The sequence below is a fragment of the Schistocerca americana genome, chromosome 5 (assembly GCF_021461395.2).
Source record: "Schistocerca americana isolate TAMUIC-IGC-003095 chromosome 5, iqSchAmer2.1, whole genome shotgun sequence".
Classification (NCBI taxonomy): Eukaryota; Metazoa; Arthropoda; class Insecta; order Orthoptera; family Acrididae; genus Schistocerca; species Schistocerca americana.
The window spans coordinates 333,232,398-333,376,576 of record NC_060123.1 but is presented as its reverse complement, the minus strand read 5'-3'; the positions used below and the strand labels follow the sequence as shown (position 1 = coordinate 333,376,576).

Here is a 144,179-nt window from a genome sequence, read left to right as displayed (position 1 = left end):
AGTAATGCGCGACATTGAGTTGTTCATGCAACTAGTGAAGGAAACGGTGGTGCCAACCTCAGCGTGTGCGATAGAACTCGGAAACGTACAGAACACCTTCGAGGACTTCACGTTGCCAGTGACGAATCGGTGCAAGTAAAGGTGAGACTGTGGCTCTGTCACCAAAGTCATTGTACAGCGACGGTATCCACAAACTGGTCTTCCGCTAGGATTTGTGTGTTCGTTGCTATGTTGAGGAATAAATATGTAGACGTGAAGAATAAAGATGTAGAATGTTAGTAAAGTTTGCTTTATTTGACAAGCTGTAAGAGTTTCCACATAAAAAACTCTGAGGTATTACTTTTTAGGACGTCCTCGCAGGAGGGATTTCTTCCATGTCTTCTTTACCAACGAAACTCAAGTGAACTAGAGTTCAGTCATTTGTGTTCGGTTACGGTACTCATTTCGTATTAAATATCTGTTGTAGCTGATTTTTCGTGCACTTCTTCTCAACTCCGTGCTCTATTTAAAAAGAAATATCTCACAAACGTCTGTTACGAATAATATTCCCTAATGTTTATGTAATCTTACTCCTTTTTTGTGTTCTGTGTGCAGTGTATGCATTTGTTTCTTATCCTTGACAGATCTATCGTGATAGAGTGCAAAAGTAAATCTCAGATTCGAAAGTCGTATTTCGCTTATTTCCCATGACGTAAACTTTAGTTTGAACGCACAGCTCATAGTGGTAACAACCTTGTAGTTCCGGTAAAAAACGCATTACGTAAATAAAAGTGGTACAAATGCCTTTTCAGATATCTGAAAAGTATCTACAGCTTTTTAAATCGCGGTCACTAGACATACATCTCACAGATACGACAGATGTAGTATCGAAAGGAAAGCTGTAGTGACACTTGCGCAGGAACATATAACGACAAGTCATTAGAGCCACACATGACGCAGCTGCTAATAATAAAGTATTGTGTTTCCTCATCATCATGACTGGCAGTTTCCATCGGTTACGTAAAGTCACGCTCCCGAGTCGCATTCGATAACAACGACCTTGAATATTAGGGAACACTCAGCAGATATGTAGTCCTTCGACATACAGGAAGCAAGTCAAGTGGAGAAACTGCAAAATGTTTGATTCATAATCCGGACAAAGTCCGCACGCCTGTGCGGTAGCACTCGACTCACAGGTAGCCGCTTTGAATGTTGTTGATGGAAGAAAATTTCACTGCCAGTATTTGCTTAGAAAAAGGAGATGGAGTGATGATTAGCAGACATTGCGCCAGTGACCTGGATTAAATTCCATACCTCTCTACACTGTCTCATGGAGTAAGGTCGTGTGACACTATTGTTGGTGACCCGTCCGTTTGATAGTGACATTAAGCCCAAGGGTCTCGCAGGTGCTATTTCAGAGGAGTGAGCTGTGTCCAGGCGCAGGATTTCCCACTCTCCCTTCTTTCATCATGACACAGAACAAACATGACGGCACACTAAACACGCACATATTACAATCATCTACCCTCTCTCCACACACACACACACACACACACACACACACACACACAGAGAGAGAGAGAGAGAGAGAGAGAGAGAGAGAGGATAGCTGCCATTGTGCGCTGAGAAAGAAAAGTCAGGCGATTGAGCATACCACTCGGGCTCTCACAGCCAACAGTGCCACACCATTCCTTCTTTTAGCACTTACGCTCATTATCACCCTCGCCATGTATTAGTAATGGATCTAAGAAGTAATCTTACACCCTGCAATTGTGCCGGATACGCCGGCTTCTGTGACAGAGCGGTTCTAGGCGCTTCAATCCGAAACCGCGCTGCTGCTACGGTCGCAGATTCGAATCCTGCCTCGGGCATGGATGTGTGTGATGTCCTTAGGTTAGTTAGGTTTAAGTAGTTCTAAGTCTAAGGGACTGATGACCTCAGATGTTAAGTTCCATAGTGCCTAGAGCCATTTGAACCACTTTTTTTTGCGCCGGAAAGCATATACTATTTTGTTGTATGAAGCAACGGGTTGAACGAGTCTCTGCTTGCTCGCCGTAATAGTTCTAAGAACGGTAAGAGGACATTATTACTTCATATCGTTGTGAGCCTACAGACTGTTCGCGAAATTATGCATATTACTGAACTAAATAGACTTAATTCACACAGCGCCCGGGTTCCCGTTTTCGATTCCCGGCGGGGTCAGTGATTTTCTCTGCCTCGTGATGACTGGGCGTTGTGTGACGTCCTTAGGTTAGTTAGGTTTAAGTAGTTCTAAGTTCTAGGGGACTGATGACCATAGATGTTAAGCCCCATAGTGCTCAGAGCCATTTGAACCATTTTTTGAACTTAATTCACAACATAAATTCTTGATGTCCACGAGGTGCAAAACTGACTAGTATAGCATTAAATCACTTCTTTCTAGCACTTAACAAAGAGAAACTGCACATACAGTGGAGAGCAAGGGAATGACGCAGCAGCGTAAAACTGATTCAGAACACCCCAATGGATTATTAACACACGTGATACAGGAAGTAGCAAGGCACAGCAACATGTGCTAACTCCCTTAAGAGCTGGCCACACACACACATATATATATATATATATATATATATATATATATATATATATATATATATATACCGGGCGATCAAAAAGTTAGTATAAATTTGAAACCTGAATAAATCACGGAATAATGTAGATAGAGAGGTACAAATTGACACTCATGCTTGGAATGACATGGGGTTTTATTAGAACCAACAAAATACAAAGGTTCAAAAAATGTCCGACAGATGGCGCTTCATCTGATCAGAATAGCAATAATTAGCATAACAAAGTAAGGCAAAGCAGAGATGATGTTCTTTACAGGAAATGCTCAATATGTCCACCATCATTCCTCAACAATAGCTGTAGTCGAGGAATAATGTTGTGAACAGCACTGTAAAGCATGTCCGGAGTTATGGTGAGGCATTGGCGTCGGATGTTGTCTTTCAGCATTCCTAGAGATGTCGGTCGATCACGATAAACTTGCGACATCAGGTAACCCCAAAGCCAATAATCGCACGGAGTGAGGTCTGGGGACCTGGGAGGCCAAGCATTACGAAAGTGGCGGCTGAGCACACGATCATCACCAAACGACGCGCGCAAGAGATCTTTCACGCGTCTAGCCATACATTTTTGTTTTGTTTTGTTCTAATAAAATCCCATGTCATTCCAAGCATGTGTGTCAATTTTTACCTCTCTTATCTACATTATTCCGTGGTTTATTAAGTTTTCATATTTATACTGACTTTTTGATTACCTGGTATATATATATCTTGATTTGGAGACGGGCGTAAAATCTTTGTACAGATTTCGAAATAGGTTTCCCCGAAGCTGATCTGTTGTTCAGTTCTGAACGTATATATATATGCCCATGACGGGCTCGATTCTGTACACTAGAAAATAAAATTTTATGTTTCGAAATTGATTGTGCTCTCAGCAAAGATTACCACAAAAATTTTAAATTAACCCAGGAATGTTCAGCGTAAACACAAAGTGACACGAAAAGTAAATGCTACATCACGCAGAAGGATATGAGTGTGACAGCAGGTACCACATGTAAGTTAAGGCAAGTATGCAGAAGTACAAGCCACGAAGTGTGTAGCAGACTGGCGGCAGCACTGCCCACGGACGATGTTGCACGTCGGTGGCCCATGACGTCTCCCCGCAAATAGACAGAGACAAACGACGTCTGTCTCGCAGGAGACACGCTGCACACGATGCGCCGAAGGGCGCACATTATGGGTACGTGCATTTTTCGCTAGGGACCGGCTTATCACTTGGACTGACATAAACAGTTTATAATATTCCTCTCTCAATCTTTTTCTGCTTTTTCCTTCCACATTTTCTTATCTTCAGATTTATTTAAAGATCGTAAGGTTGGCGTCACATACAGTAAATACTATAACATCTGAAGTTGTAGATTAGTAATTAATTCGAGAAAATTCTGCTGTTTACACTATCTGATCAAAAGTATCCGGACGCCCCAGTGTAATGCGGAACTGATCACTAGATGCTACGAAAGGCGGTCACGTCAGTACAAACGAACGCGGGGAGTATTGTGCTGTCAGCAGAGAAGAAGCAACAGCACAGTGATTCAGTCAGGAGAGTTCAATGACTTCGAACGTGGACTAGTCAGCAGGTGTCACCTTAGCTTGAATCTATCAGGGACATTTCAACTCTTCTGAGCCGGCTGGAGTAGCCGAGCGGTTCCAGGCGCTTCAGTCTGAAACCGCGCGACCGCTACGGGTCGCAGGTTCGAATCCTGCCTCCGGCATGGATGTGTGTGATGTCGTTAGGTTAGTTAGGTTTAACTATGAAACGTCCCCTTTGAAAAATTGTACAAGACTGTGCTTAACCTGACACAAAATATTTTTAGCGCAACGCAATCTGACTTTCAAAAATCCCTACAAAAGAATGGCCCTGACTAACATTAACCTATACGTTTCACAAATCACTTACCTCACAAAAATCTTGCTTACTCGGACTACTGCAATATAGCGAGCACCACTACTGCCAGCTAAATAAAAGATTCAAACTACGGAAGGCACTAACTACTGATAGGGATAGTTAGCAAATGAAAGATATTAATAGAGAACAATGTATTTACCTTGATAGTCATAATATATATAGCAGTTCATGACAAATTACAAAACTTCGCCATCTCTCTCCCCACATCCACCACTGCTGGCGGCTCACCTCCAACTGCGCAACGCTACGCGCTGTTAACATCCAGCTGCCGCTGCCCAACACTACAATGGCAGACAACAATGCAAACCAGCCACAGATTGCACACAGCACAGCCAGTGATTTTCATACAGAGGTGGCGTTACCAATAAAAAAACCTAAACAGCCTACTTACATAGCCCCCATGCTCCCCACAAAAAATTTTACAAATTGTTTTGGACGGTGGCCAATAATGATTTGATAAAATTTTTCATAATTACAATAACAAAGATATCAAATGCACACACTTATTGATACAATGTTGTTCAAAAGCTAAAATTTTCTCACAGTCCATAAAGACAGTCCTGATCATTCATCACAGTAACATTGCAGTGTTTTTCTCAAAGTCTGAGCAGTAAAAGAAAATGCACACGGAAGTAGTGGATTTCCATGCAGTCTTGAAGAAGTAGTGTTGTCCTTCCAATGGAAAGACAGTGCTGACTCTCGACATGCAGACAGGTAATGGGCCACAACAGAGCAAACCCACAGCAGAGTCAGTCGAAGTTTTGGAGAGTATTGGTAGGTAGGTCATCACAGAGCAGACCCAATGTAGTCCTGGTAGAGATTACAGTATTGGTGGGCCACCAGAGGTGCAGACCCACTGCAGTCCTTGTAGAAATAATGGTATTGGTGAGTCAGCAAGGGTGTAGACCCACTGCAGTCCTTGTAGAAATAATGGTATTGGTGGATCATCAAAGATGCAGACCCACTGTAGTCCTTGTAGAGATGGCCAGCAGCCATCTGTTGTGACTGTGCAGGTGCACAATCACCATTGAAGAGTCTTGCGGATAATATAGGAAGTCCATAACCACCACTTGTGCACTCACAAAGTTTTTGGAATTGTCCTTAGAACCAGCAATGCTGTTATCCAGTCCCTTGCGGAATTATTAACACACGTGCAAACACTAACAGTCCCTACTTCTCACATATTGTCCATATACTACGACCAACAGAAATGTGTGCAGTGAAATGTAACTTACAAGTTACTTAATTTGATGAACTGGTGTCAATTACAATTTTATAACATAAGAATACAATAACAAAGGTACAAAATACATCATTAAAAACATAATAATACAGATAACATTTGTAGTACAGGCTTTACAAAGGAATCGAAATAATATACACCTCAGTGTTACAGGAATTACGACATGAGTACATACATAAAAGATCAAAATAATTTTTGAAACATCAACTTCACACATGAACATTAAAACAAAACAGAACCAATAACGTTTAAAAATATTTACAAAGTAAATGACATAGTATTAGAAAAATTCTACAACATAAATCGTATTAGCTAAAAACATAAAGACAGGAAAAACACAAATACACAAGAGTACACACACATATAGCGGAATAATACAAAAGGAAAGGACAGGGTCTGTTTTACTGCAGTATTTTGCAAACAAAACTTCCTTTACTTCTTGGAGATCTCCCTTCATTCATCATTATTCCCAAAAAGTCCTATCTATACCTGCTTTCTGTATTCTATTCATATTTCTTTCAATATAATTATTTCTCAGTGTACAATACTCATTTTGGCCCAAATCTTTTTCATATAACTTCGCAACACTTTCTTTACCTATTCTCCATAGTCAGTTTCTTATACAGTCTACCCCTCTTAAGCTAACTTAAATCTACTGAGCTCAGATGCTAAACTAAAGGACGAGGCAATGCAGCAGCACAAAATAATTAACGCAAACAGCAATGAAAAAAATGGAAATTTGCAAAGCAAGCTACAGTAAATGTAAATTACCAAGCAATTCAACATTACAACTAATATGAGGCAATGCACAGCAAACAATAAAAATAAATCTGGCTTAGCAGAGTAACACAAATTGAAATTCAGTAGCACTATGCCTGGCAACCAACAACAGAAAATGAAATAACTTATACCTAAACATGACAAAGCTCAAGCAGAAAAAATTGTACACTAAAAATGGCCAGGTCTAATACCTATGTCACATCTTAACACTAGAGCGATGCATCACGAGAACTTACACTAGCAGATAAGTTACCAAATCGTAAAGAAATTATTTATGCAATTCCTGTGAAGGGAAGTGTCTATTTAAGTGCCCTCGTTTTCTTGGAAGTAGATCATAAATTTCTTATTGACTGGATCTGTAGGCATAAAATAACTATATTAGTACATATATTAAATTTTATTTTAACCAATGCTGTAGTGCAGCTAGAAACTTGATATTAAAGAAAATGAGCAAATATGTACAAAGGACGGCATGAAACATCATTCATTAACCATATGGCATTTCATAAGGCAGTAAAAATTCTCTCAATTCTCGAGAAAAACGCTTGTCATAATCAGGTGTGCAGATGTAAGTATCTTTCCAAGCAATGAGCGTGTCGTATTTGCGGTGCTTTCTACAAAGGAATGTCGATAGCGAGGATAATGGCCTCCCTTTTTTTTTTCTTCCTGTGCTCTGAATAGGCATGTGCTAATGGCTTTTTTCAAGGCGACTGTAGCCCAGCTGGGTGCCCACGACGCATTAGGTGCAGGTGGTCACTTAACTTTCTTACCGAAATATTTACGACACAAGTTTCCGCTACAGTGACAGTCTCATATAAAAATATTTCACAGGCCAAGAATTTGGGTTACAAATCTGTAGAAACAAAATCCTATAAATATAACAGCGTCCAAAAAATTTTCGCCAGCATTGTGATACATTCACGCATATACACACATTTCATAACCCTTAAAGTACGATTCTTGGTTTCCAACAACCTTTTTCACAAACCAGAGTCCCTAACCACTACTCATTATTCCTTACCTTATTCGTCGACACTTCTTCAATATTTCATCATTACAGATATGTAGCATAATCAAATAACTCATATAGCATCAGCTTACTGATCATAAACATACCGCAACATCATAATACACATAGTCATCGTAATAATAACATCATAACCCGTCAGTCAACTCTCAAAATCGTCGTAGCTTCCTCCAATAGTGCCAAAACCTAAAAAAAATTCTCTGATAATGTCAAAAGTGTCGTCTGCCTCAAACATACTTTAAAAATCATGATCCCATACTAAATACATCATTCAAAGCTCTCATAGTATCACAATGGTTCCGAAAAAATATGAACAGTTTACAAAGTACAGACAAAATACAGTCTCATAAGTGTGAAGTTATCCAACTGTGTAATTGCGTAAACGTCTGTCACTGATATAATAAAAAAATGTTTGTTTCTCTGTTAAATAATCAGATAGCTGTGTAATTTATGTGTTAGAGAAATATGGTACCGATGTGTAAAGTTGTATAAGCAAATACCATATTAGCTAGGGCTCCTTGTGCTTGCCAAACACATGGTACACAAAGTAAGCGTGTACCCCCCTGAGGATTAATGTAATTATACCCTCAGGTGTTACAGATTACAACAATGGAATGAAATTATTACGGAAAACCTTTGTATCATTGTACTTCAAATATCTTTAAAAATAAATGTTTTAAGTATAAAATTAATCACACAAATACGTGTACTGTAGCGCTAAACTGTGCGTCTTGTTGTGAGACAATCTCTGTGGAAGTGTCGTAGTTATTGTCCTCCGAAAGCTAAGTTCTGCAGAAGTCAATGTACTTACCTCATGATAAACAAAAGTGAAATGCTTTGCGTATAGATATCTTAGTTATTACGCTTATTGCCGTGATGAGGAAAGTACTGTGCTGTCACGTATTGTTGTCCTACGGAAAAGGCTGTCTCCTTGTAGCTATAGCACAAAAGTTATTACTAAAACATGTTTTACTTTCCAGAATAATTCAGAAAAACTGTGCATATATAAAACAGAAACACCGCAAAAGCAACATTGTAAATTGTCACTCATTAGTAGCGTCGTGATAAAATCGTGTAGCTGTCACATAAACTAACCACTGTGTCATCTGGTATCTCACAGAAAGTACTTTAATTCAGAATGTATTTTCAAGTAAACCAAAATGTTGCATTAAAATCTCATTAGCAGTACTGGTAAATGTTCTAAGTATGTGAGCCTTATAGTCGTTACGTAATCGTGCAACTAACAAGCAAGAATGTACAAATACTACACTGTGTCGTCTGTTCACTATAACAATGCATTCGTAATTTCTCTTTAAAAATGTTCCCTTGGTTCTAGACTGGATATTTAACTTCAAACATTGTTGTATGTTAACAGATTCTAAGTCTGACAAAGCATACTAGCAATGTAAAGTGAAAAGTTATATGGCAAAGACAAAGTTAAAAAGCAGATTATCTTTCAATAAACGGTTTTACATGTGAAATGTGGTGTAAACCTTTACTCTTCCTAGTATGCAGAGTTTCAACTTCAACGCAATTATCATGTGGTATACGTCGGATTCTGTAAGGTCCATTGTAAACTAGAAAGAATTTGTGACTCAAGTGTTTCTTCTTATGTGACAATGAATGAGCTTTAATGAGAACTTTCTGACCAATATACAATTTCTTTGCATTTGCTTTACCGCGTAGTTATCTCCTTTTGTCTGCTGCACATTTTATATTTTTAAGAGCCAAATCAATTATATCTTTGTGTCAAAGTTTACGTGCATTCGGGAAAGGTACAAGCTCTCTGATTCTGTTCGGTGGTTCTTCATTCTTCAGTACAAGAGTAGGTGGTAAAGCTGTGGAATCATGAGGCATTTCATTCAGCACGTTTTGAAATAAGTGTAAACATCTGTCCCAATGCTGATGCTTTCTGTGACAATAAAGTCTGCAAAGCTTATTGATTTCTTTCGTAATCCGTTCGGAGGGGTTACAATGTGGTGAGTACAATGAAATAAAAACAGATTTGATTTTATGGTTGCGAGGCATGCGTGACCAAACAGCAGATCTGAATTGCGGTCCGTTATCTGAAATGACTTCACTAACGTGACCAACTTCACGTAAGAAATTTTTAACAAAGGCGTTGGATACAGACCGTCCAGTGGCTTTACGTAACGGTGTGAAAGAAACAACTTTTGAAGTAAGTTCAACAGCGACTAGAACGTACGAAAATCCATTAGATGTTCTGACAAGCGGTCCCAAGAGATCAACAGCAGCATATTCTTTTAATTTAGAAGAAATGATAGGAAACAGCGGAGCACGATGGGAGATAGTAGATGGTTTCGCCTTTTGACAAAGTTTACAAATAGACAAGACTCTTCGAATTCTCTTTTCCATATTGTTAAAATAACAAGTCGTTCGAAGAATATGATAACATTTTCGTGGGCCAAAATGTGCGTAGCTGAAATGAATGTACCAAATGAGCTTATTAACAAAATCGTCTGGAATGCAAAGTACCCATAGCTTGTCATCAACAGTGCAGCGTTTGAAGAGTATGTTGTTTCTAACCAGGTAATAATGCCGAATCTGAGTGTGTGTCTTTTCATGCCATTTACTTTTGATGTCTTTCCAAATCGGATCTTTATCTTGTTCATGAGCGATGTCCTTTAAAGATGTGGTGATGAAGTTTTCGAAGGCGACTTTCTGAATGTAAAGAATACTGAAATTTTTCTCAATGTTGCCTTCTGTGTTACTTTTCTCAAGCCCAGCCGGTGCGCGTGACAGCGCGTCCGCAACAATGTTCTCCTTGCCGGGAATGTAGACTATTGTGAAGCGGAATTCTTGCAGAAACAATGCCCAACGTTTTAACCTGTCATGATTTAATTTTGAAGACATAAGAAATTGTAATGCACGATGATCACTGTATACTTTTACGTGCTTACCAGAAAGAAAGAAACGGAATTTGTTAAATGCCCATACGATAGCTAAAGCTTCTAATTCAGTAACGGAATAATTTTTTTCAGATTTTGTTAGCACTCGGCTAGCAAAAGCAATGGTTTTCTGAACAGTAATGTCATTTTCTATGGCTTCTTGAAATAAATGGGCACCAAGACCGACTTTAGAAGAATCCGTGCTAAGGCAGAAATCTTGTGACAGATCTGGATGAGCTAATATTGGCACATGAAGTAACGCTTCTTTCAAAGAATTGAATTCCAACTGTGCTTGTTCGTCCCAGTTCCAAATAGTATTTTTTCCAGTGTGAGAACAAAGTTTTGGTGTAACAAGAATTTGCATATTCAGAAAACGACGGTAAAAATTTACGAGACCTAGAAAACTGCGGACTTGTCTTTTTGTGGATGGAACTGGAATGGCTCTGATTGCTTCTAACTTTTCAAGATCCGGCTGAATACCTTCAGAAGAAATAATATGTCCCAAAAACCTCACCTTTGACCTACCGAATTCAGACTTTTCCAAGTTAACTTAATTCCAGATTCTGCAAAAATACGTAACAAACTGTTGAGGATGCGATTATGTTGTTCCCATGAAGCTTCTGCTATTAGAATATCGTCCACATATAAGGTGATCTGACGTTTTAAGAACTCAGGTAATATGGAATTTAGCCCGCGAATGAATGCTGCCGAAGAAATGTTCAAACCAAAAGGAAGTTTCCGAAACTGATAACAAACGCCGAAACAAAGGAAAGCTGTGTATTTTCTACATTCTGGATGAAGTTCGATCTGATAAAAGCTGGATCTGAGATCAATGGAAGACAACACTTTTACACCATTCAAATTTTGAAGAAGTTCTTCCAACGTTTGCGGCCTGTCTGTTTCAGGAATAATGATGGTATTGATTTGTCTCGAATCTAAGACAAGCCTGATCGACACTTTTTTCTTCTCAACAACATGTAATGGATTGTTGTATGAGCTTACTGCAGGATCAATAATGCCCTCGTCAAGCATAGATTGTATTTCTGTTCTAACACGATCCCTATAATCTGCTGGAATTACGTATGGTCTAACACAAAATTTAGTATGCTCACGAACACGAAATTGGTATTGAAATCCCTTGATTGTTCCTGTTTTGTGAGTAAAAACTGTGGAATGTTCTTGTAAAATCTCAAAAAGGTCCTGCCTATCAGTGTCATTACAATTCTCAATTGTTTGAATTTTATTCTGAATTAACTCATTAATTTCAAATATGCCGTCGATATCATCCCTGTCAGTACTTGCAGAGTGATTGTTAGTGTCTAGTTCTGTAGAAAATTCCGAACTGTTGTCCAACAGAAGGTAAAGCCGATTAATTTCTTCATCATGGTTTGAGAGCCAATCTTCAAATTGCAAAGCTATTGACTTACCTTCCTTCTCTAAACTTATTTCAGCATCGTGAAAGTTTAAGATTGCTTTGTATTCATTCAAAAAGTCTACTCCCAATATAATTTCCGTCGACAATAATGGAACAATAAGAAAGTTCATAGAGAAGCTGTGGCTTTGACAAAAGAATTCTAAGTTGGTTTGTTGGCGTACATCTACACTTTTTCCAAAGATTGCACCTTGTAATTTAATCTTACGTAATGGAAATGTGGGACAATCGTTCAATTTGTTGCATTTGCTAAAAGCTGTTTCACTAATTGCTGAAATGGGACTGCCAGAGTCAAGTACTGCCGTAAATTTTACGTCATTTACAGTAATTTGAATCACAGGATATGCAATGTTGTTATGTTTTACGTCGTGTTCCTGGAGTAAGATGTCCCTAATGTCTTCCATTTTTACGTAATGACTAGCTACGGCAGCTGCGTCGTCAGTTTCATAAGTACGTTTTGTGGCTGCCAGCGGTGTGAGTCTTTGCCTATGGTCTCTTTATTGGCGCGCGTCGTTATTGGGAGTTGGAGACCTAACTTCTACAAATTCCCCGTGACGAGAGGGCCCTGCCCTGTTTAAATCCTGCCAGTTCTGATGCAATTCCGGTCTGTCGCTACGATCACATCGTCTGTCGTCATGTCGGTAGTTCCTGTAGTTTCTTTCTTGTCGGTTAAGTGGTGGAGAATTTCTCCTTGAATCGTAACTGCGCGCTGGACCGTTGCGTCTAAAGTTATTCTGTCTCCCTTGATAATAATTATTTTGGTTCCCAAATGGTCTGTTTCTCTGATTGTCTCTGTGATAGTCACTACCACGGAGAGGTGATCTTTCCCTGTAATTATTACTACTCTGCCAACGATTGTCATGCGGGTGGTGTCTGTTTTGGTCACGATATGTGTTGTGAGAATAGCCTTGTCGTGTCCAGATATTATTTCTTTCATCGCGGAATTGTGACAGATGTGATCTGTAATTGTTGTGCTCCTGTTTCCGCGTTCCCCGGTTGTCAGTGTCAATTTCCAGTTCTTGTAACAGTCCCTGAAAAGCCTCAATGTCTTCTTTGCAACGTCCTGCTAAAATAATATGTCGTAAATGTTCAGGTAATTTGATTAAGCAAATACGGATGAGTTCTGAGGGGCTGTATGGGTTTGTCAGGTACTGATTCTTGTGCAACATGTCTTCAAAATATTTCACAAGACTGGAAAATTCAGATTGTTCGAAATGTTTCATCATTATGATGCTATGTTTTACTCGGTCTTGTCTAGCTTGAGACCAATAAGCTGAGAGGAAGGCATGATAAAATTCTCCTTCACTGTGACAATCGTGAATGACCGATCGCATTCTTACAGCTGGTTCATTCTCCAAGTAGCCACACATAAATTCTAACCTGTGCTCCAATGACCAGTTGGGAGGAAAACAATGAGAGAATTGATGGAGCCACGCTTGTGGATGAATGTCGTTGCCAGAATTCTTAAACGTTTTGAATTTAAGTGTAGTAATGAACAGCTTATAGTCAAAATCATCGTGTCGGCGAGTAGCATATCGGTCACTGTTACGTCGTGTCGGCGGTTCCATCTCAAAATTCGATGCACCTTGCCAATTTCTTTCATAATTTCCGAAATGCCCTGTGTTATTATTTTGCGGCTTTTCCGTATTTCTAAGTCCCTCTTCCCGTGTTGGAGCGCGAGTGTCCTCTGAAATACGTAATTCTTGTCAACTGATCTTGTACTTCCCGGATTTCTCTTTTGTACTGTGTATTGATTTGATTTTGATTTTGTTTGAATTTTCTAATTTGTTCATACTCTTCTGTGTCAGTGAAGGCTACAGGTCTTGTGTCATTCAGATCATCATCTACCTTTGTAGATAAGTTAGTGACCTGATCCGAAAGTTCGGCTACTTTCTCCGATAGTGAACACATTTCCTCAGTGTGTTTTTCTGAACCAAGTTTCAGAGTGTCCATTTGTGTTGAAATCGAATCTACTGTGTCCTTCAAGTTTTCCTGAGTTTTTGCAAGTTGCGTAACCGAATCGGTAGATGCAACTGAGTCAATTTTAGCCCACAAGGTCTCATGATTTTCATGAACAATGGTTTGCAGTTCTTTTATGGCTGCTTCGTGATTCTGTAATGCATTTTCATGCCGCGAAAAAATAGGTTGAAAATGCTCACAAATTTGTGTTTTTACGTCATTACAGACTTTTTGACATTTCGATTCAATGTTATGTAACTCAGTAGTTAAATCTTCACGTGTTTGTTCAAGTGTGGTGTCTAACTTTTGAAGATTTTGTTCCACTGTGTCTAACTTTTTGAGATTTTGTTCCACTGTGTCTAACTTTTGCTGTGTTTGTCTCTGGTGTTGTTCCATTGTGTCTAACTGTTGCTGTGTTTGTCTCTGGTGTTGTTCCATTGTGTCTAACTTTTCAAGCTTTTGTCCCATTTGTTGCATTAATTGTAATAACAATGCACTGGTGTCTGAAACATGTTCCTCAGTGCTTTTCGGCAGTGAATTTGCACCGGCAACATTCACATTTCGACAAGCGGAAAATGTGTCTTGACTCATTTGAAAAAACGGTGAGGACGCAAAACCTGAATCTACAGTATTTGCAAAATTGTGTCCTGTCATTTCGGATTCCTGAGGCGAGCTGTTGCCGAGCGATCGATCGATAATGCTTCCCTGTTCACTACCTGTTTCACTGTCTATGCCATTGTTTGCAGCCCGCTCCATTTCCCTATGCACAGTTACCAAATTACTACTTTGAACGTCTGTTAATTCATTACACAGTGGTGCTGGCAAGCTACGCTCGTCGTCACTATTATTTCTCAGTTTACTTTGGAGCCTAGTGTTACGTTTTTCACACGCCATTATTGTCAGAATATTTCACACGACAACACAGAAAAACACAATTTGAAGAGCAAAAATAGGGGAACACATTAACATATCACTGAAAATAATATCTAGTTAATTTCAAGCGCAGCTGCGAAATACTTGCTGCAAATCTACATGCATGCCACAACTGCTTTACTGTACAACAATGAAAAACTACAACTACAAAGGAAATTCTCTCTATAATTACGCGCTAGCAATAAACAAAAACTACACTAATTACACAAACTACAAGAAAAAAGTCAGAAGATTCCAGTGAGGTATCCTCGTCTAAGGGTCGATATATGAAACGTCCCCTTTGAAAAATTGTACAAGACTGTGCTTAACCTGACACACAATATTTTTGGCGCAACGCAATCTGACTTTCAAAAATCCCTACAAAAGAATGGCCCTGACTAACATTAACCTATACGTTTCACAAATCACTTACCTCACAAAAATCTTGGTTACTCGAACTACTGCAATACAGCGAGCACCACTACTGCCAGCTAAATAAAAGATTCAAACTACGGAAGGCACTAACTACTGATAGGGATAGTTAGCAAATGAAAGATATTAATAGAGAACAAACAATGTATTTACCTTGATAGTCATAATATATATAGCAGTTAATGACAAATTACAAAACTCCGCCATCTCTCTCCCCACATCCACCACTGCTGGCGGCTCACCTCCAACTGCGCAACGCTACGCGCTGTTAACATCCAGCTGCCGCTGCCCAACACTACACTGGCAGACAACAATGCAAACCAGCCACAGATTGCACACAGCACAGCCAGTGATTTTCATACAGAGGTGGCGTTACCAATAAAAAAACCTAAACAGCCTACTTAGAACTAGTTCTAAGTTCTAGGGGACTGATGACCTCAGATGTTAGGTCCCATAGCGCTCAGAGCCATTTGAACCATTTTTGAACTCTTCTGAAGTTGCCCAAGTGAACCGTTAGTAACGCAACTGTGAAGTGGAAACTCGAAGCTAAACCAAGACCAGGCAGTCCTCCTGAGCTGACGGACAGGGACCGATGAGCATTACGGAAGATGGTTATGAGAAGTCGCAACAATCAGCGGAAGGAATCACTCATGTGTTCCCAGGTTCTACTAGCAGTCCAGCTACCACAGTGACTGTGCATTGGGAGTTACAAATGATGGGGTACGATGGTCGAGCAGTTCCTCATAAGCCATACATATCCGTAGTCAACTTTAAGCGACACTTGTGGTGGTGTAAAGAGCGGTGGGAGTAGATTACTAGAAACGAGTAATTTGGAGTGATGATCCACGTTGTACCCTGTGGCAATTAAATAAATGGAACGGTTTGTGTTTAATGAATGCCTGGAGAACGTTACCTGTAGCCAGTTGTAATGCCGTCAGAGAACTACAGAGAAGGTGATTTATGATATAGCGCTGTTATTCGTGGTTAAAGTATGTTTGTTCGCTTTATTAAGCTTCATCAAATGAACGCATTTTACAGCATCGCGTACTGCTATAGTAGATGATTGTATCAGTTCGATAATGCATCCTGTCATAAAGCAGCATCTGTGAGACAAACGTTTGTGTGCCCGGCCTGCCTAGAGACCCGATCTGAAACCAACGGAATAGTTATGGGATAAGTTAGAACACTGACTTTGCTCCAGACTCAACGTCCAACATCACTACGTTCTCTGGTTCTGGCGCTTGAGGAACAACAGGCTGCCATCCCTCCACAAAGATTCCCAGCACAGTTCAAGCTGTCACAAAAACGAAGGGTGGGCACACCCCTTTTTAATGTCCAATAATATGTGTCCGAGTGCTTTTGATCACGTAATGTAAACTGAACTAACGTTAAGCTCATTTGTCGTTTGAGATACAATGGTTAATGTTGCACGTTAGCACCTACTTAGAATAATTTGCTCTTAAAAAGTGTTTGAAATGAAGTGAAACCATTTTCCATTTGTCGTGTTTCGTTTCGGAAGTGACAAGCGAAGGAGACACTGGCAGCAGTGACTTCTCTGAGAAGACCTAGTGTCCTTGATGGAATAAATGTGGTAACTAAGCGATAGAACTATTCTCAGATCTAATGAAAAGATTAGTTTTACGTTTAGGAACAGTAAACATTAAAAATTACGTAAAACATTGTACAGGAGGGATTAACGGTTTTACTATATCCATTTTTTCTTCCTGCGGGTATCAAGATTCTGAATTGTGAACAGGCTGAGTGCATCATTTCCACAAAAGACTGATTACTTTTCCTCGCCGTCAGGTCTCTCATAGGTTTACAGTGTTTTCTCCCAAAAAGCGCTTGTTAACATGCAACACACAAATACATACAATAAATGGCAGAAAATGTTACAACACACAAGATTTCAAGTTTATTATGCAAGTAGGTGTCAATCTGTATTCATTGTCCCAAGATAATAGCAGAAATTTGGGTTCAGTCGTGTGGATTTACGTTATATAAGTACTGCTACGTCTCTATAAACTTATTATTTGGTACAGTTGCTTGCTTCATTCCTATACTATGAAAGTTTTTTTGCGAATACTTTATTTTCAGCTCCTCGTACAGCAAATAAAAACCGTGTACGTTAGTTTGTTTGCTTCGAGAAATCCTTTGTTAACTCGTTAACATAAAGGTAGAAAAGGTTACACATGTTTATGTTCGTGCGTTTCACTGGGTAATTTTCATTTCTTCTTAAGCAACAGATTTCTTTTGTCCGAACTTCTTAATTTCTTGCTGCCGGATTGCAGGGATCCGTCGCCAGGTCATGCTGTCTGTTCGGAGACTGTGTGGGGAAATTGTAGATTTTAGTGATACACCACTGATCGTACGGAATTCCCAGCTCAACCGGCGAACTGCGTGCGATGTGTCGTATGTCAGTTCCCTCTGAGAAACTCTAGTTGAAATTACGGTATTCGTAAAGTTTTGCCTGTCGAACATTGTAGGGAGACGACCCACGACAGACCAGGACTGAAGTAGCAAACAAGTTATGGCCTAATTGTGCGTCACGTGTCTGCGATTATCCATAACAAAAATTAAGCAAAAATAATGGTAAGGGACTTCTGCAATAAAAGATGGTGTCAATAACTGATCACGCCTAACTCTATCCCGCTCCTCCACGTTGATAAAATTCCCAAATCCAAATCTCTTCGCTCCGCAAAGCCACAGACCAATCAATCGTCCTAAATCATTTAAAAACGTCTCTCAACACAACAACTAACAGCTTTCCACTGTAATTTCACGTTTTCTTTTCCTTCGACTTTCATCAGATGCTCACTCTACCGTCACCAACCACTTCTGACTTCGTGCGTTCTGTAGTGCCTACATTATCTTCCCGACACAACAATTCCCTGAGAGTTATGGAAGCTAAGTCTCGCCAGCTAGCCTATGTGTGCGTAGCTCACTGGTAAGATTATAGACCACGATACTCTTACATCCCCTCCCTTAATTGTTTTGGAAAATGCAAAATTTGGCAAATATCAAACTACAAACCACATTCAATTTACAAACACCTCATAAAAGAACAATTCTAAACTTCTAAACACTCGCTCAGTGTACATGGTTTCAGTGATACAACATTTCAGCTCATTCACACACCAAAAATCTACAGAAATGTATAGCTTTGGCTTGAATCAAATTACGGATATCCAAGCAGATATATCATTGTAAGTATGAAAATGATTACGTACAGAAACAAAATATCAGACACTATGAAGCACAATTCTTACACAAATTGTATACATAACAAGCATATAAAAAGATGCTCTGTAAAACTAGGTAAATATGTAATAAAATTGTTAAGGATTTCGTGGCCACTTGTTGACAAATTGCCTGTTGGCTTCAGTCTCGGGTTCTTCGGCCCGCGTTCGTCGAACGACGAAGAGGGATGCAAGCGGAAGATGAAGAGATAGAGAAAGTATGTGAGAATAGTGAAAGGGTAATTTAGTACGAAAAGGGAGTGGAAATATAATAGTCATGGGGACTGCAATGCGGGGAAGGAGTAGAAGAAAGGGTTACAGGACAGTGTGGACTTGGTAGTGGAAATGAGAGACACAATTATTGAGTTCTACAATAAATTTCAGCTAGTAATAGGGAGTACTCTGTTAAAGAATCACAACAGGAAGAGGTATAGTTGGAAAAGTTCGGTAGATAAGGGAAGATTTCAGTTAGACTACGTCATGTTCAGGGAGAGATATTGGATTGTAAAGCGTACCGAGGAGCAAATATAGACTCAGATCTCAATTTAGTATTGAGGAAGCGTAGGCTGAAGATTAAGAAACTAGTTAGGAAGAATCAAAGCGCAACGAAGTGCGATACGGAATTACTACGGCACGAAGAGGGACGCTGGAAGTTCTCCAAGGCTATAGACACTGCGATAAGCAATAGCTCAGTAGCCAGTTCAGTAGAAGAGGAATTGGAATCTCTAAAAAAAGTAACCACAAAAGTTGGAAAGACCGATAAAGGTACAAAGAAGATAACTGAGAAGAAACCATTTGTAACAGATGAAATGCTTCAGTTGATCAAAATGTAAGTCACATAGAAATGAAATAAATAGGTGGTGCAGGGAAGCTGAGGCGATGTGGCTGCATGAAAAATGCGAAGAAATCGAAATGAACTGATTGTTGGAAGGACTAACTCAACATATACAAAGATAAAACAAGCTTCGGTGAAATTAGAAGCTGAGAGGTGTAAAGACTACAGTGAAGGCCTGTATGAGGGAAAAGACTTGTCTGCTGACGCAATACAAGAAGAAACAGGAGTCATATAGAAGAGATAGGGGATCTAGCATTAGAATCAGAATTTAAAAGATCTTTGCAACACTTAAGTTCAAATAAGACAGAACGGATAGGTAAGTGTTTATCAGAATTTCTAAAGTTTTTGATGTATAGAATGTATGAATCTGGAGATATATCATCTGACTTTTGGGAAAACGTCATCCACATGATTCCGAACACAGCAAGAGCTGACTAGTGCGAGAATTGTCGCACAATCAGCTTAACGACTAATGCGTCGAGGTTGCTTCGAAGTTGCTGACAAGAATAATACACAGAAGAATGGAAAAAGATATTTAGGATGTGTTAGATGACGAACAGTTTGGCTTTAGGAATAGAAGAGGCCATTCTGACGTTGCCTTTGATAATGGAGGCAAGAATAAAGAAAAATCATGACACGTTCATGGTATTCGTGGATCTGGAAAAAGCATTTGGCAATGTAAAATAGTGCAAGATGTACGAAATTCTGAGAAAAATCTGAGTAAACTTTGGGAAAGATGGGTAATATATTATGTACAAGGACCAAGAGAGAACATTAAGAGTAGAAGACGAAGAACGATGTGCTCGGATTAAAAAGGGTGTAAGACTGGTATGTAGTCTTTGGCTCCTACTGTTCAATCTATACATCGAAGAAGAAATCACGGAAATAAAAGAAAGGTTCAGGAGTGGAATTAAAATTCAAGGTGAAGGCATATCAACGATAGGATTGGCTGATCACATTTCTGACCTGACTGAAAGTGTTGAAGAATTACATGATCTGTTAATGGAATGAACAGTCTAATGAGTAGAGAATATGGACTGAGAGTAAATCGAAGAACGACGAAAGTAATGAGAAGTACCAGAGATGAGAACAGCGAGAAACTTAAGGTTAGGATTGATGGTCACAAAGTAGATGAAGTTAAGGAAGTCTACTATTTACGCAACAAAATAACCAATGCTGGACTGAGCAAGGAAGACATGAAAAGCAGACTAGCAATGGCAAAAAGGACATTCCTGGATAAGGGAAGTCTACTAGTGTCAAACATAGGCCTTAATTTGAGGAGAATGTACGTTTGGAGCACAGAATTGTACGGTAGTGAAACATGGACTTTTGGAAACCGAAACAGAGATATGGTTCTACAGAAGAATGTTGAATATTAGGTGGACTGATAAGGTAAGGAATGAAGAGGTTCTCCGGAGAATCGGAGAGGACAGGAATATATGGAAAACACTGAAAAGAAGAAGAGACAGAATGGTAGAACATCTATTAAGAAATCAGGCAATAACTTCCATGGTACTAGAAGGACCTGTAGAAAGTAAAAACTGTAGAGGGAGACAGAGATCGGAATACATCCAGCAAATAATTGAGGACGTATGTTGCAAGCGCTGCTCTGACAAGGGAACCTCCCCATCGCACCCCCCTCAGATTTAGTTATAAGTTGGCACAGTGGATAGGCCTTGATAAACTGAACACAGATCAATTGAGAAAACAGGAAGAAGTTGTGTGGAACTGTGAAAAAATAAGCAAAATATACAAACTGAGTAGTCCATGGGCCACATAAGCATCATAATGGAGAGTGTGAGCTTAGGAGCGCCGTGGTCCCGTGGTAGCGTGAGCAGCCGCAAAACGAAAAGTCCTTGGTTCAAGTCTTCCATCGACTGAAAATTTTACCTTCTTTATTTTTGTATAGTTATTATCTGTCCGTTCGTTCGTTGACATCTCTGTTCACTGTAATAAGTTTAGTGTCTGTGTTTTGCGACCGCATTGCAAAACCGTGCGATTAGTAGACGAAAGGACGTGCCTCTCCAATGGGAACAGAAAACATTTGGTCGCAAGGTCATAGGTCAACCGATTCCTCCACAGGAAAACACATCTGATATATCCTATACGACACTGGTGACGGCATGTGCGTCACATGACAGGAATATGTTGTCGACCCACCTAACTTGTACACTTGGCGAATGGGTAAAAAGATTCTTCTACGTTGCCCGATTTAGGTTTTCTTGTGGATGTGATAATCACTCCCAAAAAAGTGATGAAAACATAAGAGTTTGTCACATAAACTGAAAATAACAAATTAAACTATCCACTCGATGGAAGATTTGAACCAAGGACCTTTCCTTCCGCAGCTGCTCACGTTACCTCGGGACCACGGCACTCCTGCGCTCTCATCGTCCTTAATGTTGCCTATCTTCCTTGAACTACTCAGTTTGTATATTTTGCTTATTTTTTCACAGTTCCACAAAACTTCTTCCTGTTTTCGCAATTGATATGTGTTCAGTTTTTCAAGGCCTATTCACTGTGCCAACTTATGGTTAAATCTGAGGGGGGTGCGATGGGGAGGTTCCCTTGTGAGATGAAGAGGTTGGCACAGGAGAGCAAATCGTTACGGGCTGCATCAAACCAGTTAGAAGATTGATGACTGGCTGGTTGTTGAAGTGTTGCACGATGAAGAAATGCATCCATATCATGACACGTTAACTCAACACTAGCGGCCAGAAGACCGCATGCAGTTCTGTGAATGATTTTGCAGCAAGTGGAAGATAACGCACATTTTATAAATGACGTGATATGGACTGAACTTCGATTATAAAGGTATTTTCTACTTGCACAACAGCTATTATTGGCCTGTACACAACCCATATGTCAGCCGTGAACGTGGCCTCTGAATGGAATGAGATACTGCCAAATTCTTTGCGCTTAAAGACCTTAATTAATAACACGCTGGTGAGTATAATTAAAATTTAAAGTAACGCTTTGGCACAGACCTGTGGGCTGGAACTGTGGAAGTAGCGGTTTTGAGCCCATAGCCATAGCCGGACAAGTTGAGTGCGCCGCTCTGTAATACGCTTCTTTGCAGTATTTTGTCCGACGCATTAGGAAACGTTCCACTTGATGTTCGGCTACAACTATGGTTTCAGCATGATGGTGTACTGCCACACTTTCGAATGAATGTGCGTAACTATTTGAAGAAATTGTTTGGGTGTGGAAGTCTAGTGTTCTGGCCTCCACATTCCATGGCCCTCAATCCCCTAGTTTTTTATATGTGGGGATATTTAAAACAACAAGTTTGTAGTATTCCATCCATTGATGTAGACTCTTCAGCAATTGTGTGTGCAAGTGTGTTGCACAGGGTTCAGCAAAGTATGATTCAGCGACTGGCAAAGTGTTTTCGGATGCAAGCTAATCACTTCGAAAATCTTATCTAAAGCGAGCGGTGCTCGTACATGTAGGTACTGGATCTGTGAAGATAAGCCCCGAATGGAATTATTGTGCATAGCATAATATGAAATCTAGTATAGCCTACCTATTATGGTTTTTGTAGCGCACGGGATACAGAAAATGTTACAGTATTCAGTAATATTTTATATTGGCCTTTTTTGGTATCACGGACGAAACAAAGTCGTCGTTTATGTCTGTAAGAAGTTCATGTCGTGTCTTAATGCTTAAATAAAGGTAACAGTAACAGAAATAAACACACAGGTTTGCCGGCCGCGGTGGTCTAGCGGTTCAGGCGCTCAGTCCGGAACCGCACGACTGCTACGGTCGCAGGTTCGAATCCTGCCTCGGGCATGGATGTGGGTGATGTCCTTAGGTTAGTTAGGTTTAAGTAGTTCTAAGTTCTAGGGGACTGATGACCACAGATGTTAAGTCCCATAGTGCTCAGAGCCATTTGAACCATTTGAAACACACAGGACGTCGCATTCTGGAGGTGTAAATTTGAGTGGAAAAGGGGATTCCGTGATCTACGGGCAGCGTCTTCGATTATTTATCAAAATGTCCTCGGTCCCGGGTTGAAAACCTGCCACCGTTTAAATTTTGATCAATAATCAGCATTCGCTGCCGAAGACTTCCGACATCCGAACTCACTCTCATTCTGCCAACGGCGTTGTCAAAGATGGCGGAGGAGTGGACAGAGATTCAGGGCACTCTCTTGTCCTTGAAATGCGAAACTGTCGGTGAAGACAGAAGCATCAGCTGTGATAATGGGATGAGGATGCTGAATGCAATGGAAATTACTGCATTAAACGCACATAACATGTATCCACAGGACATGTGGCCTTTAATTGTGTGGTGGTGATCTCTCCATTGGCAAAATGTACCAGAGTAGTCCGCTCTTCGGATCTCCGCGAGGGGTCAGCCAAGGGGGAGGAGACCACGAGAAAAAGACTAAATATTTTATGAATCGCTGCATGGAATGCCAGAAGCCTGAACGTGGTAGGGGATGTAGAAAACCTGAAAAGGGAGACACAAAGGCTCAGTCTACTCGTAGATACAGTAGGTGTCAGTGAAGCGAAATGGAAAAAGAGACAAGGTTTTCTGGGCAGGTGAGTATGGAGTAATATCAACAGCAGCAGAAAATGGTATAAAGGATGTATGATTCGTTATGAATAGGAAGGTAGGGCAGACACTGTGTTAGTATGAACAGTTCAATGACAGGGTTAATCTTATCAGAATCGACAGCTAAGCAACACCGACAACGATGGTTCAAGTACACATACCGACATCGCAAGATGAAGATGAAGAGACAGAGAAAGTATAAGGGGATATTGTATTGAAATGATAATACAGTACGTAAAGAGAGATGGAAATCTAATAGTCACGGGGGGCCGGAATACAATTGTGTGGGAAGGAGTAGAAGAAACGGGTTACACGAGAGTATGGGCTTGGGACAAAGAAGGAGTGAGGAGAAAGACTAATTGAGTTTTGTAATAAATTTCAGCTAGTAATAGGGAATACTCTGTTCAACAATCACAAGAGGAGGAGGTATACTTCAAAAGGTCGGGTGATACGGGAAGATTTCAGTTGGGTTACATCATGGCCAGAAAGAGATTCCAAAATCAGATACTGGATTACAAAGCGTACGCAAAAGCAGATATAGACTCACATCACAATTTAACAGTGATAAGGAGTTGGCTGAAGCTTGCATGGGGGCTCAATTAGTTTTAATTAATGCAAATTCTTTTAGTTTTTAATTTTTTAGTAGTTGTCTGTCCGATTACGAAGTCTCGTAAACGGTTGGCCCTGACTAGTTTTAGTACGCAATCTGACTGCATAGAATAACAACAAAGAATGAAAGAAAATTTCCGTTAACACAATTAATTAATTAAGTACCCAGCAACTATAAAACGTACGAAAGCAAAGCACAAGTGTAACTGTTCTGTGTGTGGAAGTGTGATTCAACGTACACATCTGGCACGGTTCTTCTTCAATAAGACAAGAAATTTTAAATACCATTTATACTGAAGTAATTAAAAAAAAGAAAAATACTATAATTGAGTAAGGAAACCAGAATTACACTCTAATACAAGAACACAAGCCAGATGCTTTGTTGACTGAACCTGTAATGACGCATTATTTAAGACATTGGAATAATAAAAAGAAAAGGGAATTTTTTTACCTTCATATATATTGACGAAAAGCACTCTGATCATTACAATATCTCCATTCGAACAACATCTGCTGTCTAGCCCATCAAACAACTGCATAAAACATGGAACAAGCACTTCCTACTACAACGTCTCAGCACCGACTCACTACTACCACATCTCGATAAGCACTAACTACTGCCACATCTCGACAAGCACAGCCAGTGGAGGCGGCGGAATAAAACTCTTTGGCGCAATCTCTGGCGCTGTGGCTCGGTGTAGCCACCTTTCATATGCCCCTCCTCCACGGGCCAGAATTTGATGGTATTTTTGCCAGCATTGGTGGTGAAAATACCACCTAATTCGTCCACAAAAATACAGACAAAAATAAAAGATAATATTAATACGTAAATATCACATAATTAGATAAAATTTTGGCTTTGCACTGACCTTTCGATAACCTAATATATAAATTACAGTAAACAATACAAATTCTTTCATACATGTGACTTTACATAATGGTTTATACAATACACAAAAAATCAGTTTATACAAATGGTCACATAAAATGCTTTCAATGATTCAAAAAACAAGTAGTTGATAGTTCCAGCAGTAGCACCCAGCAATGGTCAACAGGTGCAAATACCAACAAGTGACATCATTTTAGTAGAAGCAGTTCCATCAGTGGCACCCAGCAATGTTGAACAGTTCCAGACACCAACAAGTGACATCATTTCAGTAGAAGCAGTTCCATTAGTGACACCCAGTAATGTTGACAGGTGCAGACAGCAACAAGTGACATCTCATCACTGGTTGAGCAGTTCCAACAGTGGCACCCAGTAATGTTGAGCAGGTGCAGACAGCAACAAGTGACATCATTTCAGTAGACGCAGTCCATCAGTGGCACCCAGCAATGTTGAGCAGGTGCAGACACCAACAAGTGACATTATTTCAATAGAAGCAGTCCATCAGTGGCACCCAGTAATGTTGACAGGTGCAGACAGCAACAAGTGACCTCCTCAGTAGTAGCAGTTGCATCAGTGGCACCCAGCAATGTTGAGCAGGTGCAGACACCAACAAGTGACATTATTTCAGTAGAAGCAGTCCATCAATGGCACCCAGTAATGTTGAACAGGTGCAGACACCAACAAGTGACATTATGTCAGTAGAAGCAGTCCCATCAGTAATGTTGAACAGGTGCAGAGACCAACAAGTGACATTTCAGTAGAAGCAGTTCCATCAGTAGCACCCAGCAATGTTGAGCATGTGCAGACAGCAACAAGTGACATCATTCAGCATAAACAGTTCCATTAGTGGCACCCAGCAATGTTGAGTAGGTGCAGACACCACAAGTGACTTCATTTCAGTAGAAGCAGTTACACCAGTGGCACCCAGCAATGTTGAGCAGGTGCAGACACCAACAAGTGACATCTTTCAGCGGAAGCAGTCCATCAGTGGCACCCAGCATTGTTGAACGGGTGCAGACACCAACAAGTGACATTATCTCAGTAGAAGCAGTCCATCAGTGGCACCCAGCAATGTTGAGCAGGTGCAGACACCAACAACTAAAATTATTTCAGTAGAAGCAGTCCATCAGTAGCACCCAGTAATGTTGAACAGATTGCAGGCAGCAACAAGTGACATCTCATCACTGGTTGAGCAGTTCCAACAGTGGCACCCAGCAATGTTGAGCAGGTGCAGACAGCAACAAGTGACATCATTTCAGTAGAAGCAGTCCATCAGTGGCACCTAGCAATGTGGAACAGGTCCAGACAGCACTCCACAATATTTACTATCACTAATCACACTGTTCATCAGAGTTTATCAGCAGAAATTAAACATGTCCTAGTGGCACCAAACATGTAGAAAAAGTGCAAGTAACAGTCCATAATATTCACTATCACTAATCACACAGTTCATCAGTAGAAATTAAACATTTCTAAGTGTCACACATCAATGTTGAACAGGTGCAGGTGTGAACAACAGTTTGAATGCACACACAATTGCTTTTACAAAATTATTATCAATGTTCTTACACTAAACATACAAATTATAATAAACACACAAATGATATCAGATAATTGTCATATTAACTATTACAAATACACAAATATCAGTAAACCTATAATATTTATGGGTGTCAGTGCAAGCCACAACAAACAAGTAAAATAATATTTAGGAGATAGGTCGGTACCAATTATCTGGGATTAGGAAGGGAAAACACACAAAACACACTCACTCATCTTTCATCCACATTAAGTGCTACTGTGTAGTTGAATAGTGTTAACTGTGTAAATGCAATTCTGTCAAAATTTGATGTTCAACTCGTGTATCAAGTAGTAGTGGCACAGTGTATAACAGTCAATAATAGTTAGTCAACGTCATAGTCATCATGTAAAGTCCAATGTTTGCCAAGCCAAATCAAAATTACGGTTGCTGAACAACTGTCAGTGTGCCAAGATATGCAAATACTTCCTCTCTCCAAAAAAAAGTATATACTGCTTATTGATTTAACAAAGTGTGTGTGTAGACAATCCTCCTTCTACTTGAGTGTTCTAGTCTGCCATCTTCATCCTCCTTGTTCCATACAAACCAACAAAAAAAATATGCTCCTCACTTACTTTACCTCTTATCCACCATAACTCCAACAATCATCAGTATCAGATAATCTCAATACTTCAATAATACCTCTTACGTCGATACATATAAAACTTATCATCAATATCATTTAACTTACCTCTTGTCCACCAAAACTTCAATAATCATCAACTTCACACAATCTCAATACCTCAATAGTACCTCTTCAGTACGTCGATACATATAAACCTTAGCACCAATATCATTTCACTTCCATAACAACTCTTTCCTCTAGTCAGTCTCCTCGAACAAGTATAGATAAAATCCTAGTGCAAACTTCAGTTCATCATCCCATACAATCTGAAGACAAATGTCCACACACAACCTCTGTGTAATCCATCTGACCCAAATCTTCTACTCATTATGAATCATAAAATACATTTTGGTTACCTTGTCCATCATTAAATAAAAGAAATGCATATATGACCTCTAACAGCCTTTAGTTTCAATAACTTTCAGTAAGTAAGTACGAGTACGGAGAGTGAATGATACTAATATTTCACAGTGTGTACACCACTTCAAAAATTATGGCAAAAAAGAAGCAAACATGTGGAGTATTTCTTGTGTCAAGTGTCACTTGCTATTTCAATTGCTCACGAAGAATGCAGTGTAATGACTGTCAATGGTCTAAACCTAGTGTTAGTATGTCATGTCGTTAGCTTCCTACCTATTAGCATAAAGTTATACAGCTTCCATAAACCTCCAGCTCATCTGACTTCTATGAAGTTTCTTGTACCAATGTCGTTCGTCGAATTATAGCAGTTCATTTTCTTATCTTAAAAATATAAGGCACTGAGCGTAAGCAAAACTTGCAATAGCTGGTAAATATACCAGTAGAGAACAGAATGTCAACAAGTGGATGCAGCACAATTACTACAATGAGGCTCTGCCAAGTAAACAATCTATAATTAATACCATAGTGTGACCTAAACTCTATGTTCATACACAGTATATCAGCATTTCTATATACCAAATTAAAGAAGAGTTATGACAACAAAACAGAAATATGTAAATATGCAATCCATACACAAACAGCAATTATATATCTTACATAATAAACAGGTCATTAGCATCATATCAGCATAAGCAAATAAATGTTCATATGTAATCTTAATAAGTAAACATGAAGGCGCAAGCAGATAACCATATCAGCACAATTAATCAGGTGACATTTATAATTTAAATAAATAAGCACAGCAGGCACATAATTAAAAATATGACATCAGTGAAAAAGCATAGCAGCCAAGCGATGCATAATATACATAAGTAACAACCCTGTTCATTAATCAATCATTGTCAAAATCAGTAAACACAAAGTATAAATCACATAATCGCGAGCAGCAAATTACGTCTAAAGTACGTACCTAAGTGGAAATACGTTACCTGAAAAATAAACTCAATTAATAGTTACCTTTTAAGTTTATTAGTTTCTTCTTGGAAATTACATTCTTCCTGAAATTTTCTCGATAGCAAGTCCTCTTAACGTCGGACACATACAGAATTTACCTGAAGTTCTTAAATATTTTACACAACCGTATCCTGAAAAATACTGAACGTTAATAACATAATTCATCAAGTCACTATAGCTTTGTACTGAATTTAATCAGAGAAATTAAACTGTGTATTTGTTTACGGCTGTCAGTGCATTCGCACTGAGCGCTCGATCAGCTGTAGGCGCGTGACGTAGGAAGTAATTGTTTGCGGTCAACGACTGCCTTGTGCGGCGTGCAGACTTGACTGTTGCTTTGAGTATGTGCCGCCGCCGGAACACGGCGCGGTATCCTTATATTCTCTACATGTTTACATGTAACTGTTAGTGTCTCAAAAGTATGTCATTCCACAAAAATTTTAACGTTCGATATGTGATTTATTCCCTTAGAGCGCCGAGAGTTAAGAGTTTCTACTTCGACAGTGTTATCATGAATAATTTTGCGAATTCTATATGGACCGTTATAAAGCAGAAAAAATTTGCGACACAAGCCTTTTCCTTTGTGAGACAAACGATGAGACTTAATTAACACCATCTGACCAACTGACAAGATTTTTAAACGACCAGGATGTTTAGCTGATTTCTCTCTTCTAACAGCCGCAGATGCAATATTTTGCAGAGCCAGGTTGACAACTTCAGAATGCCACAGTTTCCGTGAAGGCGGAAAAGGAACGATTTCAGAAATGCGATTTGTCGGTGCTTTGTTTTTTAATATCAGTGTAGGCGGTAAAGAAGTTGAGTCATTAGGAAGTTCATTCAGAATGTTTTGAAAAATATGAAGATACTGATCCCAAGTTCTGTGATTCTGATGACAATAAAGGCGACACAATTTATTGATTTCCTTCATCTATCTCTCTGAATGGTTAGATTGAGGGTGAAAAAGTGAAATGAAAATTGGTTTAATCTTACGACGCCGTAGAGTACGAAGCCAAATTTTAGAGCAAAACTGTGATCCATTATCTGATATAACCTTATCAACATGACCCACTTCTTTAAGAAAATGTTTGATGAAAGCATTAGATACTAAACGAGTTGTTGCTTTGCGTAAAGGTGTAAAACACACATATTTTGATGTCAGTTCCACTGCTACGAAAATGTATGCAAAACCATTAGTAGAACGAACCACTGGACCGAACAAATCGACTGCAGCCATGTCCTTTAATTTCGCTGGAATGATAGGAAACAACGGTGCTCTGTGAGAAATAGTTGGCGGCTTAGCCTTTTGACATAATTTGCATTTGGCAAGAACAGATCGAATACGTTTTTCCATATTACTGAAGTAACAATTTTCTCGTAATTTATGAAAGTATTTTCTGGGACCAAAGTGTGCATAACTGAAATGTGTGTACCAAATCAATTTATTAACCCACTCATCAGGAATACAAACTAACCAAACAGAGTTGTCGACCGATTTTCGTTTAAAAAGAATATCATTGCGAAGTAAATAATACTGTCTAATCGCTATGCTTTCCTCTCTCCTCCACTTCTCCTTAATGTCCTTCCAGATTGGATCCTTATTTTGCTCCTTAGCGATGCCCATGAGCGAAGACGAAATAAAATTCTCAAACGCAACACCTTGAATATACATCAAACAATAATTGTTTTCTTTGCAGTCCTCCTCAGCACTTTGTTTCAAACACACGGGTGCACATGAAAAGCATCAGCAACAATATTTGAAGAACCCTGTATGTAAACAATTCTAAAATCAAATTCCTGTAGATACAACGCCCATCGTGACAATCTTCCATGAGTTAATTTTGCTGACATAAGAAATTCCAGAGCTCGATGATCGGTGTAAACCTTAGTATGTCTGCCAAACAAAAATGTCCGAAATTTTGTGAAAGCCCAAACAACAGCCAAAGCTTCAAGTTCCGTAATAGAATAATTCTTTTCTGATTTAGAGAGAACACGACTTCAAAATGCAATAGTTTTCTGTATCACAACGCCATTTTCTTCTATCTCTTGAAATAAATGTGCATCTACGCCTTTGTATAATGAGTCCGTCGCCAAACAAAAATCTTTAGATAAATCCGGATGTGAAAGAAGTGGAGCAGCAACTAAAGCATCACGAAGTTGTTCAAATTCTGACTGAGCTTCCTCATCCCAACACCAATTAGAATTCTTTCCAGATAGTTCACATAAACGAGGTGTGGCCAAATCGTCCAATCTAACAAAGCGTCTAAGAAAATTACAGACACCAAGGAAACTACGAACATCACGTTTTGTGGTAGGAACAGCATAATTACGAATAGCGTCTAGTTTCTCTGGATCAGGAAGAATACCCTCTGTAGAAATAATATGACCAAGAAATTTCACCTGAGAACGGCCAAATTCAGATTTTTCCAAGTTCACTGTAATGCCAACTCTTGCAAAAATATGTAATAATGAATCCAAAATTTTGTTGTGCTCATTCCAAGAACGTTTAGCAATAAGAATATCGTCAACATAAGAAGTAATATTGTCACGAAGATAAACAGGTAAAATTTCATTTAAACTACGAATGAATGCTGATGAAGATACAGTAAGTCCAAATGGTAATTTCCGAAATCACTTTTAGGTAAAATAGTCATATCCGGTTATTCTTTACCGACTCTCTAGATAGATTGATAGTCGAAGAGTTGTTTTGATAGATGCAAAGAATAGTAGAAGAGTAGGCAGCAGTGCAGAAAACTAAAAGGGAAATAGCAGTACTACAGCTCAGGGCCCTATGCACGCTACGGCACGTATTCACTTAGTGTAGTGAATCCCCTGAGGACTTTAATAGCCGCACATAATTTCCAGTTTGTGACTTGGTGGCAAATTTGGCGGAAGTGCGTACATAAATTGATCTAACCATGAACATGGATGTATGTCATTCTTAGAATTGCGAAAGATCTTAAATTTCCGAACAGTCAAAAAGTGTTTATAATCAAAGTTTTCGCCTCGTGGCGACAAAGACCTACCGCGCCTGTCCCAGTCCCAATGTCGATTATTGTCAAGTTCGCGCGCCTGGCGCTCTCTTGTTGCATCCCGTAAATGAAACAAATTACTTCCTTCAAACCCCTCTGCTATTTGTGATTCTAAATTTCTTTTGCTGTCTTTTCCTACAATTTCGCCTTCAATTTGTTTGACTTGCTTTCGTAATGCCTCAAATTCCCTTTTAACGCGTTCATTAAATTTTCCCTGTTTTTCAACATGCTTATTTATGTTCTGGTACTCTTCGGTTTCTGCAAATGGTAATGAAGCTGTATCATCTGAATCTCTGTCCCCATTTGAACTAAAACTTGTCAGTTTATCTGAAATCTCCTCAACTCTTTCCGATAAATCACCTATTTGTTCTTTCTGTTTATTTACGTCTTCCGTAAGTGTCGTGACTCGGGTTTCAGTATTAACACATTTGGTAGTTAACTGTTCATACTGTTGTGTTAGGTTATTCAATCTGTCATTTGGTACGGATTCCTCGATTCTCTCAAATATTTCTTCCTTATCGTGTGCACGTTGTAAATTTAACTCTGAAAATTTTTGTACTATCACGCGATCTCTTTCTTCCTGTTCGTGAATCTAACCGTGTTTACATTGTTCCCATATCAATTTTAATTGTTTCTATCTCTGTTTTAATTGTTCCTATTTGTGAGTCTAACCGTGTTTTTAATTCAGATCCCAAATTTAATATTGCACTCATCAACTGCTCCATATCTTCTGCCGTTAACCATGTATTCTGAAAATTTTTCGATTGTGAAAAATTTTGAACTGTTTCTGGACTATTTTCCCGACTTATTAAATTGTATTCAACTTCATTATTCATCATACTGTTCTCCTGTGTTGGCGAGTTCGGCATGTCAACAATTTCGTCATTCTGACTATCCATCATTTTTGCCTTTTTCATCGATCGCATAATCATTTACAAAACATACAAAACTCGTCACTGTACGAAAATTACACACAATGACTCTTTATCTCCAACAATACCATTCACACGAAATGTTTCCCTCAAACACGATTAACGAACAATTGAAATAATTGCACTAAATTGTCAAACCCATAGACAAGACAACAAAAATTAAATTCTGCAAAAAAAAAAAAAATACCATTAGAAGAATGACAATTACCAAATGTACACATGTAATATAGACTACAATTACTAAACTACAAATTACAACAACAATACTACTGTCTACTATTTTTACAATCAGAAGAATTCCAAGGGACGATCCGAAGCAGCGGTCGCCTCGTGCATGGGGACTTAATTATAAATATGAATGCAAATTCTTTTTAATTTTTTTTAGTAGTTGTCTGTCCGATTACGAAGTCTCGTAAACGGTTGGCCCTGACTAGTTTTAGTACGCAATCTGACAGCATAGAATAACAACAAAGAATGAAAGAAAATTTCCATTAACACAATTAATTAATTAAGTACCCAGCAACTATAAAACGTACGAAACCAAAGCACAAGTGTAACTGTTCTGTGTGTGGAAGTGTGGTTTAACGTACACATCTGGCACGGTTCTTCTTCAATAAGACCAGAAATTTTAAATACCATTTATACTGAAGTAACTAAAAAATAAAAATACTATAATTGAGTGAGGAAACCAGAATTACACTCTAATACAAGAACACAAGCCGGATGCTTTGTTGACTGAACCTGTAATGACGCATTATTTAAGACATTGAAATAATAAAAAGAAAAGGGAATTTTTTTACCTTCATGTATATTGACGAAAAGCACTCTGATCATTACAATATCTCCATTCGAACAACATCTGCTGTCTAGCCCATCAAACAACTGCATAAAACATGGAACAAGCACTCCCTACTACAACATCTCAACACCGACTCACTACTACCACATCTCGATAAGCACTGACTACTGCCACATCTCGACAAGCACAGCCAGTGGAGGCGGCGGAATAAAACTCTTTGGCGCAATCTCTGGCGCTGTGGCTCAGTGTAGCCACCTTTCAAGCTTAAGAGATTAGTCAGGAAGAATCAATACGCAAGGAAGTGGGATATGGAAGTACTAAGGAACGACGAGATACGCTCGAAGTTCTCTAAGGCTATAGATACAACAAAAAGGAAAAGCACAGTAAGCAATGCAGTTGAAGAGGAATAGACATCTCTAAAAATGGGAATCACAGAAGTTGGAAAGAAAAACATAGGTGCAAAGAAGGTAATTGTGAAGAAAACATGGATAACAGAAGAAATACTTCAGTTGATTGATTAAAGAAGGAAGTACAAAATTCCAAGAATACAGAAATGCAAGTCGCTGAGGAATGAAATAAATAGAAAGTGCAGGGAAGCAAGAGGAAGTGGCTGAGTGAAAAATGTGATGAAATCGAAAAAGAAATGATTGTCATAAGGACTGACTCAGCATACAGAAAAGCAAAAACAATAAAAAATTAAAAGTAAGGGTGATGACATTAAGAGTGCGCCGGGAATTCCACTGTTAAATGAAGAGGAGAGGCGAATGGGTGGAAAGAGTACATTGAAGGCCTCTATGAGAGGGATGATATGTCTGATGTGATAGAAGAACAAACAGGAGTCGATTTAGAAGAGATAGGGGATCCAGTATTAGACTCAGACTTAAAAGAGTTTTGGAGGATTTAAGATCAAATAAGGCAGAAGGGATAGATAATACTCCGTCAGAATTTTTAAAATCTTTGAGGGAAGTGGCAGCAAAAAGATTATTCACGTTGGTGTGTAGAATGTATGAGTCAGGCGACATCTGACTTCCGGAAAAATCAAGTTACCTTCCATATGATCTCAAACGATGGTAATATGACTTACAAAATGGTGGAGCACAGAAAATCAGTCGTTCTTTCCTTTCACGTTTTATTAAAGCAAATCTGATTGACGTACTAGGACATATATTGAAACTATGAAATAGTGCATTGATAATGGCTAGGCACTAGCCAAAATCTAGATTCGCTTTAATAAAACCTGAAAGGAAAGAACGACTGATTGCTGTGCTCGAAAACTTTGAAATTTCGGAAAAATATCATCCACAGGATTCCGAAGACTGCAAGAGCTGACAATTGCGAGAATTATCGCACAATCACCTTAACAGCTCATGTATCCAATTTTCTGACAAGAATATGATACAGAATAATGGAAAAGATAGTCGAGGACATGTTAGATGACGATCAGTTTGGCTTTAGGAAAGGTAATGGAAGCGAGAATAAAGAAAAATTACGTTAGTAGGATTTGTCGACCTGGGAAAAGCTCTCGACAGTGTAAAATGGTGCAAGATGTTTGAAAACCTGAGAAAAGTAGGGCTAAGGTATAGGGACAGACGCGTAATATACAACAACCAGGAGGGGATAATAAAAATGGACGACCAAAAACGAAGTGCTCGCATTAAAAATGGTGTAAGACAGGAATGTAGTCTTTCGCCAATACGGTTCAATCTGTACATCGAAGAAGCAATGATGGAAAAAAAAGAATGGTTCAGGATGGGATTAAAATTGAAGGTGAAATGATATCAATGAAAAGATACGCTGATGACATTGCCATTCTGTGTGAAAGTGAAGAACAGTTGCAAGATCTGCTGAATGGAATGAACAGACGGCTGAGTATAAAATACGGACTGAGACTAAATTGAAGAAAGACGAAAGTAATGAGAAGTAGCAGAAACGAGAAAAGCGAAAAATTTAACATTTAGATGAAGTTAAGGATTTCTGCCCCCAAGGCAGCAAAATAAGCAATAACTGAAGGAGCAAGGAGGACATAAAAAGCAGACAACCACTGGCAAAAAGGGCATTCCTTGATCAGAAAAGTCTACTAGCATCGACCTTAATTTAAGGAAGAAATTTGTGATAATGTACATCTGGAACACAGAATTGTATGGTGGTGGGAAAACTGGAACAGGAGAGAATCGAAGCATTTGAGATGTGATGGTACAGACGAATGTTGAAAATTAGGTGAGTAGTATGTCTATGTTCGTTCTGGAACACTTTGAAGACGTATATACGCAACGAGGACGCTTACTACACCGCACCGTACCCATCTGAGTCATCGCGCTCTGGCCGTTGTCCACGGTCGGGCAGCCGTCCAGATGAGTCGGTTACGTACACTCACACACACACACACACACACACACACACACACATAATGTTTACAATTGCAGTTTGCTTTGAGATCAAGTATACTTTGTTGCCGACCGGTGTGGCCGTGCGGTTCTAGGCGCTTCAGTCAGGAATCGCGTGACCGCTACGGTCGCAGGTTCGAATCCTGCCTCAGGCATGGATGTGTGTGATGTCCCTAGGTTAGTTGGGTTTAACTAGTTCTAAGTTCTAGGGGACTGATGACCATAGATGTTAAAGTCCCATAGTGCTCAGAGCCATTTGAACCATTTTTATTACACTTTGTTTCTTTAAAGGTCTTTAAAGGACACACACACGTACACACACACACACACACACACACACACACACACACACACACATGCACATACATACACACATACATACACACACACACACACACGCACACACACAATGTTTACAATTACAGTATTCTCTATGATCAGTATACACACACATACAATGTTTACAATTACAGTTTACTCCCTGTGCGTGTACACGAGGTTAAAATTTGCATAATTTAATATGGGAATGTTGTGGACTTCCCTTTCTTACGAATTATCAGTTCAAGTATTCAAGGGGTCGATTTAGGCCGGTTGAGGTGGAAAAAAACACCTTGAGTGTGTCGTTTTTCAAGTGTGTTGTGCAAGTGTAGGTTAGTTCTATTTGTGTACCACGGAAATAGGTCGATCTGTCAACCACTAACAAAGTTCGGTTTAAGTACCACGTCCTGTGTACCACGAGTGATCAAGTCTGTCGCTATCCTTCGACTTTACCACAAGAGTGGCGGCGGCAAGGAGAACTGGCGCGAAATGTAGCAGCCGAGATTCCTCACCCCTTGCAGTAATGGGAACTAAACAAAAAAGGTAGCAGGTAAGAACTCGCCTGCGAGCTCGCAAATTTTGGAAATGGAAGGCGTACCACCAATATCTGCATCTGAGAAACTGCACTTTACGTATTCTGAAAATTTTCGTTGACCAGTTTGCAGTGTATCCTTTGTCAAAGACTGTCTTCTGTTTGATAATACTGACATAATCGCCAATTTTAAGTTTCGAAGGACGTGGATCGATCATTTTTATTTTATTATACACCTCCGCTGGCTGCATTTTAATTTTCCTGTGTTTCGTGTGATTATATTGTTTTACGAATCCTTGTACAATATTAATCAATTTGTAGGAGCCCTGAGCAGTAAATTTTCTGAACATAAGACTCTTGAGAGTTCTGCTGAAACGTTCAACTATGGAAGTTTTCATATTTGAAAAAGTGGACTAATGATTAATTCTGAGATGTTGCATTAACTTATTGAAACTAGTATTGTAGAATTATTTCCCAAGATCAGTTTGTAAGTGTACTGGAACCCGCCTGCTTTCTGTGTAAATTTTTTTAAGCGGATTTGAAACCGCAACACAGCCTTTAGTCTTCAGAGCAGCAGCCCATGCGTATTTGGAATAAACATCAACCACTGTCAATAAATATTTATATCCAGAATTCCATTTAGAATATCCAATCATGTCAATTAAGTATGCTTTATGGAAGTTGCCAAATCCTTTTGTGATAACTGCCCACCTAGGATACGTTCAATGGGCAGGACGATGAAGCCCATCAGCAATCGCAGCTTGCATCTCTCTTTAACTTGATGCTTATTGAAAACATCTGCCCAAGCCTAGTTCAACGCAGTTGGCTACTCAACAAAAGGGGACCACTGCTGTTGGTAATAACGTCCCTACTCAGGTATTAGGGGAAATGGAATTAATGATGGACGACAAAAATGAGAGAATCGCAAAGGCAATTACAATCTGTTCGGGAGGAAAACAAATAAATGTGGGAGGAAAACAAACAAATTCAGGAGAAAATAAAAACTAAATTGAACACGTTAACAGATACTGTCAATAATTTGCGATCCGAGCTTACTGAGACGTTCGATGAAAAACATGATCAGCTCAGAGATGGATGTAAAGTCAAACGGGAAGAAATCGAAACGGAAACCCAAGAATTTCGGACCCACGTTGACAAAAAAAAGCAAGCAAATAATTGAACTGGTTAGTAAAGCTCCTGAGAAAACACAGGCGCAAAATGATGAGATTATTAAAATCAATAATACAAGCAAGAAGGACAAAAATCGATGAGTATAATGGTTAATGGCGTACGGATCTAGTGCAACGAATTGAACAATGAAGTAGACAAAATCCGTAACATAACTACTGGCAGTGACGAAAAGTCAGTCGCATTTAGTAAACAGAATTTGCGTAACGAAATTAATGCTGTGAGTTCAGAACTCACAGAAGTTACGACTTAAAACCACAAATTTAATTGAAATATCTACAACTAGTGACAAAAGACTACTAGTGCTCCACAGAAATAAGGGCAAACAATACAAAAATTGTCAAGAAAAAAATTCGGAATATGAAAACAAGCTTATTTTTCGTAAGTCAAGTGAAAGTGCCATCTCCAGCATGTGGCCAGATGTGGAGAAACGCCGATTCCAAGAACTATCCCACTGAAGATGCATTAAAGTAAAATGCAAGACACGTCTAAAGAAAATAAAATACACTGCAGCAAGAAAAGACAGTTTTTGTTTATAAAACGAATATCTCTTCGCAATGTTCGCTCGAAAACTCGTTGAAACGTATCTGCGTTCACTGACAACAGAAATTCCTATCAATTTTAGAGCTTCGTAGGCACGTTGAACAGTCCGCGTTAATATACCAACAAATCTATCTTCTATGATACTGTATCTGTACATTGAGCAAATAGTATAGGCAAAAAGGAGACATTTGAAAAGGTAATTAAACTTCAAAGAGAAGAAATGAAAACTTTCGAGTTAGCAAGATTAGTATTTCTCAAAACACAAAATTTGCGTACATCGAATATGAATTAAAGTGCAACGAATTCATTTCACAGTTCAGACAAGGAGAGAATATTTGAACAATAGTGTTACAGAAAGAAGGTTATATACGTGGAAGAGACCTGGAGACACTGGAAGGTTTCAGATTGATTATATAAAGGTAAGACAGAGATTCCGGAACCAGATTTTAAATTGTAAGGCATTTCCAGGGACAGACGTGGACTCTGACCACATTTTATTGGTCATGAACTGCAGATTAAAAGCGAAGAAACCGCAAAAAGGCTGGAATTTAACGACGTAGGACCTGGATAAACTGAAAGAACAAGAGGTTGTACAAAGTTTCAGAGGGAGCATTAGGGAACGACTGACAAGAACAGGGGAAATGAATACAGTATAAGAAGAATGGGTGGCTTTTAGAGACGAAATAGTGAAGGCAACGGAGGAGCAAGTACGTAAAAAGATGAGGGCCAGTAGAAGCCCATGGCTAACACAAGAGATATTGAATTTAATCGATGAAAAGAGAAAATATAAAATTGCAATAAATGAGGCAGGAGAAAGGGAATACAAACGTCTAAATGAGATCGACAGGAAATGCAAAATGCTAAGCAGGAATGGCTAGAGGACAAATGTAACGATGTAGAGGCGTATATTACTAGTGATAAGATAGATGTTGCATAAAGGAAACTTAAAGAGGCCTTCGGAGGAATGAGAAGCACTTGTATGAATATCAAGCGCTCAGATGGAAAACCAGTCCTAAGCAAGGAAGGGAAAGCAGATAGCTGTAAGGGGTCTATAGTGAGTGTATACAACGGTGATGTACTTGAAGGCAGTATTATGGAAATGGAGAGAACGCAGATGAAGATGAAATGGGAGATATGCTACTGCATGAAGAATTTGACAGAGCACTAAAAGACCTAAGTCGAAACAAGGTCCCGGGAGTAGACAACATTGCGTTAGGACTACTGATAGCCTTGGGTGACCCAGCCATAACAAAACACTTCCATCTGGTGGGCAAGACGTATGAGACAGGCAAAATACCTTCAGACTTCAAGAAGAATATAATAATTCCAATCCCACAGAAAGCAGGTGTTGACAAGTGTGATACAAGATAGGTTAAGGAAAGATAAAACCTACGTTTATAGCATTTGTAGACTTAGAGAAAGTTTCTGACAATGTTGACTGGAATCCTCTCTTTCAAATTCTAAAGTTTGCAAGGGTAAAATACAGGGAGCAGGAGGGTATTTACAATTTGTACAGAAACCAGAAGGCGGTTATAAGAGTCGAGGGGCACAAAAGGGGAGCAGTGGTTGAGAAGGGAGCGTGACAGGGTTTTAGCCTAGCCCCGATGTTATTCAAGATGTGTAATAAGCAAACTGTAAACGGAACAAAAGAACACTTTGGAGTCGTAATTAAAGTTCAGGGAGAAGAAATAAAAACTTTGAGATTTGCCAGGGACACTGCAATTTTCGCAGAGACAGCAAAGTACTTGCAAGAGAAGTTGAATGGGACGGACAGTATCTTGAAGGGAGGATGTAGGATGAACATCAACAAAGGCAAAACGAGGATAATGGAATGTTGTCTAATTAAATCAGGTGATTCTGAGGGAATCAGATTAGGAAATGAAGCTCTTAAAGTAGCAGATGCGTTTTGCTATTTGGGAAGCAAGATAACTGATGATAGTCGAAGTAGGGAGGATAATAAAATGTAGACTGGCAATAGCAAGAAAAGCGTTTCTGAAGAAGAAAAATTTGTTAACATCGAATACAGATTTAAGTCTCATAAGTCCTTTCTGAAAGTAATAGTCTGAAGTGTAACCATGTGTGGATGTGGAACGTTTAGACAAAAAGGGAATAGATGCTTTTGAGATGTGGTGCTACAGTAGAATGCTGAAGGTTAGATGAGTAGATCACATAACTAATGATGAGGTACTGAACACAATTGGGGAGAAGAGATATTTGTTTGGTTTGATTTGTGGGGAAGAAATATTTGTTTTACAACCTGACCAAAGAAGGGTTCGGTTGGTGGGACGCATTCCAAAGCATCAAGGGATTACCAATTTAGTACTGGACAGAAGCGTGGGGAGTGAAAATCGTAGAGGGAGACCAATGGATGAATACAGTAAGCAGATTTAGAAGGATATAGGCTGCAGTACGTACTGGGAGATGAAGAAGCTTGCACAAAATAGATTACCATGGAGAGCTGCATCAAACCAGTCTTTGGGCTGAAGACCACAACAACACAACGACAGTTCCATAGAAGAACGCTATAGATTATACAGGTACATTCAATAACTAAAGAAGAGTTTTTAAATTGTATTGCTGAGAAAAGAAAATTACGACATAATTTCACTGGAAGAAGAAATCAGCTGGAAAGCTCATTCTGAGGCATCACAGAAATGTCAATTTGGTGATTATGGTAAGTTTCAGGAGTAGAAATTGAAGAGGGAAACCGAGACTTGCCTACATTAAGCATGTTCAACTGGGTGCAAACTCTGTAGTTACAGAGAAAAAGAGCTTCACACAGGATATACTAGCGTGAACACGTGCGTCTTCATTCCAAAGACCACAACAATGTACTTTCCAGTCACATTAATGTGACCTCCTATCAAAAGCCTGAATAACCACCTTTTGCAGTGCAGACCATTGCGAGAACATATACAGCAAGAGAGTGAACTAGGTATTGGAAGGTACTGACAGGGATATGGAGTAATGCCAACTCCAGTGCTGTGGTCAGCTGCGCTAGATTTCTCGGTTCAGAATCCATGACGCGAACTCCCTGATCAAGGTGGTTCCATAGATTCTAAATTGGGTTTAAAGTCTGGGAGCTTGGTGGCCATGGGAGTACGCTAAACAAATTCTGGTGCTCTTCAAACCACGCACGTACACTGCGAGCTGTGTGACACGTTGCATTGTCCTGCTCATAGATGTCATCATGCCTAGGTAAAACAAACTGCCTTTAGGAGAGGACATGGTCCACCAGGGATAGATGCGTACTTTTGTTGATCCATTACGCCTTCCAGAATGACTAGATCACCCAAGGTATGCCACAAAAACATTCCCCAGAGAATAAAGTTCCCTCCTCCAGCCTGAAAGTGTTGCTCTCAGACGTATCTCGCCATACACGCCCACGGCTATCTGTTCGAAGGAACATGATTCATCTGCAAAGGCCACATATCGCCACTCAGTTCGGAATATTAAATTGTACTTATATTTCGGAAATATAGGGGTAGTGCGCTCTCCAGACCAGATGAGAGGAAACGCAGATCACAGCAAACTGTAAGTAATTACCTACGAACCTTTTTGGAAATGCAGGGATAGTCGACTTCCAGACCATATGAGAGGAAAAGCTCTTGGTTGCCAACAAGAATTCCAGTGTAGGCTAGGAAAATATTTTGCATGGATTTGTCAGTGCTAGTGAACATAGGTTGTTCTGTTCAAACTGTTTTTTTTTTTTTTTTTTTTTTTTTTTTTTTTCCAGCATCGGGGTAAGTAAGGTAATCAAGTGCCTCACACACAGGTGCCAAGGTTGCGTGATTTCTTGTGGCTTCGTCATTTCGACTGTTCAAGCGGTGGCCGAGTAAGCAGCAGGAATGGAACCTTGGTAAGCGCATTTACAGGCCTGCAGTCGGAGTTGGCACTGCGCTCTCGGCGACGCGACGCAACGCGCATCAACAAGATAGCGCCATGACAGTTCTGCAGGCCTTGGTGGAGGGAAATTGCGACTCCATGCGCGTGGAATGTGCGCAGTGGGCTACGTAACAGCTGCAGCTCGACGTGTGTCAGCGGTAGGCACTGACAAAACAAACGGCCTTCCATCGTAAGACTACCCGAGGAATGGTTGTTTGCGTTGTCCTCATCATTTCATCATCATCATTTGGGACAGTGGCAAGAATGGACTGTGTAAAAATTGGGACTTTGTATGGGAGCTGATGGCGGCGCAGTTGAGCGCCCCACATCGTCATCATCGTAAGACTACGCCCTCTATTTTTTATAGTATTTTGGTTGAGAACATTCTGCCATGAATGACAAAAAGGATAAGACATCATATGTGTACCAACAGTGCTTCTTCGACGATCATTCAGCAAATTCTACCAAATATCAGCATCTTGGTTCATCTGGACGGTCAGCTGCTCCACAGCTGCACGTCTACTCGCCTGTACACATCTCCACAGTTGTCATTCACCTATGGCCCGTAATGCACTACAGCTGCTTCGTCGCCGGTTTTGGGTAGTGGTTTTTGCCGTGCACGGTACACTTTAACCATGGCAGCAAGCAATTCAGCCGTTTCGGTAATGCTTCCACCATTGGCCCAGAAGCCAATGATGAAATCCCTCTGGACGTCAGATAAATCACTCCGTTTCCACATTATGCCAACGACTGCACTGTTTTCCGCATTATACACCCTCCACTGCCAGTGCTCCCACCTGCCCTCTGTGAGTGGTTATTGCACGCTGACGTCGAACGTAGCCGGTGGTCACATTATTGTCACTGTATCATGTATTTTGGGCATTACCATGAATAATAGTTGTGGTGCCGTTGAAACCTTATTAGTAATTATTCTGTAAGACGTACAGAAACGTGTATGACATTTCCTAAAATTATTGCTATTGCAAAAGCATTTAAACTAGCTTTACCTGGGCACTGCTGGTACTGCTTAATCTAACATAATCTGTAATTCACAATTCGTACCTAACAACTGCCGCTAGTGAACGAAAAAAAACAAGAAAAAAAGAAAAAACGAAAAATCGGATCGCGATGTTTTCTTCGTCACACTGGGCGTTCAAGGCTATGTACGGTATCGCCCTTTTCCTTTGCTAGCCCCTTGCTTCGAATATTTTGGTGTCGTTTTCTTTTCTCACTTTTCTCCTTTTCAGTATCTCACCTTTTTGATACAGCTCTTTCACGTCTGTGTTTCTGTTTATTCGGTTTATTCCTTGCCGGCCGCTGTGGCCGAGCGGGTCTAGGCGCTCCAGTCCGGAACCGCGCTTCTGCTACGGTCGCAGGTTCGAATCCTGCCTCGAGCATGGATGTGTGTGATGTTGTTAGGTTAGTTAGCTTTAAGTAGTTCTACGTCTAGGGGACTGATGACCTCAGATGTTAAGTCTCATAGTGCTTAGAGCCATCTAAACCATTTTTGTTTATTCCTTCGTCTTCGTGTGTTCGTGGCGGCATCATTCGAAGTTTAGTTTGTCTCATCGTTATTCACATTTGCTCCATTATATCGTTCCGGACTGGATGCATTTCGACACTGGTGGATTTTGCAGCCTCATCCATTCAGATACCCCCTTGTTATCTTCCATCGATTTTCAGGGGTAAGCCCCTTCCCTCTCTAAGTGCTCTATTTTCAAATTCAAATGGCTCTGAGCACTATGGGACTTAACATCTGACGTCATCAGTCCCCTAGACTTAGAACTACTTAAACCTGAGGACATCAGACACATCCATGCCCAAGGCAGGATTCGAACCTGCGACCGTAGCATCAGCGCGATTCCGGACTGAAGTGCCTAGAACCGCTCGGGCACAACTGCCGGCGCTCTATTTTCGTTTTAATAGTTTCGGGTTGCTTCTTGTCTTTTACGTTTTCATTTATTTGCTTCGTACAAATGTTCCATCTCTTCCTTTCCGTACTTCTTCTTCAAAGCTCAGAAATTTGGTTTCAAACCACGGCCTGTATTTCTTTAATGAGAAGTATCTTCTGGCTCTCATTCTGGAGGCGTATAATTCTGCCTGAATATATCTAGATTTCCTGTATTTGTGTACAACATGTCGGATAATGTTACAATGTTTGTCTCGTCCTTCTTCAAATCTGGTGTTTCTTCTTTAATTAGAGCTTGTGATATTGCAAATACCATTTTTGAGGCGGCATCTGCTCTCTTCCTCAGGGTCATAACCGTCTTCTACATCAACATCTGCCACTACTTCGAATAATGTTGCAAGGTCGCTTAAAGGCTCAGCATTAGAAGCACTTGATAGCTTTAAAACCACATTTTCAGTACTCCTGGATCATCTTCTTTGATATCTTCTTCGTCTTTCTCTTCATTAAACGTAACATCCCCATCTGACTGCACTTTGCTACCGCCCACGACATTGTCCTCTGCCTGACCTACTGAATCGTCAATTTTTTCGTTACTATTCACAGGCTTCTTTGTTGTATCGCCTTTATAACTAACTAATTCTTGAAGTCTATCTCTCTGATCGTATATCATTTTTGTGTTATGTTTGCCGGTTTTTATAAATCTTATTGACACAATTTGCGCCTCTCTATTAGGTCCAGGGTGGAGTCAAGGTGAAACTAATCTTGTTCCCATTTCTCTATTCTCTTTGCACCAGGACGTACACATTTCCTCTTCTACTATCGGCATGTAGTATTGTCTCTCGCTCATAGTTATCTTTATACCTTGTTTTGTCCGCCAGTGGCTTTCTCTTCTGATCGCCTGGACGAAAGTCTGCTCTCATATTCTTGTTGTATGCCCTGCAATCTCGCGAATTAACCCTTGCGTAGCCACCCCTGATTTCTCGGGTTCATTATGCTTCACTTCAAGCTGGCTACTGTTTCCACACCACTTACACACTGGCCGTTTACCAACGTATTCGTGATTTCGGTAGTATGGGACTCCGTTGTTCCTATTACAAACGTGAACTTCCCGCTACGCTGGGAACTGCAAGAAACAGAGTCTCAACGGCTGCTCTGAAATGTGGCTAGAAAGACGGTTAGCTTCTGCCCATATTCCCATCCGTGAAATAAACAAAAAAATCTCACTCTTGCTGGCACTCTGCCGAAACCTTGAAATTTCATAGGGGCAGTGGTCGTATTCTCATCAGATCTTGGCTGGAGATTGAACGGCACTCAGAATCAATACCGTCATTGATGGATGGCTTGGAGCTATTCCAGAACCTGAGGGAGACGTTAGAATTTCTGTTTAGACAAACTCAGCCTCCTGCCTTCTCGGGCGACGGTCTTCCTTGTATCCTTGCTGGCCGTACACGCGTAGCTGTGTCCAGTACCCTATTAACTGCTGGCGCGAATACAGCGTAGTATTGGAAGTTTGTTTGGTGAGAGACAACCAGCAATCCTTTTCCGTTGAATAGCTCACAGGGCGCGGTGTTTGTTAACTTTCCGGAGTTAGTGGTTTCAGTAATCGATGACCACGCTTAGTTCTTTGATTTGCAGGATGCACTTTGCATCTGTGAACAATGTTTGTTCTTTCAAGTTCACTTTTCACTAGCACTTTCTGATTTTCTCTTCAATTGACCATCGACAATTTCCATTACGCGATTCTAAAGCAGGTACCAAGATCGAAATTAAACATAACGGTTCTCTATCTTGGCATTCATTGCTTTCTTGTTGGAGGTATTCTCACTTGAACGCTCATGAAGGGAAATCGATAGCATCTTTATAAGCGTGCAGTTTCATGTAATAGTTAGATACCTGCCTTTACTAAAACGTGCTATCATGTGGTGATTGACCTGTATTTTTCATGCATAACTGTCAACGTTTAAAGGTGGGCTTACCTCTGTTAAAGTCAGACTATATAATACATTATCCGTTGCGCAACTTGTTTCACTAACTTCCAAAAGAAAATTAGCGTCGTTGCCTAAGGAGTTTCACTTCGCTTTCTAGTCACGGTGGTTTTAATTTTGCGTCTCAAGGGTATACACTTCTGACGACTACAACCACTACACCTCTCACAGTATGGACAAAAACAGGAAAACATAACCAGTAAATATGGGGTGTAAAATACATACCTTAAGAGCTATGGGCCCTTGTTCGTCTTCGACAGTGTGAAACACATCTCTTCAACCGCAAACTCTTTGACTTCTTTATTGTTGGGAACGGTAATATAGACAATAACAAGAAAAAAATTGAGGGGTTGTTACGATATGAGAAGTGGCAAATTTTCCTCAATAAATAATTTTCCTGAGACCTTGTATAAAGGAGATTCTTTGTTTTCCAAAGTTTATTTTGTTCCTTATTCAAGGAATGCTGCCACAGGATGGTAGGTTCGCATCTGTTCTGTACAGAGGAAGTTGGATAATTTTTTATTTCGTCCATCTGAGTTGCACAGATATAAAACCCAGCTGTAGCGTTTATAGGTTTCGGTCTGACAAGCCCATTTTCAAACCACAGGCCTAAAATACACTACAAGCCATTAAAATTGCTACACCAAGGAGAAATGCAGATGATAAATGGGTACTCATTGGACAAATACATTATACTAGAACTGACATGTGAGTACATTTTCATTCAATTTGGGTGCATAGATCCTGAGAAATCAGTACCCAGAACAACCACCTCTGGCTCTAATAACGGCCTTGATACGCCTGGGCATTCAGTCAAACAGAGCTTGGATGGCGTGTACAGGTACAGCTGCCCATGCAGCTGCAACACGATAACACAGTTCATCAAGAGTAGTGACTGGCGTGTTGTGAAGAGCGGGTTGCTCGGCCACCATTGACCAGACGTTTCCAATTGGTGAGAGATCTGGTGAATGTGCTAGCCAGGGCAGCAGTCGAACATTTTCTGTATCCAGATAGGGCCGTACACTACCTGCAACATGCGGTCGTGCATTATCCTGCTGAAATGTATGGTTTCGCAGGGATCGAATGAAGGGTAGAGCCACGGGTCGCAACGCATCTGAAATGTAACGTCCACTGTTCAAAGTGCCGTCAGTGCGAACAAGAGGTGACCGAGACGTGTTACCAATGGCACCCCATACCATCACGCCGGGTGATACGCCAGTATGGCGATGACGAATACACGCTTCCAATGTGCGTTCACCGCGATGTCGCCAAAGACGGATGCGACCATCATGATGCTGTAAACAGAGCCCGGATTCATCCGAAAAAATGTTGTTTTGTCATTCGTGCATCCAGGTTCGTCGTTGAGTACACCATCGCAGGCGCTCCTGTCTGTGATGCAGCGTCAAGGGTAACCGCAGCCATGGTCACCGATCTGATAGTCCGTGCTGCTGCAAACGTCGTCGAACTGTTCGTGCAGATGGTTGTTGTCTTGCAAACGTCCCCATCTGTTGACTCAGGGATCGAGACGTGGCTGCACGATCCGTTACAGCCATGCGGATAAGATGCCTGTCATATCGACAGCTAGTGATACGAGGCCGTTGGGATCCAGCACGTCGTTCCGTATTACCCTCCTGAACCCACCGATTCCATATTCTGCTACAAGTCATTGGATCTCGACCAACTCGAGCAGCAATGTCACGATACGATAAACCGCAATCGCGATAGGCTACAATCCGACCTTTATCAAAGTCAAAAACATGATGGTACGCATTTCTCCTCCTTACACGAGGCATCACAACAACGTTTCACAAGGCAACGCCGGTCAACTGCTGTTTGTGTATGAGAAATCGGTTAGAAACTTTCCTCATGGCAGCACGTTGTAGGTGTCACCACCGGCGCCAACCTTGTGTGAATGCTCTGAAAAGCTCTGTCTGTGAAATTTCGCGTCTGTAGCACGTCATCTTCATGGTGTTGCAATTTTAGTGACCAGTAGTGTAACGAAGTATATATCTCAAAATAATGCATACATATCGTATGTACAGTGATAAGTCAAAACAGTATGACCACTGCCCAACGCGACTTTGGATGCCGCTTGGTGGATTTGCGGGCACGTGAGGAGATAAAACAGTATGTAAGCGGAGGAGGCACGGACGAGGAGTCACTCTAGAGAAGATATGGCTACAGAGGGGGAAATCCACTGAGATAAGCGACTTTGACAAACGGCAGATGATATATAAGCAGAGCTTGTGCACGAATATATTGGAAACGGCGAAGCTGGTGGAATGGTCCCGTGCTACTGTCGTGAACGTCTGTGGAAAGAGAAGTACATGAAACTACCACTGGGTGATAAGTGGTTGGACGCCCACGACTCTTCATAGAATGTGAGGTACGATAGATGGTGATCTGTGGCATCTCCGCCGAAAGAGCACAATGCTGGTGCACAAGTGTTTCGGACTACACCGTACATTGTACATTGTTGAACATGGAGGTCTACAGCAAGCCATTCCTACATCGTCAATTACTATTGCGAATTTATAAGAATGGAATCGTTACAAATGAATGGTAAAAATTCCAGCGGATTAATGATGTAGGTCAAACTGGAAACCAAGTTTTCAGTGAAATGAGAATTATTAAAACAGTGTAGAACATACTGCGAACCGTGGCCTCATGAACTGATATACGGTAGCTGTAGAACTACGAGTATGTAGATATAAGATTTTCAAAATGTGCGAATTCCAGAAGCATCTTCCCTATACTGAGTAAATCGAGACGTTTCCCACAATGTGACTTTCTGTACAGATGTAGCCAACACAACTTTACTCGATATCCATTAAAGAAAATGATCTATAAGATTGTCCACAAAGCTGAAACGTAGTTTCAAGAAAGTGGTTTGCCTCTCTTGCAGTGAATCATAAAGGGTAAACAATACAAAAATAGCTCCTGAAACTGCTAGTCAAACACCGACGGTAACATTGTGCTACGGTTGTTCGGCCAACTTCTGAGAATTTTATGATTCATAATGCCACCCGTTTTGTGAGTTGCAAACTCAGTTATGTCAGTCTCAAATTCGACAGTCTGCGTTAGCTCCGGCAGAGAAAGCTCTGCAAGATATGTCAACATCTGAAAGCTAAGCATGACTACTCTCCAAATAATAACTGATTTGTCACAAATATTGATGTGAGACCTTCTTCTTTAATAGTTCCTTAGACAATTTTTACAAGGACAACACTTTCTCAGCATAATCGCAGTACAGGTGCTTCTCATCATTTCTATATTTACAAAACACAGTCCTGAATATTGAATAAACACTGTCCTAATGCGGATGAGACAACAAAAGTCTGACGGCAGAGTCTGTAACTGCCTACTGCCTTATGAAGCCTAACAGAAATTTGACGGTAGCATGTACAACAGACGCAGGTATCAGACACTACAAGATAACAATGGTAGCTGCAAAGTTATTTCCGTCTGAAGCTATAGCACTAGTAAGATCTGACACCGAACAACTAGAACAGAGGAGAAATAAAAACGCATGGGAAAGTACTTGTCCAAAAATGTGGAACTGAAAAACTAGAGCGTAAACCAAGAGGAAGGTTGTACTGGAGCTGAGGACAACGTCTGAATATATATTGCTTAAAATGGCAAGAATTATAGAGTATGTAAACGGTATGGACTTCAGAATGAAATTTCACTCTGCATCTGAGTGTAGGCAGAAATAAAACTACCTAGCAGATTAAATCATGTGCCAAGAACCTGTGCTCCTTGCTTCGCCTTTGCCCTCCAAAGACAAAGGCCACAGTCCAACAAACAGTTATAGTCTTTAGTAAGGAAGGAAGGATACTGACTTGTCTAGAATAAATAGAAGAGTATGGAAGATAGCGAGTAGGACGAGAAAAAGACACACAAATTAATATGCCAGAGAAAACTACGTGAGCGGATGGAGGGTCACCACTGAGGCGGACAAGATGAGGAGAGAGGACGCTGAAGTTCTAAGAAGAACAGGACAGAAGCAGATGAGTATGTAGATGTTCTAGAAAGAGGTTAAGAAAACCCCCTCCTTGAAGGAGTCACCTGTGATCGTACAGAAGACGAAACTAAGGAGCAGTAAGTAGAAGAAAAAAGGAGAAGATGATGAAGAATAGCATCTACGTACAAAACTCGCACAAATGTTCCCAAAGCCCACTACCTGATGAAAAATGATAGCATACGAACACTGGAAATTAAAGCAGTGCACTGAAACATGAATATTCCAGGCTTGAGCCTCTCTTGAATCTTCAAGTTTAACAGAATGACAGAACAACGTTAAAGCAGCAAAACTGTAGCTCACATCATACCCCCATAGCACAAAATTCTGCATGGATAATACTTATGGAATAAACTTTCAGTAAATGCTAATGTGCTAGTTACAAGCTGAAGCTACATGTGAGTCTGCCTCATGGCCAGGAAAATTACAAACATCTGACAGTAAATAATCAAAAAATGGTAGAAGATATTACTAGTCTCATTGATGATACTCAGGAAATGTGTGTGAAACATACAAGAATATAATTTAAATATAAGTCGCACATGAGAATTCACATTATAATAATGAATATAACTCCAAAATCGTATTCGTTTCCTATACATCACCTTAATGCTGCTGTAAATGATGTAAATTTAATAAACTTATGAATGTATTTTTGCTTCTGCTCAGTAATGTTTCGGCAAAATTGTGCAATAATTTGTCCCTGCAAATTCAGTACAGAATTTCTCATAACTTCTGTTGGTGAGCAGTGCATGCCAAAACATTATATATGGTGCAGTAAAACAGCTTTACATTGCAGCTCACACTACAGTCTGTAGGACTTTAAAAAAGTGTGGTGTATAGTTACAAATAAAACATTCTTTTTAGCTTGAAGTACCTGGAATAAAAATAAAAAAGAAGAAATGAATGTTACATCAGTAGCACTTTGAAATAATCTTAAAGACTGTTTTATTTTGCTTTCATTGATAGTTTTTGCGTGCATTGAGATGCACCGGTCGTCAGCGTTGTGTTCTTTTTTCCTTCACCTTATAATTACTCTGTGAGCTTGGCTAACGCTCATAACTGAAAAGAAAATAGAAGAAGATACGCTAGTTACTTAACATAACTGTGTCTGTTGCCTGAGAACAGTACAAGCATTTTCAGCAAGTGGAACACTAATTGAAATAAAACGTTAATTATGGGAATTATGCTGCCTTTAACGCGTTAAATGAGATGCACCGAAAGTTTTATAGTTGACTCATAGGAAAGAATGACAACGCACTGAACAAGACAGCCGTAGCCTTGGTTAAAGTTTCTTTCTAAATACGTTACGAAGTCAGCCTCCCTCATATATTTCTTCGTGTCACATGTTTTTCAGTATTTGCAATCAGTATGCCAGATGTCGACTGATATTCATGGTGTAACTAGGGATTATAAATACATCTGACAGAAGCACGAAGAAAAATGTTCGTCCTTGAGAACTGAAACAAATTTACACAAATATTGTTACTGTCATCCGGTATGCTTTCTGAGGCTCTCACGTTGTTTTCTAAGACAAAACCGCTGCAAATGAAGCCAAATTTTCCGCTCCCGAACGAACGTCGCGAATGGACGCGTAAATGCTAGCCAGGGGGAACGAGGAGCGAGGCCACCGGAAAGGCTACAGCGGTTAAAAAGTGCGTCCTTGTAAAACGTGTCACGCACGTTGCAGAAATGACGTCCGTGACAGACTTAATCTACTCCTCACAATGGGGCACAGTTGACAACAAGACTCCCAATATACTCACTATGTCAGCATCGTCTTTTAAAGCAGGGAAATCCGTGAATGAAAAATAAACTTCAAGCTTTGTACATTGTTTATGGGCTCTGAATTTGGTGAATTCATCTTACCAGTGTTTGTTCTTAATGTCTTATTTAGTTGCTGCGACGAATAGTTACTTACTCTTCTTGCCTATAGGAAACTATCGACATTGGAGTATGGTGAGAAGTGTAGAGCGATTTGAACTAGATTTTCACTTGGTGTTGCGAACGACAACTCTCTTTAAATGTTGATAAATGCAATATTATGACCACAATACAGTGAAAACAAAACAATGGTATCCTACTAAGTGGTTAGTAGTTAACACCTGTAGCATGCTACACCTTACAAATATATAGGCTTACTTCTAAGAAGTGATAAATGAAATTGGAGAAAAAGTGAAATATATAGTAGGGAAAGCAATTGAAAGACAGATTTGTTCGAAGGGTTAGGGGAAGGTTCAGAGCATTCGATTTTATTGCTTTTTCACGTATTTGCAATGAACATACAAAAGAGCACACACCGTAGTTCATAACTTTAGTAAATGTAAACCATAGGTGGGTTTCACCAGATTCTCTGCTCAATTAATAGAACAAAAAGCCACCCCGCCCTACAGCGTTATTATGATTTGGGTGTACAGAGGAATGTATAGTACTAGAGACCACGAATCATAGAAGCGCTGTATTCTGTTGTTCTGATGGTACCCTTAGTTTCAAGTGCTCATCACAATGAATGTGATTACAGACATAGGAACATGTAGACATACGTACGATGGAAACCGACAACTGTAGTCCAAAGGTATGTACAGGCAGGCTTTGCAAGTCTTTAGTATAGGATACTAGTTGAGTATAACGGTCTCTGACACAGTACTTGCTGTAGGCTTGTTCATCCGAATCTACTGGCTGGAATTCTTCTCGATACGGAACCCTTCTCGGTCTGGAACTGTCCTCTGTGTGGAAACATCTTACCTGACGTTTGAGAGCTGTATATATGGCATCTAGGGGTGTTTGCCTACAGTTAGCATGTGACTGCGTCGCTTTCTGCCTCCACTTCATAATCAGTGAGAGTGAAATCAGCTGTTTCCCATTGCGGTGATCTAAGGAACCTGGAACTAACTAACTCTGGATTCCAATTATACCTTACGAGGAGATAATCATTTCCTTCTCTTCTTTTACTCACGGCTTGTTGCTACAATGATCAAATGCACATTAGGTGTAACTTACGTGTTGACTTACCAAATAATTATTGAATCAAATAACAGTCATGACAATTTTACTGCTACAAAAGTAATACAAAACAAGTCAGATCAGAGAGGTCTCAGGTACGATTTTTTTTTCTTTTGCTAAACACTTTGAGAACTTGAGTATGGCAATTAAACTGAAGTATACAAAATTTTTGATATGTTTTTCTATATTATTGTTGTTATTAACATGTTTGTTTTTTAATACAATAATTCAGTTTCATGTAATTTTTGTAATAACTATATTAAATGGAACTACTACACAAGAGGGAGAGAGAGTGATACATTTATAGTGGGTGAGTCTAACAGGGAGTGTGCGAGAGCGAGTTCATGTGAATGCAACTTTGAAACTTTGTACCATAATAAAGCATTCCTTCGATAAAATCTCTGAAAGCAGTCCAAATTATTTACAACGTACCTTAATTTCAACTGAGTTTATAAAGAATGTTTCTGTGTAATAAATTTAGTTCTGTAGTCACTAAATTGAGTATCTAAGTTCTCTTTGTTAGCCACATCATTTACCTACCACTACTGGAAACTGAAGTAAATTGGATCAATATCTGAAGTTTTCTTAAGAGCTGAGACTTGAATGATTAATGAGAATCTGAAAAAAATTGGCTGGTATCGTACATTTATGATATTTCAGATGCGACTGACATAATACTTTAGCAGGACACCGTTACCAACATACAAATTTTAAAATTGTGAAGCGCTTTAGCTCACTACTTTGGGTAAAGTAGATCATCTAAATATTTTCGTATTTAAACCACTTCACCCAGTTAAAGATGGAAAGTGAATCACTGTAAGAATATTAAAAAATGGTATATATTTAAATGAAAAATACCTTCAACATTACAATTACAATTGAAAATACAGTTAAATAACAAATAATTTTAAGAACTTAAACTGAAAACCAATAACAATCATATACGTTATTTCTCAAGTCAACATTTCTTTTTCTCAACACATAGTAATCGTACAGGAATGAATAACGTATATTTATAAAGGTTTTTCAACCGGCTTTTGACACTTCATACCGATTTTGCGTTAAAGCTTCAAGTTTGTGGAAAATTTTAACATGAAAGAGACTTTTAACTTTCACAGGCAGAAGAGACCTCATGGATGCCAAGCTTCATACCTACAGTATTACGGAGTTAGCTTCTTAATCAATTATAACAGACACTTTTTTCCTTTTATCTTATTCCAAATACCATTTCATTTGTTTGAAAGTACTCATTGACTGGATAATTTGTAAACAGAATTCCCACAGATAACAACTGTCACCACCACGATAGTCCGTTATCTCTACCCGTTGTACAGGTTGACTTTTCTAAACGAATATACTTCCAGAAATGACACATTCATCATCGTCGTCTTGAATTGTGATTTACGGCCTAACGTTCTTATTGTAGTGAAAATGTTTCTTGAGTTAAAGTTATAGATTAAACAACCCTACTGACAGACTCTGATCTCTGCCTGTCGTAAAACCAAGAACAAACATTCCGAAGGGAAAACTTATTTTTGGTCACATGGAGATGTACATACCGGGATGTATCATAAATTCATGATTTTTATTTCACACCATTCGGTTCATTATTAAAGATGTTTTCTCTTCATTCACGCAACTACCCTTATCTCAACGACTACACTTATTCCAAATACTGTCATTATTTGAAACCATAAAAATGCAAAAGTTTCCCATGGGTTTCCTGGTAATGTTATTATGTTATGTATGTCAACTATATCAACTGCACATTGTTCACATTAATGTCTGCGACATTATATCGCCTCCTCCCCAAATCTTTCACCGTTATCTTACAAATATGTGTAATATGGAAACTGTTTGAATGTCAACAGCATCAATACATACAAAATGTATCCTCAACTTGCCACCTTTTTCCTTAAAAACTGATTGCATCACTGTCTTTATCTGCCTACGTGGCATCTATATATATTGTCAGTATTGAATGAAACGAGGAAATGATACCCCTTGTCGTAATGAACTTAAGAAGCTTTTCGTAAAGTCATTTCAATGATCTTAACTCTTCTCGTTGAGTCACGCAAATAACCTTAATTGTTATCTATTTTTTCCTCTGCTGCAAGCTTTATCTATCTTCAGGACCTGATCCACTTTACTCCCGAAATTGCAAAAATGTCATGTTTGGCAGAATAACGAAAAGAAAAACTACGGTAAAAAAGTGAGTTTCACTTGCATTGCATTTACTGTATTTCTTTGATACACATCAACTGGAAAAGATTTAGCTTCGCACATGTGGCCGCTGCAACAATTTGCTTTCATTGAAATCACTAAGCTTTAAAGACACCCTTGACGATAAATTCTGATCGCTGCCATAGTTTTAATTTCTCGTGTTGCTTATGACACATATAGCAAACGTACAGGTCACAGCTTTCTAAATGTGTGTCAAGTTTTGTTTTTCTCTCTCCTGTCACCCAGACGGTAGTAATTAAGTATAATAATGCGTCTTTAATCCGCTTTACCCAATTACATGCGCTATACACAATTTTATCCTGTACCGTTACCCGACTTTGTGTCTTTTTGCTTCCGTTTGCCATCATATGTAACTTAAATGTCTTTTTGGAGATATGCTCTCGGAAATTCAGTGATGTAAAGTAATTTTACATATTTAAATGTTGTATTTGGTAAAATGTGTGTCGGTAGTGATGTCGGCCATTAGCTTTCTGGCTCTAATCAGTCAGTATAATGAATAAAGTAGGTTGTTTCTGATTGATGCAAGGTCTAAATATAGCTGGAATTTAAATCTGACAGATGTACAGTGACAGAAAGCCTTCTGCAAATCGTCATATTACAATATTCTTAAGTCATAAGTGATCTTACTTAAGTTTGCAACTGTCTATGGGCAATAGGACGATTTGTTTCGCTTACTTTTACGAAAGCATTCATGAGAGTTTTGTAATTTATATTTTTTATGGGTGTAGCCTCTCCCCGATGTTATTCAATTTGTATATTGAGGAAGCAGTAAAGGAAACAAAAGAAAAATTCGGAGTAGGTATTAAAATGCATGGAGAAGAAATAAAAATTTTAAGGTTCGCCGATGACATAGTAATTCTGTCAGAGACAGCAAAGGATTTGGAAGAGCAGTTGAACGAAATGGACAGTGTCTTGAAAGGAGGATATAAGATGAACATCAACAAAAGCAAAACGAGGATAATGGAATGTAGTCGAATTAAGTCGGGTGATGCTGAGGGGATTAGATTAGGAAATGAGACACTTAAAGTAGTAAAGGAGTTTTGCTATTTGGGGAGCAAAATAACTGATGATGGTCGAAGTAGAGAGGATATAAAATGTAGACTGGCAATGGCGAGGAAAGCGTTTCTGAAGAAGAGAAATTTGTTAACATCGAATATAGATTTAAGTGTCAGGAAGTCGTTTCTGAAAGTATTTGTATGGAGTGTAGCCATGTATGGAAGTGAAACACGGACGATAAGTAGATTAGACAAGAAGAGAATAGAAGCTTTTGAAATGCGGTGCTACAGAAGAATGCTGAAGGTCAGATGGGTAGATCACATAACTGGTGAGGAGGTACTGAACAGAATTGGAGAGAAGAAGAATTTGTGGCACGACTTGACTAGAAGAAGGGATCGCTTGGTAGGACATGTTCTGAGGCATCAAGGGGTCACAAATTTAGTATTGGAGGGCAGCGCGGAGGGTAAAAATCTTAGGGGGAGACCAAGAGATGAATACACTAAGCAGGTCAGAAGGATGTAGGCTGCAGTAGTTACTGGGAGATGAAGCAGCTTGCACGGGATACAGTAGCATGGCGACCTGCATCATACCAGTCTCAGGATGAAGACCACAACAACAACAGGGGTTTTGTTTACGAATTGCGAACGTGACTCTTACAGTAACTCTGGTATCAAAATGTAGTTTTTCCTCCTCTCAAGTCATTAAATGTCGCTTCATTACGTTTCTGGGTATTACTGTTTAAGCACACTCACAATCAAAATTCGGTAGTTTAATCTCACCAGAGCCAGTTTCGTTACATCAGTCTCGTTTAGGTAATAACTGGCGACGTGCCCATGTGGTGAAACGAATAAACAAACGAATGTGTACAACGGTTCTGTCCAGCAGGTTCGCTTCAGCGGGAAATGTCATCCTGTTACGAGTGTTGTCCGCAGTCGCTGGAACTTCAGCTAGCCGGCACTTGTCGCCGCTCGACGCGCAGCTCTATCCCGCCCTCCGGCGTTAGCAGGAGGTTGTTCGGGGCCATCCGGAGCTTGGATGGCTTCTCCCCAGCTGGCAGGAAGCTAAACTTCCACAGCAGGTGTACCATCGCCAGCTTCACTTGCACCAATCCGAAACGCATGCCTGCAATGAAATAAGCGTAGCTTCAATTCATGTAATTTGTGAATCTCAAAATTAGCTCCCCTTTTCCTCAAAGTAATGCTACACAACTGTCTCCTTCGACTAGTGGGATGCTACGACAAATGTATTTCACATTTCATTTCGTGTTCGTTTAAAAATATTTCTACTAGCAATCTAGCCAGCTGCAATCAACACCAATCATGGAGACACTAACATACGTATCTCTAAGTCAAGCGTTGTGTACAATTTCGGAACATTGATAAATCTTCAAAACAAATAAATCGGAGTCAGTTATGGTGAAAATATAATGGCGTTCATCAATTTTAACATACGATCTTCACAAATTATGCTTTTACCAGCAATTGAAGGATTGTCATATCCAGTTAATCGCCAAACCAGATTAAACAGGAAGCACGTGAATCTCTACAACACGAACCAGCACATGCCGCTCCATCGGACATAAAGAAATAGCTATACGAGTTCTAATTCGGTGCAAATCCCGAAAGAGTAAGTAAAAAAGAGGTGGTCGAATAACGAGAAAAGCTCTCCTTTCGAAATAGCGTCAGTTAATCGAAATATTTTGTGCAACTAAAATTGTCGTACTTCACAGTGTTAACGAAACTGCACTGCCCATGCAGGATAAACAAAAGTGAATTCATCAAGCCATAGTGCTATAAGAAATACAGATCATGTGTAGAGAAAAGAACCCGAAAAATTACAAGGACAAAAAAGTAATGAATCATTGTAATACTTATGAAACCTTGAGACGCCAAATATCACTGCGAGAGTGGTATCTAGAAACAACAAAAATTTTAAATAAATGGCCTTTCGTTACTGAATGTGGTGAAGATAACGACATGGACTAGGACCAATAAACGCGCGTATATGGCTACGCTCAGATAATCTTTAAAAATAACAGTGAGCTAGCAGAAGATGGATGTTTGAAATGATGCAGCAACAAACAAGATGCATAAATTATAAACGCGCAGTAACATGCAAAAAGAGAAGAACGAATAAAAAACCTGTCCACTTACACAATCTGAGAATGAAAAACATTACACAAAGGAAAGAAACACAGTATTTAGTCTGTCATCATACGGAAGAAAAGCGGAATGCGGTTTTGGGTAATGTGTTTTGGTCCATCGTAAAATCAGTCAATACATCAAATTTTTTTGACAACATGCTCGTTGTTCGTGACGGTATAAACCGAAAGGCCGTAGAATGAACGCCGAACACTAAATTATTAAAGGTATTTCAAATCCGTCTTTGCAACATAAGAACTGTAAAGCGACTACGGACCTTATGGCCATAATGTCCACTCAACTAAAACAAAATTATATCATCCAAAACTGTTTCACTGAAGAAAATCACAACATAGTTCTTAATTTCAACATAATATGGATGCGAAATTTACGTAAATAGTAATATGTGAGCCCAGGGGAAAATAGCTGAAATCGATGTATACTGAAAAGACCATTGGACTTGAAGTACCTTAACGCTTCAATAGAGTCAAAGAAGATTCAAGTTTACCGTCGTGTCCACAATGAAGTCATGAGAGATGGAACACAAGCGCCTGTTGGCGAACGATGAGGAAAAAAATGCACCGTATAATTCTCAAAGGGCCATCTCGACGTTAGATTCTATATTGAATATGAGAAAGAACTTATTCCTATTCTATAAACAGTTCTTTGTTAATAATCATGTTCATTCACGAGATCCTTAAATGATGCATATGCAGAAATATTTCTTGAAGCCTCGGAATCACGTCCGCATCGTGGCCTAGTAAACAAAATAACAAAACGTGTTCAGACCATTAGATTTCATACTTCCTAGGAGATTGAACACAATTAGTTTTAGGGTACTTCAGGGTCGTGTATTAGGGCTCAAATAGTTGTTTTTTGATACGTATGGATATGATGCCTTGAGAAAGTACTGACAACTTGAAGATGAAAGTTCGTCTTCAATGTTTAGTTGGCCCAACAGTTAAGTCAATAAATAACATCCAATATTTTTGTTTATGTGAGTGAAACTCCTGTGGCCACGCAGACGCAGGTGAAGTAAGTGGCAGACTTCGGTTCATTAACAGGAGGGGGAGAAATGCTGTCACACTACAAAGGAAACTGCTTACAAAATACTTCAGCGGGCAGTTCTAGAACATTGCTGAAGGGAAAAATATTTGCGTTTACCTATGAAACCATAATTGTACACAGACGTGCTTCTCTTCGTTTGAAGCAAATCGACGGCCATGAATGTTCTTTTTCAGGGCTCCAAAAATACGGAAATCACATGGACAGGTATCGACACTGTATGGAAGATGTGTAAAGGCTTCCTAGTGAAATGTCAGCGCTGTAATCGATTCGACCTTGGTAACATGTGGTCGGGGATTACCACTCAACAGAGTGAGGCCCTCCATCAACATCACTGGGCGTTTGGACTTCAGTTTTTGCAGTGACCACGTGAAGACGTGGATATCAAGTCCAAATGTCCAGGGATGATGACGGACGGCATCATTCTGTTGCTAGCCCACATGTTGGCAAGGTCGTTTCGACTGCGCTGCAGAAGTTTCACGGGAAAGCCCTTACATACTTGCATACAGACCCGATCCCTCTCGAAGCGATTTCTGTGGTTTTGGAGCCCCGAAGAAAGACGTTTGTGAACGGTGATTTGCTTCGGACGAAGAGCTGCACGCGTGGGCACAATCATGGTTCCGTAGTGTAACGATATATTGTTGAACGTTACTTAAATTAACTTAACTTGGCCTGTAGTTAATTTCATGGATGAAAATAGCAGTTTCCAACTTCACAAAATTTATTGACAACTGAGCTGCAGACACGTCATGTTAACAAAACACTGACTGACTTACTTCACTGATCTCTTTGACTTCCAAAACCAACTTCAAAACTGACTGACTGGCAGCATCGCTGCTTTGTTTTATATAGAATTTTAACAATAAATTACAAAATACTCCATTATTAAAATCGTACAATTTCAATGTTACAGTTAAAATTCACGAAATGTAAAGAAATTGATGTTACAGCTGAATAAGGTAAAAAATACAATATTAATAGATCTAATTTTTGTAGTATCATCACTAGTTTTAAATATGAAAATTTATCTGAACGTTAATTACAATAATGTCTCTTGTATTATTTTAGTTACATAATTAATTACAGTTTGGATTTGGTTTATAACATTCATTGGTAGTATAGAACTCGTGCTTTATCCGATTACATACGTGAAAGTTATAAATAAGGCCTCAAATTCCAAAAATCAGAAAATTGTGTGAAGTAAACAATTCGAGGGTTAATTAGAAATGTAATTACAAAGGATATTAATTACAGAGGAGGACATAAAAATGTATAACAAATGAAAATACATCGCTTGGTAATAACTTTTAAGCTATTTCTCAAGATAAAGATGTATTCTTTGTTTACTCGTTATTCAATTCTAATTGTGGTAATATAGGCGACAGCCACTTATGCCAACACATCCACGGCCTTTTTATATTTGTTACTAAATATCTGTTATTTCAGCTTCTCAACTAGGTTTTTGATTTGGAACCTGTACATAATTTTGTTAATGACAACAATCCCCTTACAATCATGACAATATACTTTTTCCAGAACCTTCTATATGCTTTCACAATGAATATCAAGTGTTAGCAAACTGGACAGAATCATATATAGAAAAACACACATACAAGGCCTTAGGACGCACTAAATTGTCCGATAATTATCCAGATGCATATAAAAAAATGGTTTCAGACATTTAATTAGAGTTTTGGGGAAGGCAGTATCGTTATAGTAGGCAACTGCAAACATTTTTCTATGATAGCATTAACCGTCTTGTCTCACAATGGGATACATATAGTAACATTTACGACGATGTTTGAAATACTAAACAGCTTATTCACATATTCCATCTGTCTCGCTTCCTTCATATCTACAACCAACAGTGAAAAAATTGCAGTATATTGATACATATTTCCACTCAGACTACGCATGTGTCTACACTGAACTGATAGCCCATTTTCAAAACTAGAGAGGAAGCAATGACGAATTCCCAAACGTTTCCGAAGCAATAAAAGAAGATTGTAAGGAACTTGACACAGAAATAAAAATCCCAAGATTGGCGGGAAGCAAGACCCACAGGCGGAATGGGAATATCCAGTGCTCATCGCCTGAAGACTATTTCAAAGCGCCAGTTTACACACTGTGCATAGACAGGTAACTTATCATAAGATTTGAAAAAGATGAAGACGTACCTTTCAAAGGTGGAATTATTCACTAACATGTAAAGAAAAAGGGGAAGAAAGAAGATTTCATGAGAGACGTAAAAAGTTTTAAGAAATTGGCAACTTGGAACTAGAAACCAGATTATAGTATGACACCTGGACAAATAAGGAGTGTATGAAAAAGAAGCTCCATGATATCCTTGCTGATACTATGTTTTATCAAGCAGTAAGGAGTTTGTATTCTACCAAACCATGCTTCCCAACATTTTGCACCGTCGAGCATTCCTTCAGCATATTGCGTAGAGTGAGAACGTGACTGAGAAGTAGTACTGGCGAGGACTGTCTGTCAAGCTTGTATCTTCTTTGGTTTCAGGAACAAAGTGTTTGATTTGTTCAGCAGGAAGAATAGGAATTTACAGTTTCCTTTTCCCAATAAATATTAGTGTCAGATCCATAAACGAACCTATACTTTACACTTTGCTTTTTGTAACATTATCAGCGTAAAATCATATGAGGTGTACATTTTTAGTTCTTTCTGCTTTTTTGTTGCAAAATATCCACTTTTTCATAAAATAGTTAAAATAATGTGTTTTTATTTCATACACAGTATGACTGCCGTGATCTAGTATTTTAGCAAATTTTCAACCTTACCCATTGATTTAAATCAATGCCAAATCAATGCCAATGTTTGCAATTCCTTTGTGTCTTAAAAATATGTTAGTTGCTTAAGTGTAGGTGGGACATCGAGGATAAATAAAAAACAGTTTCATCCATATTATCATTCAGTTTTAAAATTATTTAGTTATCAAAGTTACATAACCTGAGAATAAAATACAGAAGAATCAGATAGTTTATGACAGAAAGTACATATTTCGATTCATGAACGCCAACATATTTTCATCCGAGAGCGAGGCTCGTTAAGGAGATAAAATGTCTTTGCCCACAGAAAAAACTCGTTTTACTGCAGCACTCGAGGGTATAGGGATGTTATATTTAATAAGTAAACCTATTACTACGTACACCCCTGGAAACTCAGCATCGTTAGATGAGTCTTTTGATTTCAGGCACAGCCACAATTTGAGTAAACCCTGGGCTTTACTTTTTGCTGATGTGTTACCACGAGGCTTCTCTTTTGGTTGAATCACATACGTAAAAAAAAAAAATCTTCCTGTTCGTCTTCGTTATTGCTGCTTCAGCCACCACCACTTAAAGTATCATTGCCATTTAAACTATCGGCGGGTTCATGCCTCAAAGCCTCTTCTACGACTTTTTGCGTACGTTTTCTTACTACTTTCACTCGATTGTTGACATACATACATTTCCTGCCGTGATTTAACTTCCATAGTTAATCTGATAACAAGAAGCAGTTTGCAGTAAACAGACAAAATAAACTCCCAACATATCTCGCTCACACTCGACTGTTTACGTCAACTACACGCACCCAGCAGCAGACGTACACTCACATGGCCTGGACTTGTCAGAACACGACTTCCGCGGGCGGCGTTGCGTCATTTTTGTCTTAAAGGGCTGGAACCTAATGTACAGACTCAAAAGAAGTTAACGTAAGTTAAAGAGTCCATTATCGTTTTTTTAAAGTTAACTTAAAAGTTAACCAGGCAACCGCTCTTGTGCCCAGCTATGACTATCTGCCTTTCTGCATCGACTTCCATACTTTAAAAACACTGTGAATTGCGTGTCAGGGCTGCTTCTAATTGTACCATATTTTAAAGTTTCCGCGCGATACATCCGCGTATGAGCGCAGGAAGAATGATTGCTTAAATACCTCTGTGCGAGCTTTAATTAGTATAAGGGGCAATACACTTCCTTTACAAATCTAATAACTTCTTTTATTGTTCAGATGGTGTTACGAATTTTCTGCCACTTTTAAGGTCATTAGCAACTAAGTTTAGTCTGTTTGATTGATAGTGGAAACAAGCAGCTGAATGATACTTCCTTTAAACCAGGGTTCCCCAAAATGTGTTCCCCGTATCACTGGTGTTCCACGGGATCGTTTTCGACATGTTGACGATGTTAATTACTACTTAACAAATCTATTATGATTTCTGTGCTATTATTTATGATTTCAAATTGAAGTAATCACTGAATAAAACAAGTTCTTATTATTGAAAACGTTATTAACGTTGAAAATGAACAATGTGTCCCACCAAATTCTTCTATCACAGGAAAAGTGTGGGAACTCCTGCTTTAATCCTAGCCTGTACTTAGATTTCATGGTCTGACATTGTCACGCAGCCATCAGAGCCGAAGCTAATCAAGTTATTCATGTCAACGCCCAAATTTTTAACAATTTTTAAAATATACGAAGAAATTGCCTCAGTATACAGCGTAGTCAGCTCTGCAAACCCTAAAGATTCTTCTTTATCTGTAAAGTTTAATTACTCGTCTACACACCGTACTGCCATGCACAGTTGATCTTTCCTACTAATGTCAGCCGTTTCATCATCCATAATGAAAACGATGGTGATCTCCTTACATCATCAACAATCTCGTGTTGTAAGATAGAACCACATATATTTATTAAATTCTTTTGATGTCTTTGTGAAATATTTTTGCTTTTACACTACGATTTTATAAATGATACTCCAACACTTTGTCATCCAAACTTACTCTAAATAAAATTAAATCTTCATGAGTGTCTGTAGCCTTGGTGAGCCTTTACCACAAAAGCAACACATATTCCTCTTTTTATAACTGGTGTGAAAAGAGTGCAATGCTTGTATTTCCCTCCCTTAAACTTAGGCGAGTATACTAGGCACGAGTACCTTTCTAGCCCAGTCCTTTAATATAATGTTTTCGTAGTTTTTCTCACCAATATCCTTTATGAAATCACGAATCAAATTTCATGTTGACAGTCGAAACTGAAATTGACAGGTTCAAATCATCCCAGTCAGTACCGATACCAGCAGACTTAGCACTAATGATGGAAGAATATTGTGGCAATGAGACGAGAGATGATTGGCAGTGGAGAGATTCTATCGACAGATAGCGTGAAGGTAGAAGCTCATGTTGAAACTAAACTATAAGCTGTTGTGGGATGCACTTCTGAAGGCATTGAACCTTGAACTTTTAATTAATCATGGAAGTTCCTTTTCTGTGTAGCAGAAACACCTTTTTGTTCGAAGAAATTCCTTATATGCATCTCTGTAACAGAAATTTAACTTCAAAATATTTAAGAACAATCCCGTTAAGAGGATTTCTAACATTCCATTCAAACCGGCTTAAGAATTTAGTGTCTTTTTTATTGGATAGAATAACATGCATCATTTATAAAAATGTATGTTCATCTGTAAAAATGTAAGTATTCAGAAACGATGCGACGAAAGAAAAAACAGAGGAACGCTACATAATAGCAATTACGTTTTTAAGGGTATTTACACTTTTCACCTGTTTGCTTTCTTTTATTCAAAAGTAATTTCCGGTGACTGAAGACACTAAACTAAGTGCAGATCACATGTAGGACACTACAGACATATACTAAAAATAACACGGTTTTGACATGTTAACGGTGATCATAAGCGTTGCCGTGTTGTGCTGTCTTGTTGGCTTGTGTGGGATTGCGGAGGGTGGATGACTCGTCAATGATGTTGCGTTTGCACGCTCTTTCTTGCTGAACGCTGCGCCTTGAGATCGCTTGAATTCATACAGTTATGTCATGGGTATAGGTGCAGGCATGTTTACGTAAGGTACCTTAATATTTACAGTCATCAGTGTGTTGGTTACTTTTCTCTGCGTCCAACAGTATTCCCACAAACAAGTCACAAGCTTTACAACCTGATGTTCTCTGTACAGTCGTACAGCACCACTAGGTGGGCTATGCCTGTCAGTATACACTAACCGTCCATGTATCCACACTTCAACAGCTGAGCTGGTGCCTAGGAGAAAATAAACATTGCTGGATTGATTGCTCTTGCCACATGTACTTGAAGGTACTGAACAGCCTAAAAACATCCGACTTCTAATGGCTACAATTATTCGTTTGCAAACAACGTGTATACTGATGAAATGTTGTTCAGTCAGCAACAAAAGTATCTGCACTTATAGGCTACTCATTGCTCCCTGCATAAAAAGAGAAGTATGCATGTAACGAACACTACTGGCATATAAAAAACATTTTATAGCATTTTCTTGAAAGAAAAACACCCGACTACATTTGTCTTTCTTCCTTTTTCTGAAAGCTGGGGGAGGAGGGGTGGTAACTGGGGGGAGGTGGGGAGGGGGACTCCCCACACTTGCCCCAGGATGGGAACTCTCGACGATTCGACGATATATGCAAAATGTTAATTCCCTCTTTGCACAAAGAAATGATATGGAATTCCGCAAATACGCGAATCACACATATTAGAGACGAAAAGACTAGTCATCATTCAGCGAAATAAGTTACAGCCGCCGAGTATAATATGTTGTTGTTGTGGTCTTCAGTCCTGAGACTGGTTTGATGCACCTCTCCATGCTACTCTATCCTGTGCAAGCTTCTTCATCTCCCACTACTTACTGCAACCTACATCCTTCTGAATCTGCTTAGTGTATACATCACTTGGTCTCCCTCTACGATTTTTACCCTCCACGTTACCCTCCAATGCTAAATTTGTGATCCCTTGATGCCTCAGAACATGCCCTACCAACCGGTCACTTCTTCTTGTCAAGTTGTGCCACAAACTCCTCTTCTCCCCAATTCTATTCAATACCTCCTCATTAGTTATGTGATCAACCCATCTAATCTTCAACATTCTTCTGTAGTATCACATTTCGAAAGCTTCTATTCTCTTCTTGTCCAAACTATTTATCGTCCATGTATCATTTCCATACATGGCTACACTCCATACAAATACTTTCAGAAACGGCTTCCTGACACTTAAATCTATACTCGATGTTAACAAATTTCTCTTCTTCAGAAACGCTTTCCTTGCCATTCCCAGTCTAAATTTTATATCCTCCTACTTCGACCATCATCAGTTATTTTGCTCCCCAAATATTAAAACTCCTTTACTACTTTAAGTGTCTCATTTCCTAATCCAATTCCCTCAGCATCACCCGACTTAATTCGCCTACATTCCATTATCCTCGTTTTGCTTTTGTTGATGTTCATCTTATATCCTCCTTTCAAGACACTGTCCATTCCGTTCAACTGCTCTTCCAAGTCCTTTGCTGTCTCTGACAGATTTACAATGTCGTAGGCGAACATCAAAGTTTTTATTTCTTCTCCATAGATTTTAATACGTACGCCGAATTTTTCTTTTGTGTCATTTACTGCTTGCTCAATATACAAATTGTATAACATCGGGGAGAGGCTACAACAACGTGTCACTCCCTTCCCAACCACTGCTTACCTTTCATGCCCCTCGACTCTTATAATTGCCATCTGGTTTCTGTACAAACTGTAAATAGCCTTTCGCTCCCTGTATTTTACCCTTGCGACCTTTAGAGTTTAAAAGAGAGTATTCCAGTCAACATTGTCAAAAGCTTTCTCTGAGTCTACAAATGCTAGAAACGTAGGTTTGCCATTCCTTAATCTTTCCTCTAAGATAAGTCGTAAGGTCAGTATTGCCTCACGTGTTCCTACATTTCTACGGAATCCAAACTGATCTTTCCCGAAGTCGGCTTCTACTAGTTTTTCCATTCTTCTGTATAAAATTCACGTTAGTATTTTGCAGCCATGACTTATTAAAACGATAGTTCGGCAATTTTCACATCTGGCAATACCTGCTTTCTTTGGGATTGGAATTATTATATTCTTCTTGAAGTCTGAGGGTATTCCGCCTGTCTCATACATCTTGCTCACTAGATGGTAGAGTTTTGTCAGTACTGGCTCTCCCAAGGCCGTCAGTAGTTCTAATGGAATGTTGTCTACTTCCGGGGCCTTGTTTCGACTTAGGTCTTTCAGTGCTCTGTCAAACTCTTCACGCAGTATCGAATCTCCCATTTCATTATCATCTACATCCTCTTCCATTTCCATAATATTGCCCTCAAGTACATCGCCCTTGTATAGACCCTCTATATACTCCTTCCACCTTTCTGCTTTCCCTTCTTTGATTATAAAAAAAATGGTTCAAATGGCTCTGAGCTCTATGGGACTTAACATCTATGGTCATCAGTCCACTAGAACTTAGAACTACTTAAACCTAACTAACCTAAGGACATCACACACATCTATGCCCGAGGCAGCATTTGAACCTGCGACCGTAGCCGTCACGCGGTTCCAGACTGAAGCGCCTAGAACCGCACGGCCACACCGGCCGGCCCTTTGCTTATAACTGGGTTTCCATCTGAGCTCTTGATATTCATACAAGTGGCTCTCTTTTCTCCAAATGTCTCTTTAATTTTCCTCTAGGCAGTATCTCTCTTGTGATACAAATAGAAATGACGACATACATTCAGTGTGGCGAGGAACGTAAAGGACACACAGATTTGTCGGTAACCTACCAAGTAATCAGTCTTCGCTTGCTACATTTGTGAACGGAGCGGCAAGGAACCGTAATACATTGCACAACAGGAAGCAGTTCCTGAGTGGCAACAGGAATTTTCCGGGTGTCACTCCTATAAACTAAAATATTAGACTCTTGTTGACTCACCTACAAAACTCTCTTTTGACAAATTTTGGATAACTTTTTGTGAATCTGGCACCTTTCTAAGTAATATTATGTGAGAGATGGAAATTGAAGGACTAAATGAGCTATCGGTAACGGATTTGCTTACCTATAGAGAGAGCGTCAAAGAAATGCACAGACTCCTAAGGGAGGCGTTAAAAGAAAGATATTTTGCATCGCAGATAACTCCTTTCTTGAGATTACGGTAACCTATGTTCCAGTACGAGTGAACATACGTTTGCTTACTCCAGAGTTCCTCTCGGTTTAAAGATCATGGCGGTAAAATTAGAAAAAAAATTCAGTTTTAAAGAGTAGCAGCAGTCGTTTTTACAGCATGTTATCCGTGAGTGGGAGGGGAAAGGAGGCCGGGTTGGTAGGGGGATGGCAGGGAGACGATTCTAACACACCTTCCTTCTCCAAAGGCGATGTTTCGAGGAGTCAATTATCTACTGATCTTCACATACATACGGATGCCGGTATAAATGAATCGAGAGTCGAAAGTTTGAATGAAAGTGTGAACGAAAGAGGGCGAATCGTATAAAGAAAGAACTGAGCAACATGATTAATCTGCCAGTAATAAATAATAAACGGGAAGAGACTCACCAATGCAGATACGTGGCCCCTCACCGAAGGGCAGATAGCAGAAGGGATGTCTGGAAGCCTTCTGCTCGTCAGAGAAGTGCTCTGGGTCGAACTGGTCAGGATTTCGGAAATACTTGGGATCATGATGAAGGCCCAACACTGGAATGACGACCTTAGTTCCTTTCTCCAGAACACAGTCATAGCCTGGCAGTTTGTAATCCTGCACCACCTCGCGGTTCAGAGCGGCAACCGGTGGATATACGCGAAGAGTTTCTGGAAAAAAGCGCACATTATAAGCCACTAAACTAAAAGTACTCTACTTTATCTCACTCTCTGCTATAATACTTGTCACATCAATGTAAAATTATTTATCTTTTTAATAAACGCACTTCAACATGAGGCAAATTTGGAACAAATAGATCAAATGTTATTTGATTTGATGCTTCATAGCGCGATACTGTTGAACTTATTACAAAAGGTATATTGTACTTGGGTGTTATTTCTTTGGAAAAAGAATAAGGGCAGGTAGAGTGCTTTCTGTTTATTTAATCTCATAAGGTTCCACCATAACCATTTTCATGCCTGCTCCCTAAATAAAAGCGTAATCCATAAATAGAGCCAAGTTTGTGTTGTGTGGAGCACTGAAGAATCATAATAACAAAGTCCAGAAAGTCCATTTATAGAGCAAGCTTGGCAGCCGAAAAGCAGCTAGGCGACTTTGGTAACATCTCATGTGGCATGCTGTGCAATGCAAAACCGGCCTGCTATTGGCTGGGCCCGCGTGACCTGTTGTTCACGCCTCTGGTGGTGTCGTCTATCGCTGACTCTGCCGCTTCCGAGCCCCAATCAATATCGTCTGCTGGTCAGGATATTACAATCATGATTACTGCTTATAAGAAATACAATCATGATTACTGCTTGAATTTCCTCATATATTTCCTTAAGCATTACCATTTACAGTTTTACACCACACAAGTACTAATACATCTACCTGCTCTTTCCTCTCCTTCCTCTTTCTCAGTGTTAGTGCTTTTACTGCAGTGATTATTCTATGAGGTGTTTTATGTTGTACTCAAGCGGTTTCTGTGCTCCCAGACATTTTCCTTGCTCGTATATTGTGGTCTCAAAAGGCTGCTAATCCATATTCTGGACGTTCTGTCTCAGCAGTACCGCGCTTATATGATCGGTGACACTATTATCGAATATATAGGGGAAACCCGATCTTCACCGAAAAAATCTCTGTGGTTGATTGGAGATATATTTTGGTATAAAGGGCCGCTGCTCTACAGTGGCTCATTAGAAAGTAATTATGAGTAATTATGATTTAGTTGGTTACTTATCCACAGTTGCCTTTGTATCTGGGTAAGTTCTGCGATATGCAACCACCAAAACGTACAACACAAAACACAGAGATATGCAAGAAGCTTCAAGCAGATGCAGAAGCACTGTGACGCAGTTGCCACCTCTGCAGGAGCCGTTCGGCATTGGATTGTTCTGGCAGTCTTTCTCTGCATATAGCGAACCGCTACCAGAGCGGTATATCGACCAACTCTTCATCGGTTAACTTCTGTATAACTGATGACATACAACTAATACTGGCGGAAAACAAATCCGAAACAGAAACGAGCAAAACTGGATGCAAGTTTGAGGGCGAAGAGTGAAATCAACGCTACAATTTTCAATAGTAAGTACCATCAGTAACTGCCTTCTGCTTTTTTTTTCCAAAAACGAAATATAGTACATCCTGTCGAGAATTTCACTCCTGCGCAGATATTTTCAGTGCAGTGCAAAGATAAATGGTGGCAACATATCAAGTGAAAAGCAATTATTCTAATGAGCTACCGAAGAACACGGGTTCTGCATGCCAAAATATTAAAAAAGTATCCCTGAACAATCTCCGAAATTTTTTCGATGGATTGGCGATGCACGCTTTAAAATAGTTGGAAGATTCCTAACTGAAACACAGTTCAGGAGATTGTTACGGGTCCTAATGCTTTATGGGGGCTCATTTCGACTTTTCTGCTTAGGTTATGGATTTGTATGAAGAGAGCACGAGGCTTGCACAGCAACTGTTGTAGTTATTTCACATGTAGAGTATGAAGAATTTAAGCCTTTCCTGAATAGAACGTACAATGTGGAAAACATTTCGAATCAAAGATGCTACTGCTCTACTTCAGAAAACTCCTTACGGAATAACACCTGTAGACAATGAGAAAACAGAAGAACAGGAAAATGCAAGCAGAACTAAGTCACGAATGTGACAACTTGTTACAGACTGCAATTCACGCTTGGCTCAGGGTTCATACAACAACTTTTAGGTTATTTCTCGAATGTTACACTCTCGAATAGCACGTGGGAAAAACTAAAATCTAAATCTTTCGGTACGAGCTCTGATTTATTTTACTCCCATGGCCACTTCTCTCAATGTAGGGGGTGTAAACAAAATATTCTGGCATTCGGAGGAGAAAACTGCTGATTGAAATTTGGTGAAAGGTCCCGCCGCAACGAAAAATGTTATTATTGCAATGACTGCGACCATAACTCGCCTATCACATCCGTTACGCACACTTCCTATTGAGCGATTGTACGAAACGAGCTCCCCTTCTTTTAACTTCTGCTATATTCTCCGTCAGTTATATGGCGGAGGATCACATTCCGTGCAGCAGTGAGAGAAAGGACAAGCGTAATCTAGGTAATATCTTCAGTAGATGTGTTGCATCTTCTATGTGTTACGCCGATAAAACACAGTCTTTGGTTCACCTTCCCCACACATTTTCTATGTGGTGGTTACAGTTTAAGTTGTTCGTAATTTAGGTGTGGTGCTGAATCCACGACCTTTAAATTTGTGTTATTTATCGTGTAACTGAAATGTAACGGAATGTCTCCAGTTTTCATGCGGAGGATTTCACACTTTTTATTAGTTAGCGTCAGCTGCCACTATTTGCTCAGTACAGATACGTGTTTGTAAATCATTTCGGAATTAGTTTTGACTTCTGAACCTTTACTAGACACAGGTTGTACACGACTCGGGTCAACCGGGAAGTCCGGGAAAACCCCGGGAATTTTTTCATCCGGGAGATAACCGGGAAAAACCAGGGAATTTTTCGGAATTCCGGAAATGTTTCATTGTTGTTGCTTTCAGTTAAATTTTTGTAATTTTGACTGGTAAGAATTGACTCTCTAGCAAAGAATGTTACTATATCCTGCTACTGGAGAATGATAAAGCAGCAATAAAATATAAACGAGAGAAAAAATAAAACTTTAGTGGCAAAGGAAATGCGCAGTTTACAACAAAACACCGTGCACACACAAGCGTCTGCAAATAGCAGTTTACGGAAAACCTACTGTCACTTAGCACGGAAAAAGTGTATTTTCGTCCGGGAAAAAGCATATCTTTTAAACGGGATATCCGGGAAAAATCCGTAAATAATCTGGGAATTTTTTTTCCTTGTCCCCGTATACACCCTGTTAAGACAACGTAATCTGCAAACAATCTAAGAGGGCATAATCTGCAAATAATCTAAGAGGGCATAATCTGCAAACAACCTAAGAGGGCTGCTCACATTATCTGCGGGATACTGGAGTTTATATAAAGAACATCAGATTATGTAACATTTCCTTGGCGAATCCAAGAGGTCTCATCTCTTTCACTAGATGACTTTTCGTCAGTTACTACGAACTGATAGGAAATCATGAGTCCAGTCGGACAATTGTACAGGCACGTAATTTGAGCCGCTTGTGAGGAACCGTGTCGTTTTATTTGAGGTATTTAATAGTTTTATAACACAGTATATATCCCAAGATCAGACTACAAGTTGATACCATTGATATAGGTCAATAATTTCTTGTCTATTGTTGTGACCCATGAAACTTTCCAGTCGTTAGATACCGATCTTACGTCGAGCGACAGGTTATATATGATTGCTAACAATGGATGAATTTCTTAAACATACTCCGAAAGGAATCTAATTGGTATACGGTCTGCAGCGGAGACATTGCCTTTATTAACTGATTTAAGCTGCTTCGCTACTCCAGGGTATCCATTCTGTTGCTCATGTTTGCAGCAATATGATGAAAGGGACAGTTGCTACACACCATATAGCGGAGATGCTGAGTTGCAGATAGGCACAACAAAAATACTCTCAAAAAGTGAGCTTTCGGCCGATAAGGCCTTCATCGGAAATAGAACAAGCACGCACACACACACACACAGACACACACACATACACACACACACACACACACACACACACACACACACACACATATTCACGAAAAGCCATCTCACATACTCATGACCACAGTCACCCTGGATTTTCCATTGTTTACTCATGTTTGCAGTTGTTTTGGTTCGAATATTTCTTTGCTGAAGGGATTCCGGAAAAGCCTTAGCAACTCCACTTTACTGGTGCTGTCATCGGTAACATTACCACTGTTATCTTGCAGTGAAAGTATTGATTGTATCTTGCAGCTTGTATACGTTACATAAGGCCAAGCTCTGTTCGGTTTTTCTGCCGTATTTCAAGACAGAGTTTCATTTTGAAATGTATTAAAACTATCTCGCATTGAAGTCTGTGTTTCGAAATATTTCATTCCGTTAAATCTGGCATCCTTTTCTCGTCACTTCTCCAATAGTTTCCTGACCTGTTTTATTTATCATGGGGAGATCTGTTCTGTCTTTTATTAATTTATTTTACACAAGATTTTCAACTGCCGTAAACGCTGTTTATTTGAATTCAAGCTTTATCTAGTCGATAGTTGTATAGTCAGTATGGAAGAAATGAACAGTCTCTTAGAAAGGTGCCAAGCGAATTTTTATCTGCTTTTTTAAATAGATGTATTTTGCTTTTATTCTCGGTGGGTTTAGCTGTTACAGTATTCAAGTCTCGTTACAACAGCCTTGTGATCACTACTTCCTCTATCCGTCATGATGCACTCTATTTGCTCAGGACCGTTGGTCGCTAAAGGGTCTAGTATGCTAACGCAACTATTTGCACTTGATATGGGTTCTGAACTACGTAAACTAATTGGTCAAAGTAATTTCCGGAGAAAGCATTTAGCACAATTTCGGACGATGATTTAAGCCTACCACCAACTTTAGGCAGGATAACTTTAAATGATTCATTCGTTTTCAAAGCTCTATATTTTTCGAAGTATTACGTGTACAAATGTGATTGAAACATGAATAGAACTGTAAAGTCACCAAGTTTGCGTTTTGGACTCTACAAGTATTCTCTTAGTACTTTTCTGGTCACATGACACGCGTTCAAGTGGTAGCCAATTTTCTGTCATACCTTAGGCAGTAAAATCCTGTCAGTGGTCATTACAGCGGCACCTATGCGATTTCTGTTCTTGGCAGTGGGGATACGCAAACACCGTCCATAATGTACTCCGAAAGGAAAAAGTCATCAGGCGTTAGGTCAGGCGACCTGGGAGTCCACAGGAACAGAGTCATCTTATCTTCACTACTACACCTATTCCAGCGATATGGAAATTCGTCGTTTAGGTAGCGATGAAGATCGATCCTCCAGTGAAGAGCTGCTTCGCCTCGTTGGAAGTTGAAATTTTAGCCATCTTCCAAACAGTTTTCTACGGTGTTCCAAGCTCGAGGCTTGCGCAGACCGTTGATTTTTTTGGACTGCGCACGAAATCGTCCTTCATCCTCTCAACGATTGGACCTGGCGCTACTTTTCTGTTAGTGTCCCTAAATTGCAGATACCAACGCTCAGTACTCTGTTTGCATGGCGCTTCTTCTCCATAATTCATTCTGAATGTACGTTGCACTGTTATAACAAATAAACATCCCGCATGTCCTAACACACAAAAAGTCGTTTGTTGCTTTGTCGTCATTTTGTCAAGGCACTGCACTTGTAACGCTAATGGCGGGCACGATGCAAAATGGTTGAGTTTACGGTTCTATTCATGCATAAGTCATATTTGTACCAGTAATAATTTGGAAAATATAGAACTTCGAAAATGAATAAGTAATTTATAGTACCCTGCATTTTCGCAAACAGATCGACGGTAGACTGAAGTCACCAACAACTGTAATTGTATGAGTGGCGTACCTCTATCCATGGTTATGGAGGAACCAGCTGAGACTAAACTAGGCATAGCTCATTGGACGTGTAAAACTACATTGTAAAATAGGCACTTTAAAAAATAAATCACATTTTATTTACGATGAAGTGATAATACCTTTGTAAATGCATACGAAGCAAGTTATCCACCAGTAAACAGTATTTTACTTGGTGATTATTAGATCTGTTTCACTGTGAAAGGTTGTTGTCTTCGCCTTACCAAAAAGATTGAAAACCTTGAAGCTTACCGTCTATCACTTTCTCCAAATATGGCATATTTGACGTAATATCTTCATATGTCACTTCGCCGTTGGACTTCTTCAGTACGGCATCAATTTCGTCTTGCAGCCGCTTCTGGATATGTGGATGTTTAGAAAGCTCGTACAGACAGAAGCTTACGGTGGTTGAGGAAGTTTCGAACCCAGCGAGGAAGAACACCCACGCCTGTGCTGCCAACTCCTTGATCGTCAGAGATTTATTTCCTCCTGCTGGGAACAAGACAAGTTTGTAATCAGCTATTCACCTAAAGAGTAAATAACATTTCAGTCAAAAATTAAATGCGACACTCTAACATTAAATTTTTGAATGATAGAAAACCAAAATTCTGTACTGTGCTATAATGACGAAATCAATAATATTATTTCTCCAACGTGCTCTCAACATCGTAACGGAAATGCTGCAAACAAACGCGTTTCTCTCTAAATCTGTTTTGTACACGCCTATCCTAAATACATAATGCGAGGCAACTTTCAAAGGATGCACTTATAGATACAGTCTAAAAAGTTTCAAGATGAAGTTCGAAGGCTATTTGTTAACATATTGTGATCGAAAACTGATGAAGTAATGTTTCCTATCCTAGACGTTAAAATGAACTACAAGGTCTCGGTGGTTGTACGGTGGGGCGATTAGACTTGACAGTTCTACAAGTGCTTATTCACGACTAGTCATCAATATACACAGCAACTTTGCTTCGAAATGCTGTGTCACAACATAAACTACGTAATATGACAATAAGATGTGGCTAAATTACTAATTTATGGAATATTGAAAAACTGCATTTTTTTAGGAATGGCATGTTTGAGGAATCAGTTATATTTTGAATACTACTCAAATGTGTGGGATTCACGTTAGGATAAAGTAACGGAAAAAAATGGTTCAAATGGCTCTGAGCACTATGGCACTTAACAACTGAGGTCATCAGTCCCCTAGAACTTAGAACTACTTAAACCTAACTAACCTAAGGACATCACACACATCCATGCCCGAGACAGGATTCGAACCTTCGACCGTAGCGGTCGCGCGGTTCCAGACTGAAGTGCGTAGAACCGCTCGGCCACAGCGACCGGCAGTAACAAAAAAATCGAACTTAAAAGAGATAACGGAATCTTTGATGTACACTGGCTTGTTTGATTCGGGGATGTACGTCACAGAAATTTCTGGTCATCAGAAAAAAAAGACATTTAACATTTTCCAAAAACCCACTGGAAAAACTTGGAATACTACTTATCGTAGAATGGGCGTCTAATTGATTTCTTCAGAGCTTTTTGTATTGCTTCCAAAGAGAAAAAAATGGTTCAAATGGTTCTGAGCACTATGGGACTTAACAGCTGTGGTCATCAGTCCCCTAGAACTTAGAACTACTTAAACCTAAGTAACCGAAGTACATCACACACATCCATGCCCGAGGCAGGATTCGAACCTGCGACCGTAGCAGTCGCGCGGTTCCGGACTGCGCGCCTAGAACCGCGAGACCACCGCGGCCGGCTCTCCCAAAGAGACTGTAAAGAAAGAAGCAGACTGATAACAGTTTGCTCATTGGCATAAGAGGCTTAATTTTTCCAATGCTACATCCATGCACTGAACCGGAAGTATCTGTGATGTATAATACAATAAAATATACACTTCGCCACACTTACTAACTTGAGGACTATGGACGAATTACGTGCAGTAATAGGATCACTACACCACCCCCAGTGCTTTGCAAACAGCGCCAAGAACCAGACGCAAAATTTACAGTACAGATCATGCTTTTTGGACCGTAAGTTCTCTCTGGATCTTCATTTGGAAACCTACTTTCTTTTTGTCGAGAGGATGCAAGGCGTTTTGAAATTTCTTGACTTGATATTGATGATACATTCTCAATGCCATAACCGAGTACCTAGGTTAGCTGCATTGTTTAATGTGAAGTATTTTATGGAAACGTCAGGAAATCTTAATACGAGTGGCGGGCGTGACATTCAAAACACGACACCTGACAGGAAATCATTTAGCCCACTGATGTGTACTTTGGGTAAATTAATTCTGTGATACAGTCTTCCTGTTACCAATGACTCTTTATAGCTTAATTACACACGTCTGTGCTCTCAATACTATTCTCTTGTGCTTTTCTTCACAGCAAGGTGTACTGCGTTCAGAACTTGCCATAAAAATGGTTGGGTGGGTTTGGAAAGCAGGATGGAAAATTTGGGTTTAACATCTCCTCAACGGTGAGGTCATTATAGCTGAAGCATAGGATTCAACTGAGAAAGGAGGGGAAGCAAAATGGCCGTATCCTTTCAGAAGGTACATCATTTGCAAGGGCTGACATCTTTGGGTGACGGGTATACAACAGTGTGTTTAATTTGATAATTTTTTTAATAAGACGAAACACAAAATTACAACCTGAGGAGAACCGTCTCTGGTTGATTGACAGCCACGTTCATATCAAGCTTAGTAAAGACTTATTGTCTGTGTACAATAGTTTGTACAAACATTTGGAAAGACTGCGATAAGTCCATGCTTCAAGATAAATGCAGATACTAGGCAAGCCTGCAGGTTGCGCTGTTGTAGCTGAACACGAATGGGGGTTCTGCAGTGTCCCCAATACGTTGCAAGCGTCAGTCGTGATCAGAACAGTGTTCTGTGTAGTTGTTATGTCGGAGCTAAGTGAATTTGAACGTGGAGAAAGTGTTGGAGCTCGCATGGTGGGTGCTTCAGTAACCAAGCTAGCCGGTGTTTGGTGTTCCAGGAGGCACCGTATCGCAGATTTATACCGCAGAAGAAAACATCATCCGCTATGTCACAACGCGGGCGAAAGTGTGGTTGAGTGATCGTGAAAGACGGTCACGGAAGAGGATTGTGGCGAAAAATAAGACGACGGCAGATGAAACCGTCACTGCAGAACTAAATGTTGTACTTACGAACCCTGTCAGCACCTAGACAACACGGAGGGAGCTCCAGAAGCAGAAAATTATAGGGCGAGATGAAATTCCAAAACTAGTCACCAGTGATGAGAATACCGGTAACAGGAAAATGTATTGCCAAAGCCATAAAACCGCGACTGTGGAGCAATGGAAGAAAGTCATTTGGTCAGATTAGTCTTATTTCCAACTTCTGGCCAGGTTTACGTCCCAAGAGTCAAACGTGGAGAGGGATTGGTAATAATCTGGACAGCCATATCATGGTATTCCATGGGCCTCGTGGTGACTGCATGGCATAAGACGACGGCAGATGAAACCGTCACTGCAGAACTAAATGTTGTATTTACGAACCCTGTCAGCACCTAGACAACACGGAGGGAGCTCCAGAAGCAGAAAATTATAGGGCGAGATGAAATTCCAAAACTAGTCACCAGTGATGAGGATACCCGTAACAGGAAAATGTATTGCCAAAGCCATAAAACCGCGACTGTGGAGCAATGGAAGAAAGTCATTTGGTCAGATTAGTCTTATTTCCAACTTCTGGCCAGGTTTACGTCCCAAGAGTCAAACGTGGAGAGGGATTGGTAATAATCTGGACAGCCATATCATGGTATTCCATGGGCCTCGTGGTGACTGCATGGCTGCTGTACTGACAAGGGTTACGTGACCATTTTGGCTGACAGAGTCTATCCTAACTGATCTAAGGACATCCCACACATCCATGCCAGAGGCAGGATTCGAACCTGCGACCGTAGCGGTTTCGCGGTTTCAGACTGAAGTGCCTAGGACCCCTCAGCCACCCCGGCCGGCATGGACCTCCATGGTATACAGTCACTGTAAAGAAACTGCTGAAGAAACAGAGATTACTGCGTAATGGGTAAAATAAAGCGTAGGGCTATAGAAAGAGAAATTCTGAATGAAACGTCTTTGGCTGTCAAGAGAGCTAAGCGTGATGCCTTAAATGACTACCGTAGCCGAATATTGTCAAATGATATTTCCCGGAACTCAAAGAAACTTTGATTGTATGTAAACGTCGTTAGTGGCACCAAAGTTAGTGTCCAGTCCTTAGCGAATGAGACAGGGACTGCAGCTCAGGGTAGCAAAACGAATGCTGAAATGCTTAACTCCGTTTTCAAATGTTCTTTTACAAAGGAAAATCCAGGAAATTTGCCCAAATTTAATCCATATACCACTGAAAAGATGAATGAAACAGAAATTAATGGTGTTGAGAAACAGCTGAAATCGTTAAACAAAGCTCCAGGGTCCGATGGAACCCCTGTCAGATTCTATACTGAATTTGCGGCTGAGTTCACCCCTCTTTTAAATATAATCTATCGTAAATCCCTCGAATAAAAAACCGTGCCCAGTTCTTGGAAAAAAACACAGGTCAGCATCTTATAACATATTCTGAATTCAAATACGACGAGGTATCTCGAATAGAATGACCTCGATGCCACGGAGCATGAATTCCGAAAACATCGATCATATGAAAACTAACTTGCACTATTCTCACATACTATAAGGTTTGAATTAAGGCAGTCAGGTAGATGCAGAATTTCTTGAGTTCCTCGATGGTAGTATTGTGAAGCTGCTCCGAAAATAAAGCGACCTTAACTACAAATTCAGACGTGGTCAAAGCCTCCCGTACAAATAAAAACGAAAAAGTCAAATAAAGAGAGCCATGCGTGAAGCGTTCAAATAATTCGAAAGTAAAATTCTGTCTACTGACTTGACAGAAAATCCTAGAAGGTTTAGGTATTACATAAAATTCAGCAAACGGATCGAAGTCATCTGTCAAGACACTACGACGACAGTAGCGTCGAAATGGAGGATCACAGAAGTGAAAGCCGAAATACGAAATTCATTTCTTCAAAACTGTTTCACTGAGGAACATCGTACTGAGCTTCTCCCTTTAAATTGTCGTACGAAAATCATACGGACAGATATGGAAATAAGTGACCACTGGATGGAAAAATCAGCTGAAATTGCCCAACAGAGAGAAGGTCACTGAATCTGATGGGATACCAGTACAGTTCTACATAGAATGTGCGAAAAAACTCGCTCCTCTTCTAGCAGCAATATACTGTAGATTACTGTAGATACCAGAGGAGCGAAGCACTCCTAGTATTTCAGAAAAAAAGCACAGTCCATTCCAGCTTTCGAGAAGGGTCGTCGGACAGATGCACAGAACTATAGGCCCATATCTCGAAAATTTTATGGTCGCATGTTAATGAAATTTCTGGAGACTGAGGAACTGCTCTGCAGCAATCAATATAAGTTCCGAAAACAGCGAACGTGTGAAACCCAGCTCGCTCTGTTCCTCTACGAGATCCAGAAAGCAGCAAATACCGGTTGTTGCCGTGTTACCTGAATGCTGTGATCCTTGACTTCCATATGTCATTCTATACAGTTCCACAATGCTGGCTAATAAAGTACGAGCGTGTTTAATATCAGACCACCTGTGAAGTAAAATTCAGGAAGACCTGCAGAGGACCGACGTTCGGTGCAGGGATTTGCAGTTGATCGCAACATAAATGTAAGATGTTATTTTATACATGTTGGATGTTGTGAACTCCGAAGCGTTAATGGTACTTGGTGAATGACGCAATCAGCCACAAATACTTTTTGAATGTTTTATTTTAGTGCCATAACCGGTGTCGGGCTACCATGCCCATCTTCAGATGGATAGTACTTTTCGTTACATAAATGTTTTCATGAACAGCATGTCGTATGCTCCACGCCGCACATTAATTTTTTTAATGCTCAATTTTTAATTTTTGTATTTCCTGCAATTAACTTATGAACTGTAGTGATAACCAAAATCCGTATATATAAATTTTTTCAGATATATGTATACTTTATCATACGCAGTCGGTTAGGTTTGAAGTATTTCGTCAGTTTCGTCAATAATTTTCACTCACAGTTAAAAAAGTCCCACTAAAAACAGTTTATCCTACTGTCTTTAAACAATGAGTTTATACTTAGGGTACAAACATTTTTCGATTATTAACGTGTTACATATTGCACATCCCACACATCATCTTTGCTCTCTTTACATCCTTGGTCAGTATTTAATGAATGGTATCTTTGCTTCATGATAATCTTCACATTGTAAAGAAAACAAGTGTAGAACACATGTGCGATGCTCAACGGGCATTTTAAGAATATTATGAAGTGTGCCACAGCAACTTATTTACAATACGTGTAGTGGAGCTAGAAAACCACATGGATCACAACAAATTAAATCGCAATCTCCTGGAACGAATGTAAGTGAACACAACTATTTTGCTCTCTCTCTCTTCGCATCCCATTACATACCCCATCCACAAGGATCAGCTCAGTTTGTAGGTAAATATAAGTTTAATTTAGTGTTTTGTGTATGTATTTGTAATATTTTGTTATGTTTGTAAAATATTTAAGGTTTTGTATTTTTGTTTTGTATGTTTCATGTTTGGAGAGAGCAGCGCAACTCGCGGAAACAGCATCTTCACTGCCGGAACCAGAAAGAAAATTGCTGGCCACTAGACGTCGCGGGTCAACGGCCAAAGAGCAGCAGAAGATCCTGTGACCGGGTTGATGCGTCGAACCTCCAACATTCAAATAAATTAAAATTTTTTTATTTTTCCGTTGTAATGATGTCACAGAATGTTTAGTTCGTGTTGTATTTTGCTCAGTTCTGTTTTGTCGAGTCTGATGTTCACACCTGTATGTAGCATATACGAAGACAATAAAACAGTGTATGCTCTAAAGCTTAAATACGTGTTCGAGAATTATTTATGAAGAGTTATATTGAGGAAGAGTTATTACTGAATTTTTCCAAGATATTAATTTCCAGAAGAGTTTGATTTCGATTTTTTGAATCTTAAAGGTTTTACAGTCTGATTGTAATATGGGAAAAATAATATAACTAGCAAGAATATAATTTCCAAGAAGAAACAAACTACATCTAAATTTCAAAAGTTTGCGCAAACCAGTTGGACTGAGTGACGTAATTTTGCACAAACGACTCAACTGAAGGTGTTTTAATTACAGTTTCGTTCAAGAATCTTTTATAGAGAACTTTAAAAGAATGTAAATAATTTTTTTGAAGTGTTTTGTAAACGACGTAGGTGACGAAGTCTGCACATGGTCATATTTCAAACAAAAATCATTGAGTCATACGCGTCGTTACACTACACCGCTCGTATGACTTAATGATTTTTGTTTGAAATATGACCATGTGCTACGTCGTTTACGAAAAAGTTTGAAATATGACCATGTGCTACGTCGTTTACGAAAACACTTTTATATAAAGTGGCACTAAACATTCGAATATTCTTGTGCAGTGTGAAGACGACATACTATTCATCAAAACACCTATGTAACGAAAAATATTAGCATGGTAGCTCGAACCCGGTTATGGCACTAAAATAAAGCAATTAAAAAGTATTTGTGACTGGTTGCGTCATTCACCAACTATAAGTTTAAGATTTAAGATATTGCGCGTAAATAGGGGGAAAGAGCCATTATGATTACACGACTGCAGAACAATCGCTGGAAGCTGTCACACCCAGAAACTACCGAAGAGTATCCAGACTGAGCGATTTAAAGTGGAACAACAGCATAAAACTAATCAGACGTAAGGCAGACGCTCGACTGAGATGTATAGAAACAATCATCAGGAATTGTAGCACATTCACAAAGAACGCAGGATACAAAATCTCGTTTGATCAACACATGAATATTGCTCATCAGTTTAGAACATGTATCAGATACAATTGACAGAGGTAATAGAGAAGAGCAACCGCGTTTCGTTATACTTTTTTCAGCAATGGCAGACGTTCCATAAGAGCCGTTCTGCATAATGGCGCAGTCTAATGTTAAAATTGCAAGAACATACGTTCCTAGAAGGATTAATCAAAATATTGCTTCCTCCGACGTTTTTCTCGCGGCAAGACCGTAGAAGTAAAATTAGAGAGATTGTAGACCACGCAGAGGCTTAGCAGTAATCGTCCTTTCCGTGAAATATTCTCGATTGGAACAGGAAAGGGGAAAGTGACAGTGGTACAGAAAATACTCTCTGCCACACGCAATAAGGCGTTTGTGGTGTACTGATGTCGACCTAAATGTAGAAGTACTTATAACTATTTTCCATTTCTTTACCAGGCAAATCCTGATATGAAAATTAGTTCCACATGCGGATTCGAACTGGCTGTCTTCCCGTCGGTTATTATAATGTAGTTACGGACATGCTTCCTTCTGTTGTGCAGAATGCAATGCTGCGCTTTCAGACTCTTCTGGAGACTGATGGGCTTCATATTGAGCCCCTTTTGTAGCAGTAATAGCACCGGTACGTAATGGTTTGATGTACCGTAGCAGGACATAAAATGTTTTTCAATTGAATTTATTGTGCATATTTCTCTTCCCCATCTCCTTGATATTAATCCTACCAAGTCTGGTACTCGTATGGTAATTAGTTTCCGTTTTATGACTTGTTAAATAGGGAAAGGTTACTTATAACCCGACACATGATTAGCAAATTTACAGAAAATCTCCGAGTTCTAGCCCAAATATTCTTCTACCATTGCTCCTAAGATGTGAGGTCTATAAAAGCATACGATAATCATGTTTGATCCACCTTTAACCCATATCTTTACCCAAATTATTTTGCTTCAAAATCTGTAATAACCTCACTAGGTATTATCATATTATTTACGACTATGAACAAGTATCATCCACCGGTATTCCGCCTATCTTTGGGGCACACATTCCAGTCAGATTTTAAAATTTCATTCCTACTAACATCTGCTTCCAGCCAGCTTTCCCTCGTTAGTATTATGTGGGCATTAGTACCATTTACAAGCGAGACAAGTTCTGGAACCTTTCTATAAGGACTTCTAAACTAATACTATATTGTTCAACACCTTTAATGACGTTAGCCGCATTTGAGCATTGAAATGTATCAATGGTAACAGCAGAAAATCTGTGCCAAACCGGAACTCGAACCCGGATTTCCCGCTTTACGCTAGCGATCGCCTTGATCGCCTCGGCCGTCCGTGCACGCTTCGCTTCCGACCCAGATTCCCAGCCTGTCACTCACTACTGACAGAGTGACGGCGGCCCATCAACCCACACTCGCAGTCCCTGATTCCCATAACAGATTGGGCACGGTGTGCACCCGCACTGAAAATAGTATTGTTGATCGTTGTCACCCTATTTATTTAAGTTGGCGACAACCAACGATCCTGTCTACTTCATTGTAGTCACGTGCCACGTGTGTACTAGTACTGCCTTGTTAAAAAATGGCACCAGAATACTATCTCATGAGAGGTAAGACGTGATGATACAGGATGTCTGTAACGTACCATTGTGCCATCAGTGTTCTCTCAGTGACTGTCAGACGTGGCTTGAAGTCATACCCGATGGTTCCTCAAACCACAGCGTCAGGAGTAACACTGATGTGGCTCACCAAAACACCGGAAGAACTCGATCTCTCCAAGGTCGCCTCATACTCGCCGACGACGGTCATCCCGAGCAGTGCAGAACTGCAATTCATCACTGAAGACAATGTGGTGCCATTCGTTATCAGTCCACGCTTCTCGGACACGGTAGCACTCGAAACGTAGAAGTCTGCACTGTGGTGTTAACAGCAACCTACGAAGGGGGTGGTAATTACCTAGTCCTGCTGTTGGTAGTCTCCAACCAGTGGTGCAGGAGACAGCTGTTCTCGGATGCCAGGTGTTGTTGTTGTTGTTGTGGTCTTCAGTGCAGAGACTGGTTTGATGCAGCTCTCCATGCCACTCTATCCTGTGCAAGCTTCTTCATTTCCCACTACTTACTGCACCCTACAACCTTCTGAATCTGCTTAGTGGATTCATCTCTTGGTCTCCCTCTACTATTTTTACCCTCCACGCTGCCCTCCTATACTAAATTGGTGATCCCTTGATGCCTCAGAACATGTCCTACCAACCGATCCCTTCTTCAAGTCAAGTTGTGCCACAAACTCCTCTTCTCCCCAATCCTATTCAGTATCTCCTCATTAGTTATGTGATCTATCCATCCAATCTTGATCATTCTTCTGTAGCACCACATTTCAAAAGCTTCTATTCTCTCCTTGTCTAAACTATTTATCGTCCACGTTTCACTTCCAGACAGGGTTACACGCCATACAAATACTATCGGAAAAGACTTCATGACACTTAATTATACACTCGATGTTAACAAATTTCTCTTCTTCGGAAACGCTTTCCTTGCCGTAGCCAGTCTACATTTTATATCCTCTCTACTTCGACCGTCATCAGTTATTTTGCTCCCCAAATAGCAAACGCCCTCCCCCTTCCGTCCCTCCCTATAAACCATGTACCTCGCCGTTGGTGGGGAGGCTTGCGTGGCTCAGCGATACAGATAGCCGTATCGTAGGTGCAACCACAACGGAGGGGTATCTGTTGAGAGGCCAGACAAACGTGTGGCTCCTGAAGAGGGGCTGCACCCCTTTCAGTAGTTGTATGGGCAACAGTCTGGATGATTCACTGATCTGGACTTGTAACATTAACCAAGACGGCCATGCTGTGCTGGTACTGTGAACGGCTGAAAGCAAGGGGCAACTACAGTCGTAATTTTTCCCTAGGGCATGCAGCTTTGCATTTGGTTAAATGATGCCAGGTTAAGGGGTTAAAATGTGCTTGGTGCACAACGTAGCGTTCCCTCTTTGTTGTGGTCAAATTTAATCGACCATAACCTTGACGACCAGTATATCTGCCCTCAAGTTTCTAGGCAGTCCAACATCGGGACACTGTCACATCGAAAGGCACCACAAATCTGGGTATTGCACATTTTGATCAGTTGTCCGACTGGAGAACCAAAATGAGGCTCGTTTCAGACTCTGTCAGGTGCTGATAACGCTGTCTCATACGAGTGCGTGTCATATCCGTGTCCTTAACAGTGATTGCTCAACATATGATGCTGTTCATGATCCCTATATACCGAAAGAGACCTGGTAGCAGCACCAGATACGAACACACTCGGGTGGCCGTTCTACCTCTCACAGAGAACTGCAACTCTAATCATTGACACACCCACCAAAGGTGTGTACTTGTACCACGTTACATTGACATCCAACTATGTCATCTGCAGTGGTCTCAATTTCCCTGTGTAATTCAAAGTTCGCTTTTGGTATCACATAACCGATAGACCCGAAAAATTTTCTGTGGGATTTATATATATTCATGTATCTATTTCACCAGGAAAGGCGAGTAATACGGATTAACCTGTGGGGCCGGATTATAGAGCACTACCAGGTCTATATATATATATATATATATATATATATATATATATATATATATATATATATATATATATATATATATATATATTAATCAATTATATCTATTCTTCACAATGTAATCATCTAAAATTTTATGCCTGTTACATTTATGAACTACGTACCCACTACTGTCACCATATAGGGACTGAAAGGTTGAATCCAATATTACTTAGATAACTACAACCATGAGTAAAGTGGAGAAATCATATCTATACCAACCCCTTGTAAGCAAAATGGGAAATATTTTCTGCACTAGGGTGACTTTCTTTAACTACTTCATCTCTTGCACCAACTTGAAGTAGGGTGCTAGCTTGTGATACACTGAGTTGCCATATCTGTATGAAATCCACAACCCCCAGTTATTGACGGGCTGGTCTGCAACACCACCCAGTCAGATACTCTGTTCCACAGGTTGTCTCTCACATCTGAGAATGATCCCTGTTAGTATTTGAGTAACACAGCATGTGATTCTTAAAACATACACAACAAAATTTACACAATTAGCAGACAAACGTAATACAAAACTATTTTTAAAAACTGATTAAGTTTGTGTCACAATATCGGATCCAAATGAATCAAACGGTATCTGAGGTGAAATATTTATACAGTTCATCCTGTTCATAAAATGTCTGTCTTTCCAAATTTAAATGTAGGCGATGGCACCCATGCAGTTTATGATAAGAGTTGTAACTGTGTAACTGTTTTTCACAGTGAAATGAGAATAGCGATATTTCCAATGGTTTGGGGGACAGTCAAGAGTGTCAGAATACGCAAAAACTGAAAAAAAATCTTACCTTCTTCACTCTTCTCCACACTGATTGAGAAGCTGTCATCAACATATCCTTTATTTTTCAGTTGTATCAGCAGCTGCATGAAATCCTTCCTGATAACGCCAGCCTCCTCTCTGTGTTTTACTGTGTCCTCGACGACTCGCGTGAAGTACTCTGTGATGTCCTTAGGCGTGAAGGCCACAGGTATCAGTTTGCGCAGCTTGGGGTTGAAAAATCCCAGCGCCTGGGTCATGTAGGTACGGAGAGATGGCTTGAAGAAGCGCCTGCCCCACTGCCGGAATTCTGCCTCAGGATTGTGCTGACTGTCGACATTGATCCCAAAGGCACAAGAGGCTATGACGTCGGTGGAGTAGCGGGCAATCAGTTCGCGCACTTCCACGACCTTGCCCGCCGGTGTGACGTCAGACAGAACGCGTGCGCAGTCCTGGACGATGCCGAACATGGCCCGCATCTTGCCCGACGTGAACGTGGGCGTCAGCTTCTGTCTCAGAGACTTCCATTTGGTGCCACCGAGGAAGAATAAGTGTGCTGATAGGTGATCTGTCTCCTCGTCTATGTAGATGCCCCGGTCAGGGAAATAGTTAAAGTCCTTCACCATGATCGTCTTTATTAGATCTGGGTCTCGAAAGATGAGAATTGGACTGTTTATTGTGTAAATACCCACTACACTCTTTCCTTTGCCTTCAAAATACATGTCTCGCATACCCTCGCCTGGACTTTTTCTCATGAGCGTCGTATCCCAGGCATTCCCTAGTGGAAAGGATGGCTCTAAATAGGGCAGTCCCTTCTTCTTCCAATAGGTATAATTAATTTTGAATGTGACGTAGATAATCACAAAAATTGTGGACAGTAGAGCTAACATTTCATTCATCCAGGAATCAAAGATAACAGCCATTTTGGTTCCTGCAAAAACAAATGAAGAGTATGATCAGAAATATGTTCAGAGTCTTTTTGTGTCATAATATTTAATTTCTTATGTATCACAGTCAAATACATCGTGGAAGTCCATACTATCAGTGGTTAGCCATAAAACGAAACCCTCTACCGTTTGTTGCTGATTTCTTAAAGTAGAGGGTAAATTAAAATCACTCTATATCCAATCATGATTTAGTCACGCTGGTTTGCTGCTTTCACAATGCCATTCAACAACAAATAATGTTCCTGCATGTGGAAATAAAGTTAAACTTCATCTACTCACCGATTCTGATTTAAAAAAATGCATGAACACTCTACTGCTGGATATCTAAAAGTATGCAGATACTGTTTGCTGTCACTCATAAAATGTAGCATGTAATACTTGTATACACAGGATCAACTTTACATTATTAAAGGCTTTATGTATTGTTTTGGTTTCCTCTATATGTTCTTTGTTGTTAGTGATTATACAGCCAGAAGGGATATCATCATTGTTAATATGGTCCAAAAATAAATCCTTATTTCTAACTGCATATAATTTTCTTATATTAAATTTTATCTAGAATAACTAGCATGTCTGGTAGACTATAGTATGTTTATTGAGATTCAGAAAGGCTACAAGCAGTTCTAGCTTCTTAATTACAGAAGAAAGAATAAATTTGTTGATACACACTTCCAAGACAGGTCATATTCCACGTCTATTGGGGTACTGGGTGTTGGCCATAGTACTGGACAACATAAAGTGCAAAATGAGATGCTAAGTAGCAGAGCAGTACAATAATCTTTAATGTTCGTTTGCATCATACTTCAACCAGCGGAAAAGTGCTCCTATAGGAGCGCAAAGAAGGTGAATACGCTCCTGTTTAAAAAACTCCTACTGAATAGTGGAATACCACATTCCTCAGCACCTTTAACAATATTCTCAAAAATTTTGTCATGCGAAAATATTCGCTCTGTTTTTAACATGCAGCTCACCTCTCACTCGCAAAAGCTCCCCTAATTATAGCTCGCTCACACCCACTAGTCCACACTCAGTTGCCCAGTCTCACTCACTCATTCAGTCCAAGCCACTGTCATTATTTCCCTGTGTCTCTCTACCTGCCGCTGTGTCCTGTCTCACAGTCGCAGATTCCTTCGTTCTGTCCTACTACTGCAATCTGCTCTCGGTGTCGCTGTCTCACTCTTGCTCTCTCTCTTACTGCTGCTATCTCATTTATTCCTTCTCAGAGCTGCTGTCTTCTCTCAGTGTCATTATCTCGCTCTTCCTCGTTGTCATCGTCATGGACTCTCTATCTCATTATCACTGACTACCATTAACTTTCATTTTCTCCTTCTCTTTATTTCTCTCCCACTGGCACTGTCTACTTTATTCTACTCCTAGCACAGTTCTGTCAGGTCAACCATGTTCCACTGCCACCGTGTCCCTCCCTTTCTCTCACATTGCCGTTGTCTCTTTCGTTCTTCTGTATCACAACCATTGTATACTATCTTTCAGTTTTTATTGCTTTTCCGTCCCTTTCCCTCCGTACTGTCTCCTTCTCTCTCAGTATAAAAATCCTCGCATATGTGCACAGGTCATACTTTTTGTGAACATTTTTAAAGGTGTTGGAGAAGGTAGAATGAGGAAGCTGGTACCCCGCTTTTCAGCCAGTCTTTTAAACAGGAGAATATTCGCCTTTTTTGTGTCCCTATAGTAGCAATTTTCCGATGGTTTCCTTCTTTTCGCTGCTACAGCAGGGCATATCACCCGAATGAAAAGAACTGTATGGGTCAGTAAGATGTTGACAGTTTACTTATGTGAAACCGAAATAAAGCGAAACTAATTTTACACCTCAGACCGGACGTTAAGAATTTTGCATTTGATTCAGTACTACCCTCTATACGATGGGGTTTTCAGAACCTTTCTGATGACAACGGAGACACTTTACAGCATATTTCTCCGAGGTTCGCCTCTTTATAAACTACTTTTTCGCCTGACATCGGATTTAACAGGCGTATTTTAGTGTACGAGTGCAGTAACATGGAACATTTGAGTCTCTGAAACAGCTAAGTAAGTCAAGAAAGTTTTCAAGGTTGTTCAGCTTGGGATCTTAGGAATTTATCGTAAAAATGTCAGTCATTTTCTGTGCATAACCGTCTTGGAATCCGATACTCTGTTATGGCACCCAAAAACCAATTTTTGGGGTGTTTCTTGGTAATGTACAAAGATTTTTGAAAATGAGGAGATGGTACTTCTGGACAAAAACCTAGAGAGTATATTGTTCCAGCTTGGATATAAAAAATGAATCTCCTGCAGTATGTCCCATAACTGCTGTTTCTGTTTGAAGTGAAGTTGATTCATCGGCTCAAAGTTCCAGAAAGGAAAACTTAAGAACTAAAATGTAATTGCTGCAAGAGAAGACTGACATTTACAAAACAAAGTAGATTCATTGTTATCTGAAGCTAAAAACAGTGGAACTTCATAGTTTGCACATTTGAATAGCAATTAATTTAAAAGCTTAAGAGTATATGAGATGTTTTGATTTACAGATTTACCACAACTTGTTGCATTAGCGTTTCCTTCCATAATAGTCTTCAATTAGCTGACTAGATTACTTCCGTACCGTAAGAACGTCCTTTCGAGCCGCAGTAGTAAGCGGTTGTTGTTTCGCGTTTCCACGGTTTCAATATGGCCTCGACAGCAACGCTTAACTGCATACTTAGTAGGGGACGCGCTCTCTGCTTTTCTTTCCACATGCTGTTACTTTGCGGATTTTGCTGTGAATGTCGTAGTCAATGCGAACATTTTAAGTAATCGTAGCGAATTAATTTATGAATTTTTATTCCACTTGTTGCGAGCTGTCATCACCGATGGTAGTGGTAAGCGAAAAATTCTACATAAGCAAGCGAGACACGTAATTTGCAGGATACACGCTTTCTTCGACCGCAAAGCACGTGTATGCGCGTACCGCAGCTGTCGCTTTGAACCGCCGACTGTGTAACTCCGTCCGTGCCTCTACCAGCGAGAACCACTGTCGTTCGTGAATCGGACTGTAGTTGCCAACAAAACAGTTACGTGATACAAACAGATCGCCGGGTTTCTGTTTGACCATGGAGGACTGGATTGTGTTGTGATGTTCGAGACTAAATACTTTTTACACAAAATCAGAGTCGTCATTAAAATAGAATTTCGCAATTTCAAGTTGTTCAGTTTATTCAAAACCGATCTACTTCCAGCCTATCTTCATCATCTGTTAATGAACATAAATAATATTTTAGCGCTCAAATACGACAGGTAGTGGATTTGGTCACATTTCTTGATAACGTACGAGGGGTAGTCATAAACCTTCAGCTACAACCGTGCTATTGATTTTTTGTCTGTTTGCAGGTACATATGCAGCCTTGGAACCCACTGAAATCCGCACACTGCAGTACTCTAGCACTGCGCTAGACGTGGTGTGACAAGAAGGCCCAGACAGTTACACCACATCCTACCGGTCAGTTGGCTGGTGAGTCAATATTATGCCAATATGATGACCTATGCTGAACTGCATTACTGTTGAATATTGTTGTTTTAACTGAAAAGTGTTGGAATTGTATGCTCAATGTTCTGTTTGTATTCTGTTTCACATCCAGAAAAGGCGCCACAACTTGCAGTCGCCGTCAGGTGGCCGCTGTTGTCCTCCGCGCGAAGGCCGTCGTTCGAGAGAAGATCTTGTCGACGCGTGTTATCGCCTTTGACTTAAGTCAGATTAATGAATCAAAATAATTGTTGAAATATCTTGTAATAATGGAGAGTTATGCTGGAAATGGGAAAATGCCATGTCTAGGATCACCTCTTGATTAAAACTGACACTAAGAATATAGCTGTTAGTTAATGCCTTCTGATGTCCGCCCCTGGTAGCTGAGTGGTCAGCGTGGCGGAATGTCATACCTAACGGCCCGGATTCGATCCCCGGCTGGGTCGGGGATTTTCTCCGCCCAGGGACTGGGTGTTGTGTTGTCCTTATCATCATAATTCCATACCCATCGACACGCAAGTCGGCGAAGTGGCGTCAACTCGAAAGACTTCCACCAGGCGAACGGCCATTGGTGCAATGTAGGAAAAAGCCAAGGAGTTTTACTAATGTTTCATAGCCCAAAGCTGAATCTTCCTCTCTCTCAACTGCCGAACTTGAAATAAGTTAATCAAAACAATCCTTTGAGTTAATTCAATTTTCGTTGTGGCACCCCTCTGGAAAAGAAGTCTTTTAAGGTCAAGATTTAGTGCTGTCCACACATGTTCGAAAGTGTTCATTACTACAGCTCATACTTGTCTTATAACCTATTCAAAAAGCAGCGTGGCGCCAAACCAAAATGGCGCAGTCCACTGATGAAAGGGAGTATCTCATGGTAATTCGTTTTCGCAGTCTATGCTGCAGCAGTGACAGGGTGTCGGAACAATTCGCCAGCATATGACACAGTGGTGTGGTTGGTTGTACCGACGCTTTGTGTGTGCTCAAGCAGGCCACAACGACGAATTATGATGTCCGTTTTAATAAAAGAAGCTTTCAAATAATCTGTGGAATATGTAACCAACTAAATTACTAACCCATCTCTCTGTAAAGAACCGGGAATTCGCAAGGAGTAGAGACCCTGGAGATGGCAGACCATTGTACTCGTATTAGAATCGTGACAACAGCTAGCGGAAAAGTGAAAATCAGTCATGAGTCAGTTTTCAGTATACTGCACGACACTGTAATCACGATTAAAGTCGCCGCGCTTTAGCTGTCTGATGACCATGAGTGGTTGCTGGGGATATCACTGTGAGTCTGAAACAGAGGAGCAAAGCAAGCAGTGCAAATACGTGAAGACCCAGCCATTATCACGCGAGATGATGTTGAAAGCATCTGTGATTGCCATAGTGTGGTCCTAACAGATTATATTTGTAAGGAGCAGACCATCTCATGACCACACTACGAATCTCCTTACGATGTCACGCGAGAGCCTATCGAGAAACTGTCCACGACATCGTCCCAGCTCATTCGACACATGAGTCACACCGCTTCTTTTGCCTATATAATTCTGCCGCACGCAGCTACCCCCTGCCCCCGATTCCCTCCTCCCCCCTCCCCCCCGCCGCCCTTCTGTGTTCTCCTTATATGAGACAGTAACTCTTTATTCGTTTGTTGGATTCTTGGATAAGGAGCTACTGAGTGATAAAATAACGAAGAGGTGATTTTAGAGGTGAAAGCTTTCCTGTGCAGGAAAAAAAAAATCTTAAACCAAGGTCCCCGACAAGTCATCCATCCTTGAGAAAAATGTGTCGCATAGGACGTCAAGTTTCATGGCGGCAGCTTCATTTTTTCCTGGAAGATAATTAAAATTTCCTGACTATCCTCGAGTGCGCCGTTTATATTTGTGGAAGGGGCGATCAAAGAGTTTCCCTTTGAGGACACTGCTGTACCGTACGTGCAATGTAGCGTGACTTCGATGTGGGTATATAAGCAATGAAATATAAACAAGGGATAACTGTGGCATTCGAGTCTTCCCGACGTGCCTGCAGTGAATCGGGAAACTTTCGAAGTCTGGCTACGTTGTTAAGAAATGCGTCCATACAGGACTAACGTGCTATTACTCTTGTTTTCGCTGCCGAATGGCAAACACTGGCACACAACCATCGGAGAATAAAGAACGCGTGTGCGGCAGCATGTCCCGTGCAGGTCGCGATTCGGCACAAGGCGCCAGTCGATCTGAGCGAGAAGCCTCAAACGGAAGAGACTCGAGCACCCATCCTACAGTCCTTATCTCTACCGTGCGAATATCACAACTTCGTTCCCTTAAAGAAAGCTCTCAGGGGTCGACGATTCCTGTCGGAGGGGGATGTGTAGCAGGCCTATACGGACTTCTTCACACAGCAGAACACGGTGTTTCACGATATGACGCGTCGATTGGATGCCTCCCTCAATCCTTACGACGATTTTGCCTGACAGTACGTTGATTCTGGACTCTACAGTCTTTGAACGGAAACGTTTTCATCGCCCCTTGTAGTAGTTCTCAAAACAGGCGTATTTGACACATAAAATTGCATAATAAGCTCACAAACCTACACATAGGAAAAATACATTGAAAGAAATGCACAATCGAAATTTTAGCTGCTAAGGTGCAGTGCAAGTGTTTATAAAGAATGGTATAAAGTTACTCATATTTGCCACACGAAGGGCCGCTTATAACAGTGGTTTGTAAACTGCTTCCTGCAGAGCGCGAAAATCGGCAAATAAACAGGGGTAGCTGTGCCGGCTGAACGTAGCACCGCGTAACGCGAAGTCCAAAGCGCTCACATACGAATTTTAAGCACTTACTCAAAGCAAAACTGCCTCAAATCATTGATGATTTCTTGCGTGTTTGAGTACTTACTAGGCACAACCTTTTATTTTAATAAAGTATAGCGTAGAGTACCGCCGTTGTTATCGACCCTTGTATCGACCCACGTATCGTACAGACTTTTGTTTGTTTTGGTTAGAACAGCTCAGTGTCGGTTAGACCGTCAGTGGGAGAGCACCGCGAGTTCCTGCTGCTGATAAGGCGAGTACACTGTCAGTTTATTACATATTTTTACGAGCTTCAAAGAGGAGCGACTTCAGTAATGGATAGGAACTGTGATTGCCGTGTACAGATTCGAACTGACCTGTTGATCCTTCGCTCACAGCTCCAGGCTGTGTTGGCTTCTGTCACACAGCTTGAGGCGGCTCCCAAGGGGAATCTGTGTGGGCTTCGGACACAGGGATGTGAGGGACATTGAGCACGTCCCACGTGTCCGCCGATCGGTCCATTGCTGTGGCTGCCCCAGGTGCTGCCTGCACTGATGTTGATGCCTCAAGCCGGCCGAAGTGGCCGTGCGGTTAAAGGCGCTGCAGTCTGGAACCGCAAGACCGCTACGGTCGCAGGTTCGAATCCTGCCTCGGGCATGGATGTTTGTGATGTCCTTCGGTTAGTTAGGTTTAACTAGTTCTAAGTTCTAGGGGACTAATGACCTCAGCAGTTGAGTCCCATAGTGCTCAGAGCGATTTGAACCATTTGATGCCTCACCTGTGGTCGAGTGGGAGATCATTCCGAAGTCTGGCAGGCAGTGAAAGACTTTCGGAGGGGTCAATCGTAGGACCTCTCTGGTTTTTTGACAAACAGGTTTCTGGCGTTATGTGTAGCTGATGTAGTCTCCAAGCTGGATTCAGTCGTCCACCCTGTTACAGAGGAAGCGTCTCGGCCCACAAGGTCTGGCAATTCACAGAGGGTGGGTTTTCTGGTGGTTGGGAGCTCCAATGCTAGGCACATAATGGGGCCCCTTAGGAACATGGCTACAAAGGGGAAGGAAGCCAGTGTGCACTCCGTCAGCATACCAGGGGGAGTCATTCTGGATGTGGAAAGGGTGCTTGCGGATGCCACGAAGAGTACAGGGCGCAGTCAGTTGCAGGCGGTAGTCCATGTCAGTACCAATGACGTGTGTCGCTTTGGATCGGAGGAGATTCTCTCTGGTTTCGGGCGGCTAGAGGAATGGTAAAGACTGCCAGTCTTGCTTCCGAGATTGAGGCTGAACTCACCATCTGCAGCATCGTCGACAGAACCGACTGTGGCCCTTTGGTGCTTAACCGAGGGGAGGGCCTGAATCAGAGGCTCAGACGATTCTGTGACCGTGTAGGCTGCAGATGCCTTGACTTGCGCTATCGGGTGGTGACTTTCCAGGTTCTGCTTAATAGATCAGGAGTCCATTGCACACAGGAAGCCGCTATACGGGTAGCGGCGGACTGTGTGGAAGGGACTGGGTGGTTTTTTAGGTTAGAGGGTCTCAGGAAACCACAGAAGTGGCGTTCTTCTAAAAAGGGGCAGGTAAAACACAGTAAGGTATTTGTAGAAACGATCGGTATTGTTGTTGTAAATCGTCGTAGCAGTGATGGGAAAGAACTAGACCTCCAAGCCGTAATAGAAAGCACTGAAGCTCAAATAGTTATAGGTACAGAAAGCTGGCTAAAGCCGGAAATAAGTTCAGCCGAAATTTTTTCAGATGACCTAACAGTGTTCAGATAGGATAGATTAAATACAGTTGGTGGTGGAATATTTATTGCTGTCAGAAGTAGTTTGCCTTGTAGTGAAATTGAAGTAGGCAGTACCTGCGAAATGGTATGGGTAGAGGTTATACTTGACAATCGGATTAAACTATTAATTGGGTCGTTTTACCGACCGCCCGACTCAGAAGATATAGTTGTTGAACAGTTCAAAGAAAACTTGAGTCTCATTTCAAATAGGCACCCCACTCATAAAATTATAGTCGGTGGTGACTTCAATCTTCCCTCGATATGCTAGAAAAATTATACTTTTAAAGCCAGCTGCAACCATAAAACGTCATCCGAAATTGTACTGAATGCTTTCTCAGAAAACTATTTTGAACAATTAGTTCATGAGCCCACCCGAAGCGTAAATGGTTGCGAAAGCATACTCGACCTCTTAGCACAAATAATCCTGGACAAATAGGGAGTATCATGAGGGGCGAATACAGGGATTAGCGACCACGAGGCAATTGCTGCTAGGCTGAATACCGTAACATCTACAACCATGAAAAAGGACGCAAAGTACATCTATTTAAAAAAGCTGATAAAAATGCTCTAAACCTGAAATGACAAGGAGCTGTCGGAAATTTTATTAACTGACAATTTTCTGGAAAAGGCTTCACACTGTATAAAAATCTTTAGATTACACTATTAGTTCTGGTTGGTATCCAACTTGTATTAAAAATCTTCTCGTCATCTTCCTAAAGACAGAGGTTTTATTATGTCCAGGCCAAGAGTCCAACAAAAGCAAATTATTTTCTGCAACTGATAAGAAGGTGTAGTGCATATAATATTGAAGCTTATTCTCTCCCAGTTATCCTGCTTTTACTACGTCGATTACAAGATTTTTACAACTAAACAGTAATTTTTTAAATTTTTGGTCATAATTTGCTCTGAGGTTGCGGAAGAAAAATTTAAAGTTGCGGAAACAGTAATCCATTGATACTTATAACTGGCATTGTCGTATACGAATGTGCCACAGCTTTCATCGCCTTCAAAGCGACTCTGGCTTTTTCGCTCGAAATGATAAAGTGCGTTTTGTAGGCGGTTCTTGCATGAAACCTGACTGACTGGCTAAATACACGTTCATTTTGGGGGTATCGAGAAGGTTTGTCTCTACGTTAACTATGAGTTTCTCTAAAGAATTACCCATTAATGACGTCTCTTCTACACATTTAATTGAGGTAAACTTCGTAACTTTGCGGATTCCTTTTCTGTATAGTCTCCTGAATTTGTTTAACTATGTCGAAAAAGTCAGGAAGTGATTAATGTTCATCTCACTTGCAGGACGCACAGTCTCCTAGACCTCACTTGGAAACAGTGCATTGAACCCCATGAGCAGTTCTAATTCTTTCAAGTAATTTTTCTTTCGCAGTTCTGTGAGTTTCATTTTGGTGCATATCTCGTACTTGGTGTAAATCACCAAATCATGTTCAGATTTTACGAAACGAAACCGGCTTTGCACACTGCTCATGTACAAACTTTTTCTCCCTCTTTTGTTTAATTAAGAATTTATATCCTATTCTTTCTCAACGAAAGCTGTTTCTGTACATGTTCGCTTTGTGCTTGGAAGTTACCCTGTTTTCGTTCTGGACTTTAATTAGCACAACAACCATCGTTCGAACCACAGTTCACACAATCGACCAAGCTATTTCTCGAATCCACTAATGCTGCCACAATCTCTCACGAGATTTCGACATGATTCGAATGATGTTCAAGAGATTAACCGATAAGTAACACATATGTTGGTCCTCAGGAGGAGCAGGTAATTTCGATGGTGCAACACACTCTTCATATCTCATCTTTACAAGGCTGTAAATGTTAACTGAGTTTCACATTACTGTGAAACTCTAGAACCAGCACAATGACTTACGTGCGCGTATGAAGAAATCACAAAGAAAATTAATTTAGTTTTATCTCCATTGTTCACACCTAGCGATATCGCGAAGACAATTGGTAATCAAAATGGTTCAAATGGCTCTGAGCACTATGGGACTCAACTGCTGAGGTCATTAGTCCCCTAGAACTTAGAACTAGTTAAACCTAACTAACCTAAGGACATCACAAACATCCATGCCCAAGGCAGGATTCGAACCTGCGACCGTAGCGGTCTTGCGGTTCCAGACTGCAGCGCCTTTAACCGCACGGCCACTTCGGCCGGCGATTGGTAATCATTAGGGATATTAAATGAGTTGCAGATTTGAATTAAAAGTAACTGAGAACATCGACGCAAAATGAAATTTGATTTACAAATTGTGATTGCGTTGTCCGTGTTATCTGTTTTCCGACGTGCCATCGAGAAAGTATACGTGTCCGCCATATTGCGTATGGGCTGCCTGCGGCAGTTTTGGCAAGGGTATAAATTTCTCTAGCCACCTGACGAGCTACGACTTTGGCAAATACTGTCTTTTTTTTTTTTACAAATGCTTACAATGTGTCTTAGCAGCTAAAATGACGTAGTATTTCTTTCGGTGTATTCTTCCTGTATAAACAAATTCTTGGCAGTTTTTAACATGTAGCCTTGTCAGTAACGAATTATCAACAAGTGTAGATACAGCTCCAGGGTTCTGTCTTACTGAAACTCACGAAACTTTATGAGTTAAATTTTGTGTCAGCTTTCTCAGAAGCAAGCGAGGCAGAAGGAGCTGGATGAAAAGTTAGTGTATAGCCTACGCTATCAGACACTGAGTAAAATCAGGGAGTGTGGAAGCATTGCGGAGACGCATCTGTTTGGGACCGCCGTTGCGGGAACGAAACATGCAAATAATACCATTGTTGCTCGAGTCCGTGCGCATCTCCTTGCAGGGATTCAATAATGATCGTACAGAATTCTTATCCAGCACTAGAAAATTCAAACCTATAATTTGGAACAGTTCAGAATCTGTGTATATATTTCTTTCCAGTGAATAAATAAATAAAAGAGTTGTAGTAAGGGGTACATTGCGGATTTCGTTATTTGGAAAGTTTCTGCAGTATGTATGATTTCGGTATCTAACACTGACAAAATAACTGAAATTTTTAAATACAAGCAATTGAACTAAAAATATAATATTCTATGACGCAATGTAATGATCATTCGCCGAAAGAAGATTTTTTTCCACTTCCGTGCCAGTTGGCAATACAAGATAATGCTTCAAATATCCTTTTGGTTAAGCAGGTATGTACAGTAGTGTGTGTATGTGTTTACTACATGTGACAAGCGCAGGGCAACAAATTGGTAAGAATACCACAGAGAAGTACTTGCCTCTGGCTCTCTTCGAGTCTGGCGTGAATGACACTGTGGGAAATTCTGCACGCAGCTTATCTTATATGTATGCATCCCAAGGTCAGACGTTGAACAGGATGTGGCTTGTCAAAAAGCAACTACTTGGGTAGTAAGTAAAGTACATCAGACTGATGAAAGTAGTTGACTTAATTTGCAATTTGCAAGCTTTGAATTCGTTGCACGAATAACTCCTGCGTCTGGACATCTTTTAGTACGTCTCATGACACCAAACTTACGCTGTAAAGGAAAAGTAGCGATGAAAGTTCTCTAAAGTATTCCCAGTAGCTTATTCCATTATGTAATGTACATTGCGAGGCACAGCTTCCGATAATAATACAAGGATCTTTACTGAAATGAAAATGGGCATCTCAGAACTTTGTGACGAACGTTAAACGGGAAACCGTGTAGAAAAACGTTAGATTATATAGAGATCAAGTGTTGTGAAATTTACCGCCTTCTTGCGTATAACGTCAACAGGTACGACGTGGTATCAAAAAATTCCCGTCGTATGAATTTTGCGTGCAGGTGGTTGCGATTACAAGAAATTGTCTTAGGTGTCTTCCCATTCATCCTTACTGAACTTGTGAGGCAAATGGGTGCGAGTTGAATCGTTAGATAACTTGTGACTGCGATGTCTGACCTGAAAGATCAGCGTGTCTGTGCAGATTTATTTTAAGTTTGGAAAAATTGTGCAAAAAAGCACTAAATGTTCAAGTAAGCACTTGAAGGGGAAAATGTAAGTCAGGCACAGACGTACAACGGGTATAAGCATTTCAAGAAAGAGTGGATACCGGCTGAAGATGATGATCATTCCGGTCGCCCATCAGTTGATATCACATGGGAAAATGTTCACTACTGAAGGAATCTAATTCTTCAGGATCGTTGACCGCTAGAACACCTGGCGAATATATTATGGTAATTTTGAAGGTATTCTGCAGAATAATTGAATATGAGAAGGACTGTGGCGAAGATTGTGCCACGAAAGCTTTCAGACAACAAGAAGAAACATCGAGTGAAAGCCAGCATAGAGCTAAAACAACTGTTCCAAGACGATCTAATATTTCATTCAAATGTTGTCACTGGTGATGAAAGCTGGCTATGGCCCTGAAACTAAGCCCCCATGGAAGAATCCATCTTCCCCTCGGCTGAGTTCAGAATATCAAGAGTGACTGGAATAAAGAATTATATCGTTGTTCTAAGACGTTTGAGGAAGACTTCGTAACAAGGAAATATTTTCAATCGAAAAGTTCCAGAAATGATGGGAATCGTGTATTTGCTTCCAGAAAACTTCTGAGAAGTGATCGTACAGGATAAAATCTGTGGAAGACGTAATAATTTTAACTGATATATTTCGAGAACTTTTGGATATCTCCTAGTAGTTTCTTTCTCATGTTATTTACACTTTTTGCATAAATGCTGGTTCAGTGCAGACGTTACAGGTTCAAATAACATCGCTATGTACGTTCACTCTCTCATAATGCCCTACAGCATTCTGTAACCCGTTAATTTGATCTGTGAATGAAAGGAGCTATTTATTGCACTTTAGGCTAAATCTTATTGTTAGATAGCACAGATGTATATTTGCTACAATTAATATAAAACATTCAGATTGTAATTTATCTTGTCAAATGCAAGTGTACCTAATTATATTTCTATTACAAATAACACTTAATTACCTGTAAATTACACCTAAAGAGACATACTGTTTAGCTTATAATATGTACAATGTGTTGTGGCCTTTACGGAACATGAATGTACGTGTGAAGTGTAATATTATTTGAACTAGTGGTGTTATCTGGAAACAGTTCACTACGAAGCCGAAAGAAAATAATGTTATCCTATACGCCTAATGCTAATCTAAGTTACATATGATGTTTTAACTCAACTTGCAGGAGGCCTGCGAGCACAAAATGAATACCGAGAACGTATTATTGGCCGTTAATAAAAATAGTCCACTTGTTGTTAAAACTTGTTTTATTTATACGTTTCGGGGATGAACCATCATCACAGTATCAGTCAAAACATCACAATACTAGCCAAACACTTAAACTGATTGACAAACTTATTTTCACACTAGAGAAAATGCCTTCACACAGAATACCGTGTCAAGTGATGTCTGTCGTATTGCTGACAAATTTATTCATAGGAACAGGCTCTCAAAAAGGAACATTTTAAGTGTATTTTGATTTGCACTGAGCTACAAACGACATTTAATCCACAACAAAATGTTCTTTGCTCAAAAATGATTTTTAGTTGATTGATACAGTTCCAGGCATACTACAGCAATGCTGCAATTGTAGCTGACCATGAAAAAACTGGAACATTGGTTTCGTTTCTCGTTTTAGCAAATGTTTTGTGTAAATTTTAAACATTCATACTAAATCTTCCACCAAGAGAGACCCAAATTGGGGGCACTGCTTTAAACTTAGATGCATCTGTACTATTTCTGGCCTTACTTTGACGTGAAATGAACTTGATTATTACACCTGAAAACAGAGCAACGAAATTATGAGATCACTAAACATTTTAAATGACTCTGGTGAGAGCATGGAGCGCTGATATATATATATTCTTGTGTAGTTATGTAGTTCATATGTGATATCCCTTGCTGATGCTGTCCACCATGAAGTCATCAGGCTGTCGATAAAGTAATGTCGGAGAGACTGGCTTCTGAGAACATGTTTAGAGGCTGAGAAATCATCACCCTAAAAACAGCAGCACTTTCGTTTTGAGCCCTGTGAATACTAGCTTTGCTAACAGAATCTGACATTTAGTACGAGTGACGATACAAATGAAAAATTTTGGGGGTATGCTCAAAATTGGCCACATCTGCTCAACTGGATGTCTCAGACCTCAAGGTAATGAGCCAAAAATAGAATAAATTATCACTGTGGCTATTTCAGAAAACCCAGAATAATTTTTAGCTTGACTGGGAAGAATAACGTTGTACCCCACACTTCCCTGTTGCAGGAGGTGCTACATTCTTAACAAGGCCAGAGAACCTGTACTTGGATTAATCAAGACTCATAGAGTTTCCCTCAACTAATAATGAACTAACATGTGATGCACTCAAAACAGCGAAAGATCCATTGTCATTGAACAAATGCTGAACTGTACCATGTAGCCAAAATACCTTATCCCCAGAAGAGTTTTAGGTGATCAACTAGTGACTTCATTGAGAAATGTTGGACATCACAGAACCAACACATCTGCAATCTAGGCACTAAGGAGCAGCGCCACAACGCCACTGGCTGGTCACTCTTGCTCGTGGAATAACATATTCTTCCAACCCATACGTTTGTTACCACTTATATATATATATATATATATATATATATATATATATATATATATATATATATATATATATACACATATATATATATATATATATATATATATATATATATATATATATATAAAGCAGACTGTATGTGTGTATGTCTGGCATGTCATTCAATACTCTAAAACTGTAGAGCAAAGTTACCCAAATTTAGCACAGAAACAGCAGGCATCACGAGTATCAGCACTGTGTTTATAACCTGCTAGCTCCAATAGGACTGAAGGTGTGGACAATGTGCTTTTTTTCAATCCCTGGCCTATAGGTTTCCCTGCTTCACACTCTTGTTATGTGGGAACAGTCTCGTCCTGGTGAATCAACCTGCTTTGCAGGGCAGCTTACACGTAAGGACCAAAGGCAGTTTTCCAAGCTCCAAGATGCAGGATGACCTGCATAAAAGCATGTGTCGAACTTATATCTGGGCGAAGCTGCAGAGAAATGGGTAGTATATATATAAATCGGCATGTGTGTGTATATCCAGGATCTTCTCCAAAACCCCTGGATCTACTTCAACCAACCACACAGATTGACCTCACGTGTATCAGCAATTTGGGGGTTAGAGCCTCTTAGCTGATGTAGGCAAAACAGTGGTATTTCAGCCCCTGGTGTGTAGGCTGCCCTGAATGACAGGCACATTGTGTTGGAATTAATGTCTACTTGCTTTATCCACCTGTTTTACACGGATTCACATATGGATGAGGAAGCTGGGGGAAGGATTGAGATGGACAGAGAGAGGGGTGCGGATAGGGGAGACAAATGGAGGCGACAGGAAGAGATGGACAAAGATAGTGGGGAGGAGGAGATGGTCAGTGTGTGGAGGAGGAGGGGATGAGAGGAGAGAGAGGGGAGGAGGAGATGTACAGAGAGACAGGATGGAGGAAACGACCAGAGAGAGTGGGGAGCAGCAGGGGATGCAGGACTCAGGTGGAAGTTATAGAAAAGTAATAGGAAGGTGGAAAAGAAAGAGTGGATGAGCGGATTGAGAGAGAGAGGGGAGGGGGCTATGGACATATGGAGGGAAGGAGGATACAGGCAGATGGAGGAGGAGGATATGGTCAGAGAGAGGAGGAGAGGAGATGGGCAATGAGAGGAGGAGAAGATGAAGAGACAGAGAGCATGGAGGGAGGTGATGAATAGATAGAGGTGGGAGGATGAGGTAGACAGAGAAATGAGAGGAGGGAATAGTCACACAGAGAGGGGAGGATGTGTTATAAAACTATCCAATATTTCAGGGGATGATCGCATCAAAACAAGAAAAAAAGTCTTATGATCATGGGTCCTACAAAGCGTACATTCTGACATGACTACTTGTTCAGAGGAGGTGCTCAACCTGGCGTCTGTTCATCTCTGCCCTTTAGTGAAAGGACTCACGCAATCTTTGAAATCGCCCTGGTTGGTTCTGAATGTGCTGAGAAGCACGGAAGACATGATAGTGTAGGTCCAGCACATCGTTTATTGGTGTGGCATAGATCAATTGCTTCATGTTTCTATATAACCAGACGTCTTGTCGATTTAGATCCTGGGAACGAGGACACCAAGGTATGGGACATTCTTGGTCAGTCTACCACTTTTCAGACGTCCTCATCAGGTGCGGATACACAATGCAGAGAAAACGTGCTAGTGCGTCATCATGCATGAACCACATCTGTAGTCTGTCCTGACATGGCTCATCCTCTGGTAAGATAGGGAGGAGTTTCTTCAGAAAACAGTAATAATAAGGCCTAGTTAGTTTCTGTGGTAGTACATATGGCCCCAATAATTTACCGTCAAAAACGCCTACCGATTTATTGATTGAGAATCGATCCTGATGCCTTTTTTCTTGAAACACATGGGGATTTTCATCGGCCCACATATGCTGATTATGGAAATTACATTGCCACCTCGTGTAAACCCTGGCTCATCAGGCAAAATCTTGGAGGAAAATTATGGATCTGCACCACACTGCTGCAAGAACCATTGCCAGAACTTTACTGTCGCAGGATGGTCTTGTGCCCTAAGGGCCTGGACGCACTGAACATGGTATGGATGCAACATTTGTTCCACCCACACCAGAGGATGACTAACATCTTCAGCTGCTGCTATTCATTGCACGCTGGTCCCAGGGTTGTTGTCCACTGCACCTAGAACATGCTCCTACATTTTAGATGTGCAAATTGAACAAGGCCTTCTGTTGCCTACTTTGTTGGGTGCTACAGAACCTGTTTCCACAAAATGCTGGAACAGTCATCTGAACAGCTTGTGCTTGAAATCTTTCAGTGTTCACGTTATGGCCTCTCAGATTAACTCCATTTGCTAAACCATAGCAATAAATCATGTCTGCATTTCCCTTGTGGAGTAAAATTACTTCATTGCTAGGTTGTGTCAGAGTATCTGCAGGAGAGAAAACATGTTGTACTGCACCACAAACAACACAATAACATGTACGTGTAACTTGACCTGTAAGTAGGCCAAACGTCACTGTACATATCCAGTGTTAGGAGAAATGTACGCTAACATAAACAAACATAACAAGACTACAGTACAATCACACAACGTAAATGGAACAACTCACTGCAGACCACTGAGCCAACTAATGTTTACATCAATACTGCATGGAACTATCTCAGCAGGTTGTTGACCCTGGTTTGACACAGAGCATCAACGACACAACAGTGCCCATATCCAATTACACATTCGTAATGCCTTCCTATCTCATAGTATTCCATGCCATGAGTTGTAATTAACGTTAATTAATTACCAGTAGTCATTTGTAGTAGGACAAATAATACACTGTCATCACAAGAGCACCTCCTACAAAGACCCATTCATATGTCTTATGTCAGAACTCATGCTTTGTAGGACCCAGGGTCCGAAGACATTTTTGTCTTGTTTTGAAGCATACTTTAGTCCCCTGGAATACTGGCCAGTTTTTTTAGCATCTTGTGTCTGTCACACCCATACATAGGGTGAAGCTCCAGGAAAACGGCTAGTCTATGTATAAAACAGATTGTATGTCTTTATGTCCAGGATTCCTTCCCAAAACTACTGAATTGTTTTCAAGCAATTTGTCACACATACTGCTTCTACTACTTATCCCACGAGAATCACGACTGTAGGGTTAGAATTTCCTAGTTCTCATAGGTGTGGACACACAGATCAGAAGAGTTTTCAGTCATTGACATCTAGACTACCTGGGACGACAAGCATGTTGTGCAGGGATTAATGTCATTTTCTGCAGGGGTCACCTGTGCAGATGGGCACAGTTGATCAGAGTGATAGTGAGAGACTGAGAGAGGGAGAACATGAGGTGGACAAAAAAATGGGGGAGAAGGATGTCAACAGTCAGAGCAGGGAGAGCAGGCAACAGATGGAGAGGAGAGGAGGCATATTGTCAGGCTACTATGTGCATACCTTGCAGGTGATACAGATGTGGAAACACATGGCTGCATAGAAGAGGAGGAAGAACATGGGTAATGAGGAAAGGGCGAAGAATGGTGTAGACAGAGAAAGAGGGGGTTGGAGTTGGAGGAAATGATAGACAGAAAAATGGAGGAGAAATGAATGAACACAGAGGTGGGGGGGGGGGAGAATGAGGTGAAAAGAGAGAGAGTGGTTAGTGGAAAATGGATAGAGAGAGGAGGAGGTGGTGGACAGAGACAGGCTGGAGGAGATAGAGATGGACTGAGTGAGATGGAGGAGGTTAAGATGGACAAAGAGAGAGGGTAGTGGAGATCGATGAGAGGGAGAGGGCAGGAAGGGACATCAGAAAGAGGGGGACAGGAGGAGATGGCCAAATATAGATGGAAGCATAATATAGACAGAGTGTGGAGGAGATGGGACTGGACGTAAAGAAGGAGGCAGAAGAGATGGACAGAGAGAGGGAGGAGGAGATATTGGAGGTGGAGGAGGTGTTGTGCAGAGAGTATTGAGAGTAGGGGGAAATGCAGGAATCTGAAGGAAGGGTAGTGGGCACATGATAAAGGCAGAAGAGGGGGAAGATATGAACATAGGGATGGGGGAGGAAGATGTGGAAAGGAAAAGGTGGAGGAGGATAGGGATAGAAGCACAGAGGAAGAAGTAGTGGTGAGAGAGAGGGGGTAGATGAGGTGGACAGAGAGATAGAACAGATAGTACTGGGAGGATGAGGTGGACAGAGGCAGGGGAGAAAGAAGTGAACACAGAGAGGGTGGAGAATGTGTTGTGTGCAATATAAGTCCCAAACGTGTACATAGGTGAAGCCATGGGAAAAAGGCTGTCTATCTATAAACTCTTAAGACACGAAAAAGATTCAAAATGAAAGAATTATCGTAATGTGATGGAAATCGGTAGATCTGATGCACATGTACAGAAAAATGAAATTTCAGATAAATTGGGTGATTTATTGAGGAGAAAGTGCTTCACAAATTTAGGAATTTAATAATGCATTGTTGCATCTCTGGCCCTTATGCAAGCAGTTACTCGGCTTGGCATTTGCTTGACAGAGCTGTTGAGGTATATCATGCTAAATTCTGTCCAGATGATGCGTTAGATGCTCAAAACCCCGAGATGGTTGGAAGGCCCTGCTTCCAAACGTTCTCAACTGGTCAGAGATTCGGCGACCTTGCTTTCCACGGCAGGCTTTCGCAAGCACTAAGACAAGCAGTAGAAAAATTCGCCGTGTGCGGGTGGGCATTATCTTGCTGAAATGTAAGGCAAGGATGCCTTGCCATGAACAGCGACATAACGGGAAGCAGAATATCGTCGCCTTACCGCAGTACTCTAATGATGCCGCGGATGACAGTAAGAGGGGTCCTTCTCTGAAATGAAGTGGCATCCCAGGCCATCACTTCTTGTTGTCAGTCAATATGGCGGGCAACAATCAGGCTGGTATCCCACCACTCTCCAGGGCGTCTCCATACCAGTCTTCGGCTGGGAATCTCATGGACTGGAATAGAATTGTCTTCAGTTATGAAACTTACTTCTAACTGAGCCCTGGTGGCCAGTGACAACATGCTGGAGACACACAATCTGGGTGTCGCCCACCATACGGCTCGACAACTAGGACAGATAGTCTGGGGTGCCATTTCTTTCCATAGCAGGACCCCTTAGTTATCATCCGTGGCACCCCTATAACAGAGAGGTACGTCGACGATATTCAGTGCCCCGTTTTGTTGTGCTTCATGGCAAGGCATCGAGGACTTACATTTCAGGAAGCTAGTAGACAGCATACAGTTTAGATCAACGCATTCTAGTTTGAATATTTATCTCGTGCAGTAACTTTTCGGTACACAGGGATTCTAATAAAAGGTATCTGTAAATACATCAACTTCTATAGAGAAATTTATTCTGTTTAATAGCTTGCGGTCTCAGAGTACAGTGAGAAATCTGCACAGCAATTTTTAGTGCTACTTTATTCTCCTTTGGTGTATAAATTTCAAACTCACTAACGCCATTTGAGACATTATATCTATTTTATACACTGTGGGATATGGCTAGGTACTGTGCTTGTTGCAAGCGGACACAAGGAGAGTTGGCTGCTGTCCGTAAACAGCTGGGAGCTGCGTTGGCTACCGTCGACAAGCTTCCACCTAATGCTCGAAGTTACGGTGACGTCGGGGTGCCATTGAGGAGACCTGCGACTCCTTTGGTGCCACTGGAATCCCCTAGCGACTCGGCCGTTGCTGCGGCTTCCGATACGCAACATCTTACCGGTCCGTCCTCACTCTAGAGTAGGTGGCAGACAGTGGTAGGTTAGCGTGTCACTGGGCGGAAGGCGAAAGAGGGAGCAGGCCGTGCGGCTGGTCCCCTACGTCTTAGCAACAGGTACGAGGTGCTACCCGGTGATGATGATAACTCTGAGCCAGCACGGGATGCCTCACCTGTTGGGCCAGCGGTCGATTTTCCTGCCCAGTCCGGGCAAGTACAGAGGATGGGTATGCTTGTCATTGGGAGCTCCAATGTTAGGCGGGTGATGGAGCCCCTCAGGCAGAAGAGGCGGGAAAGAATTCCAGTTGCATTCGGTATGTTTGCTGAGAGGTCTCATCCGTGATGTGGATGAGGCCCTGTTTGAGGCTATCGAGCGCACTGGGTGCAACCGGCTGCATGTAGTGGCACATGTCGGCACGAATGACGCCTACCGCTTGGGTTCTGAGGCCATCCTCGGCTCCTTTCGGCGGCTGACTGATCTAATGAAGGCAACTAGCGACGCACGCGAGTTGCAGGCTGAGCTGTTTGTTGCATCGTACCCACAGTTTATCGCGGTCCTCTGGTTTGGAGCAGAGCAGAAGGTCTAAACCAGAGGCCCAGACGACTCTGTGGTGGTATCGGATGCAAATTTCTCGACCTCCGCTATCGGGTGCAGAATTGTAGGGTTCCCCTTCATAGTTCAGGCGTGAACTACACGCAGGAAGAGGCTATTACGGAAGCGGAGTACTTGTGGCGTGAAAATCGGGCTTTTTTAGGTTAGAGAACCCCTCCCTTGGGATCAAAGACGATTTTCCTGTTAAATCAGCCTCAGTGACCTCAGAGGATCTTGGTCCTCGTAGGTCAGATATAGAAAAGATTAATATGATTTTAGTAAACTGTAGGAACATGCAAGGAAAGGTCCCGGATTAGTGTCGCTTACTGAAGGTTATAGTGCACAGATAGTATTGGGAACAGAAAGCTGGCTGAAACCAGACGTCAATGACAACGAAATCCTAAGTTCAGATTGGAATGTTTATTGTAAGGATAGATTAGTCGCCAGTGGTGGCGGCGTGTTTATTGCAGTAAAAAATTCGATAAATTCTAGCGAGGTCAATGACAACGAAATCCTAAGTTCAGATTGGAATGTTTATTGTAAGGATAGATTAGTCGCCATTGGTGGTGGAGTGTTTATTGCAGCAAAAAAATTCGAAAAAAACCAGCGAGGTTATCACGGATTCCGAATGTGAATTAATCTGGGTGAAACTGAGTATCAAAGAACGGTCAAAAATGGTGATAGGATGCTACGTAAACAAAGAGTACTTCATCTCAGATTCAAGAGAAGTAAAAACCTAACTGACAAACAAAAACTGAATGAAGCGGAAATGTGCGTAAGGAGAGCAATGAGAGAAGCGTTCAATTATTTTGAAAGTAATACTTTGTCAACAGACCTGAGTATAAACCCTTTGAGATTTTGGTAAGTGGGTCAAAATCATGTTTTCATTCTCTCAGCGACCACAACGGCACTGAAACGGAAGGTAACAGAGAAAAAGCCGAAATACTGAATTCGGTCTTCCGAAGCTGTTTCACCACGGACGATCGTAACACAATCCCTCCTTTCAATCGTCGTACGAACATCGAAATGGCAGATATTGAGATAACCGATCGTGGAATTAAAATGCAGCTACAATCGCTTAGTAGGGGAAAGGCGTCAGGACCAGATGAGAAACCTATAAGATTCTATAAAGATTATGCGAAAGAGCTTGCTCTCCTTCTAGCAGTAATTTATCGTAGATCGCTTGAATAATGAAAGGTACCCTAAGACTGGAAAAAAAGCGCAAGTCATTCCCGTTTTTAAGGAAAGCCGTAAGACAGATCAACGCAATTATAAATGTATACTGTTGACGTCAATCTATTGTAGAATTATGGAACATGTTTTGTGCTCAAGAACTATGACGTTTTTGGAAAATAAAGTCTCTTCTATAAAAATCAACATGGATTTAGCAAAAAGAGATCCTGCGAAACAGAACTCGCTCTATTCCTCCATGAGATCCACAGCGCAGGGGACAACGGTGCTCTGGTCGAAGCCGTGTTTCTCGATATCTGTAAGACATTTGACACCGTCCCGCATTGCCGTTTAATGAAAAAAATACGAGCTTACGGAGTATCGGGGCAGACTTGCGATTGGATTCGAGACTTTCTTGTAGACAGAACACAACACGTCGCTCTTAACGGAACAAGATCGACAGATGTAAAGGTAATATCCGGAGTTACACAGGGAAGTGTGATAGGACTGTTGAAGTTTAGAATGTGTATAAATGATCTAATAGAAAGCGTCGGATGGTCTTTAACGCTACTCGCAGATGATGGAATTGTCTGGTAACAACAGCGATATAAGAATTTGTAGAACGACTTGCAGAGAAGTAATGAATGGTGCAGGCTCTGTCAGTTGACCCTGAACATAAATAAATGTAACATACTGCGCATACGTAGGAAAAGAAATCCACTACTGTACAGCTACACTATTGATGACAAACAGCTAGAGACAACGTCTACCGTAAAATATCTAGGCGTAACTATCCAGAACGACCTTAAGTGGAATGACGACATAAAACAGATAGTGGGAAAAGCAGATACGAGACTCGGATTCGTCGGAAGAACCTTAAGGAAGTGTAACTCATCCATGAAAGAAGTGGCTTAAAAGGCGTTTGTTCGCTCGATTCTTGAGTATTGTTCATCTATCTAGGATCCCTATCAGGTAGGACTGATAGAGGAAATAGAGAAGATGGAACTAAAAGCGGCAAGTTTCGTCACGGGATCGCTTAGCTGGCGGGAGAGCGTTACGGAGATGCTAAAGAAACTCCACTGGTACGGGATAGTGCTTTTCAGGACGAGTTGGACAACATATTACTTCCCCTCCACATACATCTCGCGTATTGACCAAGAGGGGAAAATTCGAGAAATTGGAGTCGACATGGAGACTTACCGACAATTATTGTTCCCGCGCACTATTCGCGAGTGGAACAGGGTTGGAGGGATCAGATAGTGATACCGAAATTACCCTCCGCCACACACCATTAGGTGGCTTGCGGAGTATGATGTAGATGTAGATGCACTGGCCCACACACGGCGAGAGTCTCTACTGCTTGTCTTCGTGTTTGCCAAACCATACCTCTGGCAGCAAGGTCGCCGGATCCCTCCCCAGTTGAGTACGTTTGGGGCATTATGGTCAGGGCTCTCAAAGCAATTCGAGACTTCGACGACCTAACGGGCCAGTTGGACAGAATTTGGCACGATACCCCTGAGGAGGGCATCTAAAAACTCGATTTATTAATGCCAAGACGTATAAATGCTTGCATAAGGGCCAGAGGTGGACCAATGCGTTATTGATTTGCTCAATTTGTTAAGCCCTTTCCCTTTAATAAAATCATCCAATTTCTCTGAAATTGTAATCATTTGTTTGTCTGGACATGTTATTCACATCTAATAATTTCCGTCTGTTTCGGACAATTCCTCATAGTGCGTCGTATTTTTTAATGTCTTAGAGTGTCTTGGAATGTAGGTACCCTCTAGGGGTTGAATAACCAACGAAAGCGTAACGTTCTGTGAGTCAGAGCGTGGAATGACAGAAATGGTTCAAATGGCTCTGCCGGCCGGAGTGACCGAGCGGTTAAAGGCGCTACAGTCTGGAACCGAACGACCGCTACGGTCGCAGGTTCGAATCCTGCCTCGGGCATGGATGTGTGTGATGTCCTTAGGTTAGTTAGGTTTAAGTAATTCTAAGTTCTAGGGGACTTATGACCACAGCAGTTGAGTCCCATAGTGCTCAGGGCCATTTGAACCATTCAAATGGCTCTGAGCACTATTGGACTTAACATCTGAGGTCATCAGTCCCCTAGAACTTAGAACTACTTAAACCAAACCTAACCTAGGGACATCACACACATCCATGCCCAAGGCAAGATTCGAACCTGCGACCGTAGCGGTCGCGCGGTGAATGACAGAAATTTGAACGCGATAGGGAACAAAGAAAATCTGAAAAGCTAAATGCTAAGGCTCATTCTAGGTATGCTGGGGATCAGCGAAGTGAAATGGAAAGAAGACGAGGATTTCTGATCAGACGTGTATGTGATAATATTAACAGTAGCAGTTAATAATATAACGGGAGGAGTATACCTTACGAACTAGAAATAGGGCAGGGTGTGAGCTACTGTGAACAGTTTTTTGATACAGTTGTTCATGTTAGAGTTGCAGCAAACCAACACCGATAACAATAGTTCAGGTATAGATGCTGACGTCGCAAGCAGAGGATGAAGACACAGAGAAAGTATATGACGATACTAAGCAGGTAATTCAGTACGTAGTGGGAGATGAAAACAGTCACGGGAGACTGGAATGCCGTTCTACGGGAAGAAGAAACGGTTACGGGAAGATACGTGCTTGGTAGTAGGAGTGAGAGAAGAGAAAGACTGATTGTGATATGCAATAAAATTCAGCTATTAATATCGAATACTTTCTTCAAGAGTCAGAAAAGTGGAGGTATACTTGGAAAAGGCCGGGAGACACAGGAAGATTCCAGTTAGATTATATCATGGTCAGGATTGTTAGTTGGATGGTTAATTTTGGGGAGAGGACCAAACAACGAGGTCATCGGTCCCATCGAATTAGGGAAGGATGGGGAAGGAAGTAGGCAGTGGCCTTTCAAAGGAACCATCCCGGCATTTGGCTGAAGCGATTAGGGAAACCACGGGAAACCTAAAGCAGGATGACCGGATACGGGTTTGAACTGTCGTCCTCCGAATGCGAGTCCAGTGTGCTAACCACTACGCCACCTCGCTCTGTTCATGGTGAAGCAGAGATCCCCAAATGATACAATGGATTGTATGGCGTAACCAGGAGCAGATGTAGAGTCAGATCACAATTCATTAATGATGAAGAGCAGGCTGAAGTTTAAGAGACTAGTCAATAAGAATTGCTCCGCAAAGAACATATGGAAGTACTAAACAATGAAGACATACACATGAAGATTTCCGAGGCTATAGGTAATGCGATAATGAATTGCTCAGTAGGCAGCTCAGTTGAAGAGGAATGAACAGTTCTAAAACCAGCAATCACTGGAGCGAAAAAGAAACGCATAGGTACAATAAAGATAATGAGTAAACCACAGGTAACAGAAGAAATGTTTGAGATGATCGACGAAAGAGGGAAGGATAAAAAAGCATAGGAAAATTAACGAATACAGTCACTTAGGAATAAATTAAATGGGTAATACGCGGAAGCTAAGACAAAATGGCTACATGACAAAGGTGAAAAAGGACTGAGTCAGCATACAGAAAAGCTAAAACAACCTTCGGTGAAATTAAAAGCAAACGCGGTAACATGAAGAGTGCACTGGGAGTTCGATTGTTAAATGCTGAGGAAAGAGCGAATAGTGGAAAGAGTAATTTGAAGGTGTGTCTGGGGGGGGGACGGGGGGGGGGGTGGCACACTTATCTGAAGGCGAGTTAGAAGAAGAAAATGGAGCTGGCAGGGAAGAGGGAGGGGATCCCTTGGAGTCAGAATCTCAAAGAGCTTTGGACGACTTAGGATAAAATAAGGAGGAAGGGATATATAACGTCCCATCAGAATTTCTAAAATCGTTGGGAGAAGTGACGACAAAACGACTATTGACATTAGAGTGTAGAATCTATAAGACCAGCGATATACCGTTAGACTTTTGGAAAAAACATCCTCCATACATTTCCAAAGATAGCAAAGTCGACAAGTGCGAAAATTAGTGCACTGTCGGCTTAACAGCTCAAGCATTCAAGTTGCTGACAATAATAATAGGCAGAAGACCGGCAAAGAAAACTAAGGCTGGGTTAGATGATCAGTTTAGGAAATGCAAAGACACCAGCGAAGCAGTTCTGACATTGCGCTGGATAAAGGAGGCAAGACTGAAGAAAAATCATGACGTGTCCATAGAGTGTATCGTCCTGGAAAAAAATTCGACAATGTAAAATGGTGCAACATGTCCGAAATTCTGAGAAAAATAGTGGTAAGCTATTGGGAAAGACCGGTAATACGCAATACGTACAAGAACCAAGAGACTGAAACGTCAAGAACGAAGTACTCAGATTGAAAAGAGTGTGAGACAGGAATTTAGTCTAAGTTCGTACTATTCAGTCTATCCATTGAAGAAGCAGTGTCGGAAATAAAAGAAAGGTTAAAGAGCGGGATTAAAATTCTGGGTGAAAGAGTATCAATGATAGGATTCGCTGATAACATTGCTATCTTGAGCACAAGTGCAGAATAATTACGCTGTCTGTTGAATGGAATAAGCAATCTAATGAGTATAGAATATGGAGTGAGAATAAATCGAAGAAAGACGAAAATAATGCGAAGCAGCAGAACTGTGAAAAATCAGAAATTACTATCATAATTGATGACAAGTTAAGGAATTCTGCTAGCCAAGCAGCAAAATAACCCATGGCAGACGGAACAAGGACATGAAAAGCCGAGTAGCGCTGGTATAAAGGCCATTCCTGGCCAAGAGAAGTCTACTAGTGTCTAACATTGACCTTAGTGTGAGGAAAAAAATTCTGAGAATGTATGTTTGGAGCACAGCATTGTATGGACTGTGGGAAAACCAGAAAAGAAGAGAATGGTAGCAACTGAGATGTGGTCGAGCGGTTCTAGGCGCTTCAGTCCGGAACCATGCAGCTGCTACGGTCGCAGGTTTGTATCCTGCCTCGGGCATGGATGTGTGTGATGTCCTTAGGTTAGTTAGGTTCACGTAGTTCTAAGTCTAGGGGACTGACGACCTCAGATGTTAAGCCCCATAGTGTTTAGAGCCATTTGAACCATTTGAACTGAGATGCGGTACTACAGAAAGATTTTGAAAATTAGGTGGACTGATAAGGCAAGAATGAGAAGGTTCTCTGGAGAATCGTCCAGGATCAAAATATATGGAAAACACTGACAAGAAGAAGGGACAAGATGGTAGGAGACCGTCAAGATTTTGCGGAATAACTTCCATGCTAGTAGAAGGAGCTGTAGGGGGTAAACACTTAAAAGAAAATCGAGAGCCGAATAACTCCAGTTAGTAATTGAGGATGTAGGTTGAATGTGCTACTCTGAGATGAACAGACTGGCAAAGGAGAGGAATTCTTGGTGGACCACATCAACACATTTCAGTATACTGATGGCTAAAAAAGAGAATGTATTTCGAGCATATCCTCCCAAACCGCCAGATCGGTATAAACCAATTTTGGCACAAATATTATTTGACCCCTGAGGTTCAGCACTATGGAGGTTACAGTCTCCTAGCCTCCATATTAGCCTCTTTCAGCCTCTGCCATGCTGGTTGCCCTGCACAACAGTCGTCCGGTAATATAACTTTGTATTGTCTTTTTAAGGTCGACACCAGTAAGGACAGCCGAGAAGAAACAAATCTAATAACGGGTTTATGGACATATGTGGGTACAGCTAAAAACTAACGCCCATTCCACTATCTTTGTGAGACCATTCAGTACCGAGTGGTTGCCGTGTCATCTTCTGCCAATGGCGTAATTCGGATTCTGTATGGAGAGATATAGGTGGTGCAACACTGTTCTGGCAGTTTTGAACTTCCCCTGACATTGGAACCGCTTCTTTTCACTCAAGTTGCTCCACAATTGCCATCACGAGAGTAAGTATCCCAGTCTTACCACCAAGGATAAGTCCCTGGCAGTGCGTGCAATTGAATTCGGGTTCACACAAGCTGACCACTTAGCCTTGAAGGGATAGCTGTTCACCACCGATCGAGAGAACAGAATTTCCGATTAAGAAGATCAAGATCGACAGTTAGTTCATCGACGCACCTGATGTTTGTAAATGGTTGACTCGCGAATTGTTCTTCCCGTTGGACACAGACAGGCGGCCAAGCACCAGAGAATTTTTCTCTCAAACGAAAACATACTATTTCGTTCAATGTTTTTGAAACTAAAAAGTCACGGTTGTCTCACGAAATACGTGCAACAACTGAGGCTTTGAATAAAATAAATGATGAAAAACAAGGAGGTGAAATGAATGCTAATTGTGATATCCATTAATTGAATTTCTTAGTAGAGTGATCTTGATGGAGCTATCAACAGGTATATGACGTACAAAACATGGGTCCAACAAACGCCGTATCTTTGTCTCTCAAATGAGGTTACACAGATTCCACATCATTTACCGAATTATTTCTTTCACTGTTGAAAAATATCGTGTACGCTTTCTGGATGTCATGGGTTGGAGAGAGGTGCACATGACGTAAAACGTGTGCAGATGATAACACACTAGATAATGTTATATATATATATATATATATATATATATATATATATATATATATATATATATATATTCAGAAGATTACAGGTTACGCGAGGTTCTAAATTAAATTTCACCTTAATGATTTGTCTACCTCAATGATTTGTCTAAATGATATTTCTGCGAACAAGGTGATACGCTCTGTTTCACTTTACTGATCAAATTAGTACATATTAGTTACAAATGTCAAACAGAGCAGAAACCAAATCCGATAAACAAAAATTACAATTAAAAAAATGTATTCACTCGCAGAATTACATATTGACAACAGATGTTGGGGCCAAAATGTTCTTGTATAATAGAATGTACGTATCAACCACATATATCAACAGTTAAAATCCATAATTGATAGTATATATAATTTGTTCAGTAGGCTCAGTGAAGAAGACAAATCTGTATTTACATAAACCATAGTAAAGGATTAATAAACCTTTAATTCTGCAACTAGTTGTCTGTTATTTTCCAATTATATCAAATATCTCTCTTCAGAGGCACTGCTGGTGAAATATATTTAGCGACATGATTAGTTTCGGAGTATTATGTCATGTTTATAAAGTGTTTGAGACAAAAACTGCATTCTCAATCTGAGAAATCTACGTAGTCATCACGCTCGACCAGATGTAAAATCGTGCTGGCACTCCACAAATGACTTTATTCCATTCTGAACCAGTAGCAACGGATCAGCATGCTAACCCTGTCATAAGTGCAGCGCCGAACAATACCACACGTGTTTTCCCTATACCTGGCAGAACACGGATGGCTAGCTTGGTAACAGTTCAAATGTAAGGATGTCACACGTAGACATTCAGAATAACTCAACGACCGATTACACATGATTTGTACCGTATATTTATCTGACTGGCAATTTAGTTTTCACGCCTATCCCGTTTTGCACGTATAACACATTGTTCTCAAACAAATCATGAAAAGAAAAACGTTTCATAAACAGCAACCTCCGAAAACAATATTCTTATTCATTTTCCTTTCCTTCATCAAATATTCGCACACTTCTTCGAATGAAGAAGCTCTAGCCAGATGTAGCCAGATCACATATTCATATGCATCTGCATTAAACAGAAGATATAAGATCTACAGCTAGCGACTTAATAACAAAAATAAAGCGATTTAATAAATAAAAAGTATATTTCAGTCAGTAGTAAGACTTAATCCTCATATTACGTATTTCGTTGTTTGGAGAGATTCCGCTCCATATACATTACGATATTTCTCACTAACAGAAAAGGGAAATAATTTAAATATAAGCATTAACAGTAAAAAAGAAATGGTACTTTATGACGCAGTGCAAAGATTGTTCGTCGAAAGAGCGTTGTTTTCGTTTCACCTGCGCGCCAGTTGACAGTACGACTTGATGTTTCAAATATGCTTCAGATCAAGTAGATTTGTACAGGTGTGTGTGTGTGTGTTTTTATTATGTGGAATAAGAAATGATGGAGGCAAGTAAATAAACTACGAAAGATATTGCAGAGAAGTACTTACCTGTGACTGTGTTCGTGGCTTCCGTGGATTACACTGAGATAAATTCTGCTCGCAGCATATCTTATATGAATACATGCCAAGGTCAGCGTTTCGCAACTCGTTCGGCGGCTGTGGACTCAGCATGATTTGTCAAAAGGCGGGTGCTTGTATTTCATTTACACAAAACGAATCTTTTGAACAACAGACTGTCGATGAAAGTACTTGACAGCGCTTGCAGTTTTCAAGCTTTCAGAACGTTACATCTGGATGTCATTCACTATGTTGTTTGAGAGTGGGCTTAAGGAAAAGTAACAATAAAAGCTGTCTAATGTATTCCCATAGCCAATTTTACTAGCCAATGATAAGTCGACAAAACAAAACTTCGCACGGAAAATTGTGAAGTCTACATCGGGCATTCTCGGTGTGTGCAGCACGTACTTTGTGGCAACTCTTTGGTCCCACTAATTCTCTCGTTGCGCGTTGTAGCGGCAACATATTATCGTACCAGCGAGACGTGTTATATGCAACAATGTAAATTAATACCAATTAAACATTATATATGGAAGTATAGGATAGTGACAGCGATCGTAAAATGTGTAGTGATGTTACAGGCAGCGCTAGAAGCGGTTAGAAGTTAGTGTTAGGGTCTCTGTGCCAGCACCTCACGGCCAAAGTGCCTGGTTGTCACCCGTTGAACCGAAATTCGATTTCTCTGTCACTTCAATACTTTTTTTTTATATCCCCGTTGTTGTCGTTGCCAGAGGCTTTTCTATGGTACCTTCCTTATTTCGATGAGTACAACACTGGTGCACGTTATTTGTAGTCTTTAGAAAACTATTGTAGCATGAGTTTAAAAAATCTGTATCAGGTAACTCATAAAATTTTAATTAAGATCCATCCCGATCAGTCAGACTTCTAGCAAAATTTTAGCTTTTTACGAAGCTCGTATTTCAAATATAGGAGAGAGTAGCTAATCGAAAAATTATTCATTTCTTTGGCAGGAATGAAACTGGCGATGATATACTTTTTATCAAATTACGCCTCAAATGTAAGCCCAAACTCAGCAACAATCCTTTTTCTCTTTTATTCGGGAGCCCTAAAATTGATTATCACTATCAATTTCGACGACAATGACGTCAATTTAGTTGCCAAAGAGAGAGTTTTTTTCTATATTTATAGATCTATTAATAGAAGTAGCAGACAGAACGGGAAAGCGTATGCAGCAGAAAAAATAATTAAAATGAAATTGAGTTAGAGAGAATAAATGTTTAACGATGAGCTCATAAATTCTGGTCTCGAAGGAAAATTACAGATATGCTGGGAAAAGTAGTTGAACTATTCACAGTAATGGCTCTGAATAACATGTTTAAATTCTATCAGAACAATTTTATTAAAATCCGATTGGATGGCTGTAATGATCCAGTGATCCGAAGGAGATAAGGGGGTACGAAATTCCACGACCTTCTAGTTTGCAGGACAATTGTAGACTTTGATTTTCCAATGGAAAAGTGTGTGTAATTTCTCCGTAACTTTCAAGGAAAATAGAACTCAATAACGTCGGTGGTTTGCGGGTATAAAACTACAGACGCTAGATGAAGGAATGCACTACTCTTAGCCTTACTGTAATTAGAATTTAATTTGAGAAAACTACTATTTATATTATGACCTGAGATTGTTATTAAATTACCCAAAAGATACTATAATTACTGAAAATGATTTTTACTATGGAAGAATGTTGGCTATTACGGCATTCGCTAATGTGAGCTAAAGTAAGTACTCAGCTCTGTTGGGAGACATCACTACTTAGTTCTCACAGTGCATGAGGCTTAGAGCATTCACAATAAGACTGTTAAGAAGCTAAATATTGTCGAGAACACTTGATTTCAAAAGCGTTTAATTTCAAGTTTTTTGAGTGTATGGGCTTGTAGAGCTTTAATATCAGAAAATGATAAGCTGCTGCAAAAATATTCTTCAAGAAGTTCTCTTGCATTTACTGTAATGAATTTTCCTTCAACCCGAGTGGCAACTATGAGGGTACCTTTCTAGAGTAAGATGACTTATTCCTAATATTTGATATCATGTGTATCCTAATACGCGACAATTTCGCGTATTATGACATTGTATCTGATATTAGGCTAACTTCATCTTACTAGCTTACTAGCTGGATTAAGTTTTTTATTTTTACTAAGCAGTCTGGTGATGAACCAGTTGTGCTAATACTTGACGAACATAATGTCACGTATTTTTTTTATAGAGAAAGCAAAAAAAAAAAAATGCCGTGTCCAGGTCATCTGTTTGTCACCTCATTCCGTGTGTGAAATACAGCCTCTTGTATAGAGTTCATGATACGGTTTGATACTCGTTATTCCTAAGAAAGCGAAACCTGATGGGTAAGTAACTCAGGTCAAGTAGGAATCCCATTTTTGATTACAAAGTTATTTTTAGCAGTCTACTTGAGAGCAGTAACAACGAAAATGCTACAACTGGCCTCTGAAAAGTGGGACTCTTCCGATGAGTAGGTCAGTGAAGAAAGAGCTGAGCTATTTTGTTTGTGCAAGTTGCATACATTCGGGTGGAAGCATATGTTCATCAACGAAGTACACCCTCCCCACAATCTATTGCTATGGTAATTGATTTATGACACCATGTGGTTGATTATGACCCTTGGAGATAATCTATCCTTATGAGAACCCCCACCTCTCCCCTACCCCTCAAGGAAATAACCAACCTCCCTCGCCCTCACTGATAAAGGCATATTTTTGACGTAAAATTAATTGACTAACAAATAAAACTGTTATCCTCTCCCCCCTCTTAGAAATCCACCAGCCCTCAACCCACTTCCAATTCACCCTCCCCTCTCCATATGGAAATTCGCGAGAAAAATACTTAATCTGTGCTGGAGCGGAAGGGTCTCACGACAAAAAATTCAAAATGATGTCAATAATATATTATTCAATTCAATTTACATATTATTTATTTAATCAGTTTGGAGGAGACAGTGTTCCCTCACTTGGGAATAGCTCACATCTGCACCCACCACCCAATATCCCATGATACACTAACTGTAAGCAGCAGGGATGGAACTAAGTGCTACAAATTAGCTGCCATTTTGGGTCGTCCGCACTCATGTCAGCAGGCCAGATCGTGGGGCACTGAGTGTGCATCTGCATACCATGGAGTGTAGGGAAGCAGCCTACTCACGCCGTATAAAATTCACATCAGTCTTTCCATTGTGTGCCACCCTAGTCCACTGTAACTAGCTCTGACGTCATAAATGTTGCGCAATACTTTAAAAATTAAGTAAATAACCTGAAACGTTTCTATCATATCAGGAGTAATACTAAATCAATATGTGTTGAATATCAGTTCAACAACTTTAACCATTTTCGAAATTTGGACTTTTTCTGTAAAAATCATTGGCGCAACAGAAAAGAGCTAGAAACTTAAAAATTTATATTTAGATTCCTTTTGCATAATAATTTAGTAGAAACAGTTTTCTAGACCTCACACATTAAAACTTTAGTTGAAATTCATGATTTTCTGGTTTTTGTCTTAAAAATTAAGGAAGTAAGACAGATTAAGTAGGCGAATAAATATAGCTAGGATGTTTAAATTTAAGTAGAAGGGAGATCCGCTATAATCATAAAGATGTGAGAAGTTTCAACAGAATAACTATAAAACTATAGCTATAGCGTATTTCCAAAGAGCAAGTTCAGAGCTCGTCTACTGCGTGTAGTGTAATTAAATTAATTCTCTCGCCCGAAATATTTGACTTAGCCACGTCAGGCTTTTATTATGGTTACTTACCTGTGTGCTGATTGCACATTTAAATTGAGAGCTTCATCGGCCATCAGCAAAGGAAGCAATGATTTATTCGATAACTTAAAGTGGTGCATTACTAGCCCAGCGGCTAGTCTGGAGAGCGGATTTGATCAGGCGTTCCCTTAGCCGTCCGCACCGCGGCTTTATATTTAAGAACGCTGTGCGAGAGAAAAAGGCCCCAGTTCTCTCCAGATGCTGATTAGCGCACCACCTGTCCCGGGAGTCGCGTCGTGTCGGTATCATTGCTATAAACAGCCTTGGATGCCATAATAAGTTACTAGTGATACGTGTAACCATGAAATCGTTTTCGAGTGAAGTGTTAATTCTGCAATGACTTTAATGATCTATCTTCAGTTTGCGTATGTCGTATTTTCACGTGCCGCCGCGGGACAGACATTCTACCATTATTTAGCGTGGCGTTTGATGAACATTATCATCAAATTATGGCGAGCATTCACTTAAACATTTAATTTGAACAGTTATAGTTGCATCAGCGCATTAGACTCTGAACTGCTCTGGTAGTTGGATTGTGTGGATTCTTTTTGGTCTGTGACTTTCAGAATATAGTGAACATTTTAGAGAGAATGGATTTTGACTATGAATCCCAGAAATCTCCTAATTCCTCAGAGCTATAAGCTGTAGCTATAAATGTATTTCTCAGATGAAGTGGGCACTAAGAATTCTAATTACAGGCTTCTCATTTTGCTAATCACTTTCTGGTTGCCAATATTGTAGTTAGAGAGCCAGTGTTGAGAACGGCAAACAACAGTATTAAATAAATAATAGGAACATTAAATAGCAATTAATTCCACCCGCCGCCCCACATATGGTGCATAGGCCGGGAAAGAAACTGAGTAAAAGTGAAAGTGAATTTTAAATATTCGGATTCGGGAGTGAAATGCGACACGCAACTGAGTAATAGAACAGTGATAGTGTTACGTGTGCATGTGGACGACGCAATTGGATTAACAACGCATCTGGATTGACGGAGCTGGCACTGAGTCTAGCGGCGCTGCCGGCATCGCGAGAAGCCAGTTTCGCCTCACCGGAGCACCCGGAGCCGCGCCTGCAGTTGCGGGCCACGCAAACACACAGCAGCCATCGAAGTGCCGTCTGCAGTTCAACGCGCCGCGTCGCATCAGTAATTCTGGTACGCCGCGCCGGCAACGCCATATGTCGTGCAGAAGGAACTATGTTAAGTGAAAAGCTGTTAAAATTCTTACTAACCTACACTAAAAGACTGTCAGCGATGGAACCGCCAGAAGAAACTGAGGTTAAACTTAAATCGGAACCTATGTCTGTTGAGGGAACTGTAAATCCATACAATGGTTCAAGTGTAAATATACATGAAAATAGTAATGTTAAAGTGAAATACGAAGTATTGTCTCCTGACAGTAGTGTGAAAAGGGGCAATGATTCAATAATAGAGACCCTGTAGTAAGGCAGAAATTAGAAATTGTTAATTTATTGGATGATAGTTCATCTGATGAGTTAAAAACGAAACAGTCATCAGAGGTGGTAGAGTTTAAAAAGGATAAGTTAGATATGACTGATCGATCAGAAGTTTCATTTAGTTTTGATGATTCTGGTGTTAGAGCTAGTTTTTCGTCACCTGAGTGTGATAAAAAACCAGCTAGTGAGCAACCCAAAGATACTGGGGCTATTGATTTAAATGTTATATTACAAGCAATAGCTGCCAGTAACGCAAAATTGTCATCCAGTAATGCTAAAATGACAGCTGTATTAACGTCTGAAATAACTGAGGTCAAAAGCAGTAATGCTGAATTAAAGTATGAGATTGATGCTAGCCAAACTAATTTTAATAAACGGTTGGAGGTAATGGACAATACCTTCAAGGCTGGTTGCAATAAGTTGAAAGAGGATCTGGACAGTTTGAATTATAAAATTGATTACAATCATGAGGATATTAAGAAAAAGAATGCTCAACAATTTTCTGAAGTGTATAAAACAGTAAAATCCGAAGTTTCTGAGGTTCGCAAAGACTTCCAAATGGAAGATGCGAAGCTGGAGCACAAGTTAACAGAAAAGATCGAGGCGGAATCTGAGCTGTGCTCAGATAGGTTTAAAGATGTTAATATAAAAGTAAACATATGTCAAGCAGAAGTAGACGCAATCAAAACTGATACTACTCATATTGTGCAAAGAGCAGATACTGTTGAAATGAGAGTAGAAAGTATTAGTACTAACATTGCTAACATTGAGAGTAAAGTACCTTCAGTAACTTCCGGTAATGGTAGTATGCAACAAGTTGTAGCTGCAAACGCCGCTTTTATCGGGTGTCGGCAGTTCTTGCGGTTCGATCCAGATAAAAATGTCCACCCGCTAGATTTCTGGAACGATTTTGAAGATGTGATTCCACCAACTTGGTCTGAACGAGAGAAAATCTCATTTATTAGAAGCCATTTAGCAGGTGACGCCATGCGTTGGTCAGCTGATGTTATGTTGAAGTGTAAAACATTAGCGGAATTTAAAACAGCTTTCATTAATGAGTATTGGTCTAGCAATAAGCAAAATGAAGTGTTGAGAGAATTTTGGAGTAAAAAACGCTTCAATGCAGGCAAGGAATCTATTAAAAGAGTTTGCCAGGTCATGGATCTCACGTTTGTCACATTTGGCCGAAAAGCTAAAACCTGAAATGATAATACTAGGTCTTGAAGCCAAACTGCCATGGTATTGGCAAACTAGAATTATATCTGCCTCTAGATACAATCTTGATCGTTTCATTGAGTATTTGGAACGTGTAGAGCGTGTTGTTGCCAATGAGGAGCAAGCATGTAATAACAGAAATGGTAATAACACTAGTAGTAATTTTAAGAACGAGCAGAATGGCAATGTAAACATCAGAACAGTAAGTGTTCCCCATCCTAAGAGAGGTAGGAATTGGAGAAATAATTATCAGAACCAACAATGGCATCCAAATGATAGTAATTTTGTTCTGAACAAAATTATGCAGGTAAACAACAGTGCGCAAAGCAATGCTGTGCCAGTTAACTATAATGGAAATAAAGGAAACAGTAGTAGGTCAAGGCAGGAAAACTAGTTCCCGGCTATGAGGACACTGGCGCTCACCAGGCGGTTATTTTTCCTAAGCCAGTAGTTGCAGTAATTGGTAAGGCAGAACAGAATACTCAGACTGAACATGTGGATGAGGGGTCAGTAGCATCTAAGGATACAACAGAAATATTAGATCACTCACAGTATTTGACAGATACCGTGTTAGAGACGCTTTCTAAGTGGGAAGAAAAAGAAAAGGCGCAGCAGTGTAACGGTAGGGAAGAACTACAAAACATTGAATTGTCAGGTGAAGAAGCAGAAGGAATTCATGCCTACATTTACGATGAGGATGATGTGCTCTTATCTAAAGTGCCTGTGCAGGGTATTGATACTGTACTAATAGATTTAGGACAGGAGGTAAGTGAGAATGTAGAGGGTAGCCTGTTGGGGGTCGATGAACCCAGTAGCTGTGACCAGTTGTCACTTGAGAAGGAACCCGACGATAATAGTGAAAGTGGTTTAGCTGTAACTAGTGTTATGCCCAGTCTGGAGGTGCAGAATCGCTCAGACTACAGTAATTTGGGTCATGTTCAGCAAACTAAATGTAATGAAGTCGTGCGGTGTTTCGATTTAAAACTGATAGACCGACTGGAAAAGGCAGCTGAAAATGTAATTCAGGAAATCCCTACACACTTTGACCTAAATGTAATGAAGACAGATGTCGATCACTTTAGTTGGAGACAAATCCAAAAGGAACTATTGGATGAGTTTGAGGAACAACCTGTACAAACTAGAATAAGCCACCCTATAATAATAGTGAATATGTTGGGTATCAATGTACGTTGTCTCTTAGGCAGTGGAAGTGAGGTGAGTGCGATATCTCAGTGATTATTTGATGCATTACCTGGTAAAGACAAACTTACAGTAATGAGGGTATCAGGACTAAGAATAATTGGTGCTACTGGCAAAGGTGTCGAAATCGGTAAAGCAAGAAGCTTTGCTGCCCTTTGATATTAATGGTAATTTAATTGATCATCCATGCTTAATTGTAAACAATCTCAGTATTGAAGTTTTAATTGGCATAGATTTCTTGTCAAAATATCAGAGTGTTGTTGACTTTGAAAGAAGCCAGTTAAAAATGGTCTTACCGATGACCGGAGTAATTACGGTACCTTTTATTGATAAACATGTGGTAACTAATGATGAAACTTGGGAGCTGCCTATACGAGTTCTGAAAAATAGGAGATATTGGGACGAAGGTGTTAATCTTAGTAAAAGTAAGCTAAACACAGGCGAGAAGAAGTTAAAGGCTAGGGCAAATATAAGAAAAAGAGCATTGGAAAGGAAGAAGCACATGACGCAAAAGCTGTACCCACCAGTTTTGAAATAGGTCAGTTAGTCCTTGTCAAAACCAAGGAAAAATCAAGGAAAATAAATCCAGAAACAAAGAAATTCATGTTCGTATACTAAGGATCAGGATCATAGGAAAACCACATGCCAATGCATATAGGCTAGAGTACCCTAAGAGTAAAAAGATATTAGGTCTCAGGAACGTGATTGCCCTAAAGAAGTTCATAGGTAGTGAATGAATTCTGTAGGGAGGAGGTTGTTCTGTAACCTCTACACGGTGTGGCAGCTGTGCAGTCCCAGCTGTGTGAGATCTTCTTTCCCATTTCGGATCTCACTCATTCTTCATTTTTCCTATCCACCAAAATTTCGGCTCTTACTCTCAAATACTAAAATCTTCCGGTATGACTATCAAGCCAGCATTAAAATAATGAATTCTGTAGGGAGGTGGTTGTTCTGTATCCTCTACACAGTGTGGCAGCTGTACAGTCCCAGCTGTGTGAGATCTTCTTTCCTTTTCAGGTCTCACTCATTCTTCATCTTTCCTATCCACCAAAGTTTTGACTCCTTCTTTGCATTACAAAAATTTTCCGTCATGGCTATCAAGCCATGAGTTGTGTAACCATTCTATCCATTTATTAGTGAAGAAAATACCTAATGTGACAAACCTAACAGTGACATAAGCAACAGAGAAGTATGATGTAATTAAGATACAAATGTATTTGAGTAAAAAGTATGTATGGAACCCTGGTAATATTATAAGTACAAAGTTGTTGTTTTATTGGAAATGGTCCACCAACAGTAATTTAAAAAGGTATACAAATTCGTGTACAAGCAGGATCTGAAGTGGCAGTGAAACCTATTGTATGCTGTAGAGCTAACTAATTAATAGTAAAAGAGATTGCTTAGTGTTATGAAAAATATGCAGATAAGTTGTAAGAATGAACTCACCTTGTGTAGCAAGGAATGACAGTGTAATAGAACTGAGTAGTGTTTCTGGTTGAGACGTGAAGGACACGTCCTTGAAATATTTATAAGGTTGGAGCTGGCCGTTATTTGGTGTAGTGTGTGACAGAACACACCTACACATATTGAGGTTATGAGTTGGAGGCGTGAATGCGACCATAGGTACCCTTATGTTAGATGAGACAGAGCAGCTCATGCTGTCCTATAGGTTTAAGGAATTTAACATTACGCTCGTCCATAATTACTTAATGCACTTTAGTGGTAGGTCGAGAGAGACTACCTGTGGTTTCAGCGTCCGATCGAGTGGAAATGGATTGCCACGTGAGCAAACTGATCAGCTGCAATACACTATAGATATGAAATAAATGTGCTATCCTATGCTTTAAATGTTAATAGAGTGAGTGTTAAATATGTACATACACTAGCAAAGTAAGTAAGTACATAATTGCAGATGTGGAACTGACACAGCAGCAGAGGACCAATAAGTGTATTTAGTAGTCAACTAAACGTAGTGTGTTTTGAACACTCAGAACTATACTATTACCACAAGTTACTCACATGCACAAAGAAGCTGAGAAGACAACTACTAATCAAATATACTCATACTATTTCTAAGAATAAGGTAATCGAAGATGAGTCAGCTAAGTAAATAAAATACAAATGTATCAAGAATGTACCGAGCATTGGTTCAGTGTTCCTCCCAAGAAATGATAAATTGAGATTAAATAGGATTTATGATTGTGTGCCTTGAGCATAAATTTTCTCTAGTACGTGACTAACGGCGTTTTGAGCCATTTGTTTATCGATTTTATGACAGTTAAGTAACCACGAGAGTAAAATTGAAAAAGTTCTGTTAACTTTGTTCCAGCAACATATTGAAAGATAAAATGTATATATCCCCATTTCATTGTGACCCTCCCTTAGATATTAAGTGAACAGAGTCTGAGGCACTCTTTTTGTTTGTTCTACAGGACAAACCAGATAATGGCAGCCTGGTGGCTGCGTGAAAGCGTGGAGTGACTTGGACACAACTCACAGTGACCCCTCCCCTTTCCCCATGTAATTTAGAGTGAACGTGAAGGACGACCTCCATAGCAACTTCCCCTCCTCTACCCTTGTGAATGGAAGTGTAGAAGGCCAGTCAAAGCGGCTACAACCACGTGTGTAAAAATGAAATTGTCATGATTTGTGAAATTTTATTTCAGGTTTAGAAAAGACTGCTAAGATATAATTATCTGTTTGTGTATCATGAATAACTGTATTATTTTCATTGAATTTGTGTATGTAAAAATGTATTTAATGGATTTAAGATTTTCATAAGTTTACATATTTTATGTGTTTGTCTGTCTAAGGCAATTTGTATGCCAAAGTGTTTCATTGATTTTGCTTAAATTTTGAGTGACAATGTTGCTTATTAAGCAGTGAACATGCCAGCAATTTAAGTAATTGAAGTAGGTAATAAGTTTTCTTTTAATACTGCTATATATTTACATTTCAGTTTTAATTTTCATAGGGAGTTAAGCTGTACTCTTGCTTCCCTCTTTGTAATTAATAGAGGGTGATGTAGGGAAGCAGCCTACTCACGCCGTATAAAATTCATATCAGTCTTTCCATTGTGTGCCACCCTAGTCCGCTGTAACTAGCTCTAACGCCATAAATGTTGAGCAATACTTTAAAAATTAAGTAAATAACCTGAAACGTTTCTATCATGTCAGGAGTAATACTAAATCAATATGTGTTGAATATCAGTTCAATAACTTTAACCATTTTCGAAATTTGGACTTTTTCTGTAAAAATCATTGGCGCAACAGAAAAGAGCTAGAAACTTAAAAATTTATATTTAGATTCCTTTTGCATAATAATTTAGTAGAAACAGTATTCTGGATCTCACAAATTAAAATTTTAGTTGAAATTCATGATTTTCTGGTTTTTGTCTTAAAAATTAAGGAAGCAAGACAGATTAAGTAGGCAAATAAATATAGCTAGGATGTTTAAATTTAAGTAGAATGGAGATGCGCTATTATCATAAAGATGTGAGAAGTTTCAACAGAATAACTATAAAACTATAGCTATAGCGTGTTTCCAAAGAGCAAGTTCAGAGCTCGTCTACTGCGTGTAGTGTAATTAAATTAATTCTCTCGCCCGAAATATTTGACTTAGCCACGTCAGGCATTTATTATGGTTACTTACCTGTGTGCTGATTGCACATTTAAATTGAGAGCTTCATCGGCCATCAGCAAAGGAAGCAATGATTTATTCGATAACTTAAAGTGGTGCATTATCAGCCTAGCGGCTAGTCGGGAAAGCGGATTTGATCAGGCATTCCCTTAGCCGTCCGCACCGCGGCTTTATATTTAAGAACGCTGTGCGAGAGAAAAAGGCCCCAGTTCTCTCCAGATGCTGATTAGCGCACCACCTGTGCCGAGAGTCGCGTCGCGTCGCGTCGATATCATTGCTATAAACAGCCTCGGATGCCGTAATAAGTTACTAGTGATACGTGTAACCATGAAATCGTTTTCGAGTGAAGTGTTAATTCTGCAATGACTTTAATGATCTATCTTCAGTTTGCGTATGTCGTATTTTCACGTGCCGCCGCGGGACAGACATTCTACCATTATTTAGCGTGGCGTTTGATGAACATTATCATCAAATTATGGCGAGCATTCACTTAAACATTTAATTTGAACAGTTATAGTTGCATCAGCGCATTAGACTCTGAACTGCTCTGGTAGTTGGATTGTGTGGATTCTTTTTGGTCTGTGACTTTCAGAATATAGTGAACATTTTAGAGAGAATGGATTTTGATTATGAATCCCAGAAATCTCCTAATTCCTCAGAGCTATAAGCTGTAGCTATAAATGTATTTCTCAGATGAAGTGGGCACTAAGAATTCTAATTACAGGCTTCACGTTTTGTTAATCACTTTCTGGTTGCCAATATTGTAGTTAGAGAGCCAGTGTTGACAACGGCAGACAACAGCATAAAAACAAAACAATTATAACAATTATCCCACCCGCCGCCCCACAGGAGGTTGAAAACCACCCATGTCTTAATTACAGATCATGATACTAAGTACCACTGGCTATTGAGTGGACGTTGGCGTCCTTTAATATTCGATACCCGGGAAAACACCTCTGCTCTCTCTCAAGTGGTTACTTCCTGTTGTAACACTTGCTCCTCAAACTTGTATACCAAGGCGACGTGCCTAGCCCCCCCCCCCTCCCCCCCAATCGATCTCCATTTGTTCTTTCAGACCCTGGAAAAAACATCAGGGGGCGGCATTCCTTTGACTTTCAGACTCGCTTCCTGTCTCCATCTGTCTCAAATGGTTGCTTCCTGTTTATGTGAAGACATGCATGAACCAACATGGACAGACTCAAAGACAGTGGTTTTCATCCATCCATCCTCTGTGCTCCTGTTGGCTAATGCTGAGGACCAAGGCAGAGCCTGCACAATTGCGATATCAAAAATGGTGGGAAGTAGTGCATTTGCACTACCCTATAAAATTAATCGCTTAACATTTTACAGGAGTCAAATAGGTCAGTTAAAACATTTACTACCACCTTAAGATGAATGTTCACGTATTTTCAGCATCTGAGAATCACACACAAACTTTTTGCAAATCAAGTAATTAAATTTCCGTCACAAATAGACCGTAGTGCTAAGGTCATGTATGCACCGACATTTGACGACAGAAACACCCTTCTCCACCGCAGTACTTCCACCTGACACAAATGTATCTGCCAAAAAACAGCCTTGCGACACACACGCCATTGTGGTCGCAAATCACGTGCCATCCAACAAGTACTGGGGAGCTGCGGCCACGCTGGTCGGGAGAGGCTGCACCTGCATCGACTGTGCTGGCTATTGCACGCACATCTCCAGCTGTGCCAGACGCTCAAAGGCTGGACACACTGTCACCTTGACCACCAAACTGTCAACCAATCAATATACGTGCGGGGGGGGGGGGAGGGGGGGAGGGGGGCTAATAGTCCATCACAAACACTCTCCGTATTGAATCTTTTTACGCAACACACTTGTCAGTTTCCGTCACCACTTGATCAGCACCCTGGCTAGTTCGCTATTCAGCCGTGCCGTCGCCGGGATTTGTCTCCACAGCTGTGATCAAGATCCGACTGGCTGCAATAGTTCTTTGTACCGGCTGGTCACGTGAGGCTAAGTCGCGGCTTCTGGACAGCCACAACTAAGTTCCCACTCCTGCTGCTGGCCGTGGCTCACTGCAAGACAAGCAGGCGGGACCTGGACATATAGTTTTAACTGCAATTCCATCCCTGACGTACACTCTCCCTATAATAAATACCACTTTTCGCAATCCGAAACGAGGATGACGTTGTCCATACACCACGAACTTCTTGAGTGAAATATAGATTCCTTCCATTTATACGAGTTATTTTCGAAGACAGAAGAAATTGGAGCTTACGTGCGTTTGCATATGGCTGAAGTATCACTCCTTGTGAAAATATTGTACAACAATATCGCATATGCTATATTTCTTCTAAGTATTCCCTCATCAGAAAAAAATCTGTTTTTATCTGCGTAATATCTGTTACGACCAGCATCAGAGGACTAGAATATTTAACTCATCTTTGGCTCATAACGGAGAGCTAAGAGCATGTTCCGCCTCTGTCACAGGATCCTCCTCACTTTCAAACTCTCTTAAAGTAGCCAGACGCCTTGTCACACATAAAGTCTCTTAAGGTAGCAGCATAGAGGAGTTGTAGTTGTCAGATTAATACTACGCGCTACAGTTTAAATTCGGTAACATGGCCAATTTCTTACGATGGCCATTTCTCTCAGTGTAGGTGGGAGGTCGGAATTTCGTTAAAAGATCTCGCCACAACGACAAAACACCTGATTACTGCTCCAGCTAGCGAATCATATCCATTGTACTCCACCCTCGCTTCCGTCTGCCCGGCAGCACGTCATTGACATCAGATTGATTGACTAATTAATTAAACTGATCATGAGAGTCCCTTTGATTGCTGCCTAATTTTTATTTTTCCTCAGCCAGACTAGACTCGCCAGGTAACCACTACAGACGCTTCTGTAATGCCTCTGCGGGCTTCCCACAGGGTAGATACTCAGTCCCTCTGTTCCCAAAATAGATGGTAATCATAATCAAATGTCTTCAACGCTAATCACGTTCTGTCTGACAGTTGCGCTGTCAATCTGGCGGGATTAAGTCACTTAGAATTCCGTTATACTGCCTGCAGTTAATTCTGCTGAGACCTCTAAGTACATGGGGCAGTAGAATGTTCCACTCTGTTCTCCACTCCGCGACGCCTCCACCCCTGTGCCTGCCACTGCCACCTGTCTGCATGTGAACAGCAGCTACTGTAGCCACCGACAAATGTATATGAGCCTGCAGACCAGGGTTTCCCTCATAATACAGACCTGTTAGAAGCATTGCTATTGGCTCCAGCCAAATTAGTGGCTGGATGCTTCAAGAACTCTAATGGGAATCCGTGGAGCGAATTGTGAACTGACATTTGAAACTGACACCGGAAGATTTCAAATGCTGCCAACATTCATTTCGCTTAACAACGACGAAGGTATGAAATTAGCTCTCACATGGAGGCTTATAGACAGTCACTTTCTCCCTCATTCTGTTTGCGAGTGGAATAGGAAACGAAACGATAGGGGTGGTACAGGGTACCCTCCACCACACACCTGAAACTTCTTTATTAAATTTTTACTTAAATTGCAATAACTGAGAAGGTGAAACTTCTTAATTAAGATTTTACTTAAACTGCTGAATGCTTACTCAATATTCTTAAACTGCTAAGTAAAATTGACTATATTATCTCTTTGCTTGTCTTTATCGTTTCAACACTAACGTACAGAATTTGCCCTTACAAACATAACTCAAACTTTTCCTATTCATTAATTACTCACAATATTCAAAGATAACGCGTTCGGACTGTTTTAAAATGATAACCTGACGTCAAATAATTAGTAAAAAAGAATGGCCATGAATTAGAGGAAATCCTAACAATAACCTATACATTTCATAAGTCACTTACCTCACAAAAAACTTCATTATACTAACTACTGCAATACAGCAAGCGCCAATACAGCAGCTAAATAAAAGATTCTAACTACTGTAGGCTCTAACTACTAACAAGCAAGTGGTTAGCAAAGGAAAGATTTTGTTGCAGGGAAAACAATGTATTTACCTTAAGAATGTGACAACCAGTGCAAAAACAATATAATCAGCAGTAATAAATTTTAATGACGGACATACATTCATACTGTCGACTCGTGCTAATACTACAAACCTCCTACACTGCTAATTATTAAGCTCTAACATCCATCACTGCTGACTACTCACTCCCAAATTTTATCATTGCTGGCTGTTCACCTCCAACTTGTAGTCCGACCAGCCACAGAGTCTCCTACAGAGTGTCCACAGCGCTGTCAGAGTTATTAATGTAGAGCGCTACATAGCGCTGTCAACATTCAAACACATAAAGAGGCTACTTACACACCGTACAATTGCATGCGAAATAAACATACAGTTGTAGATGTAAATTTAGTCTATCCATTAAGGCGTCAGCCCATCCGTTTCTAGCCACACAAAAATCATGGACGATTGTTGTCTCTTACTTATCCAGAAAACAAAAGACGGCGGAACATCAGCTGCTTAATGTCTCACAGTAAAAACCTCCATACTAGCCCCAGTTTCGCATTACAGACACTTCGCAATACGCATGTGAGACGTTGTAATATGTTTGCCCACAATATTTAGAAGAAGTGGTATAGAACCCGACTGCTCTTTCGTCAGACTTTCGCCTGCCATATTTTCACAAATATTCCCGACTTCTGTATATAGTAGACGCCTGCTAATGCTCTCGAAGTCCAATCATATTCCGATTGCACTCTTCCATTAGTTACAAGACTGTCCCGTTCTCCACCTGTCACTGACTAGGTAGAGAGCTATCACAACGACAAAAATACACTCCTGGAAATTGAAATAAGAACACCGTGAATTCATTGTCCCAGGAAGGGGAAACTTTATTGACACATTCCTGGGGTCAGATACATCACATGATCACACTGACAGAACCACAGGCACATAGACACAGGCAACAGAGCATGCACAATGTCGGCACTAGTACAGTGTATATCCACCTTTCGCAGCAATGCAGGCTGCTATTCTCCCATGGAGACGATCGTAGAGATGCTGGATGTAGTCCTGTGGAACGGCTTGCCATGCCATTTCCACCTGGCGCCTCAGTTGGACCAGCGTTCGCGCTGGACGTGCAGACCGCGTGAGACGACGCTTCATCCAGTCCCAAACATGCTCAATGGGGGACAGATCCGGAGATCTTGCTGGCCAGGGTAGTTGACTTACACCTTCTAAAGCACGTTGCGTGGCACGGGATACATGCGGACGTGCATTGTCCTGTTGGAACAGCAAGTTCCCTTGCCGGTCTAGGAATGGTAGAACGATGGGTTCGATGACGGTTTGGATGTACCGTGCACTATTCAGTGTCCCCTCGACGATCACCAGTGGTGTACGGCCAGTGTAGGAGATCGCTCCCCACACCATGATGCCGGGTGTTGGCCCTGTGTGCCTCGGTCGTATGCAGTCCTGATTGTGGCGCTCACCTGCACGGCGCCAAACACGCATACGACCATCATTGGCACCAAGGCAGAAGCGACTCTCATCGCTGAGGACGACACGTCTCCATTCGTCCCTCCATTCACGCCTGTCGCGACACCACTGGAGGCGGCCTGCACGATGTTGGGGCGTGAGCGGAAGACGGCCTAACGGTGTGCGGGACCGTAGCCCAGCTTCATGGAGACGGTTGCGAATGGTCCTCGCCGATACCCCAGGGGCAACAGTGTCCCTAATTTGCTGGGAAGTGGCGATGCGGTCCCCTACGGCACTGCGTAGGATCCTACGGTCTTGGCGTGCATCCGTGCGTCGCTGCGGTCCGCTCCCAGGTCGACGGGCACGTGCACCTTCCGCCGACCACTGGCGACAACATCTATGTACTGTGGAGACCTCACGCCCCACGTGTTGAGCAATTCGGCGGTACGTCCACCCGGCCTCCCGCATTCTCACTATACGCCCTCGCTCAAAGTCCGTCAACTGCACATACGGTTCACGTCCACGCTGTCGCGGCGTGCTACCAGTGTTGAAGACTGCGATGGAGCTCCGTATGCCACGGCAAACTGGCTGACACTGACGGCGGCGGTGCACAAATGCTGCGCAGCTAGCGCCATTCGACGGCCAACACCGTGGTTCCTGGTGTGTCCGCTGTGCCGTGCGTGTGATCATTGCTTGTACAGCCCTCTCGCAGTGTCCGGAGCAAGTATGGTGGGTCTGACACACCGGTGTCAATGTGTTCTTTTTTCCATTTCCAGGAGTGTAGCATACTTACATACAGGAGGGAATTCATGACCATGCATATGATTACTACGACGGAAATACGATATGTAAGGATCTTAGAGTCTTCACTGACACCACAGTCTCCCTCTCTTACTCACTCTCCCTTTCCCTCCCCGTTATTTTTATAATACCAAACAGAATAAAAGTACGCGCTATAAAAACTTCGCTAATCTCATCCGTGCCTCTCTCTTCCGATATGTCGAAAACAAATACTGTCTGCATGTTGACGTAAGGTCATATGTGTGATCCTACTAAATAGATGGCCAGTGATCGAAGTCGCTTCACAGACCTAAAGTTTTTTCACCTGTGCTGGAGGAAAACCATATCTCACAGACTATCATTCACAACAGAGGGTTTCTGTGTTCCTGTTTCATACATTTTTTTTTTTTCGGGAACACATCAAAGCAGTGTATGATTGCACCACATACACCGCCGTAAGTTTTGTTTTTCTCCCATGACTTCCAGGTCTGTGTCAGTTGCTAAACTGCCACTTACACGTTCCGATCCATTGGCTCTCACAGAAAGCTGGACATCGCACTGTGTGAGGTAAGCTGCGCCCACAGCACACAGGATGGTTGAAATAAAAGACAGAGGCGGTGTTTCTTATTAACAAAACTGTGGAAGACATCGCAATATATGGAAATTAAAAGAGTTTGCAGTATTGTGGTGCGTTTTCGAACAGCTGTCCGAGGTTGGTGTCCTCTACATTTAATCTCATCTTCCAGAGTGGCGGAGTAGAGATGTCTCGTTTTCGAAGAGACCAAGAGCATACTCATATTGGTGGTGGATATTGCTACAATATGGTCACCGTTTCTGTGTACTAGGTGACTGTCATCTCGACACCCAAATCTTTGAACACTGCATCTTTCACTTTTATGGCTTACAATGCGTAAATGCGTGTGGAACAATGGGGTATTGTGCAGGAGTTAAAGCAATAGAGTACAGATAGTATGAACCATCAGTTGCCAGTCTCGTTAGTGGGGGAACGGAATGATTTTCATACACCCAGGCGAGGATGTAGTACTCTCATTCCTCCATAGTTTTGTCGTATTTTCATCAGTCTTATATATTTTGCATCAATTTTCTTAATTTTGCGATGTTTTCTATGTTTTCAACGAATTTTAACTAATTACTCGTGTTCCAAACCACACTCTCGACAACTTTGTCACGTCAACAAAACGTCTCATAGCGTCATGAAGGTGTTATGGTGATATAACAGACGATTCAGAAAAAGAAGAAATGTATGGTTTATGCATGATCGAGCTGCAGACGCAACGAGTTTGAAACTTTTACGTGAATTGCTCGTTTTATCAATTCTGTAGTATTGTTGTAGTGTTTGGATTCCATACCAAGACGCTACTGGAAGAGATAAATGATCATAGAACGTAAAGTTACGCTGCTAAGTCTACACTGTGTAAGGGGTTCATTATGCAAGAGGTTTACTGTTCACTACCCTATTGGAGCAAATGTAATTTCGACCTATTGCTCACTCGCTGCCTGCCATATAAAACATCTCTGTAATAATCGCTCACTCCTACAGAGCAGTCGCAATAGTTCGTTGTTATGGAGCAGTCGCAATAGCTCAACGCTACAGTACAGTTGCTAGTCATGAAAGAGCAATAGCAGTCGCCCGCTGGTGCAGCGCAGTTCATTGCCATGTACGGTAAGGTAAACTTTATTATTCCTCATCGCCATGCGGGTACTTAAATTTGTTGTCTGAGATGTTAATATGAATTTGTTTCAATCTTTTTGTGATTTGTCAGCACTAAGTAAGTCAGACTTGTAATGTTCAATTTTTTATGTAATGATTTACAGAAATGTTTTCAATAATAAGGTTTTTCAGAACATAACTTTTTACCAGTCATTTACTTGAATTTAAATATTTTACAAATTTTCCCAGATCATAGTCATGTGTTGTTTAATAATCAGAGGACCAGCTATGCAGCTGTGTCCCACAAGCAAAGTCAGTTTTTTTTTTCTAAGAATGCAAATCTCAGACCAATTTTGTTCGGTAGTAGTAGATAGGCCAGCATTGCACTAAGCTGTGCCATATAGGAGTAGATATATAGACAGCGTTATCTGGCGACACCATCACGAGGTAAGAATTTTTCAGTTTATTCAGGTTGATTTCACAGGGCCATGACGTAGCGCTGCTTACGTCCAAAATCTATCAGTTTCTATTGTCAGTCAATTTAGTACCGGAAATTTTTATATATACGGGAAGGTTACAACTGTTCTGCATGTAACATTCTGTACCTTTTTTTTTTACATTATATTAGTCGAATGGAATGCAGTGCTGCTAATACTCCAATACAGGAAATATATTTCCAACGCCTGACGTACATTCAGCCTCTAGTTTCTATCCCACTCACTGTGATGGGAAACATAAATATAATAAAACTACTACCGTTTGCATCACAGAAAAAACATATATTCTTTCTGACACAATCAGCTTTCCAGAGGCGTATAGCGCCCACTGTTCACATCCGGTTACGGTTTGGAGTTCACGCAATACTCACACTGGTCCTATAAAATGATCTTCGGCAACGAAAAATGCACGAAACAACGTCATCTTATAAGGAAATAGGGAAATGGATAGGAGGGATGTTTGAAATGTGAAATTAGACTCCATGCAGCACTACATCCGTGGACAGAACACAATCTCTTCCAAAAACGGCAATTGCGACAACTGTCAAGTTAACGTACACACAGGGATTGCAGTACCTCACTAACCCCTGTCACTGACTTAGAATCATTGCAGTTATGAAACTGAAGACTCAATTTATGTCCACGATGTGGCAGAGAAGCCGATACATACACACATACGGAAAAATAGCGCAGTTGCTCTAGGTGTTGACAACAGTACTACATTTACAAGGGAATTTAGAATACGTGGCCTAAAGTGACGTCATGACCGCGTGTGCAGGAGTGACATAACATCGGTAAAATTAGGGGAAGCACGTATAAACTGAGGGAATTGTGGGAGAACGAGAGAGTACTTACACATCTGATTCGTGCAGGAAAATTATTGCACATGGGAACGAGTGTGTGACAGGAATACGAGAAAAATCGACATGGAAGCACTGGGAACCAGGGAAACTGTAACTAATCGTGGACAGCGGTAATACTCTGACATCCTTGCAATGTCGTATTCCTAGTGTAGTAATCTTAGGAATACAACAAAGGAGATTAGGATACGTACAGGGGGATTTTTATAGTCATTCGATATCAGTAAATTGTAGGTGTTATGCTTCTGGTTTCTTTGTGCAGTCCACGGATACTCTGCTTGGTTGAGAATTTCCCTTTGTACGTTGGTATGCTATTTGTCTCGTTGCGATAGCTCTCTGCCTCATCATTCATGTTTGGAAGACTAGACAGTCTTGTAACTAATGGAACACTGCTGTCAGAACATTATGGGATTTTGAGAGAATTATCAGGCATCTGTGACTTGGCAGGGGACTTCTCTTACTAGTCGAAATCAGATGGATTCAAATGGTGTACATCGAAGAAGAGCAGATTTCTGAGAAAATGGCGGGTAAGTCTGACAAAAGGGAAGTTGAGAGAGGAGCTCTACAGGGTGGTCCACTGATCGTGACCGGGCCAAATATCTCACGAAATAAGCGTCGAACGAAAAAACTACAAAGAACGAAATTTGTCTAGCTTGAAGGGGGAAACCAGATGGCGCTATGGTTGGCTCGCTAGATGGCGCTGCCGTAGGTCAAATGGATATCAACTGCGTTTTTAAAAATAGGAACCCCCATTTTATTACCTATTCGTGTAGTACTTAAAGAAATATGAATGTTATAGTTGGACCACTTTTTTCGCTTTGTGATAGATGGAGCTGTAATAGACACAAACGTATAAGTACGTGGTGTCACGTAACATTCCGCCAGTGCGGACGGTATTTGGTTCGTGATACATTACCCGTGTTAAATTGGACCGTTTATCAATTGCGGAAAAGGTCGATATCGTGTTGATGTATGGCTATTGTGATCAAACTGCCCAACGGGCGTGTGCTATGTATGCTGCTCGGTATCCAGAGCGACATCATCCAAGTGTGCGGACCATTCGCCGGATAGTTACGTTATTTAAGGAAACAGGAAGTGTTCAGCCACATGTGAAACGTCTACCACGACCTGCAACAAATGATGATGCCCAAGTAAGTGTTTCAGCTGCTGTCGCGGCTAATCCGCACTTCAGTAGCAGACAAATTACGCGAGAAGCGGGAATCACAAAAACGTCGGTGTTGAGAATGCTACATCAACATCGATTGCACCCGTACCATATTTCTATGCACCAGGAATTGCATGGCGACGACTTTGAACCTCAAGTACAGATCTGCCACTGGGCACAAGAGAAATTACGGGACGATGACAGATTTTTTGCACGCGTTCTATTTAGCGACGAAGAGTCATTCACCAACAGCGGTAACGTACGCCGGCATAATATGTGTTATATTGCTCGAGGAGGCCGAAATGCACGCTATAAGCTCACGCAGGATGGCGTGAGGTCTGAAACAGGATACGTAATGAATGCTATAGAGAAAAGTACGAAGCTTCTGGAATACTTAACTTTAATCCATCATTTGTATACATCGTTCTTGATGAGACATGCTTCATACGATAACTATCAATTGCTATGGTGCCTTGCTAGGTCGTAGCCATTGACTTAGCTGAAGGCTATTCTAACTATCTACTCTGCAAATAAACGAGGCTACGTCAGTGTTGCATCACTAGCTAAGTCGTCCGTACAACTGGGGCGAGTGCTAGTAAGTCTCTCGAGACCTGCCGTGTGGTGGCGCTCGGTCTGCGATCACTGACAGTGGCTACACGCGGGTCCGACATGTACTAATGGACCGCGGCCGATTTAAAGCTACCACCTAGCAAGTGTGGTGTCTGGCGGTGACACCACATTCCTCCCCCGCAAATCGGCGAACGGTCGTGTTATAAGGCTTCCGCCCGCCGTGGGGAGGACCCCATGTTGGCGTCTGTGATGAGGTGGGGAGCCGAACAACAGGCGAGGCTGTGCCACCCGCACTCGGCCATTCGGTTCGAGGGGAGCTAGGAAACGCCTGAAAACCTAGTCCAGGGTGCACGCCAACATGCGGTGTATGCGCCCATAAAGACACAGGAGGGGCCGAAGGGGCGACCTCCATCGCGTCGGGGTACCCGACGCGCGAAGATGCCATGTCACGGAGCGGGCAAGAGTTCCATGGCGGAGGACTGCTGGTCACGGGAAGCGATCGGCGGCGCGTGACCCAGGGAGGCGCTTGGCGGCTGCAGCGACGCGTCCACTGCGGGAGGCGTCGGCGGGAGAACAGGCGGCGGCGGCGGCGGCAGCGACGGCGCGTCGCCATGGGGCAAAATGGAAGGCAGCTTCGGTAATACCTGGGGATGAGGCGAGCCAGTAGATGGGTCCCCTGGGCGCTGACCGGACGGCACCGTCGCTGAAAGCAGACGGGGAGCGGCAGAACCCGTGCGACGACAGAGGCGCAGCTGATTGAGATGCCGACGCACCTCACCAGAGGCCCCCAAAACCAAATACATCACGCGGCCGAGGCAGCAAAGAATGCGCCCTGCGAGCCAACGCCGTGAACCTCGATAGTTGCGATAGAATACAACGTCGCCTGGAGCAAAAACAGGAGTCTGCCGCTGCACAGGAACCTGATGCGGCGGATGCAGCAAAGACATCAAGGTTCGATGAGGACGACCGTGGAGCAACTCAGCCGGCGAGCGACCATCTCGGGGCTGAGAGCGATACGAAGACAAAAAGAGCAACAACGTGTCCTCCCGAGAATGCGACTCTTTCAACTTCAATATCTGTGACTTGAAAGTCCGGACCAATCGTTCAGCAGCACCGTTTTACTGAGGCGAAAACAGCACGGACGTCAGATGTTGAATACCATTGGCCTTGCAGAATCACTGAAATTCTGCGGACATGAATTGTGGGCCATTGTCGGAAACAATAGTCTGTGGAAGACCTTCAATGCAAAAGATAGCAGACAACGCTTAGATGGTGGCAGATGACGTCGTGGAAGACATCTGGACAACAAAAGGAAAATTACTGAAAGAATCAACAACAACCAACCATCGATCATTCCAGAATGGACCAGCAAAATCGATGTGTACGCGTTGCCAAGGGGAAGTGGCTTTTGGCCATGCAAAGAATTTCCGCGGTGGTGCAGAGTGTTGTTCGACACACGTCATGCAAGAAGAGCACATTTTCGTAATCGCAGCATCGATTCCGAACCAAGTACAGTGCTGCCGAGCAAGCTGTTTCCTTCGCACTATACCCCAATGTCCTTGGTGGAGAAGCCATAAGACAGAAGACTGTAACGAACGTGGGACCACGACTCTGGACTGATCATTATCATGTGTAGGGGTGCAAACGTACCGTGTGATAGTGAAATTATTTCCCCGACGCGACGTAGCAACTCTGTCCTATGAAGAAATTTTGTCTGCTTTAGACGCATATTTCAAAGAATCAGTCAATGTGGTTGCAAAACGGTATACGTTCTTTCGTACAAAACGTACGGCCAGTCAATCAAATCGGAAGTGGGTTGTAACTTTGCAAGGCCTTACAAGGGATTGTGCTTTCGAGTGTGAATGTGGACTCCCTTATTCAGATACTTTGGTGCGTGATACAATTGCACAGAACGTTTCTGATGTTCGTATATGGGAGCAAATTTTGAAACTAGTCAATCCCTCCCTTCATCAAGTGATCGACATATTGGATAGGTAAGACACACTTGACTTTGCTCAGGAATCGTTTGAAACTTCGCCAGCTGTGTGTCACGTTAACCGGCCCGCTGGGCGAGCTGCACGGAACGGTAAACAGCCCTTGCACGCGTCCGTGCAAGCACGTGTCCCGCGGCAGCAAGCAAATGCAGTGCTCAAATCATGCCCGCGGTGTGCTACTAGACATTCGCGTGAGAATTGCCCGTCACGCCAAGCTATTTGCTTTTTCTGTAATAGAAAAGGACATGTTCAGAGTGTTTGCCAGAAAAAGCTCAGATCGGACACTACCAACGATTCCAGGCCCTTTGCTTCGCGCCGGAATCGGAATCGAATCAAGAATACTCAGGCTCGTGAACCTTCGCCCATGGACATTCGTGTAGTTAATTCCCCTCGGCCCAGTGACACTCTCTCTCAAAGTGACTGGGTGCGTCCCACAAAAAGTGTGCGTCGACGTCGCCGGATATCACGTCAATTAACAACTGATTCTGTACCAGTGTCTGTTCAAATTGCACGAGACAGTCGCTCTTGTCGTCAGCGGGACAATAAACTTTTTGTAGACTTGGACATTAATGGCAACGTGATCCCATCCTCGTCGCCACTTGTTATATTGCTAGAGAAGGCCGAAATGCACGCTATAAGCTCACGCAGGATGGCGTGAGGTCTGAAACAGGATACGTAATGAATGCTATAGAGAAAAGTATGTAGCTGCTGGAATACTTATCTTTAATCCATCATTTGTATACATCGTTCTTGATGAGACGTGCTTCATACGATGACTATCAATTGCTATGGCGCCTAGCTGGGTCGTAGCCATTGACTTAGCTGAAGGCTATTCTAACTATCTTCTCTGCAAATATACGAGGCTACGTCAGTGTTGCATCGCTAGCTAAGTCGTCCGTACAACTGGGGCGAGTGCTAGTAAGTCTCTCGAGACCTGCCGTGTGGTGGCGCTCGGTCTGCGATCACTGACAGTGGCGACACGCGGGTCCGACATGTACTAATGGACCGCGGCCGATTTAAAGCTACCACCTAGCAAGTGTGGTGTCTGGCGGTGACACCACAATATGCACTATTGGGCAACAAAAAATTCACGATGGCTGCGACACGTGGAACATTAGCGACCTTGGCGGGTTAATGTATGGTGCGGCATTATGGGAGGACGGATAATTGGCCTCCATTTTATCGATGGCAATCTAAATGGTGCAATGTATGCTGATCTCCTACGTAATGTTCTACCGATGTTACTACAAGATGTTTCACTGCATGACAGAATGGCGATGTACTTCCAACA

At 40.9% G+C, this 144,179-nt stretch overlaps 1 protein-coding gene across 1 annotated transcript; it reads right to left on the bottom strand.

The window, feature by feature from the left end:
• Positions 1 to 57,600: 57,600 nt before the first annotated feature.
• On the bottom strand, positions 57,601 to 118,651 carry LOC124616350 (cytochrome P450 6k1-like). The gene is made up of 5 exons (XM_047144659.1): positions 118,604 to 118,651; positions 87,556 to 88,455; positions 75,526 to 75,765; positions 69,219 to 69,470; positions 57,601 to 57,779 (listed from the first exon to the last, which is right to left on the bottom strand). Exons 2-5 carry the CDS (start codon positions 88,445 to 88,447, stop codon positions 57,601 to 57,603), a joined length of 1,563 nt encoding a protein of 520 aa, XP_047000615.1. The 5' UTR covers positions 88,448 to 88,455; positions 118,604 to 118,651.
• Between the last annotated feature and the right edge of the window lie 25,528 nt (positions 118,652 to 144,179).

Coding starts and splice junctions, on each gene's coding strand:
- LOC124616350 (XM_047144659.1), bottom strand. CDS start 88,447: ATGGCTGTTATCTTTGATTCCTGGATGAATGAAATGTTAGCTCTACTG. Junction 69,471..75,525: donor TTTGGAGAAAGTGATAGACG/GTAAGCTTCAAG, acceptor GCTTTTTTCCAG/AAACTCTTCGCGTATATCCA. Junction 57,780..69,218: donor GGGGCCACGTATCTGCATTG/GTGAGTCTCTTC, acceptor ATTTCATTGCAG/GCATGCGTTTCGGATTGGTG.